Consider the following 137,452-nt stretch of genomic DNA (forward strand, 5'->3'; position numbering starts at 1 on the left):
GTGTGGTTTGTAATAGTGGCTTTAAAAGTATGATTACCAGGTTTGTAGAGTGGCTCAGGTGGTAGAGCACCTGCCTAGCAAGCATGAGGCCCTGAGTTCAAACTCTGTTACCACACACACACACACACACAAAAAGTATGACTGCCAAACTCATGGTGGCCATGCGTGGTCTCACAGATCACTGGGGCTGTGTCTACCATCTGTCTCTGCCCAGCCAGGTCCAGAACTAGGGGAGAGGGGTTGAAGATGTGACCCTTTGCATCGCAAAGTATTATTGAGATGACAGCCTACAGAGGAACTTTCCCCAAAGCCTCCCTTGAATTATGGGACCAATATTTGCCTGGGCCTCTAAAAACTTCGCAAATCTGAAGCCCACTTTTAGCATATGTATAAAGAGAACTTTATGCCATATGTTTGTGTAACAACCCTGGCTAGCTTCAGGCTATTTCCTCCAAAGGTTTCTTTTGCTATTTAATTTTTTATGATATTGCTCACTTCAGTACTTAACTGCTAACATCAGTAACAATTGCCAACACTGAGTGAGGGGCCTTTTTTTTTTTTTTGGTGGTACTAAGATTTGAACTCGGGGCCTCATACTTGTTAGGCAGGCACTCTACTACTTGAGCCACTCCACTCATGGGATTTTTCTTTTCTTTCTTTTTTTTTTTTTTTTTTTTTGCAGTACTAGAGTTTGAACTCAGGGCCTATGCCTTGAACTACTCACCAACGCTTTTTTGTGATGGGTTTTTTTGAGATAGGATCTCATGAACTATTTGTCCAGGCTGGCTTCGAACCTCAATCCTCTTGATCTCTGCTTCCTGAGTAGCTAGGATTGCAGGTGTGAGCCATCGGTGCCCGGTTTCCCCAACCCTTTTTGCCTCGGTTGCTTTTGAGATAAAGTCTCTCATAAGAGCTTGCATTTTTGCCTGGACGGGGCTAAATTGCTACCCTCCTGTTTATGCTTTTCTTGTAGCTGGAATGATAGGTGCATGCCACTATGCCTATCTTTTTTTTTTTTTTTCCTTGTTGAGATATGGGATCTTGCCAACTTTTTGTCCAGGCTGGCCTCAACCCTCAATCTTCCTATCTCCACCTCCAAGTAGTTGGAAATACAGGCATGAGCCACCATGCCTGGGTTGCTGTAGATCTTACTAGGTGCCAGGTACCTATTTAATATTCATCCCTATAAATGCCTTGTGTCCTTTTTAAAGCCAAGCAAGGCATTAATAAACACAACTTCAAATTTCCCTCATCTCCTTTATGGTACACTCTTAAAGGTTCTTTCTGATATCTGAGGCCTTATAAGTAGAGAAAGGCTACACTTCTTGGATTTCATGCTTCTACCCTATGTTCATAAGGCTCTATATATGTTGAAGAGAAATCAACAAAGCAAAACAAAACCACTTTACACTCAGAAGCCAGTAGTCTAGTGATAATAGCTTTACAAAACTCAACAACTATGACTCCAGAAAGGGACGGTGTGACCAGTCGTAATTCACAAAGAATTGTAGTATTAAACTAATCCTATGTCCTTTGTAGGGTGACACAAGAAGAGTGGTTGATGAGGATGAGTGCTCACTCCAGGCCAGGCACTATTCTAAGGACTTTTATCCACTGTCACATTTCATCCTTATCCATGCTGCATGCTAGAAACTATTTTCTATGGCTAAAGCCCAGGGAAATTTCCTATGTAATTTATATGAATATCAGGAGAACACGTAGTAAAATATTTCCTCATGGCCAGGTGCCAGTGGCTGATGCCTATAATCTTAGCTACTCAGGAGGCAGAGATCAGAAAGATCATGGCTGGAGGCCAGCAAATCGTTCTGGAGACCCTATCTGGAAAATATCCAACACAAAAAAGGGCTGGAGGAGCAGCTCAAGGGGTAAAGTGCTTTCCAATATAGCGTGAAGCCCTAAGGTCAAATCCCAGTACTACCAAAAAAAAAACCAATTTTCCTCATGTCCTTCAGATAAGATGGAAAGTCAGAGGTCGAGTGTCCTGCATTTAGTCACAAGTAATTACAAACTTGTGCACTGCCCAAGCCAGATAAACGCTCATAGATTTAACCCAACACTTCTATTTCTGGCACTATATTTTAAGAAAACATTCAAAATTTAGTTGGGCTGGGAGTGTGGCTCAAATGGTAGAGTGCCTGCCTAGCAAGCATGAAGCCCTGAGTTCAAACCCCAGTGCTGCCAAAAAAATTGGAAGACATAGCCAGGTGTGGTGGCCATGCCTGTGATCGCAAACTTGGGAGGCTGAGGCAGGAAAATTTTGAGTTTAAGACAAGTCTGCGCTACATAGTGAGTTCCAGGCCAGCCTGAGTTGCATAGGGAGACCTTGTCTAAAAAAAAAAAATAGAGGCTATATCACAATTTGTCTATGCATTCGCCCCCCCGATGGACACATCAGGTTGGTTTCAACCTTTGGGCTATGGTGAACAGCGCTGTTCTGAGCCTCATGAACATGTGTTTGCATGGACATGTCTTCTTTCCTCTTGGGTATGTGGCTAGATGGAGTTGCTAGGTTATATGGTAATTCTGTGTTTAACTAAGGAACTGCCAAGCTGTTTTCTGGAGCTATTACACCATTTCACATTCCTACCAGCAATGCGTGAGGGTTCTGATTTCTGCACCAAAGCTGGTTATTTTCAGTTTTTTAATTGTTATTATTGTTTGAGTGGTACTAGAGGTTAAACTTAGCACTTCACATTTGCTAGGCAGGCACTCTACCACTTGAGTGACATATCCAGCACTGGTTATTTTTGAGATAGGGTCTTACTTTATGTTTGGGCCTGCCTGGACAGACATCCTCCTATTTGTGCTTCTCTATTCAACTGGGATTACAGGTATGTACCACCACACTGGTTGAAATAGGGGTCTTGCTAACTTTTTGCCTGGGCTAGCCTCAAATCACGATCTTCCTGATCTCTGTGTCCCAAGTAGCTATGATAGATAATAGGCTTGAGCCACCAAGCCAGTTTATTTGTTATTTTTGAGAATGGGTCTTGGCATATAGTCCGGGTTGGCCTGGAATTAGCAATACTCCTGCCTCTGCCTCCTGAGTGCTGGGATTACAGACATGTACCACTATGCCTGGCTGTCTTATTTTTATTATAAACACCTCAAGAGTGTGAAGTGATTGTCTTATTTTGGTTTTTATTTGCATTTGCCTAGTGATCAGTGATGATGAATACTTTTTCATGTATTTGTTGGCCATTTGTACATCTTCTTTGGAAAAATGTCCATTCAAGTCCTGTGCCTTTTTTTTTGGTGGCACTGGGGTTTGAACACAGGGCCTCATGCTAAGCAGGTGCTCTACCACGTGAGTCACTCCACCAGCCCTGTTTTGTTTGGGGTTTTTGTTTGTTTTTTCAAGATAAGGTCTCGAAAACTATTTCCTTGGCAGGCTTTGAACCACAAACCTCCTAATCTCTGCCTCCCAAGTAACTAGAATTATAGGCGTGAGCCACAGGCACACGGCTCACATGCCCATTTTTTAATTGGGTTGTCTGTCTTCTCACTGTTCAGTAGCAGTGCGCTGTACATATTCTGGACACTAGACCCATGTCAGATGTTTGATTTGCTACCATTTCTTCTCATTCTGTGAGTTTTCTTTTTTCACTTGATAATTTCCTTTGATGTACATGATTCTTAAATTTTCATGATCCAGTTTATTTTTTTCTTTTATTACTTTGTCCTTGTGTAAAGCACAAACCCAAAGATTACTCCTATGTTTTCTTTTTTTTTTTTTTTCGAGGTATGGGGGTTTGAACTCAGGGCCTTCACCTTGAGCCACTCCACCAGCCCTTTTTTGTGATGAGTTTTTTCGTGATAGGGTCTCAAAGAACTATTTGCCCCAGGGGTTGGCTTTGAACCTCAGTCCTCCTGATCTCTGCCTCCTGCGTAGCTAGGTTTACAGGTCTGAGCCACTGGTGCCTGGCTTCCTGTGTTTTCTTTTTAAAAGTTTTATAGTTTTAGTTCTTAAATTTAGATCTTTGATCCATTTGAGATTAATTGTGCATCATATTTATTTTTACAATTTATAACAAGCAATTTTCTATTATCATACTGATGTTGAGTCTCCTTCTTAGATATGTGTCTTTCAGTTAAGAAAAATGAGTTGAAGTCTGGTGCCAGTGGCTCACACCTGTTATCCTATTCAGGAGGCAGAGATCAGAAGAATTGCAGTTCCAAGCCTGAGTGGGCAAATAGTTCTTGAGACCCTGTATCAAAAATACCCAACACAAAAAAGGACTGATGGAGTGGCTCACGTGGTAGAACACCTGCCTGCCCAGCAAGCATGATGCCCTGAGTTCAAACCCCAGTACCATCAGAAACAAAAGTGAATCAAAGAAAAATACCAAGTAAATAACAGAACAGAGGGTACCCAGATGCTACATCCCTGCAGAGAGGGCAGGGTTACATGGTGGTGGTGGTTCAGGAAGGCTTGGTACTAGATGTGAATTTGGCTCTATTTTTTTTTCCAGTACTGGGGTTTGAATTCAGGGTCTTCACCTTGAGCCACTTCACCAGCCCTTTTTTGTATTTGTACTTTTGAGATAGAGTCTTGAGAACTATCCACCTTGGTTGGCTTCAAACCTCAGTCTGCCTGATCTCTGCCTCCTGAGTAGCTAGGATTATAGGCATGAGCCACCAGTGCCTGGCTTTGGTTAGATTTTAAAGGTGGGACGCCTCCAGATCCCAAGATCTTACAGTTGCTCTGTGCCCTGGAACACATTATCTGACCTCTCTGAAGTCCCATGTCCTCACAGATAAAAAGAAGATGTTAATATTGACAGTGGCTCATGCCTGTAATCCTAACTGCTCAGGAGGCAGAGATCAGGAGGATTATGGTTCGAAGCCAGCCTGGGCAAATAGTTCTTGAGACCCTATCCTGAAAAAACCCATCACACGTGTGATCACACACACACACACACACACACACACACACACAAAAGTGTTGGTGGTGTAGCTCTCAAAGGTGTAAGCCCCAGTACCACAAAAAACAAAAACAAACACCGCACAGTGCTGTCCTGCCCCTCCCAGCTCCTTTCTCCAACCCCTGGAGAAGACCAGGGAGAGCATGGAGGTGGTGAGAGGCCCATACCCCATCCCAAACACACTCGAGCCCATGTGAGCAGCAGAGTCTTGGTTAGGAGCCACGGGGGCTCTAAATCCAGGGTGTCCTGGTTTCAGTCTAGGTCTGCCACTATTAGCTGTGTACAGGTGCCTCACCCCCTGTCTCCTTGGGCTGATGGAGATATTGCTGTCATGACTTGTGAAGGTTCTAGGTGTCACCATGTGTGAATATGTGGGACAGTGCCTGCACACTGTAAGTACTCAGCCAATGAACTATATTAGAAGACATCATCCAGCTGGGTGCCAGTTGCTCACACCTGTAATCCTAGCTACTTGGAAGCTGAAATGGAGAGGATAGAGGTTCCAAGCCAGCCAGGAGAAAATAGTTCGAAAGACCCCATCTCCAAAATAACCAGAGCAAAATGGACTGGAAGTGTGGTTCAAGCACTAAAATGCCTGCTTTGCAAATGGGTATTGGAACATGAATACAGAAGGCCAAGCTTTAAGGTCAGGACACAAGAGGAATGATGGAATCTAGACACCCTGACATGTCAGTGCCCTTGGAAAGAAGGATGCTGCTGTCCTGCTATAGCCGATTTCTGACTTGTGAATATTTGGGTCATATTGCCACATCTTTGGATTTTCCAAAGAGGCAGGACATTCATATTTTTAAGTGAACTGTACTGAGAAAAAAAAATTGAGATAGAATCTTAAATCCTATTCAGACTGGCCTTACGTTCCTGGGTTCAAGCAATCTCCTGTCTCAAGCTTCCCTAGGAGCTGGGACTGCAGGTGTGTGCCCTTGGGGCTGGCTTTTATGTACTGATTTCTTCTTCTTTTTTTATTATATTCATATGTGCATATTATGTACTGATTTTTAAGTGTGGGAATTAATTGAGTTAAAACAGCAAGCAAATAAACAAAAACTTTGTAGGCCTAATTAACCTCTTCTGTGAGCCTCCAGGGTGCGATTCTCTGTGCTGTCCCAGCTACAGGGCCAGGTCAGGTTTCTCTGGTTTGTTCTCCTCGTAGCTTCCTCACATCCCTGGACCGATAGCCCTTTCCACATTCTGTAATTCTTTTGTGTCTACAAACATACATACACAAGCCTATTTTTTAATTATTTATTTATTTTTAAGACAGGGTTTTACTGTGTAGTCTAAGCCACCCTTGAACCCTCCATTCTCCTGTCTACGCCTCCCAAGGGCTGGGATTTCAGGCATGTACCATGACACCTGGCTTCTTACCAAACTTCTTGATGGAAAATCCAATTTTTGTTCAACACTGAGGTCTCCCAACCCTTATGTTCACCAAAAAGGTAGCCTTAAGCATGTTACCTTACTTCTCATACCTTGATTTCCTCACTTGTAAATGGGGATAATAAATACAATGTGTCCTGCTTCATGAAACTGTAGTGAGAAAGAAATAACCCAGGGCTTAGAAGGCCATCTCTGAAGGTTTTTCCTGCTGTGAGCTAAGAGCCCCTGAGCTGCTGGCATGAAGCTTACCCTCCTTTGCCAGGGCAATCCCCCCACTGGTTTCTGTGCTGCCATCCAGGGCCTCAGTTTCCTCCTTTAAGGAGAGCTTTTGGGGAAGAGGTGCAGGAGCACAGGCTGCCACAAATTCTTCCTGGCCCTCAGCCCCCACTCTTTTTGCTATAACTTTTTAAATTTAAGTCCTTTTCAGTCTATAGCAGGTTCTTTCCCCCTTCCACCCTGCCAGCCTCTGGCTCTCAAGGCAGAACCCAGGCATCCCAGCCCCATCCCAGGGTGAGTCCAGACAAAGGCTGGCCCCAGGGGACCCGCCGCAGCCACCAGATCTGAGATGGGGCTTGAGTGGCACGGTTGGCGGAGCCCTTGCGGGATGGACAACGGCCAGAAACCCGGAGACCCTCACTGGCCTTCTCTTCCCGCGGACTCCCGCTGGACACAGGGCGAGGGGCGTCTTCTCTGCCACCTCCCTGCTCCCTCGGCCCCTTTTTTCCCAGGCTGTGGGAGGCAAAGGGTTAAATCCCATAGAGCTGATGCTGACTCCAGGCTAGAGGGGCCCGGGAAGCTGGGGTCACTTCCTGCTCCGTCCCAGTCACCCTGAACTGGTCCCCGGGTCCTCAGCCTGGAATCACCCCGTGAGCAGGACCCCAGAGCCCTGGGCGTCTGGCCGCGCCCCCCGAGGCAGGGCACTCAGGGGTTAAGTCCCCCGGGGCTGGATCCGCCCTCCGGCTGTTCCCAGACCCCAGAGCCGTGAGTCCGGGACGCCTGGGTCCCGGGGGTGGGGGGGTGGGGTGGCCCCGAGAGCCCCGGGCGACCGCGGGGAACAATGGGCGGGGAGGGGGGGGGCGGGTACCCCCCGCCCCCCCCCTCCCGCCGCCGGGCAGTGGGTGTGGGGGGGGGGGAACGGCCCGGGCGGCGGAGGATTCTGGGAGCGCGGGGGTCCGTGGGGGAGGGGCGCGAGCATTCTGGGAAGAGCGACCGGCGGGCGGCGCGGGGCCGGCGCTGCGGACACCGGGAATCCGGGAGCCGGGAGGGCGGACGCGGCGCGGCGAAGGCCCCGGCCCGGAGCTGAGAGCCTGGAGCTGGGTCGCTGCTCACGGACCCAAGTCCGGGGTCCCACTCGCTCCGGGGGAGGGGGCGGGGGAGACGCGTTCCCGCCGCTCCGGCCAGGGTCACCCTGGGCCGCTCCCACACCTCTCCCGGAGGCCGCCGCCGCCGCCTCCGCCCGCCGTGGGGCCGTCGCGAGGGCCCAGGCTGCCAGTCTTGGGCCTGCACTTCTTGGCTCCCTCGGTGTTCCCACATCCATATTCCATGTGGCCTTGTCATTAACCCTTTGCCTTCTACTCTGGACCACCGAGTTTGAATTTCTCAGTCAAGGTACAGAAGCTCTTACCTGTCCTCTGTAAGCGCAGCAGAGCACCTTCCACCCTTCCTGGCCTCCCTAAAGCAGGCAGGCACAGCTCCCTGCCTCCACCTCCCCAAAGACACCCTCGGTGGGGGAGGGGGCTTCTCAGAGTCTTAAGCAGCTCGCAGACATGAAGAAATTGATTTACTTCCTAAAATCTCACATCTTAGTCTCCTGCTGCTCTTTGGCAGAGTCCAGCCGGCTCCTTCACCTTCCTCACCTCCCAGGGCCCTGTCTCCTTTACACCATTGTCCCTGTGCAGCCAGTGCCCATCCACGCAGCCCAGGAGAACCCAGGCCCTTTTCAAGGATTCGCTTGGGTCTAAGTCTTGTGTGAAGCCCTCCTCCAAGCCCTTTGCTTCTGTGACCCTGTGCCCTCGTCTTGGAATCATCTTACTGCTTTAGGAATGACAGCTCACTGTGTTTGCTCCAGATCACTCTGAACTTGGGTTCCTTTGTTGCCATCCTTTGCATTCAATCAAAGTTTGTTTTTTTTTTCCCCCCAAAAGCAAGGACATGTAGCACATTCATTCACCTAACGAAATGTTCACCAAGCATCTATTATGTCCTAGGCACTGTCTCAGGCATGTGATAATGGTGTCAAACAGGACAAAAGAGTAAAGGCAGGGCCCCAGGGTGGGTTTGGTAAGGGTGGCTTCAGTGGATAGGACTGTCTCTAGCTCACAGCCACAGATGTTAGGCCTCATCACTGGGTGCAACCCCTCTTTTATAACCAAGGAATTTCTCCAATTCATTCTCACGGCCAGCAGGCGCTCCCCTCTCAGAGCTTTCCCCGTCCTCAGTCAACTGCCAGCAGCCCAAGAGTATGAGTCTCACATGACTGCCAAGGTCACCTCATGCTCTCAGAAACAGGAGCAAGCCAAATACAGAACCCTGCATTTGTGGTCTTAGTTCTGCTGCTTCCCAGCCTGGGACCTTGGAGAAGTCCCCCCAGTGCTGATTTACTAATCTGGAAAATGGACAAACTGATTCCTGAGTCTCCTCACAGGATTGCTCCTGGGAGGATGAAGTGAGAGAAATGAGGACACCCTGGTGGGCACTGGGTCCTTTGCAAGTGTTCTCCACACTCCACTTTCTTTTCTGCTTTCATCTTGAAGCTCCTGCAGAAACCCCTGACTTTACACCTCCCTTCCCCCCTTTAGCCTGACCCTCTTCCTGTGCTTGGATAATGAGAAAGTCCCCAGTCCTTCTGAAGCATTCCTGTCCCCCCTGGAAAATTGGAGTGGTTTCTTTTTTTAACCCTTTGTCAGCCTCAGTTCTCTCTGGAGCTCTTCAGGGAGAAGTTTATTAGTCTCAATTAGCAGCCCCATTAAGGAGGAAAATTGGAGTCTTAATGAGCTTCCTCTAATTCGCAAAGTAACAGGTTTCCAGCCTCTGGGCATCCAAGGTTTGGGATGAGAACCTCCCTCCCTTATGGGTGTCAGATATTCTCCAGCCCCCCTGCCTAGGTTCAAAGGGTTATGACTGATGAGTTTTTAATTGCGCTCTTAAACTCACTGACTTGCTCAGTTGTGATGTTAAGATCTGGAGCAGGCAGCAGGCCTCCGGGGTGAAGGGGGCCACAGTGAAAACCGGTGCCCAGAAAAAATGAGGTGGTTCATTTTTCTAAAGTTCACACAGGTAGGAAGAGGGAGGAGTGAGGTTCAGAGCAGTAAAGAGAAGCACAAAATCAGCTCTCACTGTGTGCCTGGTCTCTTTCCCCAGGGTCCCTGGAACCTTCACGGTCCTGAGCTCTGGGATGGAGCCTGAGACAGTGCTGTGGGGCCCAGATCTGCAGGGTCCTGAAGAGAGCCTGAATGACGCTCACAGAGGTGAGGGGCACAAGAAGGGGATAGACAGTGGCCCTGGTTCAGGGAGGGGCCTAGACTCTGGGGGAAAGGCAGGGGAGGGAAGAAAGAGCAGACCCTGTTCTTAAAGGAGATGGGGGCTGGAGACTCCCTTTCTGTCTGTAGGTGCTGAGAGTGGGAACGAAGAGGAGAGCCCTCGGCAGGAAAGTTCTGGGGAGGAGATCATCTTGGGAGATCCAGCTCAGAGTCCAGAATCCAAGGACCCACCAGAGATTCCCATGGAGAGCCCCTCCCAGGACCCCTCAGCCCCCCAGGACTCCCCAATTCCACTGGGTCCCTCCAACCCCTTGGACCACCAGACCCCTCTTGACCCCCCAGGTCCAGAGGTAGTCCCTACCCCGTCTGAGTGGACCAAGACCTGTGAGGCCAATTGGCAGTGGGGGACGCTCACCACATGGAATAGCCCCACAGTGGTCCCCTCCGGTGAGCCCAGCCTGCGGGAGCTGGTGCAGGGTCGCCCCTCAGGGGCTGAGAAGCCCTACATATGCAATGAATGTGGCAAGAGCTTCAGCCAGTGGTCCAAGTTGCTGCGGCACCAGCGCATCCACACAGGTGAGCGGCCCAACACGTGCTCGGAGTGTGGCAAGAGCTTCACGCAGAGCTCACACCTGGTGCAGCACCAGCGCACACACACGGGGGAGAAGCCCTACAAGTGCCCCGACTGTGGCAAGTGCTTCAGCTGGAGCTCGAACCTGGTGCAGCACCAGCGCACGCACACAGGGGAGAAGCCCTACAAGTGCACCGAGTGCGAGAAGGCCTTTACACAGAGCACCAACCTCATCAAGCACCAGCGGTCCCACACCGGCGAGAAGCCCTACAAATGTGGCGAGTGCCGGCGCGCCTTCTACCGCAGCTCGGACCTCATCCAGCACCAGGCCACCCACACGGGCGAGAAGCCCTACAAGTGCCCCGAGTGCGGCAAGCGCTTTGGCCAGAACCACAACCTGCTCAAGCACCAGAAGATCCATGCTGGGGAGAAGCCGTACCGCTGCACCGAGTGCGGCAAGAGCTTCATCCAGAGCTCCGAGCTGACGCAGCACCAGCGCACGCACACGGGTGAGAAGCCCTACGAGTGCCTCGAGTGCGGCAAGAGCTTCGGCCACAGCTCCACGCTCATCAAACACCAACGGACTCACCTGCGCGAGGACCCCTTCAAGTGCCCAGTGTGTGGCAAGACCTTCACCCTGAGTGCCACGCTGCTGCGCCACCAGCGCACACACACAGGCGAGCGGCCCTACAAATGCCCCGAGTGTGGCAAGAGCTTCAGCGTGAGCTCCAACCTCATCAACCACCAGCGCATCCACCGCGGGGAGCGGCCCTACATCTGTGCGGACTGCGGCAAGAGCTTCATCATGAGCTCCACCCTCATCCGCCACCAGCGCATCCACACGGGCGAGAAGCCCTACAAGTGCTCCGACTGTGGCAAGAGCTTCATCCGCAGCTCGCACCTCATCCAGCACCGGCGCACGCACACAGGTGAGAAGCCCTACAAGTGTCCCGAGTGCGGCAAGAGCTTCAGCCAGAGCTCCAACCTCATCACGCATGTGCGCACTCACATGGACGAGAACCTCTTTGTGTGTTCCGACTGCGGCAAGGCCTTCCTGGAGGCACACGAGCTGGAGCAGCACCGGGTGATCCACGAGAGGGGCAAGACCCCGGCCCGAAGGGCACAGGGCGACACCCTGCTGGGACTGGGAGATCCGGCCTTGCTGACTCCACCGCCTGGGGCCAAACCCCACAAGTGTCTTGTCTGCGGCAAAGGCTTCAATGATGAGGGCATCTTCATGCAGCATCAGCGGATCCATATTGGAGAAAACCCCTACAAAAACGCAGACGGTCTCACTGCACACCCAGCGCCCAAACCTCCTCAATTCCGCTCTCCAAGGCTCCCTTTTGGAGGGAATTCCTACCCAGGGGCTGCAGAGAGCAGAGTCGACCCCCAAGGGCAGCCCTTTAAAGTGTCCGAGGGTCAGGAGGGTCTCAGCCAGAGGCTGGGGATACTGTCCTCTTCCAAATCCTACATTTGTTCCCACTGTGGAGAAAGCTTCCTGGATCGCACGGTGCTCCTCCAACATCAGTTCACCCATGGCAGCGAAAAGCCCTTTCTCCTTCCCGAGGGCAAGATTGGCCTCGGGGAAGGGGCGGGGCCCAGTCCCTTGCTCAGTGGAAAACCCTTTAAATGTCCAGAGTGCAAAAAAAGCTTTGGCCTCAGCTCCGAGTTGCTGCAACACCAGAAAGTCCATGCGGGCGGGAAGTCCCAGAAGAGCCCTGAGGTGGGGAAGAGCTCTTCAGTCCTCCTGGAGCATCTCAGAAGCCCCTTAGGGGCAAGACCCTACAGTTGCTCCGACTGTGGGGCCTCTTTCCTTGATCGCTTGGCCCTCGTCAGGCACCAGGAAACCCACACCCAAGAAAAGTCTCCCAGGTCCGAGGACCCCCTTCTAGAGCCAGCCACCCTGTCTACAAACCAGGCTGGCGAAGGAGAGGCCTCCATCCCTACTGAGAGCAGCAGTCCCAGGGAGGGGGAGAGCCCCAAAGCCCTCTTGGAAGAAAAACCCTACTTGTGCCCTGAGTGTGGAGATGGCTTTGCAGAAGTCGCAGCCCTCCTCCTCCATAGGAGCTGCCACCCAGGTGTTTCCCTATGAATGGGTCTGGAGACCGGGGGCCTCTCTCTCCCTGGAGAGGAACACTGGATCCCCAAAAACTCACGTGGGGAAAGGAGGACACCCTATCAGATTGTAGAGAAGTGGAGGGAAGAAAACCCTGGGAAAAATAGTGCTTTTACAACAGTGATGAGAAACCCTATAAAATTGTTGGTGGGAATCACTTATAAGGCAGTAAAGAAAAACTGTTGGGTTAGAAACCCTATAAATATATAGGAGAAAAAAAAGCCCTTTTAAGTCTGTAGCAGAAAAACCCTATAAACCATAGTGGATAAAAGCCCTATTAATTGTAGGAAGAGGTCTTAATATGTCTCTAGACAACCCCATAAAACTGTATCAAAATCCTGTAGGGTTGGGGAAGTGCCAGGAATACAGCCTGGGACTGACGGGAGGGTGACCTCCAGTAGGTGTAGGAATCCCTCCCTACACTGACTCCAGTGTCCTCTGCCATCAAGTATGGGAGGGAAGCGCCTTTCCCAGCACCCTTGGACAGTTACACTGAAGACAGAACTCAGTGAACTGGGGAGTAGTGTGGGACCCAGGTGGAACTAGAAAAGGAAGAAAACCAAGAGAGGAGAGAAATAAATTATAAGGAGCTTTTGATTCCACAGAGGAGATAAGATGCAGAGACCAGGAAGGGAAAGTCTGGCTCCTTGTACTGGGTGTTATTTGGTGAGTTGTGCATGTCAGGGGAAGAGACCCATATAGAATCCTGTATCATTAGGAACCCCAAATGGGGAAGAAAAAAAGTTATGTCAAGTCTTTTTAAAGGCTGAAGCTTGGGGCACATAAAAAATCAAGTGTAGGAATACTGAGAAACCACCACAAAAAATAGGGGGAATTTCTGTTAGATTGGTTGGAGTGAATCAGAGGTGGAGAAACTGTTCTGATGGAATCAAGCAAAGCCCAGGCCTGTTTTTCCCCTTCCCCAGAGCTTGTTAAACTTCAAGTGCAAGCAGGTTCCAGCCTAGGCTGCCAGGGCTCTTCTGAGCCAGGCAGAGCCACCCTTTCCCCAGCCCACCTGGAGACGTCTTCTCCAAGGGGCCTCCAACATGGAGGGGGCCTCCGCCACATTCTCAGGTCTCACGGTCAGGGTTTTCCTGAAATCTAACTGCCACAGTCTTGCTGCAGTGGCAGTCCAATTCCTCAAATTCTGTCCTCAGTGGAAAGGGAGAACCGCTGCTAGTCGACCTCCAAAGAATAAATTCCTTCAGAGACTCTAGGCTTGTATGTGGTTGTCCTCCCTAGACTTCTCTGGCTCTTCTCACAAGAGCCACTGTGGGTTCTCTGTGGCAACAAGGGACAGCAAGACTACAGACTAGAAAGCTTTGATTAACCAGCAACCTGATTTTAAACCTCAGCCTTTCGTGTGAGCTGGTGGCAAGGATGCCCACAGGATGAGCCAGCTGCAAGCAGTGGTGGGTGTCCCAACACCCCACAGACTGGACCAGAGCCCCTGAAGAGTTGATGGAAGCCCAACCGTCTTCCCCACCTGGTATCTGGAGCTTCCCTGAGGTGGGATGATCCAGCTGGGTCTTGGCCTTGGGAAGGGACAGATTCCATACCCTTGGATCCTCTCTCCTCCTTAGCCAGAAATCTTCCGAGAGAAATGGATAAGAAACGCTCTCCTGTCAGGCCCATCTTCTGTCATCCCACACAGCACTACATACTTTTCATAAACCCAGCCATGCATGCTCATGTGACTGGGGCTGTGTGATAGGGGAGAAATGCAAAGAAAACTTTTAAGAGAAACATCTGCAACAAGGATCCCCCTAACCCTGGAGGCCCTTAAAGATGGGTTGGAAAGGAAGTGCTCCCTGACCAAGTGCTGGCACCAGTGACACCCATCCTGGAGTAATAGGACTAAGATGCCAGGTGAGGTGTCCTTCAGAAGTGAGGTGATCAAAGGGGTGACCTGGATTCCTGCAAAGCTGTGGAAGAGACCTCTTAATTCCATTACCTATAAGTTCAAAAGGTGAAAACCCTTCACCCTTCATCTATCCTGCCCCAAAGGGATGACCCTCAAATTTAAAAGGATCAAAATCTGAGAACATTGTGGGAGAACCCCCTAGGCCTGCTGGGGAGACAAAAAGACAGGCTTTATATGATTGTGGGGAGAGGGGAGCCTTGCTAACATCCCCATAAAGCCCCACTCACCCAAGTGCCAGGTCGGAGCCTACTACTGAAGAGCCTGCCTGTGAATCTCTTACAAATGTTGGCAAAGGGGGACAATCTCTATAAGATGAGGAGAAAAGTCCTCCAAGTCTAAGCTGATCCCCCTTCTAACGTGGTAGCAGAAACTAAGTTGTAGAGCTAGCAGGTTCCCTCAGATGTAGGTCTGAGAATCTACCCCCAGAAGATTGCTGGGGAGCAGTTTTGGGAGCTGAAGAGGCCAGTCTAGGGGGAGGTGGTCAGTGTAGTCAGAGCAACTGTAGCCTGTTGAGGACTAGGGTGTAGCATATGTAGTAGGCTGCTCGCATGTTGTTGGGACAGGTGAGGGCTGAGGGTCTTGACCCCAGTAGGACCAAGGGACAAGACTTGTGGAGTCTGGGGCTTCCTAGTAGGAAAGGGGCAAAGTCACAGACCCTGGGTGTTTCCTGGTCTCTCTTGGTCACCTCCCTCCCAGAGCCAGCTGTATCTTGGGAGGAACAGCACAGGGAGGTGGCCGTGCCCAGAGTGTCTGGCCAGCTCAGGCATAGGCCCACCAGAACTAAGTCTTGAAGGCACAATGTACTCAAAGCCTTCACATCTCCATGCTGGGCCCCCAGCCCAGCTCCTTAGAGGAGCTCAACAGCCAAGGGCCTGAGCTATTAGTGAAAGCAAAAGGGAGGGGGAGAAACTGATCTCAGTTTAGGGTAAAACTTGAAACTGCTGTGGATGTGGAGGTCAGATGGGAACTGGTCTTGAATCCTGAATGGTGGAAACTTGAAACTATCACAACCAAGAGGTGGGGTTCCGTGACCTCACTCTGGAGTAGCTCCCAGTCTCCTTTGCCCCTGTAAGGGAAGCCCCACTCACCTGATTTGTCCCTGGGGAGGGAAGAGAGGCCCCACTTTTGAGTGTTGTGTGTCAATAAGTGTTGTGTCACCGGTGGTCATATTGATTAGTTGAAGAGAATAAAGGGAATACGATTTCCCAGTTGTTTTTTGTTTTTTCGTTCAGCCTCCAGCAAGTTTAGAGTGTGTGTCCTCTCCATGAGCCTGGGCCCTTTTCCCTGGGGCCTTAAGCTCCCTGTCCAGCGCTTGCTTGTGGAAAGCTGACGAGTTTATGGCATTTTCAAATCCACACCTTTGCAGGAGAGGGGAGAAATCTCATGAGCTGGCAGCAGAGCCCAACAGCTCTTGACAGTTCCTGGTTTGATACCAGCACAATGGGTAGACTGCTGAGTGGCTGCCTGGTAACTTGCACGGGCCAACTTAGGCTCAGTTGTGTAGCAGGGTGGCCTCACTGGCTGTGATACCCACCTGATGCCACAGGGGAAAGCTGTCAGGATCAGTTTCCAAAGGTGGCAGCTACCTCTCCTTGTTCCCAGGGTGGTGGGCCTGGCTCAGCCCCTTCTAGTCCAGGGCCTCCTAGACCCTGAGGAGAGGTAAGTAGAGCCCTGGCTGTGGTCCCACTCCCAGACGTCAACCCACAGGCCCTCACTGTGTGGAGAGGTTAAGGCTTGGGGAAGGGCAGCTGCTTGCCCAAGATTCACAGCAAGTGAGTGAGGGAAGCCAGCTTAGCCAGGTGTTCTGTAAGCAGGCGCTGCACCTGTCAAGCCTTTCCTTCTGGTGGCTGGACCTGCTTGGACCTGGCCTGGGCTCCTCACTGTCTGGGCCACTTGGAGCTGCTCCAAAGAGTCCTTAATGCTGTGTGTGCTTCAGTGCTGTGCATCCTGAGCCTCACTGTGGCCCCCAAGTGGCTGCCTAAGATCAGCATTTGTTCTAACCTGTCACTTGGCTCTGCCCTGTCTCCTGCCTTTCCCAAGCTTCTCTGACCCAGATCCCCAGGACAGGCTGTCTCTTTCCCTTTCCCCATCTGGAAATGGGAGGAAGATAGGAGGAGGGATTTTCCTTTCATGGAGAAGCTAGTAATGAAGCCTTCTCTGCATTTCCTGGGTCCCCAGTCCTGGAGACATGGAGGTACATCAGAACTAGTCTCAGCACTGGAGGAGTCCTCAGTAAGGTAAAGGAGCCATGGACACAGAGATGATGTCTGCCTAAGCAGGACAGGTAACACTGGAGGAAGTGAGGGAGGGGATCATCTGTGGAGGGGTCAGGAGTGGGGTGGGGAAAGATGGCGTACACAGCCAGGTATGGGCTTAGAGCAGAGGGACTTGAGAGTTAAAGCCAGGGAGCAGGGAAGAGCTGTCACTGAGAGATTGAGGGTACCACGATCCTTCCCACCCATGAACAGTGATGGCTTTCTGAGTCTGGAGGTTGAGAAAGAGAAATGGACTGGAGGAGTTGAGTCTTGGCTAGCCAAAAGGGGACAGGGGCAAGTAGAAAGCAGGGGTCAAGGATAGGGTTGGAGGAAGAGGATCAGCAGAAGGCAGTGAGCATGAGGTAAACCAGATGAGTGAAGCCTCACAGGACCCAAGGAGTTTTGGGAGTGGTCCCTGTCAAATGCTCTACTGGCCAATCAGAAGCAGTAGCTCAGTTCTGACTGAAATAGACACTAGGCCCATCCATCATTGATGCCATCTGCTCACTGCCAAGAGGATGGCCAAAGTCAGCATTGGCCAAGGAGGAGCTCTTGCCTGCTTATCCCTGTGGCTCTGGGGTATCACAGCTACTGAGATCACTGGGGCTACTAAAGGGTCAAACCACCTGGGTGGAGAGCCTGACCAGTCATTAAGAGATGTCCTGCTAGCACAGAAGACAGGTCCTGCTAGATCATAGTTAACAAAGTTTATTGAGTTTCCTCTTCCTGCCATCGCATCAATGCTTGCTTCAGGCACCAAGATTCTGGGACCTTCACCTCATGGGTTAGACCTTGAGAAAGAGGCTGAGGACACCGGATGTCAGTGGCTCACGCCTGTAATCCTAGCTACTCAGGAGGCAGAGGCCAGCCTGGGCAAATAGTTCTCAAGACCCTATCTCGAAAAAACGCATCAGAAAAAAGGGCTGATGGAGTGGCTCAAGGTGTAGGCCAAGTTCAAGCCCCAGTACCACCAAAAAAAAAAAAAAAAAAAAATGCTGAGACCTACCTTTCTATTAGCTGTGGGGATCCTTACTGAGTTTTTAGCCCCTCCCACCCATGTGAAGATTGGCTCTAGGGAAGATACGTAGGGAGTTACTTGAATTCACTTAAGGAGCCCATGCAGAGGCGGCTCCTTAGAGGATGGTGCTTGCAGAGGCTTGGCTGACCTCCGCTCGTCCAGCGCACAGGGCTCCTCTCAGACACCAGTCCTCTCCAGGGTGCAGATGACCGTGTCTCTATGATGCAATACCCTGAGTTTTTCCCACCCTTGCCAGCGCAGAGCTCCAGCCACGGACACTTGCTTGCTCGCTAGATGTCATCCCCCGTGCAGCCCGTGCCTCCGCGAGCGTCCCCATCGCCTCCCGCCCGGCGCCCGAGGTCACTGTGGCCCGCATCTCCATCTCTAGTCCGACATGGCCCATCTGCTGCAGCCCTGTTGAAATCCCGGGTGGCAAATGGATTCCGAAAGCGGATTAGGCCGCGAATCCCCGAGAAGGCACAACCACCGACAAGGATACAGGGCCCTGCAAGGACGCGACTGTTGACAAACTAGAGACCGCTGCCATGGCCGTGACCGTTGCTCCGAGACCCACCCCGACACCCCTCAGCGTTGGTCCTGGCGCCAGTCCCAGCACAGCTCGCGCGAAAGCTCCGCCCGCAGAGCCGACCGCGCACTGAGTCCGGAGGCTCCTCTCAGTACATGGCGTATGGCTTTGGAGGACCTGGGCTACACAGGTTCAATGAAGGACGTCACCCCGCTGAGGTGTACCGCTGTTTCCGTAGGGTAGGGCGGATAAAGCCGTGGAGCGGCGGCCCACGGTAAGGGAGGAGCTCCTGCAATGGGTTCACCCCGCGCCCTTCTCACCAGGTGCGAATAAGGGACCACATTTCCCGGAATGCTGCGCGAGGCTTCCCAGAATCCCAATGGCCAATGACTGTACGGAGGCGTGACCAACCCGGCCCTAGGGACACACCCCTCCGCGTGCGGAGGGAAGATGCTTCTCTGCACATGTGTTTCCCCTGCTGGCCCAGCTGGGGACCTGAGCACTTTGAGACCTAAGCATGAAACTTAGCTGCTGGGGAGCTAAGTTTGGGAAGCTGTTGGGCTTTCATACATGCACAGCACCTCCCTTCCCAGTCCCAGAAAGTGCTGGCCAGGTGTAGCAGCTAAGAACTGGGGTTGTTAGGAAAAGGTCTGGCTATTCTGTAGGCAGAGGGCTGGATGTTTATTCTTAACAATTAACAGCCTATACAAGACATCTCTAGAGCAGAGGCTGAGAGTCCAAATGGGTCACTGCAACTATCAGCTCCTTTTGTCAGCCCCTCTCGGTGCTGCCTTCACAGCCCATGGGCAGGAACATTGAAGCATCCAGGATGTCAGTCTCAGTCACAGGGTGCTAGGCAAAGCTCTTCTACCTGGAATGATTGGAAGTTGGCCCAGCGACTAGGGCTGGTCTGTCCCTTCTCCTCCTGGAAAGTTTCACCTGCACTGCAGTTAAGGCCACCAGGATGAAAGCAGGGTTAGGGCCGGAACCTTGGGATACACTGGATGGGATTAGGTAGGCTTGGAAGAGAAGTAGAGGTTGGGTGGGACTGATCAGAAGAGAAACTTGATGATCATGGTTCAGCACTCTCAAGAGGAAGGTAGTAACCACAAGCAACTGCAGAGCTTCCTAGAGGAAGAGGGTAGTTTTCCCAGGGAGTAGCTCTTTCAGCTCTTAGCACAATAGTCCAGTGTCTAGGGAACTCTACAGGGTCTTGCCCAGGCCTGGGGGAAAGTGGGTTTATAAAGTCTTCCGGGGGCCCAGGAAAGAGGCTGAGGTCCTGGCCCATCCCTGGTCCTCACTGTAGGTGTGTAGGCAGGTAGGGAGCCCTCCTTGTGGGTGAGGAATCCCCCCTTAGGGGGTAGGATAGGTCTGTGGAGACAGTGGGAGCTGGGTTAGGATCAGCTTCTTAGGAAGCTAAGCTGAGTGCTCTGGGTCCCATGGGAGAGTCCCCTAGGCTGCAGCTCTGACCTTGAAGAAAAGATGGAACTGAGCCTGGCTCATCCCACTCCCTGTAGCATGCACCAGTGCCCCGAAACCAAGTAGGAGGGCAGGGATAGGCCCACGGTTTCTGGAATGGAGGTGGAGCCACGGCACCTGGAGTGAGAAGGGGCTGGGACATAGTCCCCTGGGTCCATGCATGTTCCAAAGTCCCCTGAGTTTCAGGTTCAGCTGATGTAGACACGATGGAAGTCGTGGGCACCGAAGGCTGCGTTGCACTTAGGGCACTTCCTCTGGCGGGCCTCATAGCGGCCCCGCACACACTCAAAGCAGAACACATGGAAGCACTTCGTAAGGACCGCATCCTTCTTGCGGGTATTACAGCAGGGGCAAGTCAACCGTGCCTGGATAAGTAAAGGCATGAGCTTTGGAGCAACTGTGACAGTGCTCAGACCCTAAGCTGACAGCAAGAGGTGGTCCAGGCAAAGCCCACCACATGGTGAATGTATCTAATCCTCACCATAACCTTTGAAGGTGGGAGTCAGCACTCTGTGAAGGAGGAAACTGAGGCTCTAGAATATAGCAGTGTCTGGATTTTCTCAAGGACAAGTATCCTAGCCCCAGCCTGAACTCTTCCATCCTGGAGGTTCATCCCTTGTCCCATTGGCTGTCTCTGGCAAAATCCCAATCATATGTATCTTCTTTTCTCTTGTGTCTGCTAGGTCACAGCTGGCTATGGCAGTGCCACCAGAAATGTACTCTGTCCTCAACTGGTGCGACCCAGAGACCTTACTATGGTGCACTATGGCCCTACTCTTAGCCTGACACCTCCCATCTGCCATCAGGAAAGTCTTGGCTTTGACTCCAGATAAGCACTACCTGGTGTCTGCATTTCCAGCACTCTTCTGGCCTGCTTGGAATCTTGCCCCAGCCAGCCACCTTGGTAGTCTCCCCAGCGTCACTCTTCTCAATTCCTTGGGACCCTGCCATCAGCATAGTACAGCCTCCCAAGTCTGTTTTCTCTTTACCCCAGGGTTGCCAATGCCCCTCTAGGGCCCAAAGGCTTAACTTACTACTGCTTCCCACAACCCTCTCTTCACTCCAGTGGCTCAGAGCACAGGGAATCTGACCTCCATCCTCAGCCTGCTCAGGAGCCATTCCTACCAAGACCGCCAAGTCCCATAGGCATCTCTTGTGGCTTGATTCATCTGTGCCCTCCACATCACTCCCCTTCCTTCTAGCCTCCAGGCTTCTCTTTCTCTGCCTGTCACTTAAGCTTTAAGTTTCCTAAGGGGAGAATGACCCCTATCCCTTCTCATGCCATAAATCCTCCCTGGATGACCAGTCATGTGTGGCTTTCAACTCTGCTTCTGCCAGCCCCATTTAGGCCCTTGCTCTCCCAGCCTAGCTCTTTGCCTCAAGTGTCTTCCCAGCCTCCTGACAGTGCTCCAGCCACCTCAGTCTCAGCGTCACAGCCTGCTCAGTCTTCCTAACTCACTAAAAGGTCCTTGTCATCCACCTCATTTTTCAACCCAGGAGTCCTCCCCAGCCTTGCCCTCCCCTCTAGGCATTAGATCCACCCGAGTCCAAGTAATTCTTTCTCCTAAGTATCTCCTGAGTCCAGCTACTGTCTCCAGTACCTTCAGCTAGCTGAATACTGGCCTTCACCTCAGCGCCTTGCAACAGCTTAACAACAGCTTAACAATTTCCCTGCCTCTAGCCTTTGCTTCCTCTAGCCCAAATCCAGTCACACACCTGACTTATCATTCCTGTCTAAAACCCATTGGTGGGGCTGAGGTATAGCTCAGTGATAAACATGTGCTTAAGCATACATAAGACCTTAGGTTTAATCCCTAGTTCCCTCCTCCCCCGCCTACCAAGACTCCCAACAAACTATTTCAACATCTCCACCCTGACTACAGAAGAAACCAAGTAGCTCAGTCTAGCGCACCCCCACCCCATCTGCCATTTCCTACCACTACCTTCCCTCCTCCAATCCCACTGGCCAGCTCTGTCTGCCCAGCACCTCTCTCAACTCAGAGCCTCCACATCTGCCTTTTTCTTTGCCTGAACCCTCTCGTCCTCAGTGTTCCTGGCCAATCCTAACTCATACTTCAGGTCTGCCTTGTGTGACATTCCTTCCAGGAAGCTTGCTGACCCTCCAGGTCATTTAGGGCTTCCCTTGAGTTCCCATACGCCCTCTGGCCTCTGACACTGCATTACTCATCACTGGGACAGGAAAATTACTTGGTTGCCTCCCCTGACTATCAGTCTCAAGGTCTGAGCCCTCTCACCCCACATCTGGGTAGGGATTATGCCTGGCACATGGTATGTATCCAACATACCAGTTGGTTATGGCCAGTTGTCTGACTCAATAATCAGTGCTTTTTGCTGTCCTAACTTATTTCCAGGGTCCCCAGACTATTCATGCTCCCACCCAACCCCTCACCTCTTCCTGGACTGATGGGACACAACTCAGACCATGGTCTCCTCACCTTATACTCCTTGATCTCCTCCTGCAGGATTTCGTCAGCATCTGCATAAACCTCCACTTTCTTCTGCTTCTCCAGTTTGCGCCGCAACCGCGAGATGTCCTCCTGGAGCAGCACCAGAGCAAAGCTAAGGGTGAGGGGCCTCACTCTGAAGCACTGTGCTTCCTTGCCACATCCACCAGAGATCCTAACCCACCTACACTCCCTGAAGCACACACCTGAGCCCTTTTGAGGTTGAAGCTCTCTTTCTCCCGGGCAGCCCGGCTCTCTGCCAGGCAGGGCTGGATCTCCCGGAGCCGAGTCTGCACATGCTCCAACTGCACCTTTAGATCTTCAGCCAGCTGGGCTGCTTCCACAGCCTAAGGTGGGGAGACAGAAAGGAGGAGCACATTTGCCTGAGTCTGGGAAGCAATGGTCCACTGATGCTGTGTCAAATATTCTGGTGACATCTGTATTGGAGCTGGTCCTGCTTCATGACCCTCAGCCTCATATCCCGCCTTCTTCCCAACACTGTTCCTTATCTGTGTGGGGCTCCCTCTGGTCTTTGAACCTCCACCAGGCTCCTTTCTCTATTCCCCTCAACACCCCTAAAAAGTGCACACTCCTTCAGGACTCAGTTCAAACTTCACCTCCTGAGAGCGTCCCCTAATTGCTCTTTCACACCACTGTAGCTTCCTTCTTAAGACTGTCTGGGATTTGGCACAGCATTATTTTGTCACAGCATTATTTGTGGGGTCTCTGGCTTGCTGCCTGCCCAAGACTGGAAGTTCTAGTCTTGACTGGAGGCAGGGACTAGTAGTCAGCACAAGACCTAGGATGTAGCAGGAGCATAAAAAAAAATTGTTTAAGTGAATGTATTAATTGAGAAGAAAATAGTCTAATAAGGGAAAAAAGATGAAAGTCAATGTTAATCTGAAGATTTTACCATAAACTAGGTATTACTTATTTATTTTTTGGCAGTACTGGGTATTGATCTCAGGGACTTGTGCTTGCTACTGGGGTTTGAACTTAGTGTCTTGCCCTGCTAGACAGGCGCTCTACCACTTCAGCCACATCCCCAGCACTCTGTTCTTTCTTGAGCAAGTCAACTGACCTTTCTGAGTCTGTTTCCTCTTTTATTTAATGGGGGTGGCAGGGCTGGGGGTATGGCTCAGGTGGTAGAACACCTGCTTAGCAAGCACAAGGCCCTGATTTTAAACCCCAATACGGCCTGCTTAAATAAATAAATAAAATAAAATAAAATAAAATAAATAAATAAATAAATAAATAAAACAAACGGGGGTTGTAACAAAAACCATCCTGGTAGGATTACTGTGGACTGAAATTGACTAGAGCATGTCCAGTACTGAACCTATGTTCAGTTCTGGCATATAGGAAACATTTGATACTTGTGGAGCTGTCCCAGGAAAAGAGGCAGTGCCAGGCTTCATGCTAGGCTACCCATGTCAGATTCTCTAAGCAGGATCCAGAGGGGAGGATGGGAGCCATTGGCCCAGGTCACTTTCCCCACAGGCCCAGCCTCACCTTCCTCTTGTTGAGCTCCAGGGCCTGGCTGCGCAGTGTCAGCTCCTTCTCCACACCACCAAGGCTGCCCTGCAAGGCCCGCTCCTTTTCCTCCAGCTTCTGCACGGTCAGCAGCTGGGCATCCACCTGAGGATAGGGGGGTCTCAGTGATGGCAGCCCTGACTCTCCAGTTCTACTCTCAAGCTACACTCTGGGCAGTTATACCTGGGACTTGAGGCCAAGAACCTGCTCGCCCAATTCGTCCTTTTCTTCCCGTAGCAATTTGTGAATCTGGTTGGCCTTGATCCGCTCTGACATCAGCTTAAAGTTGGCATCATCCTTTTCCCGCAGCTGCTGGAGTAGCCGCCCATTCTGCTCCTGCATGTCCTCAAAAGCCTGCCCCGTCACATCCATCTCTGACAGAAGAGCCTCCTCTTCCTGTAAGTGAATAAGAGAAAAGTACTATTGGGCAAGAGGTTGTGAAAGAACCACATGGAAATGCGGCAAAGCAAAGTGCCAGAGAATACCAGGCCATCAAGGTATCACATCTGTTGAAGGCACCTGACAGAGGGCTAGGAGAATACTAGCATTTTGACATAAGGGAACCACACCACAAGGGGGTGCACACCTGCTTGGTGGCACCCAACTTGCGCTGCAGGTGTTCAATCTGCTCTTCTGCCTGCCGGATACGCCGCAGGGCATCCTCATCTGCAATCTTCTTGCTCTCCCTTCGATCCCTCTCCTCCAGTTCCCGGATGCGGCTCCGTAGCTCATCGACCTACAGACATAAGAAGGAACTCTCTGTCACTGCTTCCTGCTGACCTAAGCCTATTCTGGTCAGAGGCTTGTGGCCAGCCTCTCTGCATGCCCCACCAGTTCTAGCCACCCTCACCTCAGCCTTGGCCTTGCGTTCAGCTGCCATGAGCTGCACCTTATCCCGCTGCTCCTTGGGTGCTGACTTATACATGTCCAGCAGCAACTTCATCTCCTTCTGGCTCTCCTGGGCCTTCCTGGGGATGGCATATGAGGAAGGCTCAATAAGCAGCACTGGAGGCCCCTTGACAGGGCTGAAAGGAGATAGTTATATGATCTTACTTGAGCTCTGCTCGGAGACTTTTGAGCAGTTCTGACTCCTTCCTCTTGGCTTCCTCCACCTTGGCCTTCTCTCGATCAGCCCTTGAGAGAGCTGAGGTCACAGATTGGGGTCCCAAGCCAGGCCCTTCTCTTTCCCGAAGTTCCCGTTTGGGCTTGGCTTCAGGTTCCCGGCCCCGGGAAGAGGGGCCCTGGGTTCCAGGAGTTAGGGCTTGGACATCCTCTTCAGAGGGGACCAGCTCCTCTTTCTTCACTGAGGAGGTAGTAGTTGTGGCACCAGGCACTGAAGCCATCTCCTTTCTGCTGTCAGGGGTACTGACAGAGCCTGGTCCACCCTCTTCTTTCCCTGGAGCTGGGGCACTGAGGCCAGTGTCCTCTGGGTGGCCCAGGTTGGATATGGAGTGGGTAGAGCCACTGGCTTGGGCCCGGAGCTGTGAAAGGGAGACAGAGAGGAACAGGGATGAGGTGAGCCAGTGCTTAATGGCGTCTAGCTGAAGCTTTTCCCATGCAGCCTCCTCCTTACTTTGCCAATCTCAGCCTGTACTTCTCTAAGCTTCCGCTTATATCGCTGAGCATCCCCTTTGAGTTGGTGGTTATGATTCTGGAGGCTGCTAATCAGGTGACGCATCTCACGGTTGATGGGCCCTAGGGAAGAGCAGAGAGGTAAATGTATCAGACTGGTCCCTAGGTGAGGGCCTTCAGCAGGCGAAGAGCCTGAGCCAGAGCCAACACTCTGAATGTGCAGGAAGGGAAAAACTGAGATTTTTTTTTTGAAAGTAAATAATGCAGACTTTAAGTAAACTCAAAAGTAATTTGACATTGCCTGTTTGTGTTATTTTTGTTAAGGTGGTGGTTTCAAGACCTCCAAATTTCCTTTAATGGACTAGTTAACTAATATTCACAAGTTAATCAACTTCTTTTAGATCCTTAAACAAATGTCACCTTCTTGGTTACATTTGCCTGGCCTCCCCATCTTATCCCAAACTGCAACACCTTCTCCTGATATGTCCTGTCTTCTTTTCTTGCTTCACTTCTTTGGGAACTTTATCACTAACATATGCATTTTATTTCTTTTTTTTGTCTGTCTTCCCTCTACTAAAATGTCCCACAGTGACAGGGATTCTTTGTGTTTTGTTCACTGGCATAACTCCAACGCTTAAAACAAACTAGGCTTGTAGGTGGTATTCAATATATCTTTGAAACAAGTATTTCAGAAACAGCAGAGGTCAAAGAACTACAGACAAGGGCTGAGAGTTCACATTCTGGATGTGCCTACTCCATTAGCCTCCTCAGCTGTTGTGACCTTCAGGCTCCGCAAAAGGGAGGGACTTGCTGGTGGAGCAGCTCAAGTGGTAGAGTACCTGGCTAGCAATTATAAGACCCTTAGTCCAACAAACAAACAAACAAACAAACAAAAAAAAAAAGAAAGAAAGAAAAAGAAAAACGCCTGAAATCCTAGCTACTCAGGAGGCAGAGATCAGGAAGACTGCAGTTCAAGGGTAGCCCAGGCAAATAGTTCTCAAGAGCCTATCTTGAAAAAACCTATTACAAGGAAAAAAAAAAGGGGGGATGGGGAAGGTGGCGGTTGGTGGAGTGGCTCAAGGTGTAGGCCCTGAGTACACAAGTACTGCAAAAAAAAAAAAAAGGGAGGATTTCAACTTCACACATCTGGACAAGCAGCAGCCCAGAAGGGCCTAGCACCCCTAGTTAAGGTGCCCCACCTCCACAAAATCCCACCACATACCTGCCTGCTCATTGGCTGCCAGATTCTGTTCAAACTCGATGCGCAGCATCTCATATTCCTTGCGTACCTGGGCCAGTGTGTCTTCCAACTGGATCACCTCTGTACGCAGCTTTTTCTGCAGTCCTAGCTCATCACTCTGTGGGTTGAGGCATTAAAGACCCTCACAAACCCTCAGTCCCACTTCAGGCTTTAGAAAAACTATGCCCAAGGGACTTTTGGCAGGTGAACAGGGTCTCAGAATCCCAGGAATGTCCCAGCCCTAAGAGTCTGGCTCTTACCCCCTTGCCCCAACCCATCCCAGGATCACACCTCCATGTGCTCAATGTGTCTCAAGTGGGAGTTCTTGGTGGCTAGAAGCAGCCCCCGGGCCTCATCCAGCTGGGTCTTTACTTGCAGAGATTCATTGTAGAGCAGTGAGAACTGGGCCTGCAGCATTCGGTACTCCCCTGTCTCACGTACCACCTCCTCAGGAAGACTCCGCAGGGCCACCTGGAGGCAGGGATGCCCAAAAAATCAGCAAAAGAGTTCAGGGTTTAGCCCCTACCTTGTAGGCCAGACTCTCAGCCACAATCACAGCCCACCTTAAGGCGTTCATTGGTCCGCACAGCCCCCTGAAGCTCAGCCTGCAGCTTCTCCAGCTCTGCCATGCGGCTATTGGCCAATTCCTGGTTTTCTTCCAACTCTGCATTCAACATCTCAAACTAAGGAGTGGGAGGGGCTGTGGTAGGCAGGGCCAGGATGGGCAACATGCTCCCCTCATACTCCCATCATGCACTCCACCCCCAAGCTCCCCAGTGCAGAGCACTGATAGATTCCAAAGCTCCAAATCCAAGACTTTCCCAAGAGTTCCCAGGCAAGTGGGAGAAAAATACTGCACAGGAGTACTGAACTGAGAATGATGATTCTTAACTGATAGGAAGTCAGAGAAGCATTCTTGGAAGACTGAAGAACCAGGAAGCATGGTGCAATTGGTAGAGTGCCTGCTTTAGCAACTGTAAGACCCCGAGTTCAAACTCCATTACCACCAAACAAAATCAAACCAAACTAAACAAAAAAACCCCAGCTAAAGTAAAGGAAAAAAACGGGCACAGGGGCCCCAGAATGCCAAAGGGCTCCAGTGTACTCCCCACTTATCTTTTTTTCTGTACTTTTTCATTGTGCTACTTACAGTTGATACACTATTTTATTTATTTCTCATCTGTTCCCACTACCGGAACCTTAGCTCTATGGAAACTTTGACTTTTATCTGCCATATCCTCTCCTATCTGTCCAGTGCCTAGCACTTAACTATTCAGAGAAACTTAGTAAGTGAAAGAAAGAGTGACAAGGAGTGGGCGCAGATGTGGGTGTTTGCCCTGCTCTGGGGCATGACAGAGAAAAAGCTAGGATGGGCTGGGAGGAATGATGAGGCTCACCTTCTGCATGCTGAGTGTGATCTGGCCCCCCTGGAAGCCTGAAGAGCTCCCAGACACATAGTAGCCGGAGTTGAGCTATGGAGAGAGACAGATGATGGATGAGAGGCAGAAGCGAGGGCCTCCAGTAGGCAGCCCTAGTTTCATCTTCCTCAGCACCACAGCCTCACCTGCTCCAAGGCTTCTGCCAGGTGCTTATTGAGTTTTTGTTCTCGTTTGCGCAGTTTCTCAATGTCCCACTTCAGGTCCTCCACCGTTGTCTCCATCTCTAGCACCTTAGTCTCTGCTGATGTCACTTTATCCTGGAGCTCAGAGTACTACAGACAATGAAGGGACAGATGCATGGATAAAGGACTTGGTTTCCTGAGATCCTTGAGTGCCCATGTAACCCAAATTGCCCTGGTTCTAATTCCACCCCAAATGCCCGACTCCCACCTCCAATGAGATGCGGTGGTGCTTCTCCTGCAGCTGAGTAGCCAAGTCCTGCAGCCGCCGGTTCTCACGGCCCAGCTCCCGGGTGCGTGCCCGAGCCACCTCACCGGGGGGTTCATTGTCCCCTGAGAAGGCAGGGCCCAGTTAAGAGCCAAGCCCCAGGCAATGAGGGTAAAGCACTAACTCATTCTGGAGTCTGTTCTATGCAGTGTGATCTGCCAGCTACCATGACAATTTCTCAGGACAAACCTGGGTGACTTTACCCCAATATACAGAGAAAACCAGCTCAGAGAAGGGGAACCATCTGCCCAGAAAGACAAGACTAGGGAGAAAGAACTAAGGCTGGGAGAAGCCTATCAACTTGAAAATCCTGAGCACTTGCTGCTCTGCCTTGTGGATCAACAGATGCCACTAAGCTTTGCAGAAAGTTCTCCAGAGAGGCCTGTGGCTAGAAGAGGTGACCCTACCAGCATCAACAACTCTCCTCACCTCTTTAAGAGTTCAGTTCCAGAAACCAAAGCTAGAATCTCCAACTATAAACTCATCCTCTTCCCCCAATATGGCTGATTTATTCTTTCGGCATCTGGGCTCATGGGATTTGGGGGAGTGGACATAAAAGATGCAGATGGGGACAGACACCTCTAGGGTAGAGGTACAATGAACTAACCTCGACTGTATACTCGCTGACAGAGTTCCTCTACCCGGCGCTGTAAGCGGTCTGAGGCTTCTACCACCCGTGACACGGCTGCCTTGGAGAACTCCATCCGTCCCTGCAGCTGCAGCTCCACTTCTTCATTGCTGCTGGCACCCAGTGCCACCACGAAAGCCAAGGCTGGTTCACTGAGAGGGGGTCGCATCTGTACTGGCAGGGCTTCTGGGAGAGACAGAGACCCTCATGAAAATAACAGCAGCAGTGACCACCAATCTGTTTCAAGTTCCAGAAGAAGCCCTTCAATACTACATGGTTCACTTAACACAACCTGTAATACAGTTATCTCCATGTTGACAATAAGACAAAGTTTAGGAAGATGAAGTACTTTTCTCAAGGCTACAGAGGTGTCAAATCACTTCCTTAGGAATGTCTAAACTAGAATCACATACATGTACCACATTCATTCCCTTTCAAGGGCCTCAAAACTTTTTTCTTACTATGGTTTATAATAATTTTCTCCCCAATGGCAGAAACAATATTTCTTTTTGTTAGTCTCTGATTCCTCCAAGTCTAGAACAGTGTTGGAAACATAGTCAACATTTAATACTTTTTTAATTAAATGGATCTCAACACAAACAGCATTCTGAATCAAGTTACGATTCCAAAGCCTTGTTCTTACCCACTACACTTTACTCCCCAAACATGAAATCAATTTTTCAGGGATGGTGAGGAGGGAATTCAGGAGCCCAACCTCAAAGTCCCCTCCTCTCCAGGACCTTTCCCAGAACTAAAGCTCCCTAGATTCTAGGGCTCTAGCTTTACCTCTCAGCTCTGATGTCCCTGGGTCTGTGAGAGGGATCACATCACGCCCTGGCACCTCCTGGGTCCCAGGTGCCTCTGTGCCTGCAGACAGCTCCCCCTGATTCTCATGGCATCGGAGAAGAGCTTCCACAGTTTCATCCAGCTGAAGGGAGAAAGCACCAAAAAAGTTATAAATCCCTCAGTGCTTTTTCCAGCATGATACTCCTTTCCCAGCAAAACAATCTGAGAATCGGCAGCTGACTCAGGCCTAGTCTTGGAACACTGAAGTTACTCACCTGGGCCCAGTAGCGATTGACAATGAGGAGTGTGGCATCATCTGTGGCCTGCCGCTTCTCCAACTTTTCGATTCGTTCTCGGAGTTCATCTTCACAAGCTTGTCGCTGTTCCAACCGCTCTGCCAGTTTCTTGTTCTTAAACTGCAGTACCTTCAAGTCCATCTCCTCCTAATAAAGCAAAGGGGAGTGGAGGAGAGTATCAAAGCATGGCTCAAAATCGCTAAGCGAGGAGACCAACTGGAAAGAGTGGGAGAGGCGGTACTCCCTCGACTACCTGCTAACAGGGCTTAAACATGCTCTGACACTCCGCCCCCCCCCCACCCCCCGACACACGCAGAGAAGCTCAAGTTCGGCCTTAGTTTTTGACAAATCACATGCCCTCTGCGAACCTGTTCATCTAGTTGCAAAGGGAAGGCAGATACCGTGTTTTCGGTTTCCTTCTACAGAATGTGCTCTAAGTGGATCTTCTAAGCTTGGGGAACTGGCAGTAAGATTCTGGATGGTTTTGGTGGAGACCAGAGAAAGGAGTTTAGCAAAAGCCCACGAACCGTGGAAGAGATGCCCCCAAGACGAATGGGCTCTATTAGAGTGGTTGTGGTCTTCTCTTCGCGGCTCAGCTTCTTTTCAGGGGGCCCTAAGCCCCCGTCGCCGGCAGCGCGTTTGTTGCCGGGCCCGGACATAGCTGCGACGGCGAGGAGCGGCGCAAGGTCCCCTAAGGAGCGTCAGGCGGGCGGAGGAGACACTTCCGCAACCTGTAGAAAACAGAGAGCAGATATGTGGAAGCGGCCGGGGTTCCACAGTCCCGGGACACTCCGCTGCACACGTCTACTGGATCCAGCCCCCGCCTACTCGGGGCAACTCACCGACAGCAGGGTCAGCCTAATGCCACCATCTTGGATTTCACCGGACGTCACCGGCCTCCCTGGCACAGGGCGCAGGCGCCAAAGGCGGCACCGGATGTGACAAGTCTTCGTTTCCTGTTCCTATTGGTCGCGCTTGGCCCCGCCCCTCGAGGTGTGTAGTTTCTTCCTGAACACCTCCTCTTTCGCTCAGTGATTGGCGAACAGTTGGTTTCCATAGTAACTGCCACCGCAATCCCACTTTCCTGCTTTGAGGACGCTCCAGCCTTTGCTATTAACAACTTTAATGCGGGAGCGCCCAGGTGAACACGTGTTATTACGCATGCGCATTCTCTCCTCACTGATTGGCTTGTGTCTGCACTAACTTTCTTCACAAGCCCCCTTAGCAACGGTTACCGTGGAGGCGGGCAGACGCCCCTACCGTGGATTGGCTGCCCCCAGACTCGCGGCCTCGTAGATTGGCTGAAGAGTAGCTAGAGCTAGGCCTGGGCAGTCGCTGCGGGAGTCCTGGCTGTCCCAGAACTCACGCGGGAGAGATCTGTGGTGACTCGCGGCACCGTGGAGGACAAGATGATCAGCCCGAAGTCCAGCCAATTCCTGGCGTGTAGGGGGCAGTCGGAGCTTGAGCAGCCCTCCGAACTGCAGTGGGAACTAGAAAAGGGTTTCAGCTCAGTGGGTGAATCGGACACAGGTATGCGGACCGAGTCTGCCACAGCAGCCTCAGCTTCTGTGGAAGTGGATGAAGACCTTGGAGTCAACTTGTTCCCGGTGAGAGTGGGTTAGGGTGGTCCGCTCATGAATACTTAGAAAAGGTTTCCCCGCCAAGGCGTCACCCCTCTTTACGTTTACTAACGTTCAGGACTTTTCCCGGGCTGTCTTGGTGAAGAGAGGTAGGGATGTGTGTGACCCCAATTGTTAATATGCTAACAAATAGTATTTAGGGCCTGCTGAAGCCCGGTCCCGCCCTCCTTGCTCTATATAGTCCCAGAGATGAGAAAGCACCTTATAGCGCTTTCTCCAGACCACTGGAGATTCACTAGTCACCAGGGACTAGGGCCGGATACCACACAGCTCTTCCTTCCCCAATCCACTTTCTCTCTGCAGCCGCCGCTGCCCCAGCCCCGGATCTGCATGTGGTGAGTGTACATTGTTACTTTACTGTCTCCCCAACACTCTTGTCCAATAGCCAGGGTACCCCGATTTACAGATGATGAGACTGCGACTTACACACGCAATTACTCAACGTGATTAGACGCCAGCTTCCCAGGCTTTAGTCCGGAGTGGCAGACAGCCAAGGACTGAGGATGTAAATGAAATATAGTGGTCATGGAGCACTGTACATATGGGGATACTGCAGCCCATAACACGGACTCTACCAGTCATACAACAAGGCAGTGGCAGAACAGAGGCAAGAACTCAAGTTCTAATTGTAGGTTTTATAAATGGAGAGAATTCTAAGGGTGCCTCTAGGCCACATCCCTCATTTACAGAGAAAGTAAGGCCCACACAGGTGACTTGCCAGAAGTTATACAGAAAGTTATGAAAGAGCCAAGCCTCAAACTCAGGTCTCCTGATGCCTAATTCAATGCTGTATCAGTCATAGCCCTGTCATCAAGCTAATGTGTACCGCCATCAATGCTTTGTTGTCCCTTCCCTGTGACAGGAAATACCTGGACATCCATTCTATGCACCGGCTAGAGAAGGCAGCCACTGTGGACGAGATGAGGGAGTATGGGCCCGGCAGGGAGGGGGAGAGCTCTTGGGGAGGGCAGACATTATGGGGTAAGTGTATGGATAAAAGGAGGTTCCCTTTGTCGCTCTGTGCTCTCCCAAGGGTGCTGGCTGAGCTCTTGGAAATCAGCTGTCCTGAGCAGAGCCCACAGGATGCCATCACCTTGGACCTCTTCTCCTATGCACTCATCTTCTGCCGCCAGCAAGGCTTCTCACTGGAGCAGATGTCAGCAGCTTGTGCACTGCTCCAAGATCTTCATAAGGCCTGTGCTGGTGAGAGGGAGGTGGCTACTAGAAGGTTTGAGCCCCAGGGAGCAAAGCAGGCTGGACTGGTACAGTGATCATGGGAAGAAGTAGGGGGATCGCAACCTGGAATGTTTGCTCTGCCATGCCTAGTAGTATTATCCCACACCAATTATTGCCTTTGAAATCCTGTTCCCTTATCAGTAAGTTAAAGACACAGTGCTAACTTTATGGGACTATTCTGAGGAACATGTAAATGTATGCACCATATTCAATAAAATAGCTTGTGTTCCCCCACTGACTTTCTCCAGAATGTTTAATTATAGCTGAAATGATTTCTTGGTTTATTGTCTATCGCTTTCCCTAGAATGTAAGCTGCTGGGGAGCAAGATTTTTTGCCTTGTTCATTGCCTAGAACAGTATGTAGGACTCCTCAATGGAGTGCTCTCTGAATGAAAGAGAACAAGCCAGGCCTTAAACCTAGATTTATCCACCACTGAAGATGAAGGGCTGGAGAGCAGGGAGGAACTGATTGCTGCACCTTGCTTTCCCTACCAGCAACCCCCTTGGGCAATGTGGAGGAATGCTACCGCTACTTTACCAGTGTTCTTTTTTGCCATGGAGTCAGGGTCAGTACACTGCAGTGCAACTGTCACACTCCCCCTAACCCAACCAGACAAGGTCTAGCCCAATCTTCTGCCCTCTTTTCTAATCACCATCCTCTTCCTTTGAAGGCCACAGTAGGCTTACCCTGCTCCTAGATAGCTGGGCTCTTGGAGGAAGGGCCAGGCTTCAGGCCATTAGTGTTCTAACTCTTCATCATCATCACAGCGGCCCCCCTTCAGCATTGACCTTTTTAAGGAGGAACAGCTGCTTGCCCTGGCAGACTACGTGGTCAACACCTACTTCCGCCACTTCAAGCTCTATAAATATGTCTTCACACCTCAGGTACTGGATATGGTCTGCAACAGACCTTCCCGTTCCCCTCACTTTCTCCCAGGGCAGGTGCCTTCCTCTTAGCCTGTCTCTTTCCAGGTGCAGCTGGATCTATCATTGACTTACACAGGGCTGCAGCCACCTAAGGCCTGGCTAGAGGGTAAGATGGATATGGAAGGCCATAGCAAGGCCAGGCCAGGACTAGGGCCAAAGCCTCTTCCTGTTCTGGTTTGCAGAGAAAGCAAGCAGCGAGGAGGCGGAGGAGCAGGCAGTTACTCCACCGAAGGAAGAACTAGAGGTAGAGGTCCAGCCAGAGCAAGAATCAAGTGAGCACCTAGAGGGACTAGAGTGATTCTGGGCCTGTGTGAAAGGAAAGGTTTGGCCACCTCAGGACTTTAGACTTTTAGTTTTAGTCCCAGTGTCCTTTTTCTCTAAATGATTCCTGATATGGAAGTCCATGATGACAAGAAGATAAGAACACAGCGATAGAGCGGGGGGAGTAGAGGGATGGGGTGGGGGCAAAAGAGGTGGCTCCAGAAAAATGATAATTAGAAACTCAATGAAGCCAGGCACGGTGGCTCAAACCTGTAATCCTAGCTGTTTGGGTGGCAGAGATGGAGGAGGAATGCAGTTCAAGATCAACCTGGGCAAAAAGTTCAGGACCCCATCTCAAGAAATTAAAAAAAAAAAAGATGGACAGGAAGCATAAATAGGAGGATCTTGGTCCAGGTTGGCCTGGATATAAACAGGAGATCCTAATTGAAAAATAACCTAAGCAAAAAGGGCCAGGTGTGTGGTTCAAGTGGCATAGCACCTAGCAAGGCGAAGTCCTGAGCTCAAACCCCAGTACCACAAAAAAAAAAAAAAAGGGGGGGAACCAATGACAATAGCCTGCACATATTTGTGCACCAAATCATATGTACTAGTGTCATTACTATCCACATTTTACTTGTGGAAACTGAGGCACGGAGAGGTTAAATAACCTGCCTAAGACCATCCAGCTACTAAAGTGCAGTAAGAACTTGAATTCAAAAGTCAAGTATAGCTACTGTGTCCAACTGTCTCTTACAGAGGGGGTGACTGACATTTCCTAAATTGAAGCAACGTTGCAATCCATGTAGCCCCTGGGGTTGTGTTTTCCCAGCTATGGACAGTCCCTTATCCCCAGACAACATCTCTCCTACCTGCCCCGTTTTCCCTGCCTCTGCAGGCCAGGTCTGTATCCTCCGAACCTACATCAAGACCCAGCTGAACAAGGAGTTGGAGCAGCTCCAGCAGCTGGTGGAGGAACGGCTCAAGGCCAGCGAGGAGAGGCTGAGCAGCAAGTTGACTGCACTAGAGCGACCTAACCAGCTACCTCCCAGCAAAAGCAAAGGCAAAAACAAGACTAAGTGATCCTCTGCATTTTCCCCAATAAAGGCCTGGGCCAGAGTGCCCCATCCCCAGTCCCCCTCCTGAGCACCTTCTGGGCTTCTCCGTTGAAGCCAGACAGCATACCCGGAGCATTCACTCTCCCTGGTGCAGATTTTATTTCAGATGCAGCACAGGCAGCACTGACAAGGCCAGGCATAGCACTCAAGAGTGTCTCCCCTTTACCCTGTCTCCATCTGCAAGCCCTGGCCAGTGGGGGTAGGTGTATGAGGTGGGTCTCTATGACAGTAGCATGATCAGTGGGGGGTCCTGGCTAGGCAGGAGGGCCTGACGTCAGACACCCTGAAAGGCTGGAATGATAAAAAAATCTCCTCGTGAAGACTTGAGTCCTGGAACTGTCCATGGCTGTGGTCCTAGCCCAGCACCAGCGCAGCCTCATCCTCAGCAACAGCAGTGGAGTCCCCCTCCTCTTCAGTTCCCATGAGGGGAAAAGGTCTGGGAGGCCGGTGCTGGAAGAGGGCTGCCCGGTTCTGCTGCTCGCCCTTCTTCACCCAGTGACCGTACAGCCGGAAGGCACAGTTGTCAATGAGGCGCCGCACCGGGCGCAGTGCATAGGGGTCCCTCAACAGTGCACTCTTGGTCAGCGTCCTTATACGGTGGGTGCTTAAGGCCACTCGTCCAGCAGCTAGCACTGTCCACACTGCCACCTGGGAAGGGAGGTATTGTGAGCTCCAGTTGAGTTTTCACCTCAGGAAAAAGGTCATAGGACAGGCAGGTATAGACCCTGCCACTCTTAGGCTTACCCGGAACCGCTGGCGGGGAGTGAGGTTCCAGGGTTGACTGCCTTCACAGCGCTCAAAGAAAGGGTGCTGCAGGGCCTGCTCAGCTGTCAGGCGTTCCTCAGGATCCACCTGCAACAACCTAGAGATCTAGGGGAAACCCCAGAGCATGAGGGGCAGATCTTGGGCCTTCCCCATTGTCCTCTCATGGCCCCAGCTCACCAGGTCTTTGACGGTGTTTGAACGGTCATCCCACTCAGGTGAACTAAACTGGTATTGGCCCTCCATAATCATGCGTAACATCAGGATCTGGCGCCGGTGCCAGAATGGTGGTGAGCCCGCCAGGAGTGTGAACAAGATCACCCCACAGGCCCAGCTGAGAAAAGAGACCAGAGTCAGGCAGGCCTAGTTAATGCAAATGTGAAGCATAGTACACACAGGAGAAGTGAAGAGAAGACCAGAAACTCACAGGTCAACTTCCTTGCCATAGCCTGGGTGGGTTTCATCCATGGAGCATTTAAGGATCTCTGGTGCCAGATACCCTGGTGTCCCACATAACTCTGGGGAGAGAGGGCAGAGACTGAAGGGATGCGACAAGCCCCCTGCAGGGCCCTTAACACCAGATCTCTGCTAGAGCCTCCTAAACACTGCCATCCCAGTGTTCCCTTTCAGCTCCCGCCTGTGTTTTGCTAGCCTCAGAACTATACACTGTCCCTGTTGACAACTCTTTACTCCCCAAGGCTCCTGGTAGACTTTCTACAAAAACATGGTCTTACCTAACCATATAATTTACCTCTTCCAACCCTCCAGTCAAGCCAACCTACTTACTCATATAACTTGTTACCATATTATTGAATACATAAAATATATGGAAAGCAAAGTTTCAATTTTCTGCATTCCTTTCTGCCAAACCCATTCTTCCTCCTATAATCAGGTGGAAAACCACCCAACTAAAGGAGAACTGGTAATGAGATTTCTTAAAGTATATATGGGGTAAGTCCTTTGTTTAAAACCTTTCCCTGATTCCCCATCAAGGCATTAGGATCATGCCTAGACTCAGATAGCCCAAAGCCCTTCATGACTTGATCCCAGTCTGTATTTTTAGTTTCTTCAGTCACCAATTCTTCCATTCCAGCAATTTCCAAACTGTTCCATGGCACACTTTATAGGCCTAAATTAAAAATTACATTTTTGGGAAATTCATTTTTACACCTAGTATTTATTGAAGGTCTCGAACGTACTAAGCACCCTATCAGACACAGCTGTGAATTAGATGTGCCCTTACTAAGTTTCCAGAAAACAAACAAGAAATAACAGAGTAGCCAGGTGCTGGTGGCTCATGTTTGTAATCCTAGCTACTTGGGAGGCTGAGATCAGAAGGATCACAGTTTGAGGCCAGCCTGGGCAAAGTTCATGAGACCCCCATCTCCAAAATAACCAAAGCAAAATGGGCTGGAGATGTGGCTCAAGCAGGCAAGTGCCTGTGTTGCAAGTATGAAGCCCTGAGTTCAAACCCCAGTCCCACAAAAATAATAACCATGAAGATATGTGTCATGAAAGGAGAATATATAAAGGAGAGGGACTGGAATCACTCACACTAAGGGAGAAGGGTGGAGTAGGCAAATACAAAGATGATTCCAGAAACAGAAAAATGTTGTGGAGCCCAGAGGAAAATAAAAAGTATAGCATCCACAAGATGTGTAAATCCATAGGTTGGAGCATATGCTTAAGTCAGACTGCTCAAATTCAAATTCTAGCTGAATGGCCTTGGTGGGGTGGAGAGAGTCATCTCATATCTTTAAGCCCATCTACAAAAAGAAGACATAAATTCTATCTCCAAGGTTGTTGAGAAGATTTAGAGAAATAAGCCATGTGAAGGCTTAGTGTGATGTCTGCCTCATAGTAAGTGCCCAGTGTCTCTTAGCTATTAAACTAATATAAAGTCATGGAGGGGAAATAGCATATTAAAAGCTCTTAAGGAGCTAGTGGCTCACACGTGCAATCTAACTACTTGGGAGGCTGAGATCTGGAGGATCATGGTTTGAGGCCAGCCCAGGCAAATAACCTGTGAGACCTCCATCTCCAAAATAATCAGAGCAAAATGGACTAAAGGTGTGGCTCAACCAGGAGAGCATCTGCTTTCCGAGCACAAAGCCCTAAATTCAAACCCCAGTCCCACCAAAAAAATAAAGCTTTGAGGATTCCCATGGTTGAGGCTTTAAATTTCCCACTTGCACCAGAAATATTTGTGACAACAAATATATTACCACTGAGTGAGACTGAAGCAGCATACTGTCTTATCCAGACCCCAAACACACTGCTAAGCCCTGATAGCCCACAATCCTTTTCTCCTGGGACAAGGCCCAACCCCAGGCCATTCCTCTGTGGATCCCTTATGCTCAAATCAGTGCTCTTTGCTTCTAGCTTTCCCGATGCGACACTTTACCAGCTATGCATCCATCTGCTCACTCATCTGTCTCCATCTTCCCAGGTCAGGAAGCCCAACGAGTGGCACAAAAGGCCTTGTTTACTTGTCAAATGTTGGGGTTGAGATTTAGCTCAGTGGAAGAGCGCTTGCCTGGCAAGTGCAAGGCCCTGAGTTTGGACCCCAGCACCGAAAAAAAAAAAAAGGAAAATATAGAAAAAAAAAAAAAGCAAAACAAAAAAGACCAAAAAAAAAAAGGCAACTACTTGTCAAATGTTCACTGACTTCCTTTTCCTAAACACCTGGGACTCAGTACTCAGACCCAGCCAAATAACCTCCAGCCTAGGTCTCCTTCCTTCCTCAGCCTCTTAGCGCACCAGTTCCCCTCACCTCGAAGCTTCTCGCCAGGTTCCAAGTGACAGGAGAATCCAAAATCTGAAAGTCGGATCTGCATATTGTCATCTAGGAGAATATTCTCTGGCTTCAGGTCTCGATGCACAATGTTGTTGGCATGGAGAAAGCTCACTGCTTCCAGCAGAGACCTCATGATGGACCTGGGGGAAGCACAGTCTCTTCTGCTTCTCCCTATCCCATCCCCTCTCCCACATACCCCAGGAGCTTCAAGTCCTGCCATTACCTGGTTTCCTTTTCTGAGAGGGCCACCTTCTCTGTGAGATAGTCAAACAGCTCTCCCTTCCGCATCCTAAGGGACAGGAGGGGTAGAGGAGGTAGAAATGCACCCACAATAGGGGCTGAGAAAGTAAGCTAGTGCTCACATAAACATCACAGAAGAGGCCAATGGACAAGCCAAAGGGTCTTGAGATAGCACTCCAAGAGTGAAATGGATGCCACAAGAAGCTTGGCTCAGTGGATTGGTGGCTGAAATACTGGTACTGTACCATGATGGGGCAATTTTATTTTAGCAAGAATAAGTGACCTTCTTGTGTGTGGTACTGGGGTTTGAACTCAGGACCTACACCTTGAGCCACTCAAGCAGCCCTTTTTTTGTGATGGGTTTTTTTCAAGATAGGGTCTCGCAAAATATTTGCCTGGGTTGGCTTTGAACCATGACTGCCCTGATCTCTGCCTCCTGAGTAGCTAGTATTACAGGCTTTAGACATCGGCCCCCAGCAGAGTAAGTGACTTCTTGTGACAATTCTCAGGGGTCTCTTGTTATCTGCAAATAACTATACCTAAAAAAGGCTATTAAAGTTGATCTATTTAGAGCATAGAGTAAAATTTCAGTTAACGTGCAAAAAAGGGAATAGGACTTTATTTTGAAATTTTGCTTATTTTATTATTGCTTATTTGCTTATTTTATTATTGCTTATTTGCTTATTATTGAGATTATAATTGCAACTTTGAACCAATCCTAAAAACAGAGTGTCATTATCTCACGGCTTAACAGACATTTTCCCTACTTCCCCTTAGACTTTTGAAGAAGACTACTTCTGCTTCATGAATTTTTTTCCAAGGACTGCTATTAAATCTTTGGTATTCAAATTATTACTATTTTTTTTTGTGGTACTGGGGCTTGAACTTAGGGCCTTCACCTTGAGCCACTCCACCAGCCCTATTTTTGTGAAGGGTTTTTTGAGATATGGTCTTGTGAACTTGTTGCCTGGACTGGCTTCGAACCACAATCCTCCTGATCTCTGCTTCCTGAGTAGCTAGGATTACAGGTGTGGGCCACTGGTACCCAGCTCAAATTATGACTATTTTTGAAACAAAGTTTCACTATGTAGCCCAGGCTGGCCTCAAACTCACCATCCTCTTGACTCAGCCTCCTGACTGCTGGTACTACAGGCATCCACCACCACACCTGGCTAAATCATTCTGAAAATTCTTTGCAATTGGGCTTACCTTACATTGTATAAACTTTTGACAGTCAGATTCAAACTGACCACAAAAAGAACCAGTGGGTAGAGAGAGCAGTGCAGTGTGTTAAGCAACAAGAGACTGGTAAGTGAGGATCTGTTTTCTAAGTGGTCAGTTCACTGTTGAACACTCTTCTTTTAAAATGGCTTTTTTTTCCCTCCCTGGTCATTTTATAACCAAGGAGGACTGAGACATGGACCTTTTGGATCAGGAGAACTCATTGCATTTGACTAATGACTAATAATCTTGAAAAACTTGCCTCAACCAAGGCACCTTGAAACAGAGCCAGAGCCCATGGGCGGGCTGGCAGGCAGGCAGGGCAACAGAGAGCCCTAGGTGGAGCAGAGGAGGGTATGAGCAGGGTGGCCTCCAGCTCACTGAGCTGTAAGGCTGGGGCCACACACGGAGGCGGGAAGGAGGCTTCTCAGATAGGTCAGGGAGATACTCACAGGTCAAACACCAGGAACATGAAGCTAGAAGACTCGTAGGAATCGATGAGAGTGACTGGGGAAAGAGGCAGAAAGGCAGAGAGACAGATGGAAAAGAGCAGCTACACATTACAGGGGCTTTTCTATGCTGAGGCAGCAGCAGGCTATTACTGGGAAGGAGAACTGAGAAGGCAGTAGGGACTCAAAGGGTGGCCACACTCAGAGGTGGAGCAGAGCCAGGAGGAAGTGGGGAGAGGCCTGCAGGCAATGTGCAGGGTATGGGCTGGGGGAAGGGCCAGTAGGTGGTGGGGCTGTCAGCTAGCAGAAACAGGGGATGCAGCCTCACTGATGTGGGGGTGGCCAGCGACCTGGCGAAGGATGTGCGTCTCTCGCCGTGTGGCTTCCCGCACCTCCTCCAGTTGCTCGGGACTCAGTCGCTCAGCTGTTACTTCCATGATCTTCACGGCAAACTCATCACCAGTGGCTCGATGAACACAACGGCGAACCACAGAGCTCACTCCTCTGCAAGAGTCAGATAACAGCACAAGTCAGGGCCTTCTATATGCTCATTTCCACACAGAATGGAACCTCAGCACCCTCACGTTTACTGACTGCGCCAGACACTGAAGACTCATCTGGACAACAGGGAACCACCACAGGGACTCACCCTGGCATACAGTAGCTTTATGGCAGCCTCAGGAAGGTGTGGTACAATACAGAGCCCACAGAAAGGCAGCCTGGGTTTAATCCAGGCTCTGTCACTCTCTCCACAGGTAAACCTAGGCAAGGCCTTTTCACACTGAACCCCAGAACCTGCTCCTTACAAGAAGGGGGAAGAAATCAGATAAGTCTCCATCCATACTTCATTCATACTTCCCAAAGTTCCCCTATAATATCCCAGTGTAGAATGTACCAAGTAGATATGGAGCCTTTGGCTGGAAGACCAAGGTTGAGTATTAGATCTTAGTTCAGACCCCAAATTTGCCACCAATTAACCTCTAAGTAACCTAATGACATATAGTCTCTGAGCTTCAGCTTCTGCTGCTCTGAAATGTGACCCACAATAGTTTGAAGGAATTGTTGAAAAGCATTAATGAGGAAGAGATAGGAAAACTCATTTGGCTTTCCTAAGAGGGACAGAGATTTCCTTGCTTGGGCTCTGTCACCAACTACCTGTGACCAACTACTGCAGGTTCAGGTGCAAATCCTTCCAGGATCTGACCTCAAACTACATTTCTTATGCTGGCTTCCTGGGTTGCCCTTCACGTGGCCTTTCATATTCTCTTGGGCTTTCTTAGCCTTATTCACCTCTTTCTTTGAAAATCTGTCATCCTATCTCTGATGAAATCAAAGAATTAAAAACTATTACTCTTCAGGACGAATGTAGCCCACATGTGTGTTCTGGGTTTTTTGGTTTTTTTTCTGAAGTACTAGGATTTGAACCCAGTACTTCAGGAGGTTGAGGCAGAAGGACTGCTCCTTCAAGGCCAGCCTGGACTATATAGCAAGACCCTGTCTCAAAAACAAACAACAGGCTAGTAGAGTGGCTCAAGTGGTATAGTGCCTGCCTAGCAAGTATGAAGTCCCGAGTTCAAGTCCCACCACCACCAAAAGAAAAAGAAAAACAAACAAAAATGTTAAACAAATAGATAAATGATTTAGGCTTGCCCAGAGTCCCACCCTTGGCCTTGTACACTCTCCCTCAGTGATTCTCTGTACTTCCTTGACTACAACATCTATGCCCACATGTTTCTCTAATATGTCAGTCCAACATTTTTCCTGGACACTTCTTCTAATGGGTCCTAGGCACATTTCATATACATCATTACTGCTGAACACTTTATCTTCTCCTCAAACCAGCTCCTCTCTCCATATTCCTGATCTTACTTAAATGCATTGCTATTCAATCAGATTCCTAAGTTAGCTTTTCCCTTTCCCTCACAGTCTCCATCTAAGCACTCAGGTCCATTCTGCATGGCTGGCTCTCAAATCCTTGTCCTAGGGCTCCAACCCTAATGTGCTGCCTTGGCTTGGGCCACTATCCTCATGTGGGCAACTGTAACAGTGCCATGGCTCATCTAGATCCCAGTTGTAGCCCCTACAATCCATCTGCTACAGTGCTTCTAGAATTGGCTTTTTAAAACACAGACCCAACAGTGTCATTTGCTGTTTAAAAACTTCCAACCTTAACTTCTATGCCAGATTCAAAATGCTTCCTTATTCCTCAGCAGGACCCCCAAGAGTAATGTCCTTTTTTTTCCCCCCTGTGATACTATCTAATACTTTAAATCGTACAGTTAATTGTGGGATACATTCAACATTCTTCTTTCCATGCTGCCTCCCTATTACATACAAGATAAAAATCAAATCCCAATTCCTCTACCAGTCATTCAAGAACTTCACCAAATGACCTCAGTTCTTTTTCGGCCTCATCTCTGGCTAAAGACCCATTATATCTTTGCTCCAGTGACTTATAACTTTTCACCAATGCCCAGAATGTGTCAAGTTCTTTTAAAGCTTCAAGACTTTATCCATAAAGAAACTGGTGCTCTTGGGAAAATAATTTAGTGAGAGTATGCAAGTACTTTAGAGTACAGGAAAGACAACAACAGAAAAAGAGAAGAAAAACAAGGGATGATGCTACTATAGTAATCATGGGATGAACCCTACCCTCTGATCTGCTCATCCAAAGTCAGTCTTTCTGCTCCTCATGTAAGTGGAGTCACTGTTCATTTCTTCCCTATGAGCTTTTTTCCAGCTTGGTGTATTATCCTATACCTAGCCCCCAAATTTGGCAGCACCTCAGAACATGGATCTGGGCTCTCTTCCTTTCCCAGTACTCTCTCCCCTGGTAATCTATATTCAGTTCTAGAGGCTTTCAGCATCTACTATGCACAAATGACTCCCACTACACCTGTCTCAAGCCTTGATGTCTCTCTAGAAGCCTGACTTCCATGGCCTCTTTGACATCTCCATGTGACATTGAAATAGTGCCTGGCCAAATATAATGTTCACACACCTGTGTGCTTTCTTGGCCTCAGCAGTATTTGACATAGCAGGCCTGCTAACAACCTTCTAGAAGCATATTCTTGTATTTTTTCCTTCTAGTTCACAGACAGCATCTCCTCAGTCTCCCATGCTGGCTCCCCCTTCTCTAACTGACCCCTAAATGGTGATGTGTCCCAGGATCTGAGTCTTGGCCCCTTACAAGTCTATCTGTCCTCTCTCCGCCAATTACATGCTGATGCCTCCTTAAGCCACAGCTCTTGTCCAGCTCTTTTCCTTGAGTTCCAGATGCATGTACACACTTGACAGTACCAGCTCTTTTCCTTGAGTTCCAGATGCATGTACACACTTTCCAAAAAGGAGCTCCTGATTTGTTCACCCCACTCCCCAATTCAAGGAGCTAGGATTATAGGCATGAGCCACCATGCCTGACAAGATCTTTTTTTTTTTTTATGTTATAATGATACCCATGTATTGAGTGCTTACTATGGGTTAAGAAGTGTTCTAAAAGTACACTAATTCATTCCAATCTCACAGAAACCTATAAGGTTCTTATTCTCAATTAACTATGGTGCAAAAAGATTAAGTTTCTTGCTCCCAAATGCCACTTCATATCACTACCCTGTTTGAAACCATCCAGGTTCACCACATGAATATGTAAGCTCCTGATCATGGCCTTATGTTAGATTAGATCTTACATAATCTAATTTCTATTCATCACTCCAATTTCTTCCTCCTTTTCCTACTCTTACTACTTTCTCACCTTTGCTGTGAGCCTTTCCACTTACTGTTCCCTCTTCTGTGAATGTATCCTACCTCAGCTCATGATTGACCCATTCTTATCCTTCAGGTCTCGGCTCAAAACTCATTTCTAGCTGGGTGTTAGTGGCTCATGCTTATAATTCTAGCTACTCAGGAGATACAGATCAAGAGGATCACGGAGACCTTATCTCAAAAATACCCAACGAAAAAGGGCTGACAGAACGGCTCAAGCAGTACAGCACCTGCTTAGCAAGAGTGAGGCCTTGAGTTCAAACCCCAGTACCAAAAAACAAACAAATAATAAAATAACAACAAAAACCAACCTCATTTTTATGGTGTAGGGTGTGTAGTTCAGTGGAAAGTGCTTATCTATTACATGTGAGACCCTGGGTTTGATCCCAGCAGCACAAAAGGAAAACAAACAAAACAAAATAAAACAAAAAAGTGTGGCTCGAGTGGTAGAGTGCTTCTCTAGGACTGAGTTCAAACCCCAATACCACCACCAAAATAAATAAATTAAAAAACCATTCCATTTTTCAGACCTCCGTATCTGTAATGGCATTTGTTAATTATTATCATTCCACCCCCTATTTATTTTCTCCCTAGCACTTAAATTGATCTGTCTTATTTTTGTGTTTGTCTGTCTCTACTGTTAAAAGAGTGTAAACCCCGACCCTCATCCGATATACACAAATGCCTAACCTGCCATACCTAGTGCACTGTGTGCTTAGGAAACCTTTGATGAATAAATGTATTTGCCACTGTCTCTACAGGTGACGTCTTCCATCTAATCTCTGCCTACTGGACTCCTATTTCTACTTCAAGACTCAGCCCAAAGATCTCCTTCTGAGAAGCTATGTTTTTTGGGATATCATAGCACTTTATACGGAGTCTTACCTGATATCTTTTCAGTGTGCATGTGCCTCTTTCGGCCACTTCACCTGGAGAAGTGGACATCTTTATTACTATCCTTCCTGAGCTTAGCTTTATGCCTGGCACTGTGGCTTCAACCACATTTGCTCAACACATAAATGAATTCTGAAAAAAATGGGGGTAACCCAAAATAGGAGTCTAGTCACCAACTGTTCTCCACCGACCACTGACTTTCCATTTATCCAGCGCTCAGATAGAGCCGTGCATCACAGCTAGTACCTGACCACTGAGGATCTCCGTTTTTCTGGCTCCGGCTCACCTGCCAATGACATCCTTCGGATCGTACTTTTGGTAAAACTCCTTGGCCGCAGCCCAGTCGGGCAACTCATCCTCCAGCCCCACGTCCAGCGTCATTCGGAGGGATGTGGTGGGGGCCTGCGCGGAGGAAACAGAGGGCAGTGAAGGTAATGAGACCCACGGATTCTGAGACGACGCACATCGCGGCTCCCGGAGGCGCAGCCCCTGCGGCTGGGGCGCCAGGGTCCTAGGGGATGGGGGTGGGGTAGGGGGAGGAGCGGGGCTGGGGAGACCCCACTGAAGGGCCTAGGGGGCGGGAGAGGTGATAGGGTGGGGAAGGGGACAGGGAAGGGGAAGGGAAAAGGCGGCAGGAAGAAGGGGCAAATGGCCCAAGGGCAGGTGGCTGTTGCCGCGCAGGCGCACTTGGCGATGGCTGGGAGGGGGGCGTCGAGTCTCGCGCAGGCTCACCCGCGGGGGTAACAGACTGGCTAGGGTGGACCAGAAGCTGCTCTACCGCCAGGTCGCGTTTAGTCCTTTGGCTTCCGCACGGCGGCGACGGAGAAGGCGTAAGGCTCCGCTCCAATCGTTACAGCCAATGACCTGGGCTGACTGAAAACTGAGGGTTAGCAACCTTTACGATTGGAAATTGGTAGTCCAATAAGAAGCCAGGAATTCCGGGGCTGGAGCGAGCATTGGAGCTTAAGTTACCTAAGGCAGTGATCATAGGAAGGGAGCCTTCAGATACAGCCAATCGGTGTATGGTATCTACTGCAGAGGGCGGCCGGAATAAGACACGGAAGTTAGGTTTACTTGTAGGCTCGGATTCCAGGAGGTCAGAGCACTGGACTTTGTGGTACCTTCAATTCCTGAATTTGGGTAGACCTCCCTCAGTCTCCTCCCAGCATCCTTATTTGAATTTGGTTCTTTTTAACATCAATAGCCTAGTCCAAAAAGCCCGCTTTGTGGGTCATACTTCAGCGGTCAAAACGCTCAGACGCACGCAGCTTCGGACCATTTGATGCGAATTTAGATGGATATAAACGCCTCCTCATCCAGTGGTAGCTGACTCCTCTTGAAGATCTCCCAAGCCCTAGTGTTTACCATCTGGGATTATACACTTTATCTTCACCCCTTCCCAAAAGTGGTAAGAGTGTATCAAACTCGGCTCTAAACCCACCAGGTTGTGAGATTCGACCAGGAATTACTTCGCCAGCTCAGCCCTGGCATTCACTTACTCATTCAACAAATATTTGCTGAGTGTCTAAGACCGAGGCTCTAGATTAACAACAATGAAAAAAAAAAAGTCCCTTGTGGAAGGCAGTATTTCAACAACTTTTTCCAGCACTTTGGTATCAAAACCACAGAAAGGGAGAAAAATGGATCCAAGTAACTGTTTAAGTACTTTAGCTGAATATCAATCCAAAGACAGAAGCATTGCAAAATTTTGAACTTTACTAAGTAGGTTTGTTGTTTGGCAGTATAATGGAATAATTATTCTGAAACTGATCAGGTTGAATGGTTTGCTCATCACTCATGGAAGACAATACAGAGATATTAGGAGATTAACAGGGTATTATTTCTCCAGAAGTCTTCCTATTCGCATTCCTGCTACCCTGTGCCAATTAGTCCTGAACTAGCCATATCCGTTTTACTGTGTCCATCACATATTAATGTAGTTTGGAGCCAAGGTTCAGTGGGAATATGGAATGGGGAAAGGAGAGGAAGAACCCTATGACTGAAAGGGAAGCAATGATTTAAAAATATTTAACATTTGATGTTTTCTAGCTCTGACTCTAAAAGAGCCCAGAAACAGTTAACAACCTAGTAAAATAAGCATATCTAAGTGTCTAGATACTGATTTCTAAATAATAGTCCCCAACAGAAGGAACCAGGGGTCCTTGGAAGAAATGGCCACTTTCCAGGCAGCAGCAGGGAATGTTCAAAACAAGTATGGAAAAATTGATGCCAGATAGTAACTAAAGAATGATGAGGTCTTAAAAGGAACAGGAACCAGGTTCAAGGGGTTTTCTATAGGTCAAAATCATGTACAAAAATGAGGGTCATGAGGGAGCCTGTTCTGTTAAACTAAGTGATGATTATCCAAGTACATTGATATAGACACATTAAACTACACACAAGATCTGTGCATTTTACTGTTTGTAAATTATACCTCAACAGAACATATTTTAAGGACAATGACAGTAATAAATATAAAATCAATGTGAGACCATATGGCTCCTTAATAATGTAAACAAATGAGACTTTGTTTTTTTGTTTTTCCCAGTCTGGGCATGGAGCATAGGGCCCTGCAGTGCTAGGCAAGTGCTCTATCACTGTCTTCTAATGGTTGGGGCTTTCCTTCAAAAATGTCTTGGTGGGCACCAGTGGCTCACTCCTGTAATCCTAGGTACTCAGGAGGCAGAGATCAAGAGGATCCCAGTTCAGAGTCAGCCTGGGCAAATAGTTTGTGAAAGCCTATCTTGAAATAAAGGGCTGATGGAGTGGCTGAAGGTGTAGGACGAGTTCAAACCCCAGGATCACAGTTCAGAGTCTGCCTGGGCAAATAGTTTGTGAGAGCCTATCTCAAAAAAAAGGGCTGATGGAGTGGCTCAAGGTGTAGGCCGAGTTCAAACCCCAGAACCGCAAAAAAATAAATAAACCAGAGCAAAATGGGCTGGAGGTGTGGCTTAAGTGATAGGGCACTTGCTTTACAAGCACAAAGCCCTGAGTTCAAACTCCAGATATGTATGAGAGAGAGAGGAGAGAGAGAGAAAGAGGGAGGGAGGGAGGGAGGGAGAGAATCTAGGTGAAAAGTATACATGAGGTTATTCTCTTACTGTTTTGAAATATTTTCCAAAAATGTTTTTTAAAAATAGCAAGATCTCATTTTGGGGGTTAGGATAGTGTCTTCTGGTAAACTGAAGTTGCTGATTTATCTAACAGTAGCTCAAAAAAGATTCCTGTAAAAAGTCTAAAACATGTTACCCTGGGCTGGGAGTGTAGCTCAGTGGTAGAGCTCTTATGGAGCTTGCACAAGGTCCTGGGTTTCATCCACAGCATATTTAAAGAGCAGTGTTTCTCAAACTATGTGCGCTAGTATCAACTGGAAAGCTGAGAAATCCTGATGCCCAGGCAGCACCTCATGCCAATTTAAATCAGCCCAGGTATTAAATCCTTTTAAGGCTCCCCAGATGGTACCTTTGAGAATCATCACTGCTGCCACCCTTTAATTCTAACTTCTGGGGCCACCAATGGATTCTCTTCACTTTTCCTTCTAGGGCACTTTGGGACATTAAAGGCAGCCATTATGTGCTTTTCCTTCTTCAGTGTGTACATCTTTTAATTCATTTTGGTTATCTGCTGGTCTCTGAATTAAGGCACATTTACTGCATGTACAAGAATATCTATAGCAGCATGAGTCATAATACCCCCAAAGTGGAAACAGGACAAAAGCCCAATAGAAAAATGAATAAATTATGATATATTCATATAATGAGCATTATACAGCAATGAAAACCACAGCTATACTGAATATTGATCGATTTCACAATGTTAAGAGAGGCAAGACATAAAAGTAATATGATCCCATCTATATAAAGTTCAAATTTAGGCAAAATTAAACTACACTGTGAGAAGTCAGAATGACAGTTACCTGTAGGAAAAAATGAAGAAGTGGTGATTGGGGATGTAAAAGAGGCTTTGGAGTGTTGACAATGATCAATTTCATCATTGAATGGTGGATTTCTGATGCTGGCTTTGTGTTGGTTGGAGCTTTATATTTGGGGGGTTGTTTTGTTTGGTTGCAGAGCTGGGTAATAAATTCAGGTCCTTGACCATACCTAGGCAAGTGCTCTGCCAGAGGTACATCACCAGCTCTTTAACATTTTCTTTTTAAATTGTAAGGTATATTCCACAGAAAAATACCCAAGCAAATATTCAGCTGAAGGACTGGATAGCTCAGTGGTAGAGCACTTAGAGCACTTGCCTAGCAGGTACAAGGCTCTGGGTTCAATTGCAAAAAAAAAAAAAAAAAAAAAGTGAGCATGCTGCAAAGGCCAGTTTGGCTATGTCTCTCACTTGTCCATCTCTGGCCATGTGATATCTGTATTGCCTGGAGACTCTGCCAACAAGAAGACCATCACCAGATGTAGCCCCTGGACCTTGGACTAGAACCATGAGCCAGAATAAATTTCTTTTAAAAATAAATGGGGGAAGGGGCGGCAGGAGCCATGTCTGGCCTCAAAGGTGGCAAGAAACCCCTGAAACAACCCAAGAAGCAGGCCAAGGAGATGGATGAGGAAGATAAGGCTTTCAAGCAGAAACAAAAAGAGGAGCAGAAGAAACTTGAGGAGCTAAAAGCAAAGGCCAAGGGGAAGGGGACCCTGGCCACAGGTGGAATTAAGAAATCTGGCAAAAAGTAAACTGTTCTTGTGCTTGAGATGATGGTAACCCTGATTCCATTCCTATTTAAATATCTGGATTTCCTGCCATAACATCTTTTGCCACCTGTGGCCAGAATGAAGTGTTGCACTGGAGTCTATTGTATACTTAAGAATAAACAACTTTTGTAAAAAAAAAAATCATAGTTCAGTGGCTCGTTGTGTCTAGTGTGTCAGCCATTTGTACCTCAGCTGTGAATTTAAAATAAACCCAGCCTAGAGTCATAAATAAATAAGTAAATAAGGGTTGGAGGCATGGCTCAAGTAGTAGAGTGCCAGCCTAGTAAGCATGAGGCCCTGAGTTCAAACCCCAGTACCACCAAAAAATAATAAGTAAGCCATGCCTGTAATCTTATCTACTTAGGAGGCTGAGATTGGGAGAACTGGCAAAAATTAAGTTTTCAGCAGAAAAAACGCACCTGTCATTAGCGATCATGGGAAGCATAAATAGGAGTATCTCAGTATAAGCCAGCCTTGGCAAAAAGCAAGACCCTATCTCAAAAATGCCAACACAAAAAAGGGCTGGCAGAGTGGCTGAGAGACCCAGACAGGGAGATAAGAGTTCGAACTCCAGCACCACCAAAAAAAAAAAAGCATACAAATGTCCATATACAGCGTAGTTGTTACTGTTCTTTAACCCTTTCACTCTCTAGCTGAGTGGTTTTGGGCAAATTTGCACCCATTTCCTCAAACTATAAAGTGAGAACAAAGGTACCTACTACTGAGTCATTGTGAAGACTGAAGAAGAAACATAGAAGTACTTAGAACAGCCTTAGCAGTAAGTATTCAATAATTCTTCCTTTCTAACCTCTGTCTCTGATGAAGAGAAAAGCTAGGGTTTTACCAAGAAGGGGAATTTCCAGAAGAAAAAAAAAAAAATCCTTTCCTTCTCTTGGAGCAAGTAGGTGAGGCTGGAGGCCAGATGCAGTCTTCAGCCATCAGTCAGATGTCCAGTCTGGTTCTCACCAACCGCCCAAGGGGGAAAAAAAGCAATTAGACAGGAGCATTTTACCACCAAAAAAGGTTTTTATTATAAAACAAATTCTAATAGAATCAGGTTTGGTTTTCAACCACTCCTCTGGATGGAGGCCCCTAGGATGGAGTGGGGCACAAGAGACAGAAGCTGGAGGACATTGAAATAAAAGTAGGCTGGCCTCCCCTCACAGGTCTCAGCTGCTGCCTTCCTTTTGTAAAGGACTAGACGAGCTCTTTCCAAGGCCCACGAGAGCGGCACCATCTTTCTGGCCAGGAACAAACACTGCTGTCACCAGAACTGAGCAATGCCGCACTGTCGGATTGGATCCAGGAGATCTCAGCTGATTCTCAGTAAAGGCCACCCAAGGTCACTCAGCCTGAGCGATGGTGTAGGACAGCAGCCACAGCAGCAGGGGACCCAGAACAAGGACAGCAAGCCAGACAGCAAAGCTGGCCAGGATGAGCCTCCGAGCCCGGGCCCCCCAGTACACTGCCTCCTCCAACCGGCCTGCCTTATGCCGCTCTTCTGCCTGTGGGGGCAGGTTCTTGGTTAGGTTCTCCCTCTGCTTCTGCCCCAAAGTGCCCTTTTCCCCACTCCACTCCCACATCTGTCATAACTCAAAATCTCACACCCTATCACTTTACCTCCCTTTCCAGTTTCTGTCTCTTATGTCTCATCTACAAAATAAGGTATCTGCTTTGCCTCCATTTCAATGTGGGCATGGTTAGGTCACAAAATCATGGAAGAGAAAGTACATTTAGGGGTTGTGTGTGTGTGTGTGTGTGTGTGTGTGTGTTTGGAAGCATCTATGTGCATGGGTATGGTGCTGTGGACAGAACCTAGGGCCTTGGCCATCTTCAGCCAAGTACTGTACCACTGAGCCATTCTGAAAAGTACTCCCTCTCACTATTTGAGCTATGGTTCCAGCCTTTTTTCATTTTGTTTTTGAGGCAGTCTCCCATTACTTTTGCCCAGGCTGGCGCAAACTCTGCCTCCCAAATTATCTGGGATTATAAACTGCACCACTATACCTGGCCTTGGAAAGTAATTTTTAACTCTCTTATTCCCCATTCTTTTCGACCCATCCTAGATTCATTCAGAATTTGGAATTCTTGACTGATTTTTGACCCATGTCAAATGCCATTCTCATAGAATAATGGGTATCATCATTAAGGATCCTTTTTATGGTTTTACCTTAATGAAAACCAGATATGCCTATGACAACAAAACAGTTCCTGACTGCTAATATATATCTAGGGGTGAGAAAATTCCAGCATGAGACTTGTTAGTCTGAGTAGCCTTTCAAAAAGCACATATGCAGGTTGAGGGTATAGCTCAGTGGTATAGCACTTGCCTAGCATAGGTGAGGATCTTGAACTAAGATTTCCCAGCAAAATCCACATGAACACACACACACACACACACACACACACACACACACACACACACACACAGATACAGAAAGAAAAAATAAGGCAGGTGAAGCCCTCTCAAAAACTTCATTGCTTCTTCCAGACTCCGAGATTGCTTTCACCATTGCTTATCCTCTAGTCTTTTTTTGGTGGTACTGGGGTTTGAACTCAGGGCCTCACACTTGCTAGACAGGCACTCAACCACTTGAGCCAAACCAGCCCTTCCTCTAGTCTTGCCTCTTGCAATTCACCCTCACGGAGACCTTAAGAGGTTCTTTTTGTTTTTTGGGTTTTTTTTGGTGGTACTGGATTTAACTCAGGGCTTCCTGCTTGTAAAAGCAGGTGCTCTACCCCTTGAGCCAAACCTCCAGACCATTTTATCATGGTTGTTTTGGAGATGGGGTTTCAAACTATTTGCCCAGGAAGGCTTCCATCTCAGTCTTCCAAGTAGCTAGGATTACAGGCAGAAGTCACAAGCATCCAGAGAGTGGACCTTTCTGAAACACAAATCTAACTATGTCACTCTCTCCTGCAACAGCTCACCAGTATTCAAGATATAGTCAAAATTCATAAGCACACAATTGGAGGCCCTCAGGAATCTGGATCCTGTGGCTTCATCTTTCACTACTTCTCACTGAACCAGCCATGCTGAACCAACAGTTCATACTGCTCTATTTACCTCAAATGCCCTTTCACCTTTATTCACTCATCTTTACAGTTAGTTCCTGTCACCTCCTGTGATGCCTTACCAGCTGACGCTCTTCCTCCTCCTACCTCTCCCTCCCTCCTTCTCTCTCACACACACACACATACACAAATACAAATATATCCCTCCCTGGCTCCCAAAGTACTCTGTGCTTCCTGTATCATGGTACTGATGAAGTGCTTTCTATTAGTTACCTTTTTCACTGCCATCTCTTTCATTAGACCATACGTGGGATCCTTTAATGACAGGAATCACATTCTTATTCTGGCACTAGGCCCAGAGCCAAGCAATGATAGGTATTTAGTAACTGCCTCATCAACACAGACAGGTCAGATACACAAAACTATTGCCTTATACAGACCCCCTGCTCCCACAGTAGTTCATTCCTCACCTTGATAGCAAACACAAGAGCCATAACTCCCAGGCAAGAGCAGCCACAGATAATGCTAGTAGCTGCCAAGCAGCGGAGGCGGAGCCAGCAGCAGCGGATGGGGGATGGAGAATGAGCAGCTTCCGTGTTGCTCACCAAGCTCTCCACTGCCTTCTCCTCGTCCTCCATCACCTGTGGGCGATACAGTCAAGGCATTTGTAAGCCCAACAAATGAGCCCCTAGACTGGTTTGCTTTGACTCCACCCCTCTCAGGGCAAGCTGTCCTGTTGGCCTAGCCCAGCTCTTAGGAATGCTGCCTCACTGGGGAATTCCTCTAGTGACTCAAGACCAGGAGAGGAAATGTGTGGCTGGCATCTTTTTCCCTCAGCTTAAGACTCTGAATCTTAACCAGGCACCAGTGGCTCATCCTTATAATCCTAGCTTCTTGGGAGGCAGAGCTCAGGAAGATGGAGGCCAGTCTAGGCAAATACTTGTGAGACCTTATCTCAAAAATACTCAACACAAAAAAGGGCAGGTAGAGTAGTTCAAGTGGTAGACTGCCTGTCTAGCAAATTGGAGGTGAATTCAAATCCTGGTACCATCAAAAAAAAAAAAAATCAATCCTGAATCTTTGAAGGCAAGTGTGAATATTACTGTTTCCAAGTGGGGAAAGCAAATTGTCAGGTACACACTGAGAAGCAATAGATACAGAATCTCAAAAGCTTAAGTGACTTTTTTTTGGTTTTTGTTGAGACCAGGTCTCATTTTTTTAGCTTAGGCTGGCCATGAACTTGCAATCCTCTTGCCTCACCCTTGGGATTACTGGGATTACAGATGTAAACCACCAAAGTTCATGACTGATATTTTTTGGCAGTACTGGGGAATGAACCCAGAACCCTGGGCTTGCTGGGGAAGTGCTCTACCACTTGAGCCACAAGTAATTTTAAACCATACATCAAAGGGCCTTAAAATTCCCTGAAGTTCCCTAACACTGCCCCTGAATATTGAGGAATCAAGAGAGCAGGACCCTAGGTCCTGCACCCCACAAGCAGCCATTTCATAGGAAAACAGTTCTATAGATGGAGAAAAAGTATACACCTAAGTCCTTTTTACAGTTGAAGAACCTAAACATCAGAAAGATCTTACTGCCTTCCATAAGCTGGTGCCATGCTGCCTCCTTGTCACCTCCTCTTTCCATTTTAAGCCAGACCACATGATACAAATTAACAGAGTTCAAATGATCTCATTATCCATACAGAAACCTGGATAATGATGCTCTACTTCTCATCACCTTGTTTTTCAGGCCTTCTGTTCTACATCAAACCACTTTTCTACCTTCATGTCCAACCATTTCCCTGCTGCCTAGACAAAATGAAATCAGCCGAGGTTCCTCAAACACAAATAACAGACAGGGTGAAAGAGGCAAGACAAGCAAAGAGTAAAGGCTGTGTGCACAAAGCTGCAGAGGGAATAGGTACAAGAAACTCAAGCGAAGTAGACACAACGTCAAGCAGTGGAAGAACCCATGGAGGGGCCTAGGGAGTTGTGATCAGAAACACATAAAATGACCAGGGGCTCTTACCTGGCTACAGGCCTTGAGGACTGTGAGTTTCGGCTCCTGTCTCAGGTTTGATTTGGCTTGGGTGGAGATGGAGCTGACTCAGGCCTCCAAGCCCCACCCAGGGCCTGGGTTGGGTGGCCAGCCACCATCTGAAGAGACCAAGGAGCTGGGAAAGGGGTGTGGCTGACTCAAACCAGTTTGGCTAGATGGAGAGTAGGGGAGGGCCTTGGGATGAAACAAGTGGAGGTAGGATGCCTGCCTTCTGGAAAAAGGAAAGGAAGCACCTGAGCCAGAGTTAAAAGGACAGACTGAGGCATGGAAGAGCTCTGACAAAAGTCCAGGAATGAAGGGAGTAAGGGAGAGGATAAGCATTTCTGTGTGATTTAAAACTTCAGGGAAACACATCCTATCAGATCAGATTTGTCAATCTTCCCTCTTCTTGGAGGGCGGGGGGTGGGGGAGGTGGGATTCTGCCTCAAAGGTATAGGATCCTGGGTTGAAGATCAGGTCTTTGCAAGAAGGAAAGGAGAAAAATGATGCCCAAGTACCCACCCAGCCCTCCACCAGACCAGAAAATCAGAAGCCTCCTTACGCGGATGCTCATACAGAAACTAAGTTTATTATTTTTTTTCTTCTTAAAAAAAAAAAAAAAAAAAAAAGAAAAAAACTCATTGTAGAGAAGCCCCTCCCCTTTCCTATAAGGGCAGGGGGCTGTGAAAGATAGCTGGAGAATCAAGTACAAGGGGGTGGGGACAGAGACTATCTTGCCACCCTTAACACTGCCCAGCCATATGGGGAGGGAAGGAAGGGGGATTGTGATGAACCCCATTTCCATGACAATCAGTTGCCTACCCCCTACTTTGGTGGAAAGAAGGGAGAAGGCCCCTTTGTCTCCCTGGAGGCTTTCCCCCTCAAAAGACTTCAAGTAGTGGTTAAAAGAGTCAGGCCTGGTCATGGAGGGAGAGCAGTTGTGGTGGAAAGCCAAGGTTGAGGGCAGCCCACTCACGTCTTGGCCTTTCGGCCTCTGTGACTAATGGTAGGGCCAGACAGATGGGGAGGTGCACTGCTGCGCAGGATGCGCTGGTCCCCTTGGTTGGTGGTCCCAACAAGCCTGCGGGGCCCAAGCCGGCGGCGTGGGGTTCCATCCGCTTCCTCTTCCTCACCTGAGGCTTCAGCCTCAGACTCCTCTACTGAACCCTCAGGCCCTAGGGGACTTGGGGGCTGCAGACGGCTCCGCTTTGCTGGCCCAGGACCCCCACCAAGTAGAGCCCCTGACCGTTTGCGAGGCACCTTCTCAGTCTCTAGTGGAGGGACTAGAGACCCTGGACGCAGCCGGGTCGAGCGCAATTTTGGGGCTAATGAGACCATAGGTGGTGTCAGTTCTAACCCGCCTGGCCCGCTATCTGCTAAATCCAGGTCATCCTGAATTACAGCCACCACCATGGACCCTTCACTCTTTCGTCCCCTTATCCCCTCTGCTTCAAGCCGCAGGCGGGCCAGGCGGGTGAGGGGGCGGCTTCCATCGTCATCAGAGGAACTACCCTCACTCTCCCCCTGTCCCAGGGGTTGTCGTCGCCTCCCCAATCCACAGCTCTCAAGGACTGAAGAGCTGTCACGGTCCAAGACAGGAAGCTGGCTAGGCCGAGGTGATGGTGGATTCTTGGGAGGTCGGCCTCGCTTCCGCTTGGGTGGGGATGTTGAAATGGTGACTGTGGTGACAGTGTTGGTGACAGTAGTAGTGGGACAGGCTAATAGTGGTGGGAGGGGTGGCAGGGGTGGTGGAAGTGGGAGTGGCTGTGTCCGGCTCTCTAAATTGCCATCCCCTGGAGAGGAAATGTTCCCAGGGACGGTCAAATCCCGTGCTTTAGGGGGACGACCGCGCCTTCTTTTCTCCACAGGTGAGAGGATGATGGGCTCTGGTCTGTGATCTGGCTGGGGTCCAAGAGGCTGGGGCCCAGGAATAAGCTGGGGCCCTAGGACAGGCTCTGCAACAATGAGGGTCTCAGCTCCAAGGACTGGATTAGCCCCATTGGTTTTTCCCTTTAGTGTGGATGAGGAAGCCTCATCCACCCCTCTCCCAACATCCGCTGGAGATCTGTTCTTCTTTGGGGGCCTCCCCCTCCGACGTTTCACAGCTGGTGGAGTGATGGCAAGCAACGCCCCTTCTCCATTCTCTGGGCTGCCCCCACTAGTCACCCCCAACTCAATGTGACGACGAGCTATGAAGGGCTGCTGGGTTGGAGTGGGTAGTGAGGATGAGGAAATAGCTTCACAAAGCCCGCTGGTGGGAGGTGAAGACTCTGGCCCTGACAGGCTGCGGGTTGAAGGGCTTCCCGGGCTGGCACTAGTGTCAGAGACCCCAGGCACTAGGGTGTTGGTAGTTCCCCGATGTCGCCGTCGCCTCACAAGTTCTTTTTCTTCCACCACAGTTACTAGCCTTCCTGGTAGCTTTCGAAGCACTTTAGGGCCTGGAGGTTGCCCTGGCCGGCCAGTCCCCTGACCCCTAATCTCTACATCAGCACTGGTGCGACGCCGAGGGGGCCGGGCAGGTGAAGAACCCTCAGGAGATGAGGTGGCTGAAGAAGAGGTTGAAGGGGCTGTGGTCTCAGCTGCAACAAGTTCTTGTGGCTTCTCTGGACTGGAGGTTGGGGTCTGAACCTCTACCAGCTCTTCCAAGTTCCTGTCAGCTTCCAATGACTCCTGAAGTGGCTCATCAGATGCTGAAGGTGGGAGCTCCAGCCCATTGCTCTCACTCAGACCCGTGTGCAACTCTCCATCAGGCAGCACTGTGAGGATGGGTCCCTCAGAACAATCTGGGACCTTCTGCTCTTGACCGTTGGGGACACTGCCAGCCTCCAAAATTGGACTTGGAGCAGAAGGGATGAGAGGAAAGTTCTTCTCTGAAACAGGCAGGATCTCAACAGCAACTGGCAACAGATCCTTCGGGGACCCAAGAGTAAGTGGGGAAGCCTCAGAACTGTTCATGCCACCCAGCTCCAGGGACTCCATAGATGCCAATGCTTGTGCACACAGTACTCCCTCAGGCCCCACGCCCAAAGGGAGAGTCATAACTGGGGGAGAGACGGGCACAGAAGGTGAACCAAGCAGGACAGGTGAGGAAGGAGTTGACAGAGAGATTTGGGCTGGTGGTGGGGTATGAGGTGGTGGAGGTGTACAGGTAGGAGGAGGGGTACAGGCAGGAGAAGAACAGGAGGGAGGAATCTGTGGAGGAGGTGAAGAAGGCAAGATGTGTACAGGAAGAATGGTTATTGGATTTGGGGCTGAAATGGGTATTGGGACTGGGACAGGGACAGGGACTAGGGCAGGAATTGCAGCAGGAGCTGAAACTGGAGTAGGTCGAGGCTTAGGTGCTGGCCTTGGAACTCGTTCTCTGGCAGGGCTACAACGTGGGGGTGTAGAGGTGCTGCGGGTATGATGGGTAGATGTGACAGGAGTGTGATTTGCCCCTTGAGTCTCAGCCCGGGCTCCACGAAGACGCTCACTGACACGGGTTCCCGGTCTCTCAGGAGCCTTGACTTTCTTACTGCGGCGGTGGCTGCCTCCACCAGTCCCACAGGACATCTCATCCCCAGCCCCTGGCCCCTCATCCTCCTCTTGTGGTAGGCGGAACACCTCCTCCTTGGCTTGGTCCAGGTCTTTGCGGGCAGCTTCTACTTGTTCCTACCAACAACAAAGCCCAAGATGGTTAGCAGGAGGCAAGCAGACCAAAGAGTAGTAAAAATCAGCAGCTTCCCACTGTAAGCCCCATTCCCCACAAATACTCACTTCTGCCTGCTTGAGCTCCTCTCGGCTCACTTCCTCCAATGAGGCTTCTAAGAATTTCATGGCATAGCGTTCAATGGGGGTCAGCTGTAGGGATATGCAGAGTGATAAAACAGTGATTTGGTGCCCAGGGCCACATCACCCTTGTTAATTATCATCAGGAAGGGAAAAACAAAAAGCGTCCTGAGCCTTAACCTGTTCTACAAGGGCAGCAATTTCCTGCTCAGCACGGGACATCTCCTCATCTTCAGCTCCAGGCCGACCAGCTTCCTCTCCCTCACCAGCAGGAAACCCATCATTCTCATTAAATTCTGCAAGTTCAGCCACTTGCTCAGCCTTGGCCTGGGTAGCTGCACGGATATCCTCTTCATCCTCTGCCCGGCACAAAGCCTACAAGGGCATACAGAAGGGAAAAAAACCCAGAATTAAATAACTTTCTGTCCCACAATTTAATTCTGGTAAAAGGTAAAAATCTGAGGCCAATTTTACACCAAACCAGGTTTGCAACAAAACTCAACAACAGGGGTTACCAAAGCAACACAGGGGTCCACAAGGGATAGAATGGATTTTCATTAGTACTCTCACTTAGGGACAAATGACTATTTTATAGACTCCTAGCTCTACTTCCTTTCTTTTAGTCAGCCTTGGAAGTTTCTTTATTTAAAAAAAAATTTTTTTTAAAGGGGGAAGGGAGGGCTCTGGAGATATGATTTAAATGGTAGAACTCCTATCAAGTCTGAAGCCCAGAGTTCAAACAGTAGTACCACCAAAAAATGAAAGGGCTGGGGTGTAGTTCAGTGGTAGAGCACTTGCCTAGCATGTGCAAGCCCTGGGTTGAATCCCCAGCACCACAGAAAAAAGAAAAGAACATTAAGAGAAGTAGCCTAGAGCACTCCAAGAATGAGAAGGCACTCAGTAGATAAAAACACCTCTCCATTACACTCTATATCAATGGTTCTTAAAACATTTGTCTACATTTAGAGAGCTATGGAAAAATATAAACACCCAAAAAGTTATGATTTAGTAGATTTTGAGATGGAGCCCAGAACCAGGCACCAGTGGCTCATGCCTATAATCCTAGCTTTTCAGAGGCAGAGATCAGTAGGATCATGGTTCGAAGCCAGCCCATGTAAATGGCTTGCAAGACACCCTATCTTAAAAATATCCCAGGGATGCCGGGCACTGGTGGCTCATGCCTGTGATCCTAGCTACTCAGGAGGATCACAGTTAGAAGCCAGTTGGGGCAAATAGCTTGAGACCCTATCTCAAAAACTCCTTCCGAAAAATAGGGCTGACAGAGTGGCTCAAGGTGAAGGTTCTGAGTTCAAGCCCCAGTTATTGAAAAAAAGAAATCCTAGGGCTGGCATAATGCCTCTAGTAGTAGAGCACCTGTCAAGCAAGTGTGAAGTCCTGAGTTGAAACTCCAGTACCACAAAAAAGAGAGCCCAGGTACCAAAAAAAAAAAAATCTTTCCAAGTGACTGTTATGCTTCAATGTTTGGAAAACCATTTACATCATGGACAAGGCACTTTTTTTCATGCATTATATCACTTAATCCTAAGAGTTACTATTTCCTTTGTCTAAGTATTTCAGAAGTATAAAGCGAGGCTCAGCAGAGTAAAAATCTGTAACCTTGCTTAACTAATGTAATTATTAAGAAACACTGCTGTTGAGTACAGCTTGAGCCCAGCAATTCAAGACCAGCCTGAGTAATGTAGTGAGATTAAAACAAACAAACAAAACAAAAATTCGAGCACTGTTAGAATTGAAAACTGAGACTCAGACCTCCAAATCCTGTTTTTTTCCTACTAAATCATGTGAACCTATAAGTACTGTACTTTAAACTAGGCAAGGTTGTCTATTATCTGGGAAGCAGCTACAACTGTTCTTTCCCTCAAACTCAGCAGACAAATGAAAGACAAGATAGATGTTAAGCAGCGGCTCTCCTTTAGGGCTGCCCATTCTTTTTTTCACCTGCTCCAGAATATGGGTCTGCTTGCTAGCCATAGTCTCCTCCTCCTCTTCGGGGGCAGAGGGTACAGATGACCCAGATGGCTCCTCCAATGGCATATCAAACAGCTCTCGGATGGTCTGCTATTGGGTATAACAGAAGGCAAGGTCAGCCAATGGAATGCTACTCCTATGCCTATAGCTGTAAGGCCTAGAAAAATGAGAGGTACGGCTGGCTGAAAAGTCAGCATGGAGACCAAAGCAACATCTCTTTAATAAGCAGGAGGAACTCCTACAGGCACAACAGTTCTCTTCTGCCCAGACTGAAAGATCTTATCTTGTACCTGTTTAAAATAGGCTGTGGTGAAGTTGCCTCCTTCAATGGCCATGTCTCCCAACATTCTCTTTTGATTTGCCTTTTTTAGGATGTTCTCCTCCACTGTCCGTTCACTGATAAGCCTAGGATGATATGAAGGCGAGGTGTGAAGAGTGCCAAATATCAAGGATACCCTATCAGTAAAAAGGAAGTAAGCTGAGGAAAGACCATGCAATACCTATAGATGTGGACATCTCGAGTCTGACCAATTCGGTGACAGCGATCCTGGGCCTGAGCATCCATGGTAGGATTCCAGTCGCTGTCATAAAAAACAACAGTGTCTGCTCCTGTAAGGTTCACGCCTACACCCCCACTTCGAGTTGAAAGGATGAAGCAGAAAATGCGTTTGTCTGCATTGAACCGTTCCATCAAGGCCTGGAAGAAAAGGAAAAGGAGATGTTTTTCAGAAACACAAAAAAGGCCCAAGACTTAAGTACAGCTCCTCTGGAAGCCATAGGCTTCAGAAAAAAAGACCTAGTTGAAGATGCCTAGTTACCTGTCTCTGTTCAACTCTAGTAGACCCATCGAGACGTAAGTAGAGATGACCATGGTAAGTGAGAAACTGTTCCAATACATCCAGCATTCGTGTCATCTGGGTGAAGATGAGCACCCGGTGACCCTCCGCTTTGAGCTGCCTCAACAGCACTGCCAATGTCTGCAATTTTCCTGAAGAGATATGAAGAGGTACGGAGAGCTAGCTCCAAGCTAGAATGGGGAGAATATTTAGTACTGGAAAGCTGTAGTTAAAAGGTAATCAAGGCTTTACCAAGGTTTCAATTAGCCCAATGAATCAACTCTATATATTTTCTTTCCTTAAATGTTCCCCTCTTCAGAGTGCTCCTACCTGGGATCTGAGTTCTCTAAGTCTCACTAGAGGTACAGACAGAAATCAACAGCCTATCAGGGAAAAATGAATCCTCAGTGGTTCATGAGCAAGAGAATCACAGGATAGACATCAACAAATCTGTGGTCTTGGCTTAAAGACAGAGACGTAAGGTCACAGATCAGAACCATAAAATAAGATAGGATCTTAGGACATTATCTGGGTTAACCTCTAAATCATCTTTTTTTTTGGGGGGGGGGGGTCGTGGTACTGGGATTTGAACTCAGGGCTTCATGCTTGCTAGGCAGGTGCTCTACCACTTAAGCCATTCCACTAGCCCTCTAATTATTTCTTCTAAGTAAATTTGAACATTTTATTAATATAGGTCTCCCTATATTGTCCATCTTTGTCTCAAACTCCTAAGCTCAAGTGATGCTCCTGCCCAGCCTCCTGACCAGCTAGGACTTCAAGTGTGTACCATCATGCCCAATTTTTGGTAGTGTTAGCGACAGAATCCAGGGCCTTTGCCTGCTTGACAAGTGCTCTACCACTATGTCATACCTCTCAGCCCTGAGTTTGAACATTTTTAACAAAGACTTTCAATTCATCTATTCTGAATGGTTTCAAAATGTTATAAATCTTTTTTTTACTACAATATTGAGCACAAATAAATTAAAAATCTTGTTTTCTTATATTCAAGGACAATTTAGAAAACTTCAAACATGTTAATTCAGAAATGTCTGCAGGATTATGGCAGAAACTAGTCACTATAGTACCAACAGTCATTTTTTTTTAAATAATAGAACCTGATTAATATTGTGGACATCTGGCAGAGATCCTTTGCTCCCAGGGAAGGAAGGCCTCACTCAACCCCAAGAAATAAAGCATGATGAATTTAAATAAACCATAGTTCCTCTTTACTGTTTCCCTTTGTCAGCAATTGCCTTAAGTGATGCAAATGTGGCTCAGTTTGGGCCAATGAACTATGAAGCAGAGTCAATGGAGATGAATTTCTCAGGGAAAAAAAAGAGTCACAGGAAGGAGTGTTTTTATTTCAACTCACTGCTTCCTGCTTAAAGGACTGGTGTCCTCCCTGGAAATATGGCAGCCATGTTAACATCATGAAGAAATAAGCAGGAGAATAAAAAGGTAAGAGCTAAGTATGGTAGGCAGAAAAATAAGAAGGTTCTGATCTATGATGAAACAGCCATAAGCTACTCTTCTCAGAATTTCTAAGTAAACAATAGATGTGCATGTGGTTTAAGCCACTGTTATTTTGGTTTTGTTACTTGTAGTCAAATGCATTTTATCTAATACAAGGGTCCTTGCCTTTTCTCAAATGAAAATTTACTATTAATTGTATAGTCTTATACCACCATACACCTTTGCACAAGAATTTACAAACTCCGTTGTACTCTCTCACTTGCTATTGTATTCCAAATTACTAGCAAAATATGGCAGATGTTCACAAAATGATGACTAAATGAATAAATGAATGAGCAGAATATACTTTCAACTTTCATGAAAGTCAAGTTAACAAATCCTACATTTCTCCATTTTGCCCATAAGCATAACTAAAAATCTGTCTAATGCTTTACAGAAATCCCTACAGACCTAATACATGCTTCCCTCTGCATAACAGTCTTACCACTACAAACAAAAAGAGTCCTACACTGGCCAAGGAACTCACCGCAGTCATACTGGATGAGTCTCAAGTCAGGGAACTGGGTACGCATGTTACACACAATTCGGTGCAAAGGGCGAGCCCGAGGCCAGAGCTCACAGGCCAGTTGCTCCTGGAAGGCTGCCTGACGTGGAGCCAGCCAAGGAGGTGGGTGGCAGGCATGCAGGGAAGGGGGAGGTGCCTCCACGGGAGGCATGACAAAGATGAACCTGTGAAAGAAAGAAGGCAAGCAGTGTGAAAGATAGGACTCTAAAGTACACCAGAAGTTAGCACCTTCACCAGCCCTGAGCACTACATTTACTCTAAGGCCACAAAACCCACTCCCCATTAGCACTTAGCCATGCCAACCTCTCAATGATTTCTGACAGTTGGTCTAGTCGCTGCTGGGGAAACAGTACAGCCTGGTTGGCAGCCTCAGTATAAGTCCAAAAGGTGGGGTGCCTGGGGCCAGGAGAACAAGGGCCGATGGGGCTGGCAACAGGTTGGGGCAAGGTACAGAAATCCAGGACTTCAGTCCCATACACGGGTGCCAGGGCCCCATGAGCCTCACTAAGTTGGAAAATCCGTTCTAGGCGTTCAGACCGCTGCCGTTTCCGCTTTTCCTCCAGAGAGTCCTAAAGATAAGAGAACAAAACACAGAAAAAATAGTCAGTGTACTCAAGTTCACATCAAAACCTTAAAGAAGCTGGGTACTGGTGGCTCACGCCTGTATTCCTAGAGATCAGGAGGATCACAGTTTAAAGTCAGCCTGGACAAACAGACTCTATCTTGAAAAAACTGAACACAAAAACAGCTGGAGGAGTGGCTCAAGTGGTAGAGTGCCTGCCTAGCAAGTGAAAAAACAAACAAACAAAAAAATGCTTTTCAGGGTGCTAGTGGCTCAAGCCTGTAATCCTAGCTAGTCAGGAGGCAGAAATCAGGAAGATCACAGTTTGAAGCCAGCTTGGGCAAACAGTTCATGAAACTATCTCAAAAACACCCAACACACACAAGGACTGGTGGAGTGGCTCAATGGTCGAGTTCCTATCTAGCAAGTGTGAGGTCCTAGGTTACTTCAGTTACTACCACCACCACACAAAAAAAAGCACCCAACACAAAAAAGGGCTGGCGGAGTGGCACAAGTGGTAAAGCACCTACCTAGCCCAAACCCAGTACGACTTGGAGGGAGAGGTGAGGGGAGGAAAGACCTTAAAACCAAGTTTGTCCCAAAGCTGTAACAGAAAACTGTTCTTTCAACAATGAATCACTCTACAAGAGAAAAGTGATCATCCCTTGCTGCTGCCAAGATAGAATGCCTGAAATATTCAAAATTAAGATCTGCATATCCAACAATTTATAGCATGGATGATTTATGGAAATTATATTATTTAACATTCAACTCCAGAACATCTATTTATTTTCTTCTGGTGGATCCAGAAGTTATTAGAAGCCTTCCTCAAATCATCAATCAAGATATAGAGAAGCTAATTGCATGTCAAATTTTTGCCAAGAGCCAGAATGAAATGGGGTAAGGTAGGATGGGAACAGCTAACCAAACCAGGCATCCAAGAGAAAAAAAGCCAACTTGGCAGTCAGGAATCTGTGTGGCCTTATCAAAGTCTTTCCAATCTCTGTGATTCCAGTTGCAATCTGTAACACTACCTAATTCTCTTTTTATAGAAGTACCTAACCATGTTTAGTTTTACATTCACATAATTATTTCCTGTCTTCTACCCATTAAACTATAAGCCCTATTATAACATGATCAACATTTGATGTTGTTCACCACAGCTGTTGAGGATTTGGCACAAAGTAGGTTCTCAACAAATTTATCTGTTAATGTTAAGGATGTCGTTCAGTGGTAGAGCACTTGTCTTGCATGCTCAAGGCCTATATTTGATCCCCAGAAGATTATACATGGGAGAGAGAGAAAGATAAAGAGAGACAGTCTGAGAGAGAAAACAAAAAGAAGAGAGACTAAACAAGAATCTGTCTTGTTAAAAAAAAAAAAAAAAAAAAAAAGCAGTGCCCCAAATCTCCCTTTCCAACTACTACCTTAAGCTTCATCTCTTGGCCTGAGATGCTCTACATGAGGAAGGACAATGTCCAAGTAGAGGGATAAACCAATACAGGCCAACTCTCAGTAACAGCAAAAGAAAACATCTGCAAAAGCAAATCACACACTTGACAAAGAACTTTTAGCAGGAATATGAAGGGCTGGTGGAGTGGCTCCAGGTTTAGGCCCTGAGTTCAAACACCAGTAACCCACCCACCCCCCAACCCCAAAAAAAACCCACAATAAATAATAAGCCAGGCACACCATGTGCCTGTAGTTCCAGCTACTTGCAAGGCTGAGGCAAAAAGGATCTCCTGAGCCCAGGAATTTGAGACCAGACTGGGCAACTCTTATCTCAAAAAGAAAAAAAGAACAGGTTTTGGCAAAAATGTGGAGAAGTTGAAACCCTCACAGACTACTAGTGGGGATGTTATTAAATGTTAGACTCAATTTGAGAAAAAGTCTGGCAATTCCTCAGTTACCATATGACTCAGAAATTCTCAAAGAAATTGAAAATATATTTCCACACAAAAACTTGTATATGAGTCAGACGCTGGTGGCTCACTCCTGTAACTGTAGCTATTCTGGAGGCAAAGATCAGGAGGATCTTGATTTGAAGTTAGCCCTGAGCAAACAGTTCACAAAACCCGTATTTCAGAGTGGCCCAAGAGGTAAAGTTCCTGCTTAGCAAGTGCAAAGCGCCTGAGTTCAAGCCCCAGTACAGGAGGCAGATGGGGACAGGATGGGATGACTGTCTAGGGATAGGAGTGATGGAAGGTTTGAGATTTAAGAGGCTATGGAAAAGTTTTTTGGGGCCATAGAAAAGTTCTAAAATTGATTGTAGGTACAGTTGTACAACTCAATGAATATGCTAAAGTCATCAGATTGTGTGCACATATACATATATGTGTGTGTTAGGCAAGAATTGTATCACTGGACCACACCTCATGCCCTACAATGTACATTTTAAACTGGTGAACTGTGAGTTGTATCTAAAAATTACTAAAGAAAAAAACTATAAAAATCTATCTTACTTGCAGAGTGATCAAAATTCAGACCATGGGTTGCCAGCCTTGGGTTAGAAATTAGGCTTTCTTCCCTTTACTTTTTTAAAAAATAATTATTTATTTATTTTATTTTTGCAGGTCACCCTCACGCCTGCTAGGCAGGCACTCTACCCACTCCTCCAGCTCTAAACGATGTGATTTGTTACCATAAATGATATGCATTCCTCTGTAAGGAAGTGTTTTGCTCTCAGCATTGATTGTGGGATTTTTCTTGGTTTATAGGAATAGTTCTGGTTCAACCACTTTTAGTTTTCTTTTTTAGGTGGGACTGGGGTTTGAACTCAGGGCTTCATGCTTGCTAAGCAGGTAGTCTATTACTTGAGCCACACCTCCAGCTCTATACTTTCTACTTTCAACAAGCCAGGACCAATCTGGTAGCATTAGGAAAAGTTCAAAAGGTGGAGAGTTGAGGTTTAGGAGAAAAAGAACAGTAGTTGAGATACAGAGTGAATGAAAGACATGGGGCCCTAGAGCAACCTTTCTTATTAGTTTCTGGGTTATTTAAACCGAGCTATGAGTTTAACTCATCCACACGTATACGGAAGTGGAAAAAGATGGCTATCAGAAAGCTCATGAAGAGATAGCAAGAAGAGTTTCCTTTATTGCCTATTTATCACTATCAGAGATTCATGAACTATAGAGCATTATATTCTATGGGGAAATCCAGCTTTTAGAAGTTCAAATGCATGATAATGGTGATGTGATGGTTTTTTAACAATTGAGACCAATCTTGTCATCTCTGTAGACTGATGTGGGGAAGAGGAGAAAGCAATGGAGTCAGCACATTTAGTGGGCTAGTTTCCTCATAATATTTTCAAAACCACATTTGATTCAAATCCCAATATCGCACCCCCCCAAAGAAAAACCCTTGAAAAACAAAAACCACATTTGAGATAGTGTACACACTTGTAGTCTTAGTTACTCGAGGCTGAGGTAGAAGGACCACTTGTTGCCATTGACACCCCATCTTAATAAATAAATGCATAAATAAAAACATGTTTGAAGTATGTATGGAAATGCCATGATCATTATACTATGTATGATTTAGTGTAAGTCAATAAAATAAGAACCACTAGGGAAAAAAAAAAAGTAAGAGCACATTTGAGGGCAAGAGTAGAGCTCAGTGGTAGTGTGTGCCTAACATAGGTTGAGGCCCTAGATTCAATCCCCACCACCAAATAAATAAATAAATAAATAAATCACATCTGGGGTTAGGGGTATGGCTCAAGTTGTACAGCTTCCCTCACAAGCACGAGGCATTGAGTTCAATCCCCAACACTGAAAAAGAAAAAATAAATAACATTTGATTTTTACCTCTGAGAAAGGCAGGACATAAATTAATATACCAGATAAAGGTATAGAGGCACCAAAGAGAAGGAACTTGCACAAATGTCACTCAAATGCTTAGCCCTTAACACTAAGCTTTGTAATTTACAAGTTAAAAGTGACATTATTCTGTTCCATCTACTCTACCAACACTCCAAAGAAACTCAATTTCTTGTTTATGTTCCTTTGAGGAAGTATAACTTACCAGATAGAAAGGAGAACGAGGTGGTGGTGGGGGCTGGCGTCGAGGCCGGGGGCCACTGAACGAGGTAGCAGTGGAAGGAGGGCTGGGGGGACCAGAGCGCAACGTCAGTGTCTCAGGCTCATCCTTGGCAACAGGCAGCCGGTTTGTCATGGTGACAGGCAAGGAAGCAGCACCAGTTGCCGAAACCACAAGGGAAGATGCCTGGGAAGCTGGGGCCTGTGTTGATGCTGGGGCCAGTGCCAGGGTCTGAGCTGCAACTGGACCCAGGGTGGGCACAGAAACAGGGGCAGGGCTCAAGGTCAGTGCTTGCACTGACGCAGTGGCTAGGAGCGAAGCAGATGACGATGCTGGAGCCAAAGTCAGTGTATGAGCTGGGACAGGGCCTATTGGAGAAGCTGGAGCCAGAGACAACGTCTGCATTGGACCCAGTGGTGCTCCTGGTCCCAAAGATAGTGTCTGGGCTGGAGTTGGTACCAGGGATGATGCTGGAGTCAATGATAATGTCTGAGTTGGAAAGGGCCCCTGAGGGTTCCCTGTTCCCAAAGAGTGTGTCTGAGATGGAGACGAGCCGCCAAGAGTGGATGCTAAAGTTGGGGCTAGGGCCAGTGTCTGAGCGGAAGCCAGGCTTGAGAGAGGTGATGGAATTGGGGCTGGTACCATAGTATGAGTTGATGATGGAGTCAACACAGGAGTTGGAGATGGCACCAGTGAAGATGAGGCTAATGGGGTTCCTGGCATTGATGATGGAGCCATAATTGGAAGCGGAGTCTGCGATGGAGCTAGGACAGGAGCAGGACCTGGTGATGAAGCCAGGACAGGAAGAGGAGCCAGAGGAGGAGCTGGAGAAGGACCCAGAATCGCTGTCTGTGGAGTCGCCAATGGAGCCAGTGAGGTGGCTAAAGCCTGAGATGCAGAAGGCGCTGGAGCCAAAAGGGAAGCCTGAGCTGGAGCTGGATTTGGTGCTGATGGGAAAGGACTGGCCAGAGCTGAAGCTGGCACCAGGACAGGTGAGCATGTGGGAGCCACAGCTGAGTTCAACCCTGGAACATGGGAAGAAGTGGGAGCCAACAAAAGAGGGTGACCAGGTGTCTGAGGTGGGGACAGGGCCGGAGCTGTGGCCAAACCCAGAGTCAAGGCTGACACTGACGGGGAAGGACCAGCTGATGCCAAAGGAGGAGGTCCAGAAGCTGCTGAGATAGCAGGTACCAGTGCTGGAGTCACACTGGTTAACAAAGCTGAGCCTGAAGCCGAAACAGGCAAGGGGGCTGAAATGGGGATAGTTAAGGGAACAGAAGTTGGGGTGGGAAGTGTGGTAGGGACAGAGATGGGAAGTGAAGATGACACAGGGACTGAAACTGTAGAGGACACAGGACTGGCAAGGGGAGAGGAGTTGGGAATTGGCATCGGAGAAGAGGCTGGCCCTGGAAGTGAGGATGGCACATGGAGAGAAGAGGAGATGGTCATTGGAGCAGCTCCGGGTGTTGAAGCTGTGGAGACAGAAGATGAGGCAGCTTTATAATTTTTTAGTTGATCCTTCTACTATCATGTCCTATCCTTCCTCTTATTCCCAAGCTTCACTATTTCCCAAAAAGCCTTCACTCCCACCACACAATGTCAAAAATTGAAGGAATAGGATAGTTTAACAATTCTCTCTCCTCCAAGATTCCAACAAGTATATACTGAGACTAGGTCAGAATTTAGGCAGCCCACTTCTGGGGCTCAAAGTTAAAACAGTATGCTAATAATGAAGGAATCTGCTGTGATTATGGAACCTTTCAGGCTACCCCATTACATATTTCCATTCCTGGTAAAAATTTCTGGCCTCAGTCATATGGACTTACCACTGACTTCAGGCGCAGGACTGTGGACCAGCTTGAGAAGGGGCCTCACCAGAGTGGGCGTGGGTACAGGAGCCCGGGCAGTACCCAGAGTAGGTGTGGGTAGCCGACCAGGGGTTAATGTGGGACGTGAAGTCAACACAGCTGGAAGCCCAGAGCTTGGAGGCCGTGGTGCCGGTGCCAGCGGTGGAACAGGAGTCAGTCCATCCCGAGGCGCCTGTCTCACTACAATCTTCACCACGCCTGTATTATTCACCATGGATGGTGGCACTGAAAGAGGAAGCTACATTGAGAGGAAGGTAGAAAAGAAACAAGAGACCCAAAAGATGGAAAAATTCCAGGGAAAAGAAAGGGTAGAAGACAGATATTAGAGATACTGGCAAGGGAAAACAACACTGAGGGAAAGCTGGACAAATAGTAGCCCAGAGCATTCCTGGAAGGACCAAGGCAGGTAAGGGCTAAGTAAGTAGGAAGGCCAGGAGCCTCACCCTGGTTAGCAGCAAGCGGAAGGCTGAGGCCAGTGGGGGCAGGGGTGGTGCTTGGGGTCGAAGAAGGCAGCACAGAGACAGGGGTAGGGCCAGGGGTCGGGGCCACGGCCTGGATGAGGGCCACATGGGCAGGCTGGCTGATGAGGTGGTGCTGCCCCCCTGCTGACACCAGGTGCACCACATTCCCTGGTTGAAGGGAAGAGAGAAGAGAGAGAGAAGCACCTATCAGCCGGAGGAGGGCAGAGGCAGAGCGAGAGAGAGGAGAGAGAGGGAGTAATGTCCCTACAATGATCTTTTCCTCTTTTTATCAAAAGACCCCTTCCAACCATATCCCTTGGCCCTACCCACCAAAACCTAGGAAAAGAAACATAAAGTGTGACATCCAAAAAGAACCACAAAAAAACAAGGACAGAAAAGAGAAGGAAATAGGCAGGACAGGGGGTGGGTTTTACCTACTTTGCAGCGGGCGGGGCTGCCCCACAGCAAGCTGGCGCACCTGGGCACCAGTCAAAGTCAGTTTGTTGCCCTGGATTTGGAAGGTGAGAGGTTTGCTTCCCCCAGCACTAGTCACCGGACGTTGTGCCAGTGAGGCCAACTGCCCAATGCTGACCACTTCGCCGGCTACAAACAGAAAAGGCCTTATTGTATTCAGGGTTCACTCTGTTCAACATGTCTCAGACTCCCACAAAGCACACGTCTCCCTGATTCTCCAGTTCCTCCAAACCTTTCCCACAATTTACCATGCTCAAAAACTAAGCCTCTACACACAATCTTTGGGCTTTTGACATGTGGCTCAGTCCAATTCCTCTTATTTACATAGAAATCTATATAGTCTCTAATAGCCTGCTACCAGACAGCAATCACTGTCTCTTGCTCTATGCAGCATTTTTATTCTTTTTTTTTTTGTAGTGCCAGAGATTGCATGAAGGGCTTCACATAGGCTAGGCAAGTACTCTATTACTGAACTACATACCCAGCCTCCAAATACTTTTCTATTACTAAGCTTACCACTATTTATCCATCTATGGGTTATTTCTCCCTCTAGACTGTGAATCCCTCGACGGCTCTTACTCAATTATGATTTAAATATTAGCTGCCTAGGGCTTCATACTCTCATGTTCCTTTTGTTCTTCAGCTCCCTACCATTTAAACCTTCCTCCCTGTAGAACCCTGGGAACTTACAGGGCAGGCGGGCCTGCATTTCAGGAGACAGGATGAGACGCTGTGGTGCAGGAGCTGGAGCTGGCACTGCCGTGGTGGTAGTGGTTGCTGTGGTGGTAGAAGTGGTGGTAGCAGCAGCAGCAGGAGAGAAGGTATATCCTGGTGGCACTGTCAGGGGCTTCAACAGGCTAGAGGATCCTGGGGGTGGTGCTGGACTCAAGCGAACTGGGGCGGGTGGAGCTGGCTTCAAGGACAGGGTTGGTGTGGGAGGCTGTGAGGTGCCACTCAGGACTCCCAGGGGGGATGGCAACACTGTACGCACAAACAAAACACCAGTCAAATTATGACCAGACTAAAGCCTTAGCCTGGTCCTAGAAACCTCCATACTACATCTTCCAGCCCATCAAACACCTCACCTCCCTTCTCCCCAAACCAGCTCCTCAAACCCTTTGATTTCATTACTTCTTAGTAATAAAAGAAGCACACCATTACCTTTGGATCCTTTTCAACTTACCCTGGGATAGAGGACCACTGTTTGACTGCAAGGGAGGCAAAAGAACAGATCCAGGAGGCCGGGATACAGGAACAAGCGGGGGTCCAGCAGTTGAGGCCGACATCATCAGTGGTGCCGGCAGCATTGGGGAGGTTGGACTAAGGGTAGGCTGGGCTGACAGCTCAGGGCCTAGAGGAGGTCGAAATGGGCCAGAGCCAAGAGGCGTCCGTGGGCTATTCACCACCACCACTGTGCGGCCTTCTTGCTTGGACACTGGCTGTAGCATCCTATAAGGAAAAAAACCAAGTGGATAGGTAGAGGGAAGGAAAATAAGGAATAGTAAAAGAAAGGAAGAAGGAGAACATGGTAGAAAGGTTGTAAGAGCAGAGTAAAAAAAGACCCAAAGGAGAAAAGAGGGGAAAAAAACCCCCAGGTAATTAGAAAGCACCAAGCAAAGTAGGGAAACAAAATAGTGACAAAAACAGGAGGAGTCCCTTCCAAAACCCTCCTCTAGTTATTTTCTTCCTCAATCCCTCCACAGTACTTTGTACCCATCCATATAAAGAGCCTAGCCTAGTCTCCAACTCTTTCCTCACCACCTATAACCCCTCCAATATTTTCTAGGAACACATCCCCTTCTTCCTTAGTCCTGGTACCTGTTGACCTTCATCTTGACAGGCTTGGGACGAGGTGGGGGATCAGGAGCAGTAGCCACCTCTAGCAGTACCCGGCGGGAGAGGCGGTGGCGGGGCAGGAAAGTGTCAGCCTCGTATCGAGAGACACGACCCTCTAGGCCAATAAGGTCAAACCGACCCATGTCTATCCGCTGCCACAAGAAGGAACACAAAGTACAGTGTCAAAGGGACTAATCTAGCCATGATTTCTTGAATATAACACCGAAAGCACAAATAACAAAAGAAAAATTAACTGGTAACTTTGATCAAAGTAATTATACATATATACAGAAATATCACAATGAAATCTCACTGTACAATTAATACATGCTAATAAAAAAGTTGAAGAAAAAAATTGATAAATTAGACTATATCCAAATTTGAAACTTTTGTGCATCAATATATACCTTCAACAGAGTAAAATGATAACCCACAGAAGAGAACAAGATTACTTGTGCTAGGTGAGTGGCTCAAGTGGTAGAGCGCCTGCCTAGCAAGCACAACGCCCTGAGTTCAAATCCAGTACAAAGCAAAAAAAAAAAAAAAAAAAAAGATTACTTGCAAATCACACATCTGACAAGATTTATTCAAAGAACTACAACCCAATGACAAAAAAAAAAGCCCACTTTTCAGAAAAAGTGCAATAAGCTGGGCACTAGTGGTTCACAGCTATAATCCTAACTATCTGGGTGGCAGAGATCAGGACAATTTCGGTTTGAGGCTAGCCCAGGAAAATAAGTTTTTGAGATCACATTTCTGAAATAACTACAGAAAAACGGACTGCAGGTATGGCTAAAGCAGAAAAGTACCTACCTTATGAGTGCCTGCTTTGCAAGCACGAAGCCCTGAATTCAAATCCCAGTTGCACTGGTGCTTCATACCTGTAATCTTAGCTATTTGGGAGGCTCACATTGGAAGGGTCAAGACCAGCCCACACAAAAGTTTTCAAGACCCCCATCTCAACCAGTAGTTGGGCGCAGTGGTACATGCCTGTTGCCCCAGCTATGGCTATGGCAAGATGTGTAACATAGGAGGATCACGGTCCATGTTGGAATGGGCAAAAAGTGAGACCCTGTCTCAAAAGTAACCAGGGTGAAAAGGGCTGTAGGTGTGGCTCAAACAGTAGAGTAGCCACCTAAGAAATGTGAAGCCCTGAGTTCAAATCCCACTTCTAACAAAAGAAAAAGAAATCAGATCAAGCATAGTGGCACATACCTGTAAATCCTAGCTACTCGGGAGACAAAGATTGGGAGGACTGTGGTACAGGGCAGCTGTGACAAAAAAACATGAGACCCTATCCAAAAAATTTCTAAAGAAAAACGAGCTGGAGGCACAGCTCAAGTGCAAGAGCACCTGCCTAACAAGCATGATGCCCTGAGTTCAAACCACAGTACCAGAAAAAATAAATAAGTAAAATCAGAAAAGGTCTTGAATACATTATGTCTCCAAAGAAGACACACAGGGCTGGAGGCATGGATCAAGTCGTAGAGTGTCTGCCTTGCAAGCACAAGGACCTCAGTTCAAACCCTAGTACCACTAAATAAATAAAAAAAGGATTCTGTCAAAGAAGGCACACAAATGGCTAAGAAGCACATGAAAGATTCTGAATGCAACTAATCATTAGGAAAATGCAAATTGAAACAATGAAATACCACCTCACACACATTAATATGGCCACTATTTAAAAAAAAAAATCCTATGAAAAGGTTGTATGGAAATTGAAACCCTTGTACATTGCTGGTAGGAATGTAAAATGTGAAGCTGCTATGGAAAAACAGTAAAGCTTGTTTCTCAAAAAATTACAAAAAGAATTACCATATGATACAGCAATTCCACCTTTGGACATATAACCAAAGAACATAAAGCAAGGACTCAAACAGGTATTTCTATACCCATGAATACTGCAGCATTATTCACAATAGCCAAAAGATGACATGGGTATGGTGGTACATGCCTATAATTCCAACACTCAAAAAAGCCGAAACAGGAGGATCTCAAATTCCCTATCATCCTGGGCCACACAGTGATATGCTATATCAAAAACCAGAAAACAACCCAAGTGTCCATTGAGATAAATGGATAACCAAAATGTGGCATTACCCACACAATGAAATATTTTCCCATCTTAAAAAGGAAGGAAATTTCTCAAATATACTATACAATGTGGATGAACCTTAAAGATATTATGGTAAATGAAAGATGTCATTCACAAAAGGATAGGTACTTTATGATTTCATTTACACCAAATACTCAGAATAATAGAAAGAGGAAAGAAAAAAAAAAAAAAGAGAAGGGTGGATGCTTGTGTTGGTTACACAACAATATAAATGTTCTTGATGCTGATAAAATGTACACTTAAAATGGTTAAAACAGTAATCCTCCAGAATGTATTTTATCACAATAAAAAAATGAGGGTTTTCCCTCAAGTGATATTTATAAAGTATCTATAAATAGGGCAGGCATAGGTCTCAGCACATCCAAAAATTCTCAAACACATTACAGAATATGGCTGTTTGGTGGGCAAGGAAACCTAGGTTTAATAAACTACCAAGTCACATTGCTAAAAAATGATGAAACTAAAGGAATAGTACTGAATGGATAAAATAAGGGAAGTAGTAAGGCTGCAAAGGGTGAGACTCTAAACCAGCCTGGACAAACAGTTCACGAGACTCTATCTTGAAAATACCCAACACAAAACAGGGCTGGTTCAAGTGGTTACGTACCTGCCTAGCAAGCATGAAACCCTGAGTTTAAACCCCAATACCACCAAAAAACCCCAAAAATCAAAAAAACGAAAAGGTGAGACCCCCAAATGTTGGGGTAAGAACTACTAAACTTGAGGACAGCTACTTACCTGCAGTGGGTGGACATCAGTGGCCCTTAGCACCAGAGAGGCGGTGCTGAAGCAGATGCCTGGGGTGATGAAGGGAGAGGTAACAGGTCGAGGGTCAAACAAATTTGGATGATTGCAGACTTTTCGTAGCTGCATTAAAATGTTGATGACACTCATGAAATGGCCTGTGGCTAGTGTCTCCTTAGTTCTGGGGAGAGAAGAAAAATAAATGGACACCCTAACAGCCACCTGCTCTCTAATCCAGGGTCCCAGGGCCCACCCTCAGTCCACCCTTACGTGGTCTGTGCCATGAAGTCATCATAGAGACAGCGTTGGCGCTTGGAGAGCCGGCAGCGGATAACATGCTCATACTTTTTGGGCATCTGCTTCTCAACATCCACCTTAACTCGGCGTAACAAAAAAGGCCGCAAAACCTAAAAATAAATAAGCAAGAGGATGACAGGAGAACAGAGGGCACTACGTCCCAACCTAGCCCCTCTAGTTGGGTCTTGGCCTGGCAAATGGCCAAGCATTGGCTTAACTCATCAGCAGTCATGAAGTCATGTGGCATGCCAGATACAAACCACACAAACATGAGTCAGATGCATGCCCTCCTCTCAAGGAACTTACTATCTGCTGAAGGAGACACACATAAAGATAACTAAACTAGAACACACAAAGCGATACAACCAAGCCCTGAAAGAAAACCAACTAACTCTGCAGGAAAGCTGAAACAAACTGCATTTTTTTTCTTTTTCCACCTGTGTCTCGCACAGCCCCGAGCCAGGCACAGCCACCTGGGCTGCCGAGGGCTGCTCTATCCCTCCGTTCTGGACAAACTGCATTTTGAGGAGTCACTATAAGTTTACAAGATTACAAAAATAAGCCAGGTATGGTGGATCTTGTGCCTTAAGTTTTACCCAGTTACTTGGGAGGCCGAGGAAGGAGCACCCTTTGAGTCAAGGTGTTTGAGACTAACCTGGGCAACACAGACCCAGTCTCAAAAACAAAGTTACAAAAATAAACCCAGGAGAGAAGCAGAGAAAAATATTGGCCCTGGGATGGGGTGTAACTCAGTAATAAAGCATAGGCTTATAAGGCCTTGGGTTCAATCCCTAGCACCAAAATAAAAAAAAGTGGCCTTGTTATCTCAGGATATAAAACCTAACAGTCTTCAGTATCTATAAGGATAGAAAGGAAGTGAAGAAAAGGAGGTATATGAAGGAAGTGTAATAGTTAAGGAAGATGTCCTGATTTCTATTTTGGTTTTTCCAAATGATGTACAAGATAAGAGTGATAAGACCAGAGATAATTTGGCTGAGAAATAATAGGCTATAAAGACAGAGATATTTGGCCGAGGACAAAGTGAATTCAAGAAGGACTTTCAAGCTGGGAACTAGTGGCTCATGCCTGTAATCATAGCTACTTAGGAGACAGAGATCAGGAGGATCATGGTTCAAAGCCAGCATGGGCAAACAGTTCATGAGACCCTATCTTGAAAAACCCATCACAAAAAAGGGCTGGTGGAGTGGCTCAAGGTGTAGGCCCTGTGTTCAAGCCCCAGTATGGCAAAAAAAAAAAAAAAAGGAACTTTCAATTAAAGATATCAAGTCTTAAGAGGGGAAGGGGAATGAGAGAATGATGGAGGTGAATCTAATTAAGATACATTGTAAACACAAATGTAAATGTCACAATGAAACCTGCCCTATACAATTAATACATTTAAAAAGAAAAGATACCAAAAGTCCAGGCTAGAGGTGTGGTTCAAGTGGTAGAGTGCCTAGCAAGCACAAAGCCCCAAATTCAAACCCCAAGACAAGTTAGAAAGACAGACTGACAGAGACAGGCAGACACAAGAAAGGAAAAAGCGAGCAGGTTGATTAAAATTCAGGTCAAGGGATCTAAATATTTAAAGGATTACAAACAAAAATTAAGAAGTCATTCTATGTTGAAGTTGAGGTTAAAAAAAACCAAAACAAACACCAATTTAAAGTGTCATTATCACATAGGCAAAAGTCTTGGGAATGAATGAGATACACAGATTGAAAAGAAAAACAAAAAAAGATCAGGATGTTGGAAGATACTGCTGTTTTAAAGCTGGATGAAGAGACGAAAACATACAGAGAGAGACAAAAAAAGAAAGAGAGAAAATACCAAAAACACAAGCTTAAATCCAGACAAAGAGAAATCCAAATAGGGACTGATCAGCAGTACCATTCCATTCGAAGAAAGTAAGGACAAAAGCATCCCCAGTAAAGAAAACAAGCAGGATAACTAAGATGATGTTGCTCAATTTGGCAATGAGTCACTAGAATGCTGCAGCATAACGACTGATTAAGTTCAGCCTAGTACTTGAGGTCCCTGCTACTAGTTATTACCCTCAGTTCCTCACATTCTCAATATCAAACTACTGCAGGTCCTACCTTGTGCAGGCGTTTGACCAGACCTTCATTATATTCTTGGCTGCCCTCAATCATGCCAGTTAGGGGGTTAGAGAACCATTCCTTGAACTCTCGATGAGACTGGAAGACATGAGGCATCAAAAAGTGCATCAAGGACCACAGCTCCATGAGGCTGTTCTGTAAGGGAGTTCCTGTCAGGAGCAACCGTCTCTGGCTGCAAAGAGAGAGAACCAGAAGGAAGATGGTCAGCAAGATTCCAACTTACTTTCTTTTTTTTTCAAGATTCTAACTTTCTGAGCATCCATGATATAATCCTCAACTGAGGCAAGCCAGTCAGTCACTCAGACCAAGCCAACCCTCCCACACATCTCCATCTCCATCTCTACCTATTGAAGTTAAGCAGTGACTGCCAGCGCTGAGACTTGAAGTTCTTGATGTTCTGAGCCTCATCCAAAATAAGATAGCGCCAGTTCTTGCGGCGGAAGGCCTGGTGGTCCTGCAGCACCAGCTTGTAAGATGTGATACACACATGGAAGGCATTGGGCTTAGTCCAGCCCTAACGGGGTCAAAGAAAGCAGAAGATAGTGGGGGGTAAGAAAAAAAAAAAAAAAAAAAAAAGGAGAGGGCAAAGGGAAAATATGCTAAGGTCTTCAAGGGACAGAAATCAGTCTAGAAGAAATTAAAAGATTCCAGGAAAATGGAGCAATAGGAAAAGGAGGGAAAGGGAACTCATCTAAGCAAAGGGACTAAAAATGAAGGAGAAATCAATGGGGGAAAGTGACCACATGGAAGATCGAACCTGCCGCTTGAGCTTCCTCTCTTTCTGGGCTCCATAGTAAGTGAGGATTTTAAAGCTGGGGCACCAACGTTTCAATTCCATCTCCCAGTTCAACATCACGCTGGTGGGAACAATGATTAAATGGGGACCCCAATTACCTGTTTTGCAAAAGAATAAGACACAGTAAGGCCATGTAAAGCTTGCAGTTCTGATTCCTTAGGTATAAGCCTGTTGACTGTCTCCTTCTGATGGCCCTTCCTAAGAATCCTAGCACTTCTCTATCCTTCCTATAGTTACTGACCAGTCAATGAAGCTACAAAGAAAGCAACGAGAGTAAGAATTTCACCTTCCTGCAGGTGGAGTCACCACTAACAGTTCCCCAGAATTGGTTAAGAGGCCAAGATGGGCCCTACCTACTCACCTTTCTCACAGGCCAAGTGAGCAAGTAAGGAGATGGTCTGGATCGTCTTCCCCAGCCCCATCTCATCTGCAAGAATGCCATTAAGTTTCTTTTCATACATAGTAACCAGCCAGTCAAGCCCAATGTGTTGGTACTCCCGGAGCTGGCCCCGCAGTAGTAGGGGAATGGGTGTCTTTACCTGACAAGGAGGAAACAAAACAGTTATCATGCAAAGTGGACTGAGGCACCTGTCACCTGAAATAGTAAAATCATGATATGAGAAAGCAGAAGTTGCAGCCCGGAGATACCTGGGTAGTCGCCAATGTGTAACCCTTGGGCTGAAGACTTTCAGCTGCTGCAGCAATGTCAGTAATTTCTTTCTTAGGACCTAGAGTGGTGGTGGGCCCTGGGGTAGGAGGCCCACTGCCCCCATCTGCCTCACTCTGTTCTTCATCCCGGGCAAGCAAGTACTCCACCCCAAAATCATCATCTTCCTCCTCTTCGTCTTCTTCATCTGCTTGGCTCTGTGATCGAGCATCCTCAGACTCCTCAGACTCAGATTCTTCTGATTCTGAACTGCCACTTGTTTCTTCCTCCTCTGAATGATCATCTTCTTCATCCTCACTCTGCTCCTCAGCAGAGTCTAGATCACAAGACCAAGGCTTAGTACCTGCTTCTCCAACACATGCCTTTCCCAGCTCCTGCCTCAGGACCAGACATTCACCTGACTGGCTGCTACTATCCTCTTGAGCTGCTTCTTCAGCTTCTGTTGCCTCCTCTTGTTCACAGTCAGAGCTGTTAGCCTCAACCTCCTCATCTTCGTCTTCCCCATCACTACTCCCAGAACCTGGAGCAGAGGCATCAGAGGCATAGGCTCCTGCATACTGCTGCAGTAGCTCTTCCACAGACAGCTCACCTAGTGGGGAAATTACGGGTAAGTTTTTGGTTGCTTTGAGGGGTGGGGAGAAGGGGACTCTGAAAGGTTCCAGCTCATGTTACTTAGGTCTCCGTAGACACTACCACACCCAGGTCTAAAGGCAAACTAGAGAGTTTACTTTTAGTACCAGGTACTAAAGCCAAGCCACACAACCTGGGCTACAACCATATGAAGTGTTGCCTTCTGCTGGGAAACACATTATCAGTCTGGTGAACCTTTGTATCAAGATTCAAGTCAAATACTGCCAATATTCTATTTCAGTAGCTCTTCCCTCCACTGCACTCCCATCTAATTTAATTCAAACTTCCACTGTGGGTTAGAGGTGTGCCTGCCTAGTAAACAGAAGACCCTGAGTTCAAACCCCAGTACTACCAAAACCAAAAATAAACCCCAAAACCAAATTTCCATTGTGAGCACTTCTTATTAAGAAACTTTTTTCTTAATAAGTCTGCCTTTGTCATTAGACCTGCAGTTCTACCAGAAACATGCACAGGAACCAGTCACCTGAGCTGCAGGAATAAAAAGTACCTATTGTATTATAACTTTATCCCTGATATTCTACACAGCAAGTGGATGCTCAACAGAGTATCTAGTCAATGTCACCTTCTCGAGCCAACTCGCTCAGCTCCATGGCATGATCCACCTCTCCTTCCAACTGCTCCTCAGCTGCTATGGTGTCCTCTTCATCCTCCGCTAGGAAAGAGAATGAAGGAGGATCAATGGGGACAGAGACATAGAACACAGTCCAAGAAAAGAAGGTGGGAAAGCCCAAAAGGTTAGGGCTAAAAAATTAATTTGAGGAATAAGGTGCAACAAGATAAAGAGAACAGGACTAACCTTCATCATCATTGGCAGTAAACTCTTCATCATCTTCATCCGGATGCCAACGCTGCTTGCTGCATTGTGTGATGGAGGAAGGTGCGGGCTTCACCTGTATGACAAAGGATGAAAAGCAGAAGATTAGAACAGGAGGAAGGTACAATGTCGAACAAAACATCAACAAATCATCTCTGTTCCAGTGAGTGACACCTGCCACTGGTATAGTACCAGGGCAAAGATGCAATCAAGGGTTTTCTCTAAGCACCAGCTACCAAATCCTGGCCCTACTGTCTAGGGGAAGATCTGTGAAAGTGCTAGGTAAGAAATTAAGGCCCAAAAACCCAAATATAAGGACAGAGCACAGAGGTCCAGAAGAGACTTCAAGGTGACCACTCCAACTCTCAACTTATAAGCCAGTAAGAGAGTATTAGGGTCATTTCACAGAAGTAGAAGATAAGAACCAAAACAAGATCATAATCACAGCAACTTAGAAAGGACAGAACTCTTTCACTACAGCATCAGAAACTCTGCAAACTTGCAGGGAACAACTTTCCCCAAACCCAGATTCCTCCCCAGTTATCCCGAAATGAGAGTCCAAATATCCTTAATCATGGAGGATCTCAAAAACCACAATCATAGCCCATGACTCAAACATGAACCTTCCTCCCTCCACCTCCTCTACCTGTACCTCCAACACTTGAGAGGGCTCCTCTTCAACACTTTCTTCAGGTTCATCTCGGGTGTCACTATCATGAGATGAGGGAGTTTGAGAGGGGCTGGAAGGTCCTCCTAGCAACTGAGGGGGTAGGGAACGGAGCAACTCTTCCAGTGGCAGTTCTCCCTCATGTCGAAGTAGCTCGATCTCACGCCTCTGGGTCTCTGCATCATTGCCTTCCTGCTGTTCTTCAACCTCAATGGTCTCCTCATCATCCTCTTCCTCCTCCTCTTGGGGCTGGAAGTCCCCATCTATAGCAGGAGAACAAGGTCACAAAGTCCACGGGCCCTGCAAGCCACAGGGTGGGTCTTTCAGCTCTGGAAAGGGTACATAGGGAAGAGTAACAGGGCCAAAGAGCATACACACCTTCATCATCCAGCCGGGAAGCAACAGGTGGAGGACTAGAGGCAGCTGAGGAAGAGCCAAGGCAAGGGGAAGAGCCAGCTTTGCTGGAAGCTAGCGGCTGGTTAAGGCTCTGAGACAGAAGGTCTGAGTACTTTTCAGTTTGTCCCACAATGAAGTCCAGGTGCAGGTCTAAGGCTTTTTTGCGCTTTTCCTCAAGCCGGGACTGCTGCTTGAATTGCACCACCTGCCATAATCATGAAATGGACCAGTCACTGACAAACCCATTTATTTACTCACTCTTTTACTCAACGTTTAGGGAGGCCTCCACACCAGGCTCTAGGTCACAATTCAAGAAAGACTTAAAGAAAAACCTGCTGGGTGCCAGTGACTCACACCTGTAATCCTAGCTACTTGGGAGACTGAGATGAGGAGGATTAAAGTTTGAGGCAAGCCTGGGCAAATAATTCAAGAGACCTCATCTTCAAAATAACCAGAGCAAAACAGACTGGAGGTTTGGCTAACCTGCTTTGCAAGCGTGAAGCCGTGAGTTCAAACATTAAGGTGCTCATGATTTAATAGGGTAATTGAGGTAAGTAGGAAAGAAACACAAAAGAGAGGTGGCCAGTTTAGTGTCAAGCTTCTGGGGATGACTTGCAAATGCACCTGGAACTGGAGTTTTACCTAACAGGTGTAGCTTAGTGTAGAATGCTTGCCTCGTATACATAAAGCCCAGTGCTGGGGAGCACAGAAAAAAGAAGCATTCCCAGCAGGACCATGTATGAATGATCAGGAATATGCACCAACATCGGATCAAAAACATTAAAAAAAAAAAAAGGGCCAGAGGAATAGTTCAGTGTCATAGAGTGAGAGTTTAGCATGCACAAGGCCATGGATCAAGCCCTAGCACCAAAAAAAAAAAAAAAAAAAAATCTTTTTTTCAAAAAACAATCACAGAGCTGGACATGCTGATATATACCTGTAATCCCAGCACTCAGAAGCTGAGACAGGAGGATCAAATTCCAGGACAAACTGGGCTACACAGTAAGACCCTGAACCATATATAATAAAAGAAAAATTGAAGCTAGGCATTAGGGTACACGCCTTTAGTCCCAGCTACTTGAGAAGTTGAGACGACGAGTTCAAGGCCAGAATGAGTAACACAGCAAAACCCTGTTCAAAAAATTCAATCTGGTAGTTCAAGTGGTAGAGTGCCTGACTACCAAGCATGAAGCCGTGAGTTCAAACCCCATTACCGCCCCTCCCTCACCCAAAATAGTCCATCTGGACTGAACGTGTATATGCTTTTTCTTCAACAATATTCCCTAAATTATATAGTATAACAACTATTTATGTAACATTTGTATCATATTAGGTATCACAAGCTATCTAGACATGATTTAAAGTATATAGGATGTTTGTAGATTACATGCAAACACTATGCATATATATAGGTCTAGAGCATCCCCGGATTTTGGTGCCCACAGCAAGTCTTAGAACCAACCCTCATGGATTTTGAGGGACAACAGTGCTTAGGAAATAATTACAACTTAACTTTAAAGTAAATGGCACAAATGTAATTTAGAAGAAGCATGCTACAGCTGGGTGCCAGTGGCTCAAGCCTTTAATCTTAGCCACTCAAGAGGCAGAGATCAGGAGGATGGCGGTTTGAAGCCAGGCTGGGCAACTAGCTCTCAAGACCCTATCTCAAAAAACCCTTCACAAAAATAGGGCTGGTGGAGTGGCTCAAGGTCAAGTTCAACCCCCAGTACTGCAAAAAAAAAAAAGTCCTGTGAACAATTCCCAAAGGCATGACTCCACATTTGCCACTACAAAACAGACTTCTAAGTAAAAACAAAACAGAGTGCTGGGCCCCAAGCCCCAGTAGTAAATGGGTAGGTGAAAAGAATACAAAGGATTTCCTTCTTCTTCACAGCACTCAATGCTGGAAAGGTCCAATGCACAACAGAAAAATCTTTACAATTGCTTTAAATTATAATATTCATTCCCTCAAGAAGTTGGGGTCACTCCTACTAACATACCAGCCCCTCTGACCTAACCAAAGGCCATTTCCCTATTCTGGTCTTCACTGTTTACCTTCTCCACATTGCTCCAAAACTGCCTGACATCCTTTGCCATGGCAGAAGCAATTCGGCGCAGCTTGGCCTGCTCCTCCCTCCGAGCCCGTTCCTCTTTCTGCCGCTGCTCCTCGTGGTGTCGGATCACCATTCGCACCACCTACAGGAAAAAGACCCAACATGAAAACACTCGAACCCAATCTCCCCATCCACCCAACCAAAAGCAAAGACAATTAAGGGAAGAAATCTGGAATGTTAGTTTGCCACTTAATGCTAAGAGAACTACATCATTCTGTTTGGTTCCCTTCCAACTATCCCAACCCTTAAAGGGAAGCACACCTTAACAATAAATGGAAGGTAGACCATGCTGAGGATATACCTTACGGGCCACACCCCGTTTCCATCGGCGCTCCTGAGCAAAGTCAGCAGAGAGCCACTGCATCTCCTCGCACAGATAATCCCAGTGGCCTTTGGGGCGGGGAGGCTCTGGCACCTTAGGAAGCCTCTTCAATGACCAGAATCCTTCCTTCCGTAGCTCAGCAATTCGAGTCTCAATCTCAGCTTCCTAATGAGGCAACAATGAAGTTAATCAACAGTTAATGGACATAAATGCCACCTCACTACCTTAGCTGATTTTCTGAGCACTGACTGGGCTGAGTGTTTCATTCTCCTATCACTCCTACAAGAAGGTTATCATATTCTCTTCAGACAAGGGGAAAAAAGATGATGGAATTAAGTGACTTGTTCGAGATCATCCAGCTAGGAAGTAGCAAGAACTGGGAATCAGAAAAAGGTCTAAGGACTCCAGACACCAGAATTCACATATTTCTTTATTTTATTCATACAATCTCCATAACTAATGGACATAGGTGAGACTTACAAAAAATATCCCAAGGAGAGATTCCTAGAGAAGCAGGGAATGTATGTTGGTTTAATTTTTTGGGTGGTACTGGAGTGAGGACTCAGGCTTTACCTTTGAAGATAGGCATTTTATTGCTTGAGCCACACCTCCAGTCCCTTTTTCTTATTTTTGAGTTAAGATATCACTTTTGCCCAGGCCAGCGTGGACCCCAAAACTCCCTATTTTACACTTCTCACTGTACTGGGATGACAGGCATAAGCCACTATGCCAGGTTTTTCCCCCATTAAGACAAGGTCTCAAGAACTTTTTGCCCAGGCTTGAATGGCAATCTTCCCGATCTCAACCTCCTCAGCAGCTAGGATTATAGCTTCCTTCTTAACTCTAGATACAAGGGCTCTTTACCGTAGCAGGATTCTATTTCCTCCAAGTATGTTCAAACTGTATTAAGCTTAGAAATACGCTATACAGCTGAGTGCTGGTGGCTCATGCCTGTAATCCTAGATACTCAAGAGGTAGAGAGAGGGAGAATCACAGTTCAAAGCCAGCCTGGGCAAATAATTTGTGAGACCCTATCTTGAAAATACCCATCACAAAAAAGGGCTGGTGGAGTGGCTCAAGTGGTAGAGCATCTGCCTAGCAAGCATGAGGCCCTGAGTTCAAACCACAGTACTAAGGAAGAAATGTGCCATACAATCAGGCAGCAGATGCCAGTAGATCACTCCTGTAATCCTTGGAGGCTGATATGAGAAAGATTAAGGCTCAAGGCCAGACCTGGCAAATAGTTCTCAAGATCCCATCTCCAAAATAACCAGAAAAACTGCACTGGAGTTGTGCCTCAAGCAGTAGAGTGCCCACCTTGCAAGTGTAAAGCCTTGGGATTTACACTTGTGATTCTTCCAATCTTAGCCACCCAAAGTAGCTAGGATTCCAGGCATGAGTCACTGGTGCCCAGAAAAGCTTTTGAAAACTCAGAATACAGTTGGGTGCAGGTGACTCAAGCCTGTAGTCCTAGCTACTCAGGAGGCAAGAAATTAGGGGGATCGTGGTTCAAATCCAGTGTGGGCAAATAGTTTGAGAGACCCTATCTTGGAAATACTCAACACAAAACAGTATTGACAGAGTTGCTGGAAAAAAAAAAAAAACACCTAGGACAGGGGCCAGATGCTGGTCACTTATACCTCTAATCCTAGCTACTTGAGAGGTTGAAATAGGGAAAATGACAGTTCTAGGCCAGCCAGGGCGAATACTTCCAGAGACTCCATCTTCAAAATAACCAGAGCAAAATGGACTGAAGTTGTGGCTCTCAAATGATAGAAAGCCTGTTTCATAGGTGCAAAGCCCTGAGTTCAAACTCCAGTCCTATGGTTAGCTACAAAAGTATAAAAACTATAGTTACTAAGTACTATGTTGAGTCCTTACTTCCATTTCCTGTGTGGGAAGCAGGAAATGTCTTCCTGCAATCCTCCTCCCCCAATTTATCCCTACATAAAAGTTAAAAGAAAAAAGGCAGGTGCCAGTGGCTCACACCTGTAATCCTAGCAACTTGGGAGGCAAAGATAGGGAGGATCAGGATTCAAGGCCAGCCCAGGCAATAAAGGGCTAGGGCCATAACATAGCTTAAGTGGTAGTGCACTTGCCTAACAAGCATGAGGCTCTGACTTCAGACCCCAGAACTGCACCACAAAAAGAAAAAAAAAAAAAAACCTTAAGACAATGCCAAGTGTGCTGGTACACAACAGTAAGAGTCTCAGGCAGGAGGATTGCAAGTTTGAGGCCAGTCTGGGAAATGGGGGATAAATCCTCCACACAACTGAAGTTATTTCTGTCCTCTCCAGATAAAGCAGAGAAAATGATAGCCAGAGATGAGACAAGGAACTAAAGAAACTAGCCTGATGATGAAAGAAGTATCAACACAGACAAGTGGCTCTCAAATTTAAGCATGCATCAAAATCAACTGGTGAGTTTAAAAAACATTGCTGGGTGCCACCTAAGAGTTTTAACTGGGTGTGAAAGTAATACCAGTAATGTGCATTTGTAACAAATTCCCAGGTGATGGGGATGCTGCTAGCCATGGGAACACACTTAGCACTGGACAAATTTAAAAGGCTGCAGAATAAGTAGAGATCAATAAATCTTAAGAGCATCAAAGTTTACAAAGCACATTTATATCTAATTTTTCCTCTAATTTAAAGTTCACAGAGCTGGGGGTCTTAACTAACATATGCATGAAGCTTTTGGTTCAATTCCCAGTTAATCAGAGGGGGAAAAAAAACCAAAGTTTGAAGTTTCAGACTAAACCTCTTAATTATCTTTTTTTTTTTTTGCAGTACTGGGGCTTGAACTCAGGGCCTACACTTTGAGCCACTCTACCAGCCCTTTTTTAAAAGTGATGGGTATTTTCAAGATAGAGTCTCTCGAACTATTTGCCCGGACTGGCTTCAAACCTCAATCCTCCTGATCTCTGCCCCGAATAGCTAGGATTACAGGCATGAGCCACAGGGGCCTGGCACATCACTATCCTAACAAAGAAAAAGGAGGAGATGGAGGTGTGGCTCAAATGGTAGAGTGCCTGTTTTGCAAGTGCAAAGCCCTGAGCTCAAACCCCAGTCCCACCAAGGGAAAAAAAAAAAAGAAAGAAAAATGAGGGATGGGGTGTAGCTCAATGGCAAAGTGTTTGTCCACCATGCATGAGTCCCTGGATTCAGTCCTTAGCATTTGGGAGGGTGGGGGTGGGGATGAGTCTAAGAGTTCAAGCAATATGGACAAAGATGATCTAAGTTAAGAAAGAGTCAATAACCTAAATCCGCAACAAGAAACAAAGACATGGGAGTTAAAAGAAGATGACTTCTGCTGTTCCCCTGATGCCTCATGCTTGTAATCCTAGCTACTTGGAAGGCTGAGATTGGGAGAATCATAGTTCAAGCCCAACACAGGCAAAATAGTTCACCAAACCCCATCTCCAAAATAACCGGAACAAAAATGGACAGGAGGCACAGTTCAAGTGGTAAAGTGCCTGTTTTACAAGTGCGAAGCCCAGAGTGAACCTCAGTCCCACAAAAAAAAAAAAAGAGAGAGAAGATGAGCCCAAGAGTCCTCATGGACCGTCCCAATACATACATGCTTGGCTTGCTCTGCAATTTCTGCATGACTCTTCTCCCACTTTGGGCCCTTGTTAACCAAATCAGCAGCCTGAGATAAGCTGAGCCCCTCCGGGGGCACTGTGGCACCATCTGGGGGGCCTGGAGGTCCATCCAGAGAGGAATCTTGAGTGATGTGCTGGGGGGAGATGCCACCTGCCCCACTAGAGGCTGGAGAACTAGATGAGGCAGGGGACACAGGATTGCTGCCTGTCATGCCGTCCGACACCATCTAGAAAAGGAGAAAATGATGCAGAAAACAAAGGCTTAGCATGTGCTAAGTGTTTTAAGTACATTATTCTGTTCCATTTTCATAAGAAAAAAACTAAAATAAGGTATCAATACCATTTTATAAACAAACACTTGCAGTTTTTTCTTTTCATTAGAGACAGGGTCTCACTATATAGCATAGGCTTGCCTCGAACTCTTTGATTCTCCTGTCTCAGCCTCTCTGGTGCTAGAATTACAGGCATGTACCACCACACCCAACTTTGAAATAAAGTTTTCACAAGGTGCTTAAAAAAGTAGAATCAAATTTACACCAGCTATTTGACATGCAAGAGTTATGTACTGTTGGGTGCCGGTGGCTCATGCCTGTAATCCTAGCTACTCAGAAAGCAGAGATCAGGAGAATTGCAGTTCAAAGCCAGCCAGGACAAATAGTTTATGAGACCCTATCTAAAAAAAAAAAATCCTTCACAAAAAGAGCTGGTGTTATAGGCCCTGAGTGCAAACCCCAGTAACAAAAAAAAAAAAAAAATCACAAAAATGGCTGACAGAGGGCTCAAGCAGTAAGAGCAACTGCCAACTGCCTAGCAATAGCATGAGGCCCTGAATTTAAACTCCAGTATCCCAAGAAAACCAAAAACCAAAATAATGTACTCAACACTTGGGAGGCTGAGGCAGGAGGATCACAAGTCTGAGGACAGCCTGGGCGACTAGCAAGACTCTGTTCAGTCAGGCCCTGATTGCTCACACCTGTAATCCTACCTACTCAGTCCAGAAGGCAGAGATCAGGAAGACTAGAGTTCAAGGCCAGTCAGGGCAAACAGTTTGCAAGACCCTATCTCGAAAAATACCCAACCAAAAAAGAACTGGCAGAGTGACTCAAGTGTTAGAGCACCTGCCTAATAAAGATGAAGCCGAGGTCAAACACTAATACTGCCATTAAAAAAAAAAGAAAAGAAAAGAAAAACTGTTATGTACTGACATCTATACCTTCTAAAATTCAAGACTTACTACCACAAGGCTGGGAAGGTAACTTAGTGGTACAGCACTTCCTAGCACACACAGGCCCTGGTTTCCATACCCAGTACCTAAAAACAACAAAAAAAGACTACTACTATAGTATATGACTTTAAATTTTAATGATCTTTTCAGGGCCTCAATTATTTCACTCACATAAACATAAGGTGCCAAGAATGGTGGTTCATGCCTGTAATCCCAGCTACTTGGAAGGTGAAGATCTAGAGGATCGAAGTTTGGGGCCAGCGCAGGCAAAAGTTATCAAGACCCCATCTCAATAGCTGGGTGTGGTGGTACACATTTGTCATCCCAACTACATGAGAGGCTTAAATACAAGGATCTCGGGCTGGGATAGTCTGGAAAAAAAACAGGAGACCCTATATAAAAAATTAAGCAAGAAAGGGCTGGGGGCATGGCTCAAATGTTAGAACACCCATCTAGCTCCAGCCCTGAGTTCAACACCCAGTACCACCAAAAACAAACAAGCAACAACCAAAAACTAAACAAAAAATAATGAATTCTTAGTTTAAAGAGTATTTTACCTCCAATCTGCTTCTCACATAATTATGGAAGATTCACCTATGCAATAAATAAGCTACCAGTGGACACCAGAAAAAAAGCTACCTAAATGCAGAGCTGGACACTGTTCTCAAATACTCATACATTAGTTTACAAATTGCCACACAAGCAGTAAGTAGAAAGCAAAGTCCTACTTAAATATGAATACTCAAGGAACTCATGAAATTCACTTGAACATACAACCTCACAGTGTACCACTAAAATTCTTAATTCAGCTAAATGACAAAATGCAAATTCTCCCATTTGCTAAGGAAAATTAAAAATACCACATCCATTGGGGCTGTGAACATAGTTCAGTGGTAAGAGCATTTGTCTAGCATGTGTGAGGCCCTGGGCTCAATCAACACTTCAATCAAAAGCTTACTATAGGGGGCAGGGGGGAGAAATGAACCAAGCCTTGTATGCACATATAAATAATAAAAGAAAAAGGGAAAAAAAAAACTTACTATAAACAAACTTAGGACAGGGAACCAACCAATGGCTTATACCTATACTACTAACTACTTGGGAGGCAGAGATCAGGAGGACTGAGGTTCAAGGCCAGCCTAGGCAAATAGTTCTTGAGACCCAATCTCAAAAACACTTAACACAAAAAAGGGTTAGTGAAGTGGCTCAAGTAGTAGAGCACCTACCTAACAAGTGTAAGGCCTGAGTTCAAACTCCAGAACTGCCAAAAGGGAAAAAAAACTTAAGATCGATCCAGTTTCAAAAGTCAGGCTTCTTTCTCTTCCCCATATACTTTCTTGGTACATACATTACCTGACTCTAAAGTTAGAGTCATAGTGGCCATTTCCAATCTGGCCTAATTCAAACCTTTTTCAGGTAGTAAGGAGTTTCTGCACACTTGGAGATTATCACTACACTAATGACAAATAGAATGTGAGTATCTAATAGGCTTGATATACTACACCCCAGTCCACCTGTATACCAAAGATTCTCTAGACTCAGCTACTGAGATAGGTAAGACTTGCCACACACTTCTGCTTCAAAACCAGCAGTCCACAAAGCAGAAATAGAGATGGAATCCTCCCCACTTTCAAACCTGTGTCTGTAGGATTGGGAGCTGAGGATGAGCAGGGGAGGGGCTGCTCTGCATGGTCCCACTCCCAGGCTCCTTGTTGGATGCCTGAAGAATAACTGGGTTGGTATCACCACTGCTGCAGGCCGAGGGGCTGGTGTCCGGCTGCAGGGCATACTGGGAGCTGGCCTCATTCTGGGCCACCAGCCACCGGGACCCGCCTTCCAGGGCCCGGGGCCCACTAGGGCGTCCCAGCCTCCGCTCAGGTCCACCAGCCTCTGGAGCACCTAAAGTAGGATAAAAATGAAATTAAAGAAATTAAAACTGTGAGATTTTTGGGTTTGTTCAGCTTTTTGTCTTTTGAGACGGTCTCACTATGTAGCCGAGGACTGGCCTCAAATTTATGATCTTCTTGCTTCAGTCTCCCAAGTCCTGGGGCTAAAAATTCCTTTTAGGACTGGGGGTATATCTCAAGGATAGAATGCCTGCCTAAGAAACTCAGGGCTCTGAATTCAAACTCCAGTACCACCAAACAAGACAAAACACACACACACACATACACACACACACACACAAAACTTTTAAAAATTAGAGAAAACAGGGTCTAAAACTTTTAAAAATAAGGGAAACAGGAAATCAGTAAGAAAGCCTGCCTAGCAAGCATGAGACCATGAGTTCAAATCCCAATGAGCCCCAACCCTCCACCGAAAAAATGAGGAAAACACAGGGCTACCAGCCTACATTCCCTGAATATTTGCTACATGTCAGATACTTAAAGAAGTATTTGCTTAGCTGGGGCATGGCAGCACACACCTGTAGTCCTAGCTATTTGGGGAGGCTGAGATGGTAGGATCACTTTAGGCCAGAAGTTCGACTAGCCCTGAACATAGTAAAACTTCACTTGGGGGTTGGTGGTGGGGTACTTGCTTTACAGGTTCTAAAATCCTCTTAAGCTGGGCATGGTGACACACACCTGTAATCCCAGCATTTAGGAGGTTGAGGCAGGAGTATCAAAAGTTTGTGGCATGCATGGTCTGTATGAGTTCAAAGCCAACCTCGGCTACACATCTCAAAACAAAATAAATTTTTTTAAATAAACTAAATCCTTATGATTTAGTACACCTTATGAACCAAGTACCTTCCACACCATAAAAATATGTTTATGCAGGCCAAGCGAGGTGGCTCATGCCTGTAATCCCAGCTAAATGGGAGGCAGAGCTGGTGGAGTGACTCAGATGGTAGAGCACCTGCCTAACAAGCATGAGGCCCTGAGTTCAAATTCCAGTACCACCAAAAAAAAAAAAAGAAGGGAGACAGAGACTGGAGTATTAAGTTTGAGGCCACCATCTCAATCATGTTGGGTGTGGTGCTGCTCCCAAAATCCCCTCTACACAGGAGGCTTAAATAGAGCACCAGTGGCTCACACCTGTAATCATACTGCTCAGGAGCCTGAGATCAGGATGATCACAATTTGACGTCAGCCAGGATAGATAGCTCTCCAGATCACATCTCAAAAAATGAACACAACACAAAGAAAGGGCTGACAAAGTGGCTCAAATGGTAGAGCACCTGCCTAGCAAAATTAAGGCCCTGAGTTCAAAACTTCAATACCACACACACCAAAAAAGTTATGTAGTCTTTTCTACACATTGAGAATAAAACCATACAGAACATATTCCTGCCCTAAACAAAGCTTACATTCCAATAGTATCTCTATATTAAGTTAGGAAATGAGAACACAAAGAGATCAAATGACTTGAATAAAGTAACATACTAAGGAAGTGGTAGGACTTCAAATCCAAGTAGTCTCATGCCAAAACATTGGAGAACTTGCTACTCTATTAGACCCAAGGTAACCAGGTCTTCCTCCATCCACAGCCCCAGTTGTTGTCAATAAACCCGCCACAGAAAATTCACATGTAGCTGGCGGAGTGGCAAGTGGTAGAGTGCCTGCCTAGCAAGCATGAAGTCCTGAGTTCAAACCCCAGTACTACCAAAAAAAAAAAAAAAAGAAAATTCACATGTAAATATTCCCCTGGTTTTTTAGAGTGAAAGTCTACAAGTATTAAGCTATTATTTCTCTCTTTATCTCAGAAACTTTTCCTCCCATTAGCATCAGCACTCAAAATGGTATCTCAACCCTTACCTGTGTGAGCTGAGACCACACCCCCTGTGAAAGTCTGCACTTCCACGGTGCCGCCGTACTGAGAAGAATCACACCTAAAACAGAAGGGAAGGAAAACAGGAGTGAGGAACCAATACACATTTGACAACATCTAAGCTTATTATTTACTCCAGCTTTCTAAAACTTAAATGTATCAGTTCATACAGCAAGCGTAAAAGCTCACGCTTCAGAAAAATAAAAGCAAATGTTTGTGAAAAGAAAATTCCACAGGGACATATAATCCTGGCTGGAGGAAAGAAATGATGCACACAAACAGGGAAAAAAAAAAAAAAGAAAAAGAAAAAAGGAAAAAGTTTTAAAAGCTTAAGTATAATAGGATCCAACCACATAATGAAGGACAAAACCAAAGCAGAAATAGCTGTCACATCCCGAAGCTCAAAGAAGATGCTAGCAGCCTGATTGCCTTTCTGGTGAGAACTTAGCAGAAATAAGAGTGTAATTCTCAACAAGAGTAAACAAACATGCTGGCCACAAGAGACTCTCCACTGGATTCAGAACAGGACCCTTTGAATGCTATACCTGCGCCGCAAGACACTTCCTCAAGCTGAAGAACTTCAGCAAGAGGTATTAAAGAGCAGGCAGGTGTGAAGAAGGCCGCACAGAGAAGCACCATGCGCCGGAAACAAGCAGGGTTAACCCACACAAGGCCCGGAAGTGTTTTCCCAGTGTTTAAGGAAATTCCTTAACCACAGTGCCGCCTGCATTCACGCTTTTCGAAACAGATTCTCAGGACCCAAGCAAACCAGACACCTAGAAACCTGAACTCTTGACCCCAGCTTACTGTAGCTTCTCCCCTCTACCCAGCCAACTGACCCGGCGTGACCCCTAACCTCTGCCCAAGTTCCACTGGCCCTAAGATAGTCCCGCCCCCTCCTGGACTCCCACCCCACCCAACGTGCGCGCCAGCCTGGGGGAGGGGCCCGCGCGTGCGCGGCTGGAGGCGGAGCCAGCCGGATGCGCGCACAGCCCGGGGGCTCCCGCCAGGACCGAGACCCACGCGCACAAGGGTCGCAGGACCGGGCAGCCCCCTCGTCCACGCCCACCAGGGCGACCCCCCCCCAACCATCACCACCCGTGAAAGGCTGCAAAGGAGGGTTCGTGCCGCCAGGTCCAGGTGCTAAGACTGGACATGGTGGGCGCGCGCCCAGACTACGCCCCCCACGCTCCCCTTCCTCTTCCCGCGCGCCCCTGACGGGGAATGGAGCTGGTGGGCGGGCAGGAGCCCACCTGGGTCTGTCCTCAGGGCTCGCTCTGTCGGGCACGCGTGCGCAGAAAGGCGCGCAGGAAGTGGAAACGCGCCGCGGGCCCAGCACCAGCCGGCCTGGCCCCTCAGCCTGTCTCTATGGGCGCGCGCCGACAGCCTCGCGCACCGGCCCCGGGCCCCGGCTGAAGGTGCGCGCGCAGCACCCCGGGAAGGTGGGAGGGAGGCGGTGGCGGGGATGCGCGCGCAGTCACCGTCGGGGGAGGGGCACTGTGGGGCGTCCGCCATCTTGTCTCCCTCTTCTTACCTGCGTCCTCGGGGGCGTGCGCACCACCCCCCTCCCGCCAAGGAGGGGGGAGGGCCCCCTCTTGGCCGTCGCGTTCACGGCCTTTAAATTCCCTTGGGGACCACGGCTACTGCCACCGCCTTTCTTCCACTGCTTCTTCTGACGGCGCGGGAATGCAAGCAGTGGGTTGGAGAAAAGGGAAACGTTACTTCCAGCGAACCGCCGCCACCGCTCCCGAGGCCTCACCAAAATGGCCGCCACGGTCTCGGCCGCCACCACCACCACAACCACCACGGCTCGCTATCTCTACCGCCGGCGCGGCCCGTGCTCTCGCGAGAGACAGTAACTGGAGGTGGGGGGGGCGGGGAGATTGGCGTGCTCGCGTAGGGACCTACTTGGCGCGCAAAGCAAGCTGGGAGATGTAGTCCGCACCGAGGCTCAGCGCTTGCCCTGCACTCAGATCGTTTTAACCCTCGCCACTGGAACCATCTCGCGCTGCATTGCGACTGCCTACTGGGACCACTATCATTTCCCCTTTTCATACATCTCTTTTTTTAAGCTTACATGGAGAAATGAAGCAAATTAGCACTGGAGACTGGGCCTTCTAATTACCATAGCAGCCCACATTTGTAACACTGTCTTTTTATGATTATGGTTTCCCAATAGCTCACAAACACCTATGCCATCGCTTCGCAAAGTTTCTAGGTTAAAAAGAGGAAACAAACAAACAAAAACCTTTCTAGGTTAACAATCCCTTTGAGGAATTGATACCATCACCCCATATAGAACAGTAGTGACAGCTACCTTCTATTAAGACTGTTTTGTGTTTGATTGTCTCTTTTAACCCTAACAATGTTCCAAACATTTCTCCATTTTACAAACGAATTAAAGCTTAAGAGGTTAAGCACAACGACAGTGTCCAAAGCCAATAATCATAGTCAGTATTCATAGTCAAGCCAGAATACACTTGCTCTCACAAAAATTTACCACTGAAGAAAACCCACTCTGCAGTGCCAGGTTAGGAAGTCCCAAAACTCATTCTTCTTCCCTAACCTTCACCAGTTTCTCTCTTTCCCTGTGACGAAGGAACTGTTAGTCTCATTACAGATGAAGTTTTGCTTCAGTGAAAAGTGAATGATGGGCTTGGGGTATAGCTCAAAGATAGAGCACTTGCTTGGCATGAGTAGGGTCCTGAGTGAGTCCCAACACTGCAAAAAAAAAAAAGATAATAATAATGGCCATTGTTTTAGACCCTCCTATCACCCTCAGAAAAAAGGAGATCAGATTAGAGTCTGAGTGGATTGGACCTAGCCTCATGCTAGTAATTCATTGCTATATAATCTTGAACAATCCAATTCAACTCTTATGAGCCTCCGTTTCTTCATCTATAAGATGGGAACAGAGCCGGGCACTAGTGACTCACACCTGTAATCATGGCTACTTTGGAAGCAGAGATCAGGAGGATCACAATTTGAAGCCAGCCCAGACAAGTAGTTTGCAAGATCCTATCTCAGGAAATACCCAACCCAAAACAGGACTGAAGGAGTGGCTCAAGTGGTAGAGTACCTGCCTAGCAAGCAAGCATGAGGCCCTGAGTTTAAACCCCAGTACTGCCCAAAAAAAAAAAAAAAGGGGGGAATAGAATTGCTTTGAAAGCTGTAAAGGACCACCCAAGCCAGGCACCTGTGGTTCATGCCTATAATCCTAGCTAAGTAGTCAGGCAGCTCACCAGCATTGGTCTGGATACGTAGGAGGGTACTGGGGAGGGTTTCCAAGAGGCATCAAGTGTGTCTGGCCTTGAGTATTTTAGGCATGAGGATAAGCACTCCAAGACGGTAACACAGCTGCAACACTATTAAAAGGTGGGACAACAGATAGATCAACTGTCTTTTTTTTTGTTTTCGGTGCTAGGATTTGAACCCAGGGCCTACACCTTGAGCCACTCCACCAGCCTTTTTTTGTATTGGGTTTTTTCGAGATAGGGTCTCACAAACTGTTTGCCAGGGCTCACTTCAAACTGAGATCCTCCTGATCTCTGCCTCCTGAGTAGCTAGGATTACAGGCGTGAAACACAGATGCCTGCCGATCAGCTGTCTCCTTTACAAGGGAGCAGGTAGAGACACTATTGGAGAATTCACCTGGACCCAAATGACTAAAGACTGGCATGCAAAGGTTAGGTATGGGCCATTAGTTTAGAGATGACCAGCATAGGCTGGAGGTGTGGCTAATTTTGTTGAACGGGATTGTTGGCATAGTTACAGCTCCACTTTACAAAGAGTGATCAAACAAGATGCATGGGATGGTTGTAAGGATAACTGTATGAACAGAGACAGAAAATGTATGAGTGTAACCCATGTGTAATGGGAACCACTAGCTAGACGATGAAGGCAGTGGAGATGGGGGACAAACTGAGAAGGAAGAATTGGCAGAATTTGGCAGGTCAAGGCCAGTGGTAATCCTCTAAACAGCTGCTTCCCTTGCCTTCCTTCTGTTGAAGCCCTCCTTCCTCAGGCTCTTTCTACTATCCTGCCTGTTTCTTACTAGTCTCTGTTACAGGACACTTCTCCTGGGCCCCTCTATCAGTTGTTGGGTTTTGTAAGGATTCTTTCTCAAGTGCCTTCTCTCATTCAAAATAATTCTCAAGGATAAAGGCAGATATTCTGAAACTAGTGAAGCTTAAGTTTCCAGAACCCCTCGCTTAGCCCTACACTGTAGAAGTAGCTGGGGATTTATAGAACCATCTAGGTGGGGAAGCCACATTGTAACCAGAAATCTTTTGCGTGGAAGCATTTTCAGTAATCTGCCTAAAAAGATCTCAAAAGAAAAAGGCATCGATCTCTTAAGGCTCCAGTAATCTGTCATTATATCCTTGTGCTTCTAATTACCATCTCTTAGCCCAAGACTATCTCTATCTTAAAAATTTGGGTTTCCCTGTCTAACTCCCATATTTCTCCCACAAGACCCCCCCACATGAATCTCAAATTCACACATCCAAAAGTGAACCCATTATCCAAAACAAAAAATTCACTCCCACTTCCCTCTGAGGAAATGGCACCATCATCCATCCAATTGCTCAAGCTAGGAATGTAAGCAACACCTTCCCTTTGCCTCCCACCTGATATCCAGCCAGTGTGAATGTAATAGACAAGACTTTGTCAAATTTTAACAAAATTTATTGTTTTAGTATGACAGTTGAGTTTTGTTTTGTAAGTGCTGGGGATAGAATCCAGGGAGCTTCACACTTGCTGGGCAAGTTCTTTTTTTTCTTCCCCTTTGGTACTGGGGTTTGAACTTGGCATCATGCTTGCTAGATAGGCACTCTACCACTTGAACCAAGCAGCAATTTTTCTGTTGGGTATTTTTGAGACTCTGTCTCAAAAAAAACCAAAGGGCTGACTGCCAGTGACTCAATCCTGTAATCCTACCTACTCAGGAGGCAGAGATCAGGAAGATTGCAGTTTGAAACCAGCCTGGGCAAATAGTTCCCAAGACCCTATCTTGAAAATACCCAACACAAAAAAGGGCTGGTGGAGTGACTCAAGTGGTAGAGCACCTACCTAGTAAACATAAAGCCCTGAATTCAAACCCCAGTACCACACAAAACAAACAAACAAACAAAACCAAGAGCTAGAGATGTGCAAAACCCTGAGTTTGATCCCCAGAATCCCAATAGATACATAGAGTTAGCAGGTGGAGAGAGACAGGGAAGATGCCACTGCAGACAAAGTAGTCCTTGGGGAATTCTTGAACACAGAGACCTGAAGAAGATCCATACAACATTCAGGGAAATCTTTTCTAACTGCAAATGTGACAGAGCACTCTGAGTCCTTTCCTAGCTCCCATGAAACCCCTTTCTGAGATCTCTAAAGCCCACACCAAGAGCTCCTACCAAGTGCTGCAGCCTCATTTCTCTGGCTCTCTATAGTCCGTCATGTTTCTTCAGAGGCACCCCCTCTACTTTGGGCTTTCTCATACGCCTATTCTTTCCATCCACCTAGTTAAAACTTACATATCCTTGGTCTCAGGATAACATCACTACTTCCAGAAGCCTCCCCTGCCCTCAGACTACAGGTATGTCTCCTGTAACATTTTAATCTTTTGTGCTTCTCCAAACTTTAATACCAGGAATAATCCTTCAAGTTCACCTGTGTCCTTCACATTGGTATAGGTCTCTTGCTTATTGGGGGAGTGCCAGGAACATGACAAAATACCTGCAGCTATGACTTGTTTGATGCCTACATGAGTGCATGATAGCAATAACTTGTCTGTGTTAAACTCATTAGAAAAGCATAAGAATGTTCTGGACAGGGTGGTGCTCACCTGTAACCCCAGCATTCAGGAGGCTGAAGCAGAAGGAACCTGAGTTTGAGGCCAGCCTGGGCTGCATAGCAAGAACCTGTCTCAAAAAAAATCATAATAATAAAAAACACTAAACATAAACCTCTACTTTTAAACACATGAACTCATTAAATTCACACAACAGGGCTGGCAGAGTGACTTAAGAGGTAGAGTGTCTGCCTAGCAAGTGTGAGGCCCTGAGTTCAAGCCCCAATACCACAAAAAAAAATTGGGGGTGTCAAGGGGCAGGGGCTGAGCTTGTCTTGGGAAGGCCTTTCTAGTGTGACATTTGAACAGAGCTGCTTTAGGGGAAGAACATTCAAAGCAGAAGCAAGTGCAAAGACTCTGAGGCTGGAAAAGGCCTCAGACAGGCCAACCAAGAGGCTGCAGGGGCTGGGCAGCAGTACTAGATGAAGACTGAATTATTTATTTATTTGCAGTACCAGGGTTTGAACTCAAAACCTCACTGTTGATAGGCAGGCACTCTACCACTTAAGTCACACCCATAGCCTTAGATGAGGTCTGAAAGAAGGGTCAGACCTGGATCTGGGATGACCTTGACTGCCAGGCTATGGAGTTTGCATCAGATTTTAAGTGTAGCACCAAGGCTCTGAGCAGAGGCCAGACACATGCTGAGAATAGACTGTAAGGGTAAGATTCAAAAGTCATTGCTGTGGTCTAGTTGAGAGGTAATGTAGAATAAATCTTTATGTAGAAAGGGAATCTGGGGGTAGGGTTGCCAGGTTTAGGAAATAACTGGTCAGAGGAGACTCCTGGGAAGAGCCTCCAGTAGGCAGCTGGAGAGTGGTTAAGGAGGCTAGAAGAATACCCACCTCCTGAGAGGGCTGAGAATTTCTGAGAAGACAGACAAGCACAGGTCAATCTCAGCATATCTTACTTTTCTTTTTTCTTTCTTTTTCTTCCTTCCTTCCTTCCTTCCTTCCTTCCTTCTCTCCCTCCCTTCCTCCCTCCTTCCCTCTGTCCCTCCTTCCTTCTTTCCTTTTCTTTCTCTCTCTTGCCTCTTTCTCCCTCCTTTTTTCCTTTTTCCTCCTCCTCTTTTTTTTTTTTTTTCTCCCTCTCACTCTCTCTTTCCCCACAATGCTGGGGACTGAACCTAGGATCTCATGCATTCTAGGTAGGCCCTCCACCACTGAACTGCCCCAATCCTGAACTAAGCAAACACGCTAGTCAAAAACATTACAACCCTAAAAGAAGGAAACTGGGGGCTGGTGGAGTGGCTTCAAGTGGTACAGCGTCTTCCCCGCAAGCATGAGGCCCTGAGTTCAAACCCCAATACCACAGAAAAAAATAAAAAGCTATAAGAAGGACACTAATCATGACACCCAGTTCTAGGAAGAATATGAGAAGCTAGGCACTCATGTGCTGCTGCAGAGACTGTAAATATGTACGCTCTTTTTTATTTGACTTAAAAAAAAAACTTCCCTAAAAAGTACACTAAGTTTAAAATCATTGTTTTGCTTTTGGTTTTGGTTTTAGTTTTTGACACAGGGTTTCACTAAGTACCAGGCTGGTTTAGAACTCTAGATCCCCCTGCATTAGCCTCCCAAGTGCTAGGATTACAGTCCTGAACCACCACACTGAGCCTCACAATATGTGTTATATTTTACAATTCAAAAACATGTTTGTTGGGTGCGATCCTCCCAATCTCAGCCCCCAAAGTAGCTAGGGTTACAGGAGTAAGTCGCCAGCACCCAGCTGAAAAGATACTCTTTGTACAAGGTAAAACAAAGCAAAAATTCCAGGCTGGGTGTGGTGACTCAAGCCTGCAATTCTAGCTACTTGGTTAGGGCTGGGCAAAGTGGCAAGCACTTGTCATCCAAGCTAGGCAAGGAAGCACAAACAAGAGGGTCATGGTTCAGGCCTCCCTGGGCATAAAAAGTGAGACCTTAGCTGGGTCTCACTCAGTTCACTGAGTGGGCTATGCAGTGAGACTGTGTCTCAAAAAAAAAAAAAAACAAAAAACCAAAAAACTATACACACAAGGATAGGGTAAAAATGAAAATGAAGTCTCTAGGGCTGCAGATATAGTTTGGTGGTAGAGCACTTACCTAGCATGTATGAAGTTCTAGGTACCATTCCTAGCCAAGGGTGGGTTGGAGGGAGTCTCCCTATCCACCTGCCTACCCCTGTTATAGTCTTTCACAGAATGGCTCAGACCCTTAATCCTAACAACTCAGGAAACAGAGATCAGGAGGATCATGATTCAAAGCCAACCACAGGCAAATAGCTTGAAAGACCCTATCTTGAAAATACCCATCACAAAAAAGGGCTGGAGGAGTGACTCAAGGTGTAGGCCCTGAGTTCAAACTCCAGAACTGCAAAAAAATAAAAAAACTGCAGCTAGCAGTTCTTCTATCAATATGAAATGTTATGTGTATGACCAATGGATATTTCCCCCACTAATGATTTTTGTACAAATAGTAGCCTATGGTACTCAGACTTTTCTTTCTTTCTTTTTTTTTTTTTTATCAGTACTGGGTTTTTTTGTTGTTGTTAAGATACAATTTTCTTTTTTTTTTCTTTGGCAGTACTGGGGGTTGAACTCAGGGCTTCGCACTTGCTGAGCAGGAGCTTTATCACTTGAGACATGGCCCCAGCTCCTTTCTTTCTTTCTTTCTTTCTTTAGTGTGTGTGTGTGTGTGTGTGTGTGTGTGTGTGTGTGTGTGTATGTGTGTATTGATGTTGGAGATTAAACCCAGGACTACATCATGCTAAATATCTACTCTAACACTGAGCTGAGTTATACCCTAGTCCCTTCATATTTTAGGTATAAAGAATTGAATCAATTAAAATACTTATTAAGCATGATACATAGTTATTTTCTCTTCATGGTATTTCTTCTTTACTTGTTTTATCTATATTTGTTTACTTATTTCTATATATTCTTACTATGATAATTTTGAAAATAATTCAGACCTTCTTCTGGTTATTACCTCTATCCCATTTAAGTTGCTTCCTCCCACCAATCAGGAAACCACTGTCTTGAACTTTGTGTTTATTATTTCCTTGCCTTGGGCTGGGGATGTGGCTCAAACAGTAGAGGCCTGCCTAACAAGTGCAGAGCCCATGCTATATGCTGGTGGCTCATGCCTGTAATCCTAGCGACTCAGGAGGCAGAGACCATGAGGATCTCAGTTCAAAGCCAGTCCAGGTAATTAGTTCCCAAGACCCTATCTGGAAAATACTCAACACAAAAAAAGAGCTGGCAAAGTGGCTCAAATGGTAGAGTACCTGCCTAGCAAGCATGAGGCCCTGAGTTCAAGCCCCAGTACCTCAAAGTGTGGAGCCATGAGTTCAAATCCAAGTACTGCCCACCCCCCCAAAAAAATAACAAAATAAAAAGCCAAACAGCAACCACCACTTGCTGGGAATTTACTATTTCCTTGCCTTTAGTTTTGTACTTTTTTTTTTTGTGGCACTGAGGTTTGAACTCAGGGTCTCATGCTTGCTAGGGAGGTGCTCTTACTGCTTGAGCCACTCCACCAGCCCTATGAACATATATATATATATATATTTTTTTTTGGTGGGATTGGGTTTGAACTAAGGGCTTCATGCTTCGCAGGCTTGCTAGGTGTCTCAGTTTCCTGAGTGCTGGGCTTATATAGGTATAAGCTACCACACCCAGCTCCTGAAAAATCATTCATTTTCATAGACTGTTTGCATGTGTCTGCAGGAAGCACTTCTGAAGGTGTAACTGATGGGTTTTGGGGAGATGATTCCTTCTGATGGGAAAAAAAAGCTGGGGTGTAGTCATCATCCACAAGTAAAAGTCCTGGGCTGGGAAACTGGGGATCACCACAGTCCCACGAGCATATCAAGCATTTTGTAATGACTGGCCAGTCCCTCAGGAAAAAATTATGTCCTTATGGATTTTCACATACTGGATTTTCTTTTTTATTTTTTTGTTGGGGAGCATACTGGGGTTGGAACTCAGGGATTCAGGCTTGCTAGGCAGGCGCTTTACTGCTTGAGCCGCAACTCCAGTCATAGTGGGGGTTTTTTTTTTTTTTTTTGGTTGACTGGGTTTGAACTCAGGGCTTCATGCTTGCAAAGTAGGCACTCTATTGCTTGAGCCACACCTCCCATCCATTTTTGCTCTGGTTATTTTTGGAGATGGGATCTCATTAACTATTTGCCTGGGCTGGACTCAAACCACAATCCTCCAGAACTCACTCTCCCAAGTAGCTAGGATTACAGACATGAGCCACTGGCATCCAACTGGCTTTGAACTGTTGGTAGAGAGCCTACCTAGAAAGTGTTGAGGCCCTGTGTTCAAGCCCTAGTACCACTGAATAAATAAATAAAACCTAAATCAAGAGGTGGAGGTGTGGTTCAAGAAGCAGAATGCCTGACTAGTAAGTGCAAAGCCCTGAATTCAAACCCTAGTACCACAAAAAAAAAAAAATTAAAATCTAAGTCACATGTCATTTTTCTGCTCCAGAACTGTCAACAAAACCAAAAGAAAATACAACCAAAATAAATTCTTATTCATTAGCATTGCACTCAGAGTAGAAACCAAAGTCCTCACCAAGGCCTGCAAAGTCCTGAATATTCTGGTCCATACTTACCTCTTGGGCCTCCTCTCTGTCCCCTTCCCCTCTCCTCAGCTCCAGCCACACTGGCCCTCTGAGAAGCCTCAGACTCAGCCAATACTTGTGCACCTTGGGGCATCCCACCTGCTGCTGCTGCTGCTCCCTTTATCTGAACCTCCCTCTCCTAGATAATTGCACAGGGGGCTGGCAGAGTGGCTCAAATGGTAGCACACCTATTAGGCAGGCACAAGGTCCTGAATGCAAACCCCAGTATCACCAGAAAAAAAAAAAGAGAGAGAGATAACTGCACAGGCTCCTCCCCACTACCTCCCTGCATTCCCATCTCAGCTTATCTACATCCCTGCAGAGAAACCTCTAATACCCTACATAAAATAGCACGCAGCCACTTCCTAGCCCATGTCCGCTTTTCTTTCTTTCTTTTGGCAGTACTGGGGCTTAAACTCAGGACCTCACACTTGTGAGGCAGGTGCTCTACCACTTGAGCCACTCCACTAGCCTGTCTTCCTTCCTTCTTATTTTCTTCCTTCTTTCTTTTCTTTCCTTCCTTCCTTTTCTTTCCTTCCTTCCTTCTTTTCTTTCCTTCCTTCCTTCTTTCTTTTCTCTCCCTCCCTCTTTTCCTCTCTCTCCTCCCTCCCTCCCTCCCTTCCTTCTTTCCTTCCTTTTTTTGTGGGAATGAAGTTTGAACTCAGGGCTTCACACTTGCAAAGCAGGCACTCTACTACTTGAACCACACCTCTAGCCCATTTTGCTCTGGTTATTTTGGAAATGGGGTCTCTCAAACTATTTGCCTGAGCTGGCTTGGATCCATGATCCTCCCAATCTCAACCTCCCAAGTAGCTAGGATGACAGGCATGAGTCACTGGTGCCCACTTCATGTCCTCTTTCCTTCTTCTTAGCAGTTATCACCAACCCAAATATATTTTTCTTCCCTATCTCCCCCTTATTTAGTTTTCCAAACTGGAGATGAAGCCCAGGGCCTTGCATATGCCAGGCAAGCACTCTACCACTGATTTTTTTGTTGTTGTTGTTTAGTGCTAAAACAGTTACTAAAACAGACTTTGATACTTTGATCTACTTTTTGACAGAAGATGACCAACAAATCTTTTTTTTTTCTTAATTTATTTATTTTTTGAAGTTCTGGGGTTTGAACTTGGCCTATACCTTGAGCCACTCCATCAGCCCTTTTTTGTGAAGGGCTTTTTCGGGTTAGGGTCTCTCAAACTGTTTGCCTAGGCTGGCTTTGAATTTTGATCCTCCTGATTTCTGCCTCTTGAATAGCTAAGATTATAGGTGTGGATCACTGGCAAGATGTTCAACTTCATTCATAATAAAATAAATGCAAATTAAAATGTCTGAGTCACAATCTTCACCTATTTATTGGCAAAGGTCAAAAGCTTGTCACTTTTCAGCTTTAGGGTGTGGGGAGACAGGTATTCTCTTACATTGTTGGTGAGAGTGAAAACTGGGTATAGTTTGTGGAGGAGAAGCTGTCAGTTATCTACCTAGGTTTAAAAGCATGAACTTTTTGGTTCTGTAATTCCATGTCTAGAAATTATCCTCCATGCAGATTTATTTCCTCAAGTGTACAAAGATGTGGGCCTCGGCTGAAACTTTCTTTATTCTAATAAAAGGTTAGAAAGAATGAAAATGTCTACTGATGGAGATTGGTTAAATATACTATATTATGGTATAGTCTCATAATGGAATACTATGAAGAGGTTAAAAAAATACATGTCTATGTGCTGAAATGGAACAATCCCCAAGAGCTAGGTACTTTGAAAATGCAATATAGAGAATAGTGTATTTTTTTGGTGAGACTGGGGTTTGAACTCAGGCCCACTCACTTGCAAAGCAGGAGCTTTACTACCTTGAACCATACCTAAGTCCATTTTGGTCTGGTTATTTTGGAAAGGGCTATGTAGTGAGACCCTGCCTCAAAAAAAGGAGAAGATGAAAAGGAAGAGAAATCAACAGGTGTCTCTGAAAAGGGTAAGCTAACACAGGAGGGGTGATCAGGGTGAGGAGAGAAGGAAGCTTTTTTTTTCTGGTACTAGAGTTTGAACTCATGGCTTTCTGCTTACAAAGCAGGCACTCTACTGCTTGAGTCACACCTCCAGTCCATTTTGTGGTTATTTATTTATTTGGCAGCACTGGGGTTTGAACTCAGGGTCTCAGGCTTGCAAGCTTACAAGGCAGGTACTCTTACTGCTTGAGCCACTCCACCAGCCCTTTTTGGGGATGATTTTTTTTCAAAATAGGGTTCAAACTATTTGCCCAGGGCTGGCCTTGAAACTTGATCCTCCCAATCTCAGTCACCAGCCTTCTGGCTGAGAAAGGAAACTTTTTAACTCTACCATTTTGTATGCTGTGAGCCGTTTTTATGTTCATTACACTAGTGTGTGCGTTTTTTTTTTAATTTGAAGAAGACACAATACATGCACATTACACAACATTCCAAAAATACAAAAGGATAAACAGTAAAAAGTAAGTCTCAGTGCTAGAAACAATCCCCACCCCACATTAATGTGCAGGGGGTGTTAAAGAGCCACAGGAGCCAACAGAGACTGGAAGAATTTGAACATAATAAATAACTAAATTATAACCTAAAGTATCAAATAAATATCCAGGAGCCCAGGCTAATATAAATAAGTAGTTGAAAAATAAATGGGGGAGAAGAGATAAATTTCCCATTGGGAAGAGTTCCGAATTATCAAATACTTTGCCTTTAGAGAGGGCTGGAGGTGTGACTCAAGAGTAGAGCACCTGCTTCTAAAATGCAAAACCCTGAGTTCAAATCCCAGTACTTCCAAAAAACAAAACAGAAAGGTGGGACTAGTAGACTTTCTTCCAAAGAGTACAAAGTGGGGTTGGAGGGGGGTGTAACTTTGCAGTGGGCTCTGACAAGCACTACTGCAGTCAGATATCAAGGCTAACATCAACAATGATAAATCATCTTGGAAACAAATAACCTTGACATAACGTGATGAAAATGGCATGGCACTTTCTAAGGTGACTGGATAACAATAATGTACTGTGTATTTCAAAAAGCTATAAGGAAGGATTTGGAAAGTTTTCACCATAAAGAAATGATACATTTGAGGAGATAGATATGCTTAACTTGATTTAAACATCACACACATGTATAGAAACACCACATGACCCCATTACAATTTGCAGGGGGCAGCACTGGGGGCACAGCAATGTGTCCTGGGTTCCATCCCCAGCATCAAAAACAAAAACAGAAACAACAAAACCCCCACAAACCTGTCGAGATCACTAAAAAAAAAAAGAAGGTATGGGACACAGTCAAGAGGAGCCTAAGGAAATGAGACTAAATATAATGTATCCTGGAACAAAGGACATCAGGTAAAACCTAAGGAAATCTGAAGAAAATATGGATTTTAGTTATTAACATTGTATTGATTAACCAATTGTACCATACTAATATGAGATGCTAAAAATAGAGGAAACTGGGTGTAGTGTATATGGGAGCTCTTTATTTTTTGTTTTGTAAATCTAAAACTTCTAAAAAATTTTTATTTTTTGTGGGGGATAGCAAGGATCAAATCCAGGACTTCCTATGCTAGGCAAGCACTATGCAATTGAGGTTCTAAATAGTTTATTTTTTTTGGTAGTATTGGGGTTTGAACTCAGGGCTTCATGCTTGCTAGGCAGATGTTCTACCATTTGAACCACTCCACCAGCCCTAAAAGTTTATTTTTTAACCCCATCTACAAATAAGGCTTCTTTCTTCCCTGGATTCCATGTCATATAACTTCTCTGAAACTCAATTTGCCCATCTTTTTTTCTTTTGTTTCTTCTTTCATTACTGGGAATTGAACCAGAGCTTCACTAATGTTAGGCAAGTGCTACCTATCTTGAAATAGGGAAATTATTTCTAATGATTTTCTGTGTGTGTGTGTGTGTGTGTGTTGCTAGGAACCAAACCTAGGGCCTTGTGCATGGTAGGCAAGTGTTTTACCACTGAGCTACATACCTTACCATATTTTTAATCTTTCACATTCTTGCTTAGCCAATGTTTACTGTATATATACAAAGTTCTGTGCTAAGCACCCTTTATTTACACGCATTGTCCCATGGAAGCATCATGTGGACCTTTGGGCCAGGAACATCATTTCCCTTGTTTTCCCACCATGGAAATAGCTGTGCATAGGCCACAGAGCTGGTAAGCAGTGGAGGCCAAACTCCAGCCCAGTGTCATCTGATGTCAAATCCTCTCGGCCTGTTTCTTTCCTGACTCCAGCTCCTCCTTCCTCCTATGCTGTAAGATAGATTCTGCCTATCCCAAAGTCAATTGTGAAAGATGTGCTTCCTACACAAACTGCATGTAGGGCAGCATTCTCCATCAACGTTCTCAAGATTTGCTTCTGAGAGGTTTTTTTGTTGTTGGTACTGGGGTTTGAAGCCAGGGCCTCTGCCTTGCTAGGCAGGTGCTTTACCACTTGAACCACTCTGCCAGCCCTGCTTCTGAGAGTTTCTGATCAGAAAGACATCACCAGGGATTAACAGCATTCTTTCAGCACTTATTCTCAGGCACAGGAAACTTTTTGACATATAGAATTCATACAGTAATGCTAGGAGATAACTATTAAAACTTCATCTTATGCTGGGCATGATGGTGAATATACCTGTAATCTCAGTATTTAGGAGGCTGAGGCTGAAGTTTTTTTGTGGGCCTGGGTCTGAACTCAGGGCTTTGTGCTTACAAAGCAGATGCTCTACCACTTGAGCCATGCCTCCAGTTCATTTTTCTCTGGTTGTTTTGGAGATGGAGAGGTCATGAACTATTTCCCCCAGCTGGCCTCGAACCATGATCCTCCAAAACTTAAGTCTCCCAAGTAGCTAGAATTACAAGTATGAGCCACCTGCACCTGGCTTGAGGCAGAATTTTGAGATTGAGGCCAGCCTGGGCTACATAGCAAGACCATATCTTAAAAAAAAAAAAAAAAAAAAAAAAAAAAATTCCATACCTACACTACATTGAGCTCGTTTAAAGCAAATAAATTCATTTTTTTCATTTTCTTTGCTGAGCTTTCTCCTAAACGCTGACAGTCCTTTCTGTGGACTCCCTTTTTACCTCTGCCTGAAGAGTTGCTCCAAGCTTGGATCAGAGCATGCAGAGAGGAATCAATAGGGTACAGTGGATAGGAGGACAGACAAGAAAGGCAGCTCTTGAACATTCTTTTCTTTTAGCCTAATTTTCTTCACTCAGTATGTGTTTGTTGCTCTTCTCTCACAGTAGAATATAAGTGCCAGAAAGGCTGGAGTTTGATTTGTTTACCTTTGTGTCCCCTGCCACTAGTTCAGTGCCTGGCACAATGGATTAAGTGAATAGTGGTTGAAAGAATAAAAGACATTCAGACAGTAATCAAGTGAGGAAAGAAGGAGGTTTCTGACTTGGGTGCTGGTGACATAGAGATGGAAACAGAAGGGAAGAGGCGGGCATCAGATCCAAGAGATGACCTACAGATCCAGGAGATGACCTAGTTTGGGGCACCTGAGATGCATGTGGGAGAGAACTGGGGGAGGTTGGATATACAGCTATAGAAAATATTTTACTTTGCCAGGTGTGCTGGTATACACCTGTAATTCGAACACTTGGGACACTGAGGCAGGAGATGGTGAGTTTGAGGCCAGCCTGGGTTACTTAGTGAGATCCTGTTTCAGAAGGATTAAAAAAATAATAATAATGCTAAGTGCAAAACAGACATTGCAAATCAGTTTGTTTCATAGGCTCAATCCCATTTTTCAAAATATTTTAAGTAGTTAAGAAAAATAACCAAAAGAATTTATCCCTGATAATTAACAGTGGTTATCTCTAACAGCTGGAATTATGGGGCACTTTCCCTTTGAACTATGTATTGGTGTGTCCGAACTGTTTTACAGTGACCATGTATTACTTGGAAAAAACAATAGAGTTGTGAAAATTATGGATCTTGTATTACATAACTATGCATGTACATATATGTGTGGTTAACATATAGAAAAGGACCTGAAGAACATATACCAAATAATCAACTGAGGCTACCTATGGGGAAGGGAATGGAATTGAAGGAAGCTGCCAGGTGAAGGGGAAATTTGATGTTTTGTTCAGTGTCTTACTGTGACTGTTATCATGTGACTCATATGTATTCCTATATTGTAGGGAAGTAATGTGAAAAACTTCAATACCCAACAGTAACCAACCACCCACTCAGAAGTACCAGAACTCCTCAACTTGGAAAAGAGGGGAGAACCTTGTCAGCACATGACCAGTACTGTCCTCATCCCTCCCTTACTCCAGGATCCAGTCCAACCCACGCTCGGCGACCCATACAGACTGAAAGAGGAGCCAGGGGGCCTCATTGTAACACTCATTTTTATATAAATATCCGCAAGTCATGTTACAGAATAAGCCCCACCGGGGGAAAAAAAGTCAACGTTACGGTTTTGTTAAACTGAGCCCTGCCTTCTAGGTCGGGCCCCAGCCTGGAGGCGCCTGCTGCTTTGGGAAGGCTGGGGCTGCTGCCATGAGGCTGCTGAAGAAGCTGCCTGTGTTGCCCACCCCTGGGCCGACCCCCTTCTTTGGTGTGTGGTACATGGTGACCTTCTTTGCCCACCCCCTACCCCCAAGCCTGGGACAGGATTCTCTGGAGCAGGGCCCAGGAGTCCTGGGGGCACTTGGAAATGGGGTGGGGGGACTGAGCCATTAAGAGGTGAAGTCTGAGGCTTGGAGGTTGAGACTTTCAGAGCTGGGGGCACAGTATCAGGAACAAGTTGGGGGGAACCTGGGCTGACAGTGTTTGCACTTCTTCTAGCCTAGGTCCCTAGGTCCCTTTCCCTTGTTGATCCGCCTCCTGCTGGACCACACATCCCCAGGGATAAGCCCTGGGCTCTTGCCTGTCCCCTCCCAGCTCTTCCCGTGACCCTCCCTCCCCCCACAGAGAGGCCAGAAGCTAGGAACACAGCACCAGTCTGAGGATTTAATTAACCAGGAAGGGGTTTTTGGGAGGGCCACCCCTGTAAAAATGTACAAAAGGTCTGGGGGGCTCTGTGGAGGGGGTGATAAATATGTACATGGAACCCCCTTTTCCTTTAGCCCCTTATTCCCCAGCCCTGAGAGGACATGAGGAGTTGGGTGGTAGAAGAGGAGGGGAGCACTTTGGCCTCTGGCTTAGTGAGCCCTAGGGTGGCAGGCCAAGGGCCTAGGGGCTCTTAGAGGGGGTGATGGTGCACCTCAGGAGGTCATGAGTCATGACCCCTGAAATGACCCCCTCTCATATACACATACACCTCTCTCTCTAGAGGCTTGTGACCTCTGCCCTCCCAGTGACCCCATGGTCCATGTGATACTTGACCTTATGGGGGTTGGGGATTTTTGCTTTCAGGTCTATGACCTCAGAGATGGCCATGAGGTCATGACCTTTGCCCTCCAGCCCTGGCTTAAAACCTCAGCCCTAGGACCTTGTCAAAAGGAAAGGGGAATGGAGCTTTGCCCGTTCCTCCCCTCCCCTCACCTGTCAGCTCGGGCTGGGCCAGGGGCCCTAGGTGGAGAGCTGGGCCGAGGGGCGGGCACAAGTGGAGGTGGTGCCCCCAAAAGGGCTCCTGGTGGGGTCTTGCTGAGAAGGTGAGGGGTTCCTGGGGCCGCAGCAGGTGGTGGTGGTGGAGCCAAGCGGCTATATAGAAGTGGATGAGCAGGTTCTAGACCGTAGAGGCGGGCAGCAGCCACAGCCCCTGGTCCAGTCAGCTCCTCACCCGCCTCATAGAAGCGGGGGGGCCTGGCCAGGCGAGGGGGCCCTGCCAACCAGGTTGGCTCCAGGAAGCCCGCACAGCGCTCTGGAGGACTAGGGCCCAAAAAAGGGGGTGGCCGAGGCCTCTCAAACAGCAGGTGAAGGCCCTGAGGCCCGGTGGCTGCAGCAGCAGCAGCAGCGGCAGCGGCGGCAGCGGCGGCAGCGGCAGCAGCAGCAGCAGCCTCCTCCTTCCGTTCTTCCTTCACCCGCACAGATTCCTTAGCTGGCCGGGCTCCTTCCTCACTAGTCCGGGCCTTGGGAGTAGCAGGAGAGACTCGGAGCTGGGGTCTCGAGAAGGGGAGGTCCCTGGGGGAAGTGTAGGGAGAAAAGAATGAAGGTACTCCAGAGGGCTGAAGGACTGGGAAGACAGTATAGCAGCAGGGTAGGAAGCCACACCTGTCCTTCTCCTCCTTGGTGATAGAGGGCTCCCTCCGTTCCACAGGCCGCTCCTTGTCTGAGCCTGGTGTCCGGGCGGCCTCAGGGGGCCGGACCCAGGCAGGAAACGCCAGAGGACTTCGGTGCAGGCGGCCCCATGGGTCTGGGGGGGAGGCGAAGGCTGGTGGGGCCCCTGGGCTTTCTTTTTGGGCAAAGACGGCGCCGGAGTCTGGGCAGAGGGTTGAAGTAGAAAGTGACAGGGGCCAGGAGTGGGAGGCCCCATGCAGGCCTTCTCCCAGGCCCTGCCTGAGCACATGACCCCAAGTGCTGCAGGTCCCCCCCCCCTACCCCCACCTAGCACTCACTGAATGTGGGGCTGCCCAGGCCTCCAAAGGCCCCGTTGGAGAGGGCAGCCAAGGAGGCGAAGCTTGTGGGACGCCCAAAAGGATCTGCAGGAAAAAAGGGGATGGTCAGAGTTCGAGGCATCCAACTCTAAGCAGGTGTGAAGACATGGGGAAGAGGCAGACCAGCAAGCAACATATCCAGAGCCCTGATGTGCTTGATTTTAACAACCATGTGCTAAGCATTTCCTTAGGCCAGGCAACACACTGCACTTTGACATGCACCATGTTGTTCAGTCTCACAACAAGTTCCATGAGGCAGATAGGATCATTCCCACTTTAAAGTGATAAAAACAGGCTCAGAGAGGTGAAATGACTTGCCAAAGGTCATCTAGCTGTGAGTGGTATCACCAACCCAGGGCCTCTTGGAAACAAGCAGTCAAGCTCTTATCCCCACTTCCCCATATCAGCCATCAGGACCCATCTTAGCAGATCTCAACTCTGTAGCAAGCTACTGGCCTAAACACCTCTTCTGGCTTCTCCCCTTCTGACATGTAGGGCCCTTTACAGCCTGACCCTAACTTCATGCATGTGTCACAGCCGGCAGAACAACTATAGCCAGGAACACTTCCATTCAGGCTCAACAACTTGTTCGCCCACAGCCAGGTCAAATCCCCCCAAGAAGCCTGCCAAGATCCCCAAGGTCAGTGAACACATTCTCCCTGGGCCTGTGCAGTCTCCTCCTTCCACCCTCCTCTCCCCCAGGTGGCACACTACCCTCTACCACTAGCTGTTTCAGAGATAAAATCTGTGCTGTCAGAGTGGAGATCACTGCCCCTCCCTACTCATTTTACAGATGAGGAAATCATGGCTCAGAGTGGGTAGAGTGACTTGTTCAAGGTCACAAAACAAATGGAACCAGATCTATCCCATTCTAACTACCTCCTGGGTCTGATTTCCACCCTCAGCTCCAGAACATCTGGAAGTTGGAAGCAAGACCTGGGATATCCAACAGGCCCTTGGCTCTTACCAATGTGGGTGCTGGGGCTCAGGAAGGGTCCGTGGGCCCCGGGAGCTGCTGTGAAAGGATTGGCTGCAGCGTGGACGGCACCTGGGGCAGAGAGGTGGGAGACTCTGATGAGGCTGAGTGGGCGCAAGGGGAGCCTTGGGTTATAGACGGGGAACCTCAGGCCCTGAGAGGGCTGGCCAGACTCACCAGTCGCAGTGAAGAGGGAGGCCGGGTGGGAGAGCTCCTGCCCAGGAGGCAGAGCCCCATAGGGCCCCGGAAGGCAGGGCAGGAGGTCGTTCCGAAAGTCAAGCTTGTGGGAGTCACCCTGCGTGGGACACAGGGAGAGGGGCAGGTGAGTGAGGAGCCAGGGCTGGTCCTGTTTTTTTTTTTTTTTCTTTTTTCCTGCATCTCTTTTTTAGGTCCCTGCTCTTGTTCTCCCAACCTTTAGCTCCCTTACAAGGGCTGGCTGGTACCAAGAGGGGTTTGGGTGCCATCATCTTCTACCTCTCTCAGCACCTTCTCTGACCATCCCTGTAATTAGCCAGAGAACATGGGTGCTAACTGTGTAGCTGTGATGGGACAGGAGAGAAGAAGTTCTGGTCAAGACAGCTGAGCTCTATTGAATGCAGCTGCCCAGAGCTCAGGCCACCCCTGACTCTCAGACCCACTCTCCCCAGCACCCTGGTCCCAGTACCTTCATCTTTTCCTGGTGTCTCAGGATCATGTAAGCCACGCGCACGTGCATGGCACACCACTTGCCTGGTTTCTGCCGCCCCAGGATGACCAAAGGGAAAGGGAAGGAAAGAACATTCACTCATCACCCACTCTAGGCCTGGTCCTGGGCCCAGCCTTGCCACACAATGTCCCCACTCATCACCCCTACAACTGAGAGATGACTAGGTTCATTTTAAAGCCTAGGAAACTGAGGCTCAGAGAGATAAACTTGCCCAAGGTCCCTGGCCAGTTACCCAGGTTTTGTGACTTCAAGCCCTTTATTTTCTATTGTCACACCTGGCTGCCTCCACGTCTTGGGCTTCTCAACCATTCCCAAGCAGGACCCACCCTCCTCAGCCAGACACCCTAATACCAGCCCCCAGCCTCATGCAGCCTGAGGTCCTCACCAAACTCACCCTTAAAGGTGGCCGGAAATGGTCAGGGATCTGGAGATGGCAAAGGAGAAATTGGAGGCGATTCAGACCTGTTCACTGACTTGGGTATCTCATCTCCATAGCACTCACTTACCCCCAGACACTTCCTTGAGGTTCTGGCTTCCTCCAACCTTTTCTGCCAGTGTCAAAGCCCTTCCTCTTTCCTATCTCTCCCACTCTAGGATTCTCTCCTCCAGTACCAGGCTTCTGAACCAAGCTCAGGGGAGGTACCCTGCTAGGAGGGCTGGAGGGTGGATTTGGGCAGGCAGGGCAGGTCTTTCAACCACAGAAGCTATCCTATTAACAGCTTTATACAATGGGGATCCACTTAAGATTTCTTTAGGGCTGGCAGAGTGGCTCAAGTAGAGGGCCTGCCTAGCCAGTGTGAGTCCAAACCCCAATACCGCCAAAGAAAAAAAAAATTCTTTAGAAAAAACACGTTTTGGCCTGGAGGTGTGACTCAAAGCCCTGAGTTCAAACTCCAGTACCACCAAAAAACAAAACAAAAAGATACCTTTTAAAGAAGTTGGAAAACTGTCTAGTCTACCTTTTAGAATACATACCCTGTGCATGTCATAATATTCCCAGAGCCCTGGGGTCTAGACTGCTGCATGTGCAAAGCCCCCTACCACTTCAAAAAAGAAAAGCTTATATTTTAATTGTATTACGGACAGGGCTTCCCGGTATGATGTCATCTAGAAAAGAGTTTTGTGACCTAAATTTGAAAACCCCTACAAAACCCACTGTCCTTGGGCTGGGGATGTAGTTCAGTAGAATGGGCATGGAATGCATGCTTATCAGCATGTGGGAGGCCCTGGGTCTGATCCCTATAACCACCAAAAACAAAATCAGTGTCCTAATATTTATCTTATTCCTGGGATGTCATGACCTCCTTTGCCTCACACCTGAGAAATTCTGTTATTTACAGAAATTTTTTCTCCTTAAGACACCCAGAGACACCCCTGATCGTGGCATTAGAGGGAGGAGCTAGTGTTCACTCTTCTTAAGTCAACCCTCTCACCCCTCAACACAACTGCCCTGGCCCCCTCACCTGTGTCCCCTTCTGGGGGAGCCCGCTCGGCACTGGCCCCAGTCGTGGTGGCAGCTCAGGGTTCGTGCTCTGGGAAAGGGGAGTGGAGGGATCAGACAGGAGAGCTGGCACCAAGCATTAAGAGTCTAGAACCAAGCTGGGGGATGAGATGGGGAGGGAGCATGGCTTTGCAAAAACCTGGGTCCAGAATGGAGGGAGGAAGGTTAGGCATGGTTTTGGGAATGGGAAGAAGGTACACGGATCCAGGATGTCTGGGTCTGTAAGGGGTGGGAGGCAGTGGTCTGGCTGGATTGGGGGCTCACCTTGGGCTGGAAGGCCCCCTGCAGGGAGCCAAAGGAGACAGCCGGCGGGAGGCCCGGAGGGAGCCCGGGCACTGCGGGAGGAAAGGCCGTGTACGGCTGTGGAGAGAAGGGGACTAGTCCAAGCAAGGGGTGGAGGTGCAGCTGGGATCTGCTCTGCCCATCAGTCTTCTGGCCTCCACCCTAGTCCTCCCAACCCCCTGGGAGCTCTCCCAGGCTCAAGGCTCTCAATTTTGGAGCTGAAGACTGGACCCCAGTAGTTGCTTGGGGTGTTGATGCATCCATGCCCACGATAACACACACACTCACACACACTCACATTATGTCGGAAAAGGCCTTCCATCTTTCCTGGGTATTTCTCAAACTAGGGAAGAGAAGGGAAGAGTAAGCTGCCAGCCAGGGACTCAGGGCCTTGCCCTGGAAGCCACGCCCTCCCCCAGGCCTCTGAGCATCATCACTGGCCCAATGAGGAGCTCACCATGTGGGGGCCATGGGGTGGCAGCAGGCCCGGGGGATAAGGGGTGAAGTGCTGGTGGGTATGCTGGTGGGTGTGCTGGTGCTGGTGGTTGTGCTGGTGGAACTGGAAGGCCAGGGGCCGGGCCGAGCCTCCTGCCCCCACCACCTCAGGGCCACCCTGGGCATTCAGGTAGCGAGAGTTCAGGTCCTGGCCGATCAGGTCCTGCTCTGTGGGAGGGGAGGGGAGAAGGCTTTCACATCTGTGGCCACCACAACAGCCTCCTTGGGCCCAAGTGACTGGCCTTCCCTCTGGTTTCGAGCCACTCCCTCCTCAAGCCTGGCTGAGTCCCAGATGTCCCAAAGCCAACTGAACCAGAGCTTAAGAGTCATGGTCCCCCCCCACCCCCCCGGCCAGGACCCCACACTCACCAGAAAGGGCGTTAGCGGCTGAGGCCCCAGGGTGCCCTGGCACCTGCAGCAGGGGTGGGGGTGGGGGCAGGGGGGGGCCAGGGGAGAACAAGGATGGGTGGTGGGGAGGTGGGGGGGGCCGCAGCCCTGGGGGAGGAAAGCTGTGGGTGGACAGAGGCAGGGGCAGTGAGGGCGTCGGGGGCCGGTGGGTGAGCTGCACGGACGAGGAGGAGGCAGATGAAGAGGAGGAGGACGAAGAGGATGATGAGGGGGGAGGCTGAGCCACGGGAGGGGCCGGGGCCTTGGGGGGCGGCCGTGAAGAGCTGGGGAGAGAAGTGGGGAGATGAGTGAGGGGGTGGGAGGTGCCAGCTCTGACAGGAGGGGGTCAGAAGCCTGGGTAATTCCATGACCTTGGTTCTCCAACACCGGAGATGGCAGAACCTGGCCCCCAGGAACTTCCCCAAGGAACCCAGCCTCAGACTGAAGTGCCTCCCACACCCCACAAGCCCCTCTTTTCCCTCTGCCATCTCTAGTCATACAACTGTCCCTTTTCTGACTCAACCACAGCACCAAACAAATCATTCATTTTGACACTTAATTACAACAGGCCACCTGGGTTTCTGCCCTAAGACAGTGGAAGCAGCACCATGCTGACCTGTCTAGGGAGCCAGGAGACTTGAATTCTAGGCCCATCTTGCCACGAACAACTTGGGAAACCTTGAGCAAGTCACTGCCCCTCTCTGAGCCTTAGTTTTCTCAATAATAACGATGATGATGATGACAACAATAGCAAGAGCGTCAATAGTAATAGTATCAACAGTTCTTACCCTTTGGCGAGCACTTACTGGAGGACAAGTGCTGATAGTGCTTGATGAGCTAAAGCAAGTCTCCCGTACTTACACCACCTTCCCAAGAGTTGCCACAGCCATGCAACCACCTATACTATACCAGTTCCCTTTCTCTAAATCATAACTCACTCTCTGTTTTGGCCTCACTCTATGCAAAAATATGTGAAATCAAGGAGTTGTGGTGCTAGCCATACTTTCCTAAAGCACATAAAATCTAAATTTTGGACTATTTTATGGTTTACACAGCTAAGACCTAACCTCATTCCCCTGTCCCACTTAATAATGGGTGTACATACTTTGGGAAACACTGCATTCATATAGAATTATCCTCACAATAGCTTTAGGATGAAGGTACTATTATTATTTTATTTCACAAAAAAAAAAAAAAAAAAAAAGGAAATTGAGGCTCAGAGGGGTTAAGTGACTCGTCAAAAATCACGCAGCCATTGATTTTTTCTGCCAGTGGCAGAAAATTTAAATCCAGGTATGACTGTCACCAATGCCAGTACTCTTAATCACGTCAGCATTTCCCAAAGTATGTTCCAAAGAACTCTATTCCTAGCAGATGTGCCTTTCAAAACACTCTAACCAGCAAATAAAATTGGGAAACAGCACAAACTGGATTCTCCTGCATGAATGTATAAAGAGCTCAGATAAGTCCTGCAGTAATCTCTTGGAATCTGTCTCACTCAGCATCTCTGAAACTTTCCAGCCTCAGAACCCTTTTTTTAAGTCACACCCCATCTCATGTCCTAGTCACAGAATGCAAGGGTTGGCGCCAAAACAGCCAGGCCCTTTCAAATCAGATCAACTACCTGGAGCACTCACCTGCCAGTGCTGAGGTCCAGGCTGCTGCCATAGGGAGAAGTGCGGAGGCCGAAGGGTGACACCCGAAGCTGCAGCTGGGGCTGGGGTGGGGGAGGCAGACTGGGAGTGGCCGGCAAGGGTGCTGGGGGTGAGACAGGAGGCCGAGGGGCTGGTGGAGGCGGCGGTTCCTTTGGGGGGAAAGGCACTAGCAGCGGGTCGGGCCCTGGGGGTTGTTCCTGGCTCCGCTCCAGGCCCGACACTTTAGGGACCACGGAGAGTTTTGCTTCACAGTTCCCATTGAAGGCGCCGTGGGGGCCCGAGGCTGTGAGGGCAGGACAGCAGACATGCTCAGTTGAGGCTCATGCTCACCCAACTTCCTCACCACCACCTTGCCTCCGTCCCAGTCCTTGGGACCAACCTTTGCTGGTTGAGACAGTAAAGGATGGGTCCAGGTCATCGTCAGAGACCTGGGGAAGAAGGCAAGGAGAAAATTAGGTTGTAGTCAGGCCAGGCCTCACCCAGTAAGTTCAAAAGCCTCTGGAGCCTGCTAGGAACTAGTGATAGTGACTTTATTCTATCTGCTTAGCTGAGACCTATCAGACTGTAAGTTCTAGGGGGCTTAAGCTTGAAGAAAGCAGTGGAGCTGCCAAGCCCAAGAATCTACTAGGGCAGGAGGACTGAACCAAGGCAGCACTGACATGGCAGAGAAGCAGACCAATCAAAGCAAAAGTGTCACATAAAACCTCCTGGGCCATAGGCCCACCTGGCCTATAGATCTGTTTGGTTCAGGAACATTAGCAAAAAAACTTTTAAGCTGCTGATATTCTGAAACCTAGAGATCCCGCCTTAAAACCCAGACCTAAGATTCTCTTGAGAATGGACTCCCATTCTCATGTAGCCAATCAACTAGAACTGGATAATGGCTACCCCCCTCAGATGGACAACTCTCTAGGTCACCACACTCCTCGTCCAGCCAACTTTTGAAAGAAAACAAGACACACATTAGGGAATGCAAATCCAGTTACTTATAGGGGAAAGTGGGTAGGATATTTCTACTTGTCAGTATGCACTACCTCAAAACAAGCAAATAAACCCTAGTAATAAACAGAAATATACCTTAATAGGATGAGAATTTATACAGTCTACAATAGTCAGTGTCCTCACTGCTGGGACCATGGACTCTGCTTAGACTCTCATCTATCAGAACTTACTTATAAGCGACTAATGGCCAGCAGGAAGAGGGCTATTCTGGATTCTCATGGAAAACCAGTGGTGGCTCCAAAGGTTTTGGAAAGGATACCACACCATGACAGGAACCTTCCATTCTCTAGCCAACTAGCCCAGGTCACTTCTTTTATTCCCAGAATAAAAAAGGCCACTTATCCTCCCTACTCCTTCATCTCCCAAACCCAATCCTAACCTATGTTTCCCACTCAAGGGAAGGCTGTCTGCTGCATGTAGAAGGCCTTGTTTGACAGGCTGTTGACACTGCCCACCCATCAAGTTCTGGCCCCACTCACCCTCTCGTCCAGATCACTTTCCGCATCACACTGGGGAGAAAACAGAAAGATGTCAGGAAAAAGAAGAGGAGTGGGGCCCAAGGGGCGAGAGGTGCCAGTACAGGAGGGTAAGCACTTACTATGTATCCAGCTTCCAGAGAGTGGCGGGAGAAGGCCTGAGAAAGACCAGAGTCCAGAGGTAAGGGAGGCTGACTGGATACACAGGCAACTGGATATGCACGGCATTCTGGGTCCCTCACGATCTACTATCAGTCTTTTTCAGGCTGCTTCTCCAGCTACTACCCACCCCCATTCCCAATGTTCTTGCCATTTTCTAACCATACGAAGTTCTCACCTCATTGCGCATTTGCCCAAAACAACTTTTCTCCATTTCTCCTCTTAGCAAACTTTTTGTACTTCAGGGCCTGACTAAGATATCACAGGGGGCTTTCCCTAACCACAACCTCTGCCCATCCCCCAGGCAGAACCAGTGGCTTCCTCATGTGGGTTTCTGCAGCACTGCTCCCAGATCTCTCCCAGATCAGTGCCTAGTATAGCATAGGAAACTGTAGCCCAAGTGTTTGCTTGTTGACCTCTTCTTTCTAGTTAGGCTGCCACCACCTCGAGGGAAGGGCAGGGACTACATCTAAAAAATTTATGATTCAACCAAGTTCTTTTGATTTGTCTCTTAACTATCAACGTGTTTGAAGCAGACGTGGTGTCAACCAAAATCAAGTGAGCCTGACTGTAGACAATTCTTTGTCACATTTGAATGTGCTTTGCCTTCTTCTTTGCCTCAGAGACTGAGGTTACTGTTTAGGGTGGGCAGAGGCAATGCTGATGGAACATGGGTTTCTAGAGACATTGTTTCTGGACAGTTTTAGAGGATGGGGATCTGGGACAAGCTCACCTCTTTCCTTCTCCGCTTATTGGGCCATTTTCGGGCCCGATCCCCAGGGGGCCGACCAGGCTCCCGATCAGAGCTGTCCCCTGGCTCCCCGGTGGCCCCACTGGAGCCCCCCCTCTTCCGTTTCCCAGAATGCTTCAGCCGATGTTCCAGTCGTTCTGGGGGCTGAAGAGATGCATCCTTCTGTGGGAAAGGAGGTGGGACTGACGTGGATGGAAAAGAAAAACTCCCCACCTCTCTAGGGGTGACCAAGCTTCCAAAGGCCTCTGGCCGGGTGACCCAGCTGGTCCCTGGAGACAAGCCCTACCTCCTCCCACCCCAGGGTGGGGCGAGGCCGGCCAGAGGAGCCGGTCGCTCTGGTTTGGGGTGCCAGCACCCCCCGCCCCGCCGTCCTAGACACAGTGCCTCCCCTGCCCCTCGGATCCCCAGGCCCCGTCCCGCCAGGCCCCACCTGCAAGGCCTCGAGGCTGGCGAAGCTGGCGATGGCGAAGCCATCGATCAAGTCCTCCTCCTCCTCCTCCTCCTCGGGCTCCTCCTCGGCCTCCCCGTCGTCGGCGCCCCCCTCCTCCTCCTCCTCCTCTTCCTCCCCTCGGCTGCCCGAGCCGGCGGGCCGCTTCCGAGCTCTGGGTCGCGGGGGCCGGGGCCTGGGACGCGGCCGCCGGCGTCTCGGGCCCCCGGGTCGTTCTCCTGACGAGGCCGAGGACCAGGGCCTGGCGGGCGGCGGCGGTGACGACGAGGACGAAGAGCCGCGCGGGGCGGCCAGCAAGGCCCGGGGCGCGTCTCCGCCTGGCCCACGGCGGCGCCGCTGCTCCCGGTCCCGGTCCCGGCGCGAGCAGCGCCGCCGCCTTCGCTCCCCCTCGGCTGCCCAGCCCGGGCCAGGGGCCGCGGCCGCTGCCGTCTCCATGGCGACGGCCCTCAGCGCCGCATCCGGAGGCGGCGGGGCCCAAAGCGGCCTGTCCGTAGGCCGAGGGTCGTAGGCGCGGCGCTGGCGGCGGTGCAGGGACGTGAGGGCCCCGGCTTCCCCTCTAAAGCAGGATCTGCTGGTCCCGAGCTCGCCCCAAGGCCAAGGCCCGGAGAGCCGGCGCCGCCCCCGGGGCGACAAGCCCGAGGGCCCCCCCTGTGGGGCCGGCGGGGCCGCGACGGCGAAAACGGGGCGGCCGTCCCTTTAAGGTGAGGCCTCAAGCTGTCCAGCCCCTGGCCCCTTTAAGACGACCCGCTTGTGTCCGGTCGCCTAATGCGGTGGCCGCCCCCTGACAGGGGTCGAGGCTAGTCTCCCCGAGGAAGAGGAAGGGCCACCCCTTTAAAAGGGGCCGAAAGCTCGAACCGAAACGCAGACCTCCCCTTTAAAAGTCTCAAGTCCTCCGGCTAAAAGAGGCCACCCCTTTAAGGAGTCCAGGGTCCTTCAAACAGCAGGCCAGACCTTTAAGAGCTCGAGAGTTTCTAGTCCTCCACAAGCGGCCACTTCCCCTTTAAGCTTAGTTTAAAGGACTTCTTGCGTAGGGCGGGAGGAGAAGTGGGAAACTCCACTCGCCCCAATTCTCCCAACAGCAGAGTTAGTCTGTCAGCTTTTCTTCGACGGCTTCTCCTTTAAGGCTGGCGTTGCAGTCGGCCGAGTGCGGTGGCCACCCCTTTAAGATTTAAAGGGGCCTCCTCCAGGCCAAGCTCTTCCAGCCTCCGCCTCCGGTCGCCATGAAAGGCGCGAGGGGGGGCGGGGTCGTGGGGCCAGCCCTCCAAAACCCCGGATGTGAGGCAACGGTGACGGGTAGAGCTTCTCTGTCCGCCGACATAAAAGTCTCTTCTTTTCCTCGGTCTCTGACTGACTTGTGCCTTAGGGAATCCGGAATGTCCGTTAGGCAGCAAGAAAACTCCAGCTCACCCTCCCGTTGTCTCCTTTAGCGTCTTGGACCTCTTCTCCGCCAGAATTCCCTTGCCCCTCCTCCCTCTTCCTCCTCAGCCTACTCCTCCTTCCTCTCCCTGCCTCCTCCCACTCTCCGCCCCTTTTCCCTCAACCCCTCCCCCCCACTCAGTCGTTGATAGGTTGGCAAGTATGCGTCAAATCGAAGGGCGGAGTCAAACTCCGGGGAGTGGGCAATATGTAACCGCCCTCAAATTTTGGATTGGGTTATGTCAAATTAGCTCCGCCCTTCCTCAAATTTTGTAATTCGATTGGTTAGAAGTAGGTGTTTGGGGTGGTCCCCAGGTGACCCCGCCTCTTCCTGCTCCTCGTTTATTGGCCTCCCTCTGAAGGTGTCAAGTCAAGGAGTTGGGATGTGGTCCCCGAGTCATAGAGGGCAGTTGGCCACTGGGCGGCGCGCGATCGCGGAAGGTGCGGTTGGACCAGAGTTACGTAGTGTCTCCGCTGCTTGCCGTTTCGCGCACGCGCATGGTTAACGGCACTGCCTGGTAGTTTGCTAGGAGGATCGCTACCGGTCTCAAGGTTGCCCCAGCAACCGGACTTCCAAGCTACCAACGTGTGGGAAAGAGATCGCGTCTATTACCGTCGGGTTTGAGTGCTGGTCTGCGCTATTTGAGCGTTGTGTGCTGAGCACTGTCGTTCATGTTAATTCATTTATTAATAACAAATTTGACCAAGGGCGGGGAATTGACCTGCAAACAGAATCCCAGCTCCAGTCAGATGTCTCCCCGGCTCCGCCGCTTCTACGGTATGAAAGTGCCACTGATGGACCTTTGGGATACTGTTTTAATATGGACATACCACTGACATCCTCGCCCTAACCCTAGTTCCCTCAGAAGGCTATGTGCAGGTAGGTGTGATTGTACCCAACTGCTGTTAGCTCTTGAATCCACCAGCAGGTCCAGGCCTGTATGTTAGGAGGAATTCAGGGCCATCTTCATGAAGGCCGTAGTCTAAACCAGGCTCCTTGATGTAAATGGATCTGGAGGATCCTGCTCCGGGTCCCAGGCTTCATTGTCATTGAACTTTTTCAGGAGTATCCCTCCACTCAGAATTCTTAAAAGTTATCTCCAGGCTGGGAGTGTAGTTCAGTGGTAGAGCACTTGCCCAGCAAGTGTAAAGCTCTGGGTTCCATCCCCAGCACTGCGTGGGGATGGAGTGGGTGTAAAGGGGGGTATCTCTAATGATTATTCCAGCTCATCCCTGTCCCCAATCTCTCTTCTCTGGCACCACCCTCCTTTCTCAGTTCTTTGGGGCCAACATAAAAACTAGCCAGCATAGCCAGTCAATCTTAAACTTAGCTGGAATGGGGCACCTGTGACTCATGCTTGCAACCCTAGCTACTCAGGAGACAGAGCTCAGGATCACATAGAAAGCCAGCCTAGGGAAATAGCTCATGAGACCCTATCCTGAAAAAAACTCAACACAAAAACTGGGCTAGCAGAGTGACTCAAGTGGTAGAGCACTTGCTTACCAAGTGTGAGGCCCAGAGTTCAAACCCCAGTATGAAAGAAAAAAAAAAAAAACTTATCTGGAGACACAAAAGAATGAGAAACAAAAGAATCAGAAACATAGCGAAAACTTTACTAGAAATATAGAGAAAAAATATAACTGACTCAGAGGTTTCCTTCCCTCCAGGATGAATGGATGGACAAACAGCTGGAGCTCCTAGGACTGATGGGGTCTCTCCCCATCCATTTCCTCCTCCAGGAGCGAGGCATCTAGCTCCTCCAGTCGCTGCTGCAGCAGGGGTCCCACATCTTGGCTGGGTGCCAGGTTGGAAGTAAGGGTCCTGCCAGCTGCAGCCCGGATGCCACGTGATGGCCGCCTGGGTCGAGGAAGGCTGCTATCCCGAAATTCTACAGCCCGCCGGAGCTTCCTTGAACTGGTGAGAATCAGAGTCCCATTGCGCTCCTGGGGCTCCTCAAAGATGGTCTCAAAAGTCCTGGAGCAGACAGAGAGGAGCTATTTAACAACACAGCCCCTGGTTCTAGCTTTCTTCTAACACCCTCAGGCCTTCAAAGTTCCTCACCTCCTGGTTGTGGGAGACTGATAATTCTTGTTGGTATAAATTTCTTCCAAGCTAAACTCCTTCTTGTTCAACCTGAGACAAAGAGCAGAGGCCACTGAGAAATCTTGGGCCAGTGGGGCTTGAAGAAGTGCTAAGTAAGGCCTGATTTATATTTCAGTTTCTGGGACATGCCAGGACCAGGAGTGCTGTCTGAGGCAGACAGGAAGTTCTAAGCACAAACCATGTCCACACCAAATTGAATCCTCCATGCTGGACTGTGCTCCTGAGAGGAGACAAAGCCATACTTCAGGGGATATGAGCTTCCTTCCATCTGCTTGGCCAAGGCAGCTCCCTGCCTGGTGAGTCTCTCACCTGATTGGTCGAGGGAGCCCCATTGGTGTAAGCTTTAGTTGAGAACGGGCTGGTGTCCTGCGTATTCTGAACCGAGAAACCTTTCCCATGGTCTGAAAAAAATGGGGAAGAGGACGAAAGATATATGGCCTCAGATTCCTACATGTCTCTTGCCCATCATTTGTACTCCTACCTTGGTCTCTGGTTCTGAAAGCACCTGGTCTTTTGAGGTTCTTGGCTGTTTTCCCTTGGTTGGGCCCAGCCTGCAGAGAAGGTAAAGTTTAGGGATAAATAGGACTCACTGCAAAACCCCACCTCTGCCCACTGGAAAGTCAGGGAAGGAGGCTGTACCCAGGCTTGTGGCTAGGGCTTCCAGGAAGATTTATTGAGAACACTACCTGGGTACTGCTGGTTCGGAGAAGGAAGAAGTGGATGCAGTGGACGAGCATGATGTGGTGAGAGAAGGGGAGGCTCCCACTCCTCCGAGAGGGAAGACCTCTTTCCGGAGACAGGGCCGAGGGGGTGGCGGTGCTTGGGGCATCTCCCCACCACCCACAGTGTGCCGTCGGGGCCGGGGCCGGCTTGGTTGGGGTGAAGCAGGGGGCCAGGTGCAGCCAGCTGGGCCAGGGAGCCCCAGATCAGGGCAGGAGTGGCTTCGACCCAGAGAGAGTCTAGGAAGAAGTGCTGGGGTACTGTGGTCCTGAGCTCGCCACTGGTGGATAGGGGGCCGGGGACTGACAGATGCAGTTCCCTCAGCAGCCCTGGACTGTTCAGCCTCAGAGATGGCAATCTTCAACTCCAGCTTCATGGGAGGTGAAGGGGGTGGGGGCTGTGGGGCTTTGTTTGGTGTAAGGAAGATGTCAGCGAAGCTCTCCAGCTTGGAGCGGACGGAACGGAAGAGGGGAGCCAAGCCCCAGGGACTGAGGCGGGGGCGTAAAAGGCTGGACGGTGGTGGGGTCGATGGGGCCTCCAGAGCAGGATCTGGGGCTGTGGAAGGGACAGGGTCACAGATGGGCAGTGCAGGTGTCTTAAGCCCCACCTCATTAGCCTCAGCCCCTCCCCTAAAATTCACTGTCTACAGAGGAATGAGCCCACTCCTAAAATGTAAGTCCTGCAGTTAAGAATCAAACCTGCAAAGTCTAAATCCCAGTTTTCTAGGCCATGCTCTTCCCTATGAGGGATTAAGGCCCATACCCACCTCTGATTCTGAGACCTTACCTGGTAGTGGACTCTCTGGAGGGTCTGCAGGGAGGGTGGATGGCTGGAATGGAGGTTGTAGGTCCCCAGGTACGGGCATTGGCTGGTAAACCATCCCCATGGGCTCAGCTCTGGGGTGAAGGGGCAACATAAGGGCTGGAGGAGCTTCCAAGTTTGGATTCCACCTAGGCCAGCACCTCCCCTGTCCCTTAGGGCTTCTGGAGGTGCTAGAAAGAAATAGATATGTAAATCTCAGTGTCCCAACTCTGGCTATCTGGATGATGGGTTTGATCGTTCCTTTCCCAGCCCTCTCACCTTTGTGTGGGGACGATGAAGTTGGGGCTGTCATTGGCGAAGCCCTGAATATAAACAGGGGATGTTTGTGGGGAGGCAGGGAAGTCCTCTTTGGCCTCCTTAGCCCTCCATGTCCTGACTCTTTCAGTCTCAGATATCTGCTTGGGTGCACACCAAAGACTTTTTCATATAGTCTTTGCTGAGGTAGTGTCTGCTGTCTAAAGTACTATCAGAAATCCACCCCAGACACAGGCCTCCTACCACTGTCTTCTCTCCTCAATGCTTGTCTCAGCTGAACCCCTGACATCTTCACCCTAGTTCTCATACCTCAGCTGGGGGTCTGGGACCGGCAATATCTTCCAGCAGCACCACCAGGGTAGGTTGGGGGCCCCGGTCCACCTTTTGTGAAGGTCTCTCCTCTGGGCCAGGCGTTGTTCTTGATCGCAGCCTCAGGGTGGAAGAGGACCTGTGGATTCGGCTCAAGGGCTCTCGGCACAAATGTAGTGGGTCGGGAGGCCTAGAGAAGGAATAGGAAGATAAGTGGGCTCAGCTGTGTCCCCAGCTTACTCCCCATCCTTGTCATGCTCACCTGGCCTGTGAGGACCACTTGACTTGCTGGGGTGGTAAAGCACGTGACTGGCTGCAGACAGACTCCTGATGGTTGTTGTGGTGCTGTGAGATGGAGGTCTCCTCTTGGGGGACCAGAGGATCCTAAGAGCAAGGAATGAGGGTTAGACTAAACAGGGTCTCCCTGTGCCTAACAGTGCCCTTAGCCACAAAGGTGACAGAGATGATGGCTAGAATTCATTCAAATCTCCAAAGAAGTGAGTTGGTCTGAATTAGGGGCCAGATGTTAAGAGTCCTGAGCTACAGGTGTGGGAAGTAGGTAATCTCACACAGGCTGTTTGGAGAAGTGAAAAAGAGAGACTTTGGGTGGATTACTGCCCTATTTTGAACATCTGTGCAATGAGGCCAAAGGCATCAGTATGCTTCCCAAGGGAAAAAAGCAGAAGGGTTTCCCTTAGAATGTGACTCCAGCCCACCGGGGGACAGGGGGTGGTCACTGGAGACCCTGCCCTATCATAGGTTGAGTGAGTGGGAGCCATGCAGGACTCTAGCACTACGGACTCTGCCTTGGTGATGGGCATGAGAATGAGGTGTTTGGATCTCAACATCCTTGTTAGGGATCTGGTCTGACTTTGGTACTGGGTAGGGGAAAAGGAGGGGGAGGCTCACCATGCGGGCAGCCATGACATCTTCCAGCACCACGGCCAGGACCCGTCGAGATGCCTTTTCCAGAGGCGAAGGGGCCCCCAAGGGCTGCAATCTCGGCCTTTTCGGGCTCCTGGCTCCCCATAATGCTCGAGCCAGGGGCTGACGGCACAGACTCGGCTGACAAGGCCGGCTGGAGGGTGAAAGAAGTAGAGGACAGTCGTCTGAACCTGTTGTTGGCTTTGTAATTTCCCGGTACGGCCGCCAGGATCCCCGTCTCCCGGGCTCAAGACAGGCGGGCGGGGTGCGCTCTCACCTGGAGTCCCCAGGCAAGTCCATGGGGGAAGCGGCGGCTCCGGGGGGGTCCCTGGGGGATCCCAGGCTGCGGCCTGGGGCAAGGGGGGAGCAGGGGAGCGGGGAGTGAGGGCCAGCTCCTCCCGCGGGGCTCCGCCCTTCATGGTCCGCCCGCGGCTCCGGGTAGCCCACAGGCCCGAGCCCTGGGGCGCCGAAGGGCGCCCCCGGCTGGCCGCCCGGAGCGGGTGTCCTCCCTCTGCAGCCTCCTTGATCAGCGGATCACTCAGGCCCTGCCTGGCACCTGCCGCGAGACTCTGGATTGCGGGGGTCCCAGTTTTCCCAAGGCCCGAGCTTCCCGGGGTCTTTGTCTCTGCAGATTCCGCCCTGAGATTCCCCGGGATCCGCTGGGATCCCGGTCTTGTAAGGTTCCGTTTCCTCTGGATTCCCCTGCGATCCTCCTAGCCCGTGGCCGAGGACTCCAAAGCAATATTCCACACACAGACAGTCCTCCCTCCCACCAGATCCCCTACAGTGGATCCCTGCGCAAAGAATCCTACAGCGCGGTTCTTCCAATCAGAAGCCGCGCAAGGCTCCTCCCGCTGGTGAGCCTCGGCTCAGCAAAGCTCTACTCAGACAAGGGAGGCCGGAACTTGGGCATCGTAGAACTCAGTCTGGATCCCCGGGGATCCACTGTCAGGCAGATACCCCACTTCACTCCAATCCCGGGAGGTCCCGCCCACAGACTATCCCACCTCCAGCCCCCGCCCTGCCTGCATCCCCGCCCAGCGTCCTCCCGAGCCGAGAAGTAGATGGTTCAAATGTTTCCTTCCCCGCCTCCCCCCCCCCCCCGCCAGCCGCTCGATGCCCTCCCCCGCGCGCCGCTCACCGCCGCCTCCCGCGGATCCCGGGTCTTCGACAGCTCTTACCTCAGGCTCCTTTAAAACCTGCCTAACCCAACACTGCCCAACCGTCAGGAGCGTTCTTCTCAGAGTGTTTCGGTACCGCCCAATCGCCGGTTCCCGTCTTCCGGGGTGGTGAGAAACCAAGTGAAGCCGCCAGGCGGCCATCATACCTAGGGTCAAGAAGCCAAATTGAGCAGCACCGCCATTATAGTTGAGGGCAGAAACTGAAGTCCGGGTTGAACCTTAGTGGACGGTATAGCGTCATCTTTTGAAGGCCCGTCAGTAGTCAAATAGTATGCCAGGTTTGTTGGTATATTGAGACTACCGTACTGAAGCTAGAGTTCCTCCACGTTTTTTAAGGGCATCTTCCGGCGCTTTCATTCTTGGGCCAATGAACGTCGACCCAAGGTTAACGATTTCTGAAATTCCCACTATCCTAGAGAGGCTTCATTTGAGACCGGTTCCGGGACCATCCTAGGTTACTCAGCCGGGTTCCCTCGGGACTGTATCTGAATCTGGGAGGGAGTAGCAGGAACCCTGAACACTCAGGGTTAAAGACTCGGGATGGCGCGCCTCTGGCTCTGTTGCTGGGTGGTGTCCTGCAGCTTCCGGCTGAGCCGAATTGGAAGGAGGAGCTGATCTTCACCTGAGTGTTGTATGCCTCTTCCCGAAGGAGTGCGGGTGTCTGCGGGCCGCTCAGGGCTCAGTATAGGAGCTCCATGTCAGGAGACCAATAACTCACCTGGGGTTGCTTGATAGGGCCCAGCCAACTTTCTGTTCCGGCTCCCAGGAACCACACTCTCAAGAGGGGTTCTGTCCAAGGAGGGCTGTATCTCAGAAAGCACAAAAGGCTGGGGGTGTGGCTCAAGTGGTAGATTGCTTGTCTAGCAAGTGCCAGGCCCTGTATTCAAAACCTCAGTACTACCAAAAGAGGGAGGGAGGAAGGAGGGAACAGGCTGACAGGGAAAGAATGGAATCAGTAAGAACTAGTGTTGGAAAGTGAAGACTCCCCACTCTGTCCTCAAGGACTTGACCAGGTAGAAGTGCAGTTGTGCAGACCATAACGTCTTTGTGGCAGGCCATCTGGGTCCTCTGAAAATCAATTGTGAGATCTCTAGTGGGATAGGCAGAAACTCTTCCAGGTAGAAGTGTTCTCTCCCTCTTGATCAGGGCTGGCTGTTTGGGGCTTGAAACTTTTTCTTAGATGTATGATGATGCTTCATCCTTCTGTTAGTGCTTGGAGAGCCTTCTCAACCATGAAATATTGACATTGAACATTTAGGTCCATTCTAGGCCCTACGCCAGGAAAAGCCTACAAGAGCAGAGCAATTGTGAACCCAGCCACTTTGGAGGTTGAAGCAGGAAGAGTGAGAATTTGAGGTGAGTCTGGGCAACATACAGAGGAAAAAAAAAAAAGGCAGCCAGGCACTCACATGTAAGTTTAGCTGAGATTAGGAGGATAGAGTTTGAGGCCAGCATAGGTAAATAGTTCAGTGATCCTCATCTCCCAAATAACCAGAGCAAATACCCTGGAGGTGTGGCTCAAGCAGTAGAGTGCCTGCTTTGCAAGTATGAAGCCCTGAGTTCAAACCCCAGACCCACCAAAAACAAAACAAAACAAAAAAAAAAACAGAGCAAGCATGACCTGAGCTTGGATTCTCTAAATCACCTGAAGTTTGAACAATACCAAAGGCAAAGAATAGCCTAAAGAAAAGACCTGGGACTGAGAATAGGAAGGGCCCAGCACTGGGTCCCTAACTTGAGGTGCTAGAGTTCATCATTGTTTGCTTAGCAAGTACTAGGCCCTGAATTCAATCTTCACTACAGCCAAATAATAATAATAATTATTATTATTTTAGAAAATAAGTTTAAGGTAGGTTGTGGCAGTCTTGGCCCTCAGCCCAGGCCAGCAAGGGTAAAACCTCCTCATCTCACAGAATTCACTTTTTTATACCCTTTTTATGACTCCCATTTCAACAACCCCTACTATAACTACTTGTGTTGTGTACACAGGCATCCTGTGGCTAGTGTATGCTAATGCAGAGGTAGGAGTTCCCCCCCAACCAGTGGAGATGTAGCTGGAGATTGATCATGAGTCATGAGTGCCCTTCAGTGTATCATTCTCCAGAAACTCTGGGCCCTTTTAGACTCTGGGTCTCCCGTGCTTTCATGTAAGATAGGAACAGTAAACTCTATCATGCCTATCTCAAAATAGAAGCTCTAGATCAAACAAGAAGACACATCCAGGCTGGAGGTATGGCTCAAGTGGTAGAGTGCCTGCCCAACAAGGCCCTGAGTTAAAACCCCAGTACCACCAAAAACAAACAAACCAAAAAACCCAAACAAACAACAAGAAAGAAGACACATCCAGAAAGTCTTCATAAATAACCTGTCTGAAGTACAGGTAAAAAGAGGATTAAAAATTTGATGTTTCCAGAGTACCTTGTCCCTTTGGCTCACCCACTCAACTGGGTTCCCATGGCAGCCTCCAGCCTGAGCTCTAGAATAGCAGGGTATGATGGACCTGGTTGTAGTTATAGGGGATTGAGATGAGTAGGATGGTCAGTGATAACTCTTTGCTAAGAACTACGCCTGAGAAATGTCAAAAAACCTTGTGTTTTGGTTTCTACTCTGGTTGACATCAAACATTCAAAAAAATTTCAACAGCTCCCACATGCTGTGTCCTGAGGAGAGACAAGTGCCCCTCCCCTAGTATTTGGGAGTTTGTATCTTTTAGTATGCCCCTCAGGATTGCCACCTGCTCTGCTGCCTGTCTTGATTTCAGTCTCCACCTTGAAGTATTTGGTTCAGAGAGGTTTCAGAACAAATCTTTTTAAATCTGAGAAAGTTGTTCATGGTCTGTCTTCTCCAGCGTAGAGGGCCACCTGTGGCCTGTTCCATCCTTGTACTTTTTTTTGGCAGTACTGGGCTTTGAATTCAGCCTTGTGCTCGCCAGGAAGGCTCTCTACCTCTCCAGCATGACTACATTGCTTTTTTGCTCCCCCTCCCTCTCCCTCTCTCTCTCAAAGGAATAGTAGACAGGTCTTAGGCTTAGAGGAGCTGAGCAGTAAAGTGAAAAGGCTCGTGTTGAGGATGTTGGAAAGGGAGAAGGTTGGGAAGATGGAGAGAGAGCAAAAAAGTGAAGGGAGGTTCCTGTTATCTGAAATGGCAGCATGTTATTGCGTAGCTATCATTTTACCTCTCACCACCAAATTCATCCTTATTGTTTGTTTTGCTGTCTTTTTTGTTTTTGTGGTATCGAAGTTTGAATTTAGGACTTCCCACTTGAAAAGCAGGCATTCTACTGCTTGAGCCAAACCTCCAGTCCATTTTTCTTTGGTTATTTAGGAGATGGGGTCTTATAAAATATCTGCCTGAGTTGGCTTCATGGAATCACGATCTTCCTGATTTCGACCTCTGAAGTAGCTAAAGTTATAAGGCGTGAGCCCCTGGCTTCCAACTTTTGATTTTTAATAATAGAGTCTTGCTATGTAGCCAAGGCTGACTTCGAACTATGATCCAAGTCTCCTCCTCAGCCTCCCAAGTGTTGGAATTGCAGGTGTTTACCATCACTAATGGCTTTTTTGTTTTGTTTTTGGTTCTGAGCATCCAACCCAGGGCCTCATACATGGTAGGCAAGTGCTATACCAGTGAGCTACATCTCCAGTCCTCAAATTTATCCTTTTTTCTTGCTCTGTGAAATGGATCTGGGCCCTTTATTTTATTTTGCAGTGCTGGGGATGGAACCTAGGGCTTTGTGCTGCCTGCTAGGCAAGGACTCTACCACTGAACTACATCTCCAGCCTGACATCGTGTCTTTTGTCAATAGACTGATACATACTTCAGAAAGAAGGGGTTTTGTTTCCCCACCCTCAGATCTTTAGCCCAGCAGCTCCTCTGCATGCCATGCTCAGTTGACTTTGTAGTGGAGCGCCTCTGGTGAATGACTTTCCCTGGTATCTAGACGGAAGAGTCCAGCAAGTTCCACCAGAGTGGCACCCCAGCACTTTGATGTCCTCTCCAGAAAGTTCTGGATCTCAGTCCCAGAGAGGATGGAGGCTTTCTCTCCTACACTCTCAGGCCTAGGGGTAGTGGCTGCTCCTTGTATCTGCTACTCCTGCATTTTCTAGAGTTCATTTTATTTTGTGTTATCTCTAGTGGGCAGAATTTTGTCCCCTTTCTCTAAAAAAAAGACATGTTCAAGTCCTTACCCTTCCCCCTCAGTTCCTGTGAGTATGACCTTATTTGGACATAAAGACTTTGCAGAAGTAATAAGTTGAAATGAGGTCACAGTGGATTAGCATGGGCCCTAATCCAACTGACTGGTGTGTCCTTATAAGAAAAGAGAAATTTGGCTGATGGAGTGGCTCAAGTGATAGAGCGCCTGCCTAGCAAGCTTCAAAGCCCAGTACTGCAAAAAAAAAAAAAAAGGAAATTTGGACACAGATACATAGAAAGGAGAAAGCCATGTAAAGACACACACAGAGACACGAAGAGAAAAGACAAGAATTCCCTGTGACAGAGATTGGAGTGATGCCTGTTTAAGTTACCAGCAACCACCCGAAGCTAAGAAGAGGCAAGGGAAGATTCTACTCAGGAAAATAATGCACAATCCAAGTCTTTATCTAATTCCATGTGACTGCTGATAATTTTTATATTAAATTATTATATTCAAATTATCATGGGTTCCCCCTCCTGATTAGACCCAGACTTAATAATCTATCATCAACAAAAAAATACTAACGTTTAAGCATGAAATTACATAGAATCTGAATTTGAAAGTCTCAACTACATTTATTTATTTATTTATTTATTTATTTGCAGTACTGGGGTTTGAACTAGGGCCTACACCTTGAGCCACTAAACCAACCCTTTTTTTGTGATGAGTTTTTTCAAATTAGGTCTTGTGAACTATTTGCCCAGGCTTGCTTTGAACTTTAATCTTCCTAATCTCCGCCTCCTGAGTAGCTAGGATTAGAGCTGTGAGCCTCTGGTACCCAGCCCCAGCTACAATTATCATGCAGCTATTTCACATGGCAGGCCATTTGCAGAAAAGGTCTAGGTCTGTCGGGTAGACATATTCCTTAAAGTCATCTTGAATGCTGCTATCACATCTGAGAAAAATAGGACAGGAACACAGATGGTACCTGTGAGGACAGCTGGCTTGGCTAAATCGGAGGAGGCATCCTATGATTGCTTGTGGAGGCTGATCCAGACAGCATTCAGAAACACAGTCCAGGCAGGAGAGTCTGGAAATGGTTATGCCTGACAGTACAGGCAGATGGGCAATGGTACTCAGGGCTGGGGTAACAGTGCTGGAGCGGGGATCTCCATGTCACAGAAAAAAGATTAACACCGCTAGGAAAGGCCAGACATGGGACAACAAGGGCCTTGGGTGCTCAAGAAGGCTCTAAAAATGGGCTGAAGTGTTCATTTATTTGTTCACATTTTTTTGTCTTTTTCTTTTTTGATGCTAGTATTGAACCCATGGCCTTGTGCATGCAATGCAAGTGCTCTACCACTGAGCTACATCCCAGCCCTCTTTTTTTTTTGGTGGTGGTACTGGGGTTTGTATACTATTATTACTATTATTATTATTATTTTTGGTACTGGGGTTTGAATAATTGAGGGCTTCATGTTTGCTGGGCAGGTATTCTACCACTTGAGCCATGCCTCCAGCCCTGCTCTGGTTATTTTTGAGATAAGGTCTTGCTTTTATGTCCAGACTGGCCTGGACTGCAATCCTCTATTTATGCTTCCCATGTAGCTGGGATGACAGGTATGTAACACCACACCCAGCCAATTGGTTGGGATGGGGTCTTACTAACTTTTTGTCCTGCTAGCCTTGAACTATGATCCTCTTGATCATGGAGTAACTAGAATAACTAGATTACAGGTGTGAGCCACAGGTGCTTGGCTGTTCAACACATTTGTTAAACTCTAACCATGTTCCATTCACAAAAGATGCTATGGTGAACAGGTCAGTGTAAGTCCTTGTCCTAAGAGAGAAACAATAGACAGCACAGATGGATGCTAAGCTCAGCTCTTGTACAGGTTCCTGGAAAGCACATAAGCAGAACTAGAGAAGAAGAATGCAGCTGCACCACTGGCTCACGCCTGTAATTCTAGCTACTCAGGAGCAGAGATCAGTAGGACTACAGTTTGAAGCCAGCCTAGGCAAATAGTTCACAAACCCTATCTCGAAAAAACCCATTGCAAAAGGGCTGGTGGAGTGGCTCAAGGTGTAGGCCTGAGTTCAAGCCCCAGTACCACAAAAAGAAAAAAAAATGGAGAGAAGGAGAATGCTTCTTGCTTCCCAGGGAACGTGACTGGCAGTGTAAGAACTGAAGGAAAGCGCATCAGGAAGGAAGACTGCACGCTCATCACAACATGTGGGAAGGTCCAGCTGGGTGGAGGCCCATGTCTGTGATCCCAGCATGTGTGAGCCTAAGGCAGGAGCATTGAGAGTTCAAAGTCAGCTTGGGCTACACAGTGAGTAGGTTTTCCCCCCACCCCCCCAAAAAAGTTACAGGTAACAATATGAATTTTAGAGGTGAAAGAAATCAGAAACAAAAAAGCACATACGTGGCTCCATCTGTGTTACATTCAAAGAGGCAAAACTATAATATTTGAAATTGAAATGAACATAGTGGTTACCCTTGGTGGGGAGGTTAGTAACTTGAAGGAACAAGAGGAAAGTCTTGAGTGCTAGAAATGTTTCAGGGTTTTTTTTTTGTTGTTGTTTTTTGTGCTACTGAGGTTTGAACTCAGGGCCTCATACTTGCTAGGCAGGCACTCTATAACTTGAGCCACTCCGCCAGCCTGTGTTTGTGTTGGGTATTTTCCAGATAGGGTCTCACGAATTACTTGCCTAGAGCTGGCTTCGAATTTTGATCCTTCTGATCTCCAGAGTATCGAGGATTGCAGGCATGAGCTATCAGGACCTGGCTGTTTGGTTTCTTTTTATCTTTTTTTTGTGGTAGTAGGGTTTGAATTCAGGGCCTACACTTTGAGCCACTCCACCAGCCTTTTTTTGTGAAGGGTTTTTTTTTGAGATAGGGTCTTGTGAACTATTTTTCCCAGGCTGCCTTCTAACTGCTATCCTCCTGATCTCTGCCTCCTGAGTAGCTGGAATTATAGATGTGAGTCACGGGCGCTGAGCTCTGTTTTGATTTTTTGATATGGATTCTACAAATGTGTTCACTTTGTGAAAATTCAGTGAGCATACAGTTAGGATTTGTACACTTTTCTGTATTATGGTTTTCAGTATTGGGGATTGAACCCAGGACCTATGTACATGCTAGGCAAGTGCTCTACCACTTGAGTCATGCCCCCAGTCCTTTTGTTTATTTCATTTTTGAGATAGAGTGCCACTCTATTTGTGTAGGCTGCCCTTGAACTCAGGATTCTTCTGCTTCTGCCTCCCGAGTAGCTGGGATTACAGGTGTATACCATCACACCCAACTAGTATTTTTATTTTTTTATTTGTATTTACTTTTGTTGTTGTTGCTTTGTTTTGGTAGTACTGGGGTTTGAATTCAGGGCTTCACACTTGCTAGGCAGGCACTCTACCACTTGAGCTACTTTGCCAGTTCTAGATTTTTAACTAATGTATATCTCAATGTGTAAATGCTTGGCTTGGGTAGGGCTTTGCCAGAAGATTTAGTGAAGTAGTCATGCTAAAGTCGTCATATATTCACTCCTACATGTAAGATTTCTTTCTTTTTTTTTTTGTGGTACTGGGGTTTGAACTCAGTACCTACACCTTGAGCCACCCCACCACCAGCCCTTTTTTGTGAAGGGTTTTTTCAAGATAGGGTCTCGCTAACTATTTGCTGAGGGGCTGGCTTCAAAACGTGATCCTCCTGATCTCTCCTTCCTGAGTAGCTGGATTACAGGATACATGTAAGATTTATATGAATAACTACTAATAAATGCAGACTGTCAGGCTGGGCACCAGGGGCTCACATCTGTAATATTAGTTACTTGGAAAGGTAAGATTGGGAAGATCACCGTTCAAGACCAGCCCTGGCAAAGAGTTCCAGAGACACCCCTGCCCCTGCCATCTCCAAAATAACCAGAGTAAAATGGACTGGAGGTGTAACTCAAGTGGTAGAGCACCTGTTTTGTAAGTGTAAAGTCCTGAGTATTCAAACCCAAGTCCCACAAAAAAAAAAAAAAGAAGAAGAAGACTGTAACACATGAGTTGTATGGGTGATTCAAATTCCATAAGGGTGGTCAGTTGTGGCAGGGTTTTCCAAAATGGCAAACGGTTCCTTGGTAAAGCTTCAAAGAAAAGAACATACAATCTTCCTTTGATTTTGCAGATGTTTTCTTCCTTGGAAAAACGTCAGGATTACACAGTGAATATATATATTTTCCAGTGCTGGGGATTAAACCCAAGGCCTTGAATATTCTAGGCAAGTGCTCTACCACTGAGCTATATCCCCAGTCCCCATGTTATGTGTTGATTTATAATTTAAAATTAATTTAGGTTCTCAGATAGTTATAAATCTGTTCTCATCTACAAAAATGTCCACGGACATTTTGAAA

The 137,452-nt window shown here is 47.9% G+C and overlaps 8 protein-coding genes, 1 long non-coding RNA gene and 1 other non-coding gene across 35 annotated transcripts; 4 read left to right on the top strand and 6 right to left on the bottom strand.

The window, feature by feature from the left end:
• Positions 1-7,127: 7,127 nt before the first annotated feature.
• Znf629 (zinc finger protein 629) lies at positions 7,128-15,641 on the top strand. 6 transcript variants are annotated; one of them, XM_074059921.1, is made up of 3 exons: positions 7,128-7,325; positions 9,705-9,811; positions 9,934-15,641. In XM_074059921.1, the coding sequence occupies exons 2-3, from the start codon at positions 9,797-9,799 to the stop codon at positions 12,487-12,489; spliced, it is 2,571 nt and encodes an 856-aa protein (XP_073916022.1). In that variant the 5' UTR covers positions 7,128-7,325; positions 9,705-9,796; the 3' UTR covers positions 12,490-15,641. The 6 variants fall into 6 exon arrangements, with proteins under 6 accessions (XP_073916022.1, XP_073916024.1, XP_020014043.1 ...); XM_074059923.1 differs by having other exon boundaries at positions 10,166-15,641; XM_020158454.2 differs by having other exon boundaries at positions 7,129-7,325; positions 9,953-15,641.
• Positions 15,642-18,893: 3,252 nt separating this feature from the next.
• Rnf40 (ring finger protein 40) lies at positions 18,894-31,047 on the bottom strand. Of its 2 annotated transcripts, none has more exons than XM_020158429.2 (20): positions 30,964-31,047; positions 30,649-30,852; positions 30,101-30,268; positions 29,826-29,967; positions 29,019-29,225; positions 28,355-28,476; positions 28,090-28,236; positions 27,923-27,997; positions 27,089-27,208; positions 26,817-26,996; positions 26,508-26,643; positions 25,287-25,408; positions 24,767-25,194; positions 24,564-24,681; positions 24,300-24,449; positions 23,897-24,109; positions 23,693-23,818; positions 22,387-22,527; positions 22,172-22,273; positions 18,894-20,080 (listed from the first exon to the last, which is right to left on the bottom strand). In XM_020158429.2, exons 2-20 carry the CDS (start codon positions 30,778-30,780, stop codon positions 19,904-19,906), a joined length of 3,006 nt encoding a protein of 1,001 aa, XP_020014018.1. In that variant the 5' UTR covers positions 30,781-30,852; positions 30,964-31,047; the 3' UTR covers positions 18,894-19,903. The 2 variants fall into 2 exon arrangements, with proteins under 2 accessions (XP_020014018.1, XP_020014012.1); XM_020158423.2 differs by having other exon boundaries at positions 30,968-31,027.
• Positions 31,048-31,161: 114 nt separating this feature from the next.
• On the top strand, positions 31,162-35,315 carry Cfap119 (cilia and flagella associated protein 119). 4 transcript variants are annotated; one of them, XM_020157749.2, is made up of 9 exons: positions 31,163-31,728; positions 32,065-32,096; positions 32,624-32,689; positions 32,795-32,964; positions 33,493-33,563; positions 33,766-33,882; positions 33,970-34,030; positions 34,107-34,196; positions 35,081-35,315. In XM_020157749.2, the coding sequence occupies exons 1-9, from the start codon at positions 31,531-31,533 to the stop codon at positions 35,263-35,265; spliced, it is 990 nt and encodes a 329-aa protein (XP_020013338.1). In that variant the 5' UTR covers positions 31,163-31,530; the 3' UTR covers positions 35,266-35,315. The 4 variants fall into 4 exon arrangements, with proteins under 4 accessions (XP_073915547.1, XP_020013338.1, XP_073915548.1 ...); XM_074059448.1 differs by having other exon boundaries at positions 31,168-31,728; positions 34,084-34,196; XM_074059446.1 differs by having other exon boundaries at positions 31,162-31,728; positions 33,970-34,196.
• Positions 35,316-35,375: 60 nt separating this feature from the next.
• On the bottom strand, positions 35,376-55,313 carry LOC109682498 (phosphorylase b kinase gamma catalytic chain, liver/testis isoform). Of its 5 annotated transcripts, none has more exons than XM_074059443.1 (11): positions 55,175-55,313; positions 53,614-53,784; positions 45,712-45,827; positions 41,098-41,273; positions 40,773-40,827; positions 39,083-39,148; positions 38,836-38,999; positions 36,490-36,580; positions 36,243-36,396; positions 36,045-36,170; positions 35,376-35,948 (listed from the first exon to the last, which is right to left on the bottom strand). In XM_074059443.1, exons 2-11 carry the CDS (start codon positions 53,779-53,781, stop codon positions 35,655-35,657), a joined length of 1,410 nt encoding a protein of 469 aa, XP_073915544.1. In that variant the 5' UTR covers positions 53,782-53,784; positions 55,175-55,313; the 3' UTR covers positions 35,376-35,654. The 5 variants fall into 5 exon arrangements, with proteins under 5 accessions (XP_073915544.1, XP_020013352.1, XP_073915545.1 ...); XM_020157763.2 differs by lacking the exon at positions 55,175-55,313 and adding an exon at positions 46,158-46,298 and having other exon boundaries at positions 53,614-53,713; XM_074059444.1 differs by lacking the exons at positions 45,712-45,827; positions 53,614-53,784; positions 55,175-55,313 and having other exon boundaries at positions 41,162-41,272.
• On the top strand, positions 49,750-50,338 carry LOC109682507 (translation machinery-associated protein 7-like). Its single transcript, XM_074059449.1, has one exon. It carries the CDS (start codon positions 49,895-49,897, stop codon positions 50,108-50,110), a length of 216 nt encoding a protein of 71 aa, XP_073915550.1. The 5' UTR covers positions 49,750-49,894; the 3' UTR covers positions 50,111-50,338.
• An 842-nt stretch (positions 55,314-56,155) lies between the features above and the next one.
• On the bottom strand, positions 56,156-95,202 carry Srcap (Snf2 related CREBBP activator protein). Of its 4 annotated transcripts, XM_074059442.1 has the most exons (35): positions 94,895-95,202; positions 93,348-93,421; positions 91,226-91,488; positions 89,761-89,960; positions 88,340-88,591; positions 84,740-84,925; positions 84,380-84,520; positions 82,307-82,529; positions 81,914-82,191; positions 81,244-81,337; positions 81,010-81,099; positions 80,194-80,385; positions 79,778-80,112; positions 79,491-79,668; positions 79,091-79,227; positions 78,678-78,847; positions 78,313-78,505; positions 76,187-76,323; positions 75,911-76,097; positions 73,039-73,208; positions 72,404-72,669; positions 71,911-72,201; positions 71,185-71,349; positions 70,729-70,914; positions 70,244-70,510; positions 68,403-69,889; positions 64,118-64,383; positions 63,776-63,978; positions 61,759-61,928; positions 61,441-61,637; positions 61,231-61,345; positions 60,911-61,030; positions 59,132-59,326; positions 58,940-59,023; positions 56,156-58,834 (listed from the first exon to the last, which is right to left on the bottom strand). In XM_074059442.1, exons 5-35 carry the CDS (start codon positions 88,589-88,591, stop codon positions 56,156-56,158), a joined length of 9,654 nt encoding a protein of 3,217 aa, XP_073915543.1. In that variant the 5' UTR covers positions 89,761-89,960; positions 91,226-91,488; positions 93,348-93,421; positions 94,895-95,202. The 4 variants fall into 4 exon arrangements, with proteins under 4 accessions (XP_073915543.1, XP_020014101.2, XP_073915541.1 ...); XM_020158512.2 differs by lacking the exon at positions 89,761-89,960; XM_074059440.1 differs by lacking the exons at positions 89,761-89,960; positions 94,895-95,202 and adding an exon at positions 94,614-94,784.
• Positions 81,415-81,543, bottom strand: LOC141418705 (small nucleolar RNA SNORA30/SNORA37 family). Its single transcript, XR_012443359.1, has one exon. It is a non-coding gene; the product is annotated as a small nucleolar RNA SNORA30/SNORA37 family (small nucleolar RNA).
• A 14,944-nt stretch (positions 95,203-110,146) lies between the features above and the next one.
• Fbrs (fibrosin) lies at positions 110,147-122,727 on the bottom strand. 2 transcript variants are annotated; one of them, XM_020158552.2, is made up of 18 exons: positions 121,175-122,727; positions 120,727-120,906; positions 119,957-119,992; positions 119,838-119,867; positions 118,736-118,784; positions 118,339-118,639; positions 116,684-116,985; positions 116,277-116,482; positions 116,118-116,162; positions 115,802-115,897; positions 115,500-115,568; positions 114,431-114,460; positions 113,995-114,066; positions 113,508-113,625; positions 113,322-113,402; positions 112,316-112,399; positions 111,972-112,179; positions 110,147-111,881 (listed from the first exon to the last, which is right to left on the bottom strand). In XM_020158552.2, the coding sequence occupies exons 1-18, from the start codon at positions 121,625-121,627 to the stop codon at positions 111,299-111,301; spliced, it is 2,943 nt and encodes a 980-aa protein (XP_020014141.1). In that variant the 5' UTR covers positions 121,628-122,727; the 3' UTR covers positions 110,147-111,298. The 2 variants fall into 2 exon arrangements, with proteins under 2 accessions (XP_020014141.1, XP_073915781.1); XM_074059680.1 differs by lacking the exon at positions 119,957-119,992.
• On the top strand, positions 122,686-125,162 carry LOC141418580 (uncharacterized). 2 transcript variants are annotated; one of them, XR_012443210.1, is made up of 2 exons: positions 122,686-123,488; positions 124,277-125,162. It is a non-coding gene; the product is annotated as an uncharacterized lncRNA (long non-coding RNA). The 2 variants fall into 2 exon arrangements; XR_012443211.1 differs by having other exon boundaries at positions 122,686-123,386.
• Positions 124,202-129,735, bottom strand: Prr14 (proline rich 14). 8 transcript variants are annotated; one of them, XM_074059681.1, is made up of 13 exons: positions 129,642-129,735; positions 128,884-129,069; positions 128,020-128,092; positions 127,728-127,896; positions 127,081-127,202; positions 126,819-127,008; positions 126,513-126,649; positions 126,219-126,424; positions 125,399-125,987; positions 125,194-125,263; positions 125,022-125,113; positions 124,671-124,742; positions 124,202-124,583 (listed from the first exon to the last, which is right to left on the bottom strand). In XM_074059681.1, exons 2-13 carry the CDS (start codon positions 129,065-129,067, stop codon positions 124,307-124,309), a joined length of 2,181 nt encoding a protein of 726 aa, XP_073915782.1. In that variant the 5' UTR covers positions 129,068-129,069; positions 129,642-129,735; the 3' UTR covers positions 124,202-124,306. The 8 variants fall into 8 exon arrangements, 7 of the variants coding, with proteins under 7 accessions (XP_073915782.1, XP_073915783.1, XP_020014212.2 ...); XM_074059682.1 differs by having other exon boundaries at positions 126,219-126,328; positions 128,884-129,681; XM_020158623.2 differs by having other exon boundaries at positions 126,219-126,328; positions 126,513-126,556; positions 128,884-129,677.
• Positions 129,736-137,452: the final 7,717 nt, after the last annotated feature.

Source organism: Castor canadensis, chromosome 17 (genome assembly GCF_047511655.1).
Source record: "Castor canadensis chromosome 17, mCasCan1.hap1v2, whole genome shotgun sequence".
NCBI classification, from domain to species: domain Eukaryota; kingdom Metazoa; phylum Chordata; class Mammalia; order Rodentia; family Castoridae; genus Castor; species Castor canadensis.

Bases quoted from the DNA above. Each gene is read 5' to 3' on its own strand.
- Znf629 (XM_020158454.2), top strand. From the start codon at position 9,739: ATGGAGCCTGAGACAGTGCTGTGGGGCCCAGATCTGCAGGGTCCTGAA. The intron at 9,812-9,952 runs GTGAGGGGCACA...TTCTGTCTGTAG, and splicing joins CCTGAATGACGCTCACAGAG to GTGCTGAGAGTGGGAACGAA.
- Rnf40 (XM_020158429.2), bottom strand. From the start codon at position 30,780: ATGTCCGGGCCCGGCAACAAACGCGCTGCCGGCGACGGGGGCTTAGGG. The intron at 30,269-30,648 runs GTTCGTGGGCTT...TTGCTTTATTAG, and splicing joins TTGGGGGCATCTCTTCCACG to GAGGAGATGGACTTGAAGGT. The intron at 26,644-26,816 runs GTGTGATCCTGG...CTCAACCCACAG, and splicing joins GACACATTGAGCACATGGAG to AGTGATGAGCTAGGACTGCA.
- Cfap119 (XM_074059446.1), top strand. From the start codon at position 31,531: ATGATCAGCCCGAAGTCCAGCCAATTCCTGGCGTGTAGGGGGCAGTCG. The intron at 31,729-32,064 runs GTGAGAGTGGGT...TTCTCTCTGCAG, and splicing joins TTGGAGTCAACTTGTTCCCG to CCGCCGCTGCCCCAGCCCCG. The intron at 32,690-32,794 runs GTATGGGCCCGG...TGCTCTCCCAAG, and splicing joins ACTGTGGACGAGATGAGGGA to GGTGCTGGCTGAGCTCTTGG.
- LOC109682507 (XM_074059449.1), top strand. From the start codon at position 49,895: ATGGGGGAAGGGGCGGCAGGAGCCATGTCTGGCCTCAAAGGTGGCAAG.
- LOC109682498 (XM_074059443.1), bottom strand. From the start codon at position 53,781: ATGGAGGACGAGGAGAAGGCAGTGGAGAGCTTGGTGAGCAACACGGAA. The intron at 45,828-53,613 runs GTGAGGAATGAA...TCCTCCGCGCAG, and splicing joins CTCTTGTGTTTGCTATCAAG to GCCCCCACCACATCCCTCCG. The intron at 40,828-41,097 runs GTGAGGCTGCAT...CTCTTTCCCCAG, and splicing joins CGCTGGCCACCCCCACATCA to TCACTCTCATCGATTCCTAC.
- Srcap (XM_020158512.2), bottom strand. From the start codon at position 91,279: ATGCAGAGCAGCCCCTCCCCTGCTCATCCTCAGCTCCCAATCCTACAG. The intron at 79,669-79,777 runs GTATCTCCGGGC...CCTCCTTGTCAG, and splicing joins ACACATTGGCGACTACCCAG to GTAAAGACACCCATTCCCCT. The intron at 72,670-73,038 runs GTACCAGGACTA...TTTTCCTTATAG, and splicing joins GTCAAGATGAAGGTCAACAG to GATGCTACAGCCAGTGTCCA.
- Fbrs (XM_020158552.2), bottom strand. From the start codon at position 121,627: ATGGAGACGGCAGCGGCCGCGGCCCCTGGCCCGGGCTGGGCAGCCGAG. The intron at 118,640-118,735 runs GTTGGTCCCAAG...CTGCCCTCACAG, and splicing joins TACTGTCTCAACCAGCAAAG to CCTCGGGCCCCCACGGCGCC. The intron at 115,898-116,117 runs GTGAGTGTGTGT...TTCTCTCCACAG, and splicing joins AAGGCCTTTTCCGACATAAT to CCGTACACGGCCTTTCCTCC.
- Prr14 (XM_074059681.1), bottom strand. From the start codon at position 129,067: ATGATGGCCGCCTGGCGGCTTCACTTGGTTTCTCACCACCCCGGAAGA. The intron at 127,009-127,080 runs GTGAGCATGACA...TTCCTTCTCTAG, and splicing joins AAGTGGTCCTCACAGGCCAG to GCCTCCCGACCCACTACATT. The intron at 126,425-126,512 runs GTGAGAGGGCTG...ATTTCTTTCTAG, and splicing joins TTCATCGTCCCCACACAAAG to CACCTCCAGAAGCCCTAAGG.